General features: G+C 41.3%; 5 protein-coding genes and 1 pseudogene across 5 annotated transcripts; 3 read left to right on the top strand and 3 right to left on the bottom strand.

Annotated features, from left to right (window-relative positions):
- Positions 1–3676: 3676 nt before the first annotated feature.
- On the bottom strand, positions 3677–9048 carry LOC139470333 (cyclin-dependent kinase 5 activator 1-like). The gene has a single exon (XM_071252705.1). The coding sequence runs from the start codon at positions 8822–8824 to the stop codon at positions 7949–7951; it is 876 nt and encodes a 291-aa protein (XP_071108806.1). The 5' UTR covers positions 8825–9048; the 3' UTR covers positions 3677–7948.
- A 21182-nt stretch (positions 9049–30230) lies between these two features.
- Positions 30231–50418, top strand: LOC139470072 (26S proteasome non-ATPase regulatory subunit 11-like). The gene is made up of 12 exons (XM_071252361.1): positions 30231–30320; positions 32232–32333; positions 34312–34436; positions 35416–35487; positions 35743–35800; positions 37273–37384; positions 45030–45112; positions 46380–46524; positions 46994–47117; positions 48458–48619; positions 49256–49307; positions 49973–50418. The coding sequence occupies exons 1-12, from the start codon at positions 30239–30241 to the stop codon at positions 50113–50115; spliced, it is 1260 nt and encodes a 419-aa protein (XP_071108462.1). The 5' UTR covers positions 30231–30238; the 3' UTR covers positions 50116–50418.
- Positions 40230–41585, bottom strand: LOC139470399 (uncharacterized; annotated as a pseudogene).
- Positions 50419–61186: 10768 nt separating the features above from the next.
- LOC139470092 (ankyrin homolog) lies at positions 61187–63981 on the bottom strand. The gene has a single exon (XM_071252382.1). It carries the CDS (start codon positions 63832–63834, stop codon positions 62539–62541), a length of 1296 nt encoding a protein of 431 aa, XP_071108483.1. The 5' UTR covers positions 63835–63981; the 3' UTR covers positions 61187–62538.
- Positions 63982–69482: 5501 nt separating this feature from the next.
- LOC139470332 (aldo-keto reductase IolS-like) lies at positions 69483–85273 on the top strand. Its single transcript, XM_071252704.1, has 8 exons — positions 69483–69673; positions 72530–72592; positions 74930–75115; positions 77465–77623; positions 78885–79063; positions 79595–79646; positions 81201–81362; positions 84715–85273. The coding sequence occupies exons 1-8, from the start codon at positions 69560–69562 to the stop codon at positions 84808–84810; spliced, it is 1011 nt and encodes a 336-aa protein (XP_071108805.1). The 5' UTR covers positions 69483–69559; the 3' UTR covers positions 84811–85273.
- Positions 85274–95874: 10601 nt separating this feature from the next.
- On the top strand, positions 95875–105833 carry LOC139470335 (integumentary mucin C.1-like). The gene is made up of 7 exons (XM_071252712.1): positions 95875–96184; positions 99356–99454; positions 100677–101069; positions 102195–102255; positions 103902–104013; positions 104184–104360; positions 105717–105833. Exons 1-7 carry the CDS (start codon positions 95875–95877, stop codon positions 105831–105833), a joined length of 1269 nt encoding a protein of 422 aa, XP_071108813.1.
- The last annotated feature ends 9373 nt before the right edge of the window (positions 105834–115206 follow it).

The raw sequence follows: 115206 nt of genomic DNA, 5'->3' as shown, positions 1-115206 counted from the left end.
AAATTGATCGTGAGTTCATGGAAAAACGTAGACGGGTCACTATGAGTAATTGAGTCAGTGAGCTGGGTACGGGTTCTACTACACCAAATCAGAACCAGTTTGGACAGTGCGGTTTGGACAGTGCGGTTTTCGTAGGGCCTTCAGTGCAGATCGAGAGATATCTGCAGGCTGTGATTGGAGGATATTCTGTAAGATTTCTATGTCTTTCAAATGTACATCCATTGCAGTTATTAAAACTGACCATGTTTTTCTATATTTAGTACTGTCTTTTTCAACATGATGACTTATGCTGAATGTGACCACAGCTATTTTCAAGTAGGTGACATTTGGTGCGAAACTGGGGGTGGTGTGTTTAGCTTCCTGTACTCGGAAAAGGAACTGGCTAAGCTAGTCATTTTTTATTTTTTTATTGCTGCTCTAAGGCCAGACTGTGCACACACGTACAGGTAATAGCTGTTGAATGCTTAGTTAATTTTTTTTTAAAATATAACGTTACTATAGAAGTCTATGGGAAAACATTTGGTTGTGTGTAACCTGTAACGTCGCTTTTTACAGTATTCCAGTTATGTCACGGACTGTAAGCTTAGATCGCCTCCGTGGTCTAGTGATAGAGCGTCCGCCCGGAGAGCAGAAGACCCGGTGTTCGATCCCCGGCCGCGTCATATCAAAAGACGTTAAAAGATGGTACTTGTTGCTACCCTGTCTGGCGCTCGGCTAAAGGGACTAAAACAAGGACTGGTCGGCTCGGGGTCAGTATACTGTGTCTGAGTGGGGTATTCATGCTAAACTGTGGCATGGTATCTCAGTGAGCTAGCACTATAAATCGCATCAGTCCGGACTAGTACAAGCAGCCACACAAACACACATACGTACATGCACGTCGCTATTTAAGTGCAATAATCTGGGACGCGACGTTAAACCCAATTTCACCTCACCACCTCACCTGTAAGCTTAATGTGGGAGGAAAGCCATAAGTGATGCAGGTCATAATTGATGCAGGTCATAAGTGATGCAGGTCTTAGACGTCTCCCTGGTGAATCCCACGAGCACGGGTATGGTGCTGACAAGCATCGTGCCCTCGGGGCGAACAGGAATTCGAACCCATATATAATACGCCAAATTCCTTTCACCAAGAGAACGATCCGGGTGTTACGGTATCCCGTCAATGGATCAGTGCGCGCTCGACTTTCATTCTCAGCTCCCTGAGGAGTATACAAGTTGTCTGTGAAGCGCTAGAAGGTTAACAGTCTCATTCTACCGGGTACCCTTTCACTGCTAGGTAAACAGAGGCATATGACGAACTTGCCCAAGATGAAACCACATGTGCTACATGTATTTCAGTGTGGACCAAAGACCTGTAAACTCAGTCAAGGGTTAAGCAGTCGAACACGGTCACCCATCCACGACTCTGATTTGTGACCTTGAGCTGTGGGACTTATAGAACAGTTGTGTTCTTGTCCTTCTAGAATAAAATGCATAATTGTTTGTTGTTTACTTACTAACAAGTCCAAAGTGTTGTATTTTGATTTCACTCATTTGAAAAGGAATGCGTTGCGTTTTGGCTGTTCTATGATCATTTAATGCATGCGTTCCTGTACTATTGGAGGTTGAACATTAGTTGAAAACTATAGGAGGTTGAACATTAGTTGAAAACTATAGGAGGTTGAACATCAGTTGATAACTATAGGAGGTTGAACATTAGTTGATAACTATAGGAGGTTAAACATTAGTTGAAAACTATAGGAGGTTGAACATTAGTTGAAAACTATAGGAGGTTGAACATTAGTTGAAAACTATAGGAGGTTGAATATTAGTTGAAAACTATAGGAGGTTGAACATTAGTTGAAAACTATAGGAGGTTGAACATTAGTTGAAAACTATTGAGGTTGAACATTAGTTCAAAACTATAGGAGGTTGAATATTAGTTGATAACTATAGGAGGTTGAACATTAGTTGATAACTATAGGAGGTTGAACATTAGTTGATAACTATAGGAGGTTGAACATTAGTTGAAAACTGTTGAGGTTGAACATTAGTTGAAAACTATAGGAGGTTGAACATTAGTTGATAACTATAGGAGGTTGAACATTAGTTCAAAACTATAGGAGGTTGAATATTAGTTGATAACTATAGGAGGTTGAATATTAGTTGAAAACTATTGAGGTTGAACATTAGTTGAAAACTATAGGAGGTTGAACATTAGTTGAAAACTATAGGAGGTTGAACATTAGTTGAAAACTATAGGAGGTTGAACATTAGCTGAAAACTATAGGAGGTTGAACATTAGTTGAAAACTATAGGAGGTTGAACATTAGTTGAAAACTATAGGAGGTTGAATATTAGTTGATAACTATAGGAGGTTGAACATTAGTTGAAAACTATAGGAGGTTGAACATTAGTTGAAAACTATAGGAGGTTGAATATTAGTTGAAAACTATAGGAGGTTGAACATTAGTTGAAAACTTTAGGAGGTTGAACATTAGTTGAAAACTATAGGAGGTTGAATATTAGTTCAAAACTATAGGAGGTTGAACATTAATTCAAAACTATAGGAGGTTGAATATTAGTTCAAAACTATAGGAGGTTGAACATTAGTTGAAAACTATAGGAGGTTGAATATAAAAAAACTAACATCCATATAAATTTGTTTTAAGATATGTTTTACAAACTTACAACGAATGATTATTCGTTTTCAATATTACGTATGGGAGAATGTCCGAAATCTCGCGATTATTTCGCACGTGAAGCTTACTTAAAACAAAGCTCTATCAAGTTAATGCCTCAAACTTCAATCTTCAAGTGATATTCACTATACTATGCTATACTATGGGTGGTTCACGGTTCGCACGTGAAGGACTTTCTCCAACTTAAAACAAAGCTCTATGAAGTTAATGCCTCAAACTTCAATCTTCAAGTGATATTCACTATAATATGCTATACTATGGGAGGGTGGTTCACGGTTCGCACGTGAACAAGTTCCACGAGCGAAAATAATCGCGAGACTGAGGACTTTCTCCTACTTAAAACAAAGTTCGATCAAGTTAATGCCTCAAACTAATCTTCAAGTGATGTTCACTATACTATGCTAAACTATGGGAGGATGACCGCTCTTTGGAGGAGAACCTTTCAAGGAAGACTATGGGACGATTTAGTACCCATACTCAAACTATTGGAGTGTCAGCAATTAAAGTTCACGAAACTTTGTTTTATCAATAATGCACATACAACATGTACAGTCTTTTGTGTCTATTCGAATGTTGACAACCCCTGAAGAATTGGTCTTCAATGGCCAATGTTGGTCGTAAGATGCGAGTACGGGAGCGGGTGGTCAGGCTCGCTCATGTTGGTGTTGGACTGTTGCTGAGTGAGGCGTTAAACAATAGTGAGTGAGTATGGTTTTACGCCGCTTTTAGCAATATTCCAGCAATATCACGGCGGGGGACACCAGAAATGGGCTTCAAACATTGTACCCATGTCGGGAATCGAAGCCGGGTCTTCGGCGTGACGCGCGAACGCTTTAACCACTAGGCTACCCGACCGCCCTGTTAAACAATAACCAAACAAACACACCTTTGCGCTGTGCACAGGACCACCTGCTACAACGTTTAAGTCCCCTCGTGTGGCACCAAGAGATGAATAAACAACCACTACATATGTATATTAATTCATCGTTTATTGTCTTGCAACGGGGACAAACACAAAACGTACAAATATTCCTGTAAACAGCAAAGCAACTTTCAACCAAGAACAATGTACACTATGTAAGAGAGCTGCACGCCAGTTATCACAATTTCTCTTCTCGCATGCAACATTCAACTCTCAGACTTTTAACGAGACTATAACGAGACACTCAACTCACATCTCAGACCAATTAGGCCTTACACATTACCAGCAAAGCCACAAAATATTAATGTTTACATTCGTCGGCTTTTCAGGCTTTTGGAGTTAGAATAATGGAACCTTGTGAAACCGAATCTCCTTAATTTGGTCTCCTATACAAGTGGAACCTTGTTAAACCAAATTTATTCAATGCGAATTTCATGGATATTAATATTTCAATTATATGATTTAATACTTTTAAATCTGGTAACGTCAATCAAGACACTTTTGATCAATCGAAATAAGTTGTATGAACGAGGCTCCACTATCATGTAAGTACGTAATGTACGATTTTAACTGAGAATATACATATACTGATATATATTGTCGTTGAGGTATTTATTTACATTGAGATTCAAATCCAACTGTCCTCGCTGATTTTAAAATTTATCAGTAAGAATATGATTTTGACTCATCCTACATTGTTGTAATGATTATAAAAAATAAGCATAAACAATTACAAACATAAAGTAAAATTGTCTATAAAATTATTTTGATTTCGTAAATGACAGAAAATTAAGTACGGTGGGCATTGCTATTGAGGATTATCTGGTTCATACACATTGTGATATGTTAATGTGTGAATATGTACTGACGACATCTTAATCTTTAACATTTGTTAAATTTCCCCTGTATCTTAAAAACTTAACATTATATTTATTAAAAGAAACGAATATGTTAAAATATGCAAAATATGACAAATGTTTTCCAAACAATGCATTACCAAGTTGAATTTGACAAAAGCATGTAACAGCTGCACGTGCATAGCTCGCAGCCGTGACGGTGGTGAAATATTCACGATCGTTTAATGCCTAACATAGACGATTTCAATCAAAAACATTAAATCAAATTTCAATAACGACACAAGTATCAGATCAGTTTAGATGGTCATCAGATGAAGTCATGAATGAATGTTTTGAGAATAAGACTAATTATGAAATATAATGAAGAAAAATGAAAGTGATTAAATCTTGTTTCATAATATTTCACAACTCCTTGACAAAATGTGTGCTTGCGTCCCATTACGATACCATTTTCCTTACTTACGTTGTGTTTCATAATACGAAATATAAATATATACGTATAATGAAAATTCTACCTACCTACCCGTTTTTGGTGGAGTAAAAGGAAGAGAAACAAGATCATCGTTTCAAGATCGTTTGCCTGAAACGGAAGTGGTCAAAAAGTCCAAATGCCATCATCGTCAAACGCTGTTTGATTCCGAAACGAAAAAAGATGGATTTAGACTTTCGGATTAGAGTTATGAAGCAAAAACATCACCACCAGAATGAAGAAATATAATTAAATAATTTTACATTCTTATTAGTAAACATATTTAAACATAGGTAGATCTGAAACTCTGCATTTCAAAATATTCATGATACATTTCTCATTTACATTTACACATTCGTACAATGAACATATAATGGTTGGTAAAAAGTTGAGCATGGCGTCTTTATAGGGGGGTACTTCACACGCGCACAGTCAGACCCACACTCGCCCAAATTCTCCTCCTTTATGGCATGAATATGTTTCAGATGTCTGAATGTCACAATAGGCATTGTCTCGCAGACTGATTGTCTAAATAAACAACAATGTACATATTCAAAGGGGCACTAATGACTTAGTGTACGCTTATGTAATGACATGATCTCTGCCAATCTTGGCGTTTATTAAAACTTATCTTTACTGGTAAAACAAGATAATTACAAAAAATCGAATTCTAATTTCTGATTAAATTGTTTAGATAATTAGGGACCGCCCATTTAATATCAGATCAGGAGGGTAAGGAATTCTGTTTTTGTTACGACACTGCTTCAAAACAGCCATGCATTTTTTTAAACTACAACACGTTTATTTTCAAGCCAATGAACATTATGATTTTTTTTAAAGTTTTTCTGAATATTTCTAATAAGTCACATCTGTTTCAAATGGCCGGTCTCTCGGTATGACATATAAATCATAGATTGGTTACATGTATTTAAATATATTTTAGTCTTTGGAATATTCGGTGGAAACGTTAGGAAAGAGACAAAGTCACAAAACACTGTACATTAATACGACCCAAAACAATGCGACACAGTTTATGTTAATATGTGACCGAGATTAATGTATTATAGCTTTAAACCAGCAATGCCCCTTTAAGAATATCAACTATACATCACAAGTGAAATGAAAACATGGAGGTACATTCAGACATCTGGCTATAAATGGATTGTATGAAAGATAATGACAAGACCGCGTCCACTGGTACATTGCTTGGTGGGTGGTACAGTGTACACATGTTTGGCTTCAAGTCACAGAGACACGACATACCTAACGACATATGCCACAAAACGTTAGGCGGGTTTATGACGTCATGTGTGACCTTGACACTCGACGTCCTCATACAACGTCAGAAGTATCCACGAAGCAAACGGGACAATGTTTAAATTGTCATTACAATTATTCACAAATAATTATGGCCATGAGGTACCCTTCTTTGATTTTCTGAATATAAAACAAACGTATGACAATCACAGGTTCAACTAGCAAGGGAAAGAGTCGAGTTGAAAATCCCATCCCACTCCCAACCCAAACAAAATTCGCTATCAAGTTCATTTTTTCTTCATGCACGAAATGAAATTTGTTGTATCATATAACAAATAAACTAAATATTTCACGTTTTCATTTTCAAAACAAATTAATACAAATTTCACATATAAGTATCCATTGACAGGTTCCGGATAAGGTAAAGATTGGATTCAGATGTAAACAATTACACAAAGTAACAATCACATTATACTTTGTGGAGTTCTTTAGGATCCACGTTAGTTAAAAAGGTATTAACATGATCGATATAAAGAGACATGAAATCAACTTATTAAATGATAACAGTAGGAATGTCTCAATTCTCACTCCCGTGAGACGTCCCAAGGCGTCCATCTCGCACACATTATTACATCTTGTAACCCTTCAACACCAGCCATAGTGCAAAAATCTATCGGAATGCTCAACACGGGAGTGCTATTGAACGGCGAGGACTCGCCCGCGGCCGTTATTGATTTCGGCGACTGTAGAACACTCAACGCTGGAATGGTTTCGGCGAACACCGAAACGTCTTTGGAACAAGACGTCATCATTTATCGACGGTATGCAACGTCCTTCCATTATTATATCTACTGTCAATCGCCAAGAGACGTGAACATCTGATAGCAGTATCGCACGTTGACTATCCATGAAGTAACACAATTCTGCTGTTTTGTATAAATATTATTCATTCATCACAAGCGGTATACTGGCATATTGATTTTCCCGTCAACTTTAAACATACGACTGCACGCATATGGAAACTAATACATGGTTCCCAGCTTAGATGTTTCATGGATCTGTTTCCCTGGAAATATTGTACTCCCCTTTATCGGGACATTATCAGAGAAAGCATTGTCGTTTCGTGTTCTTATCACCACATGAAAATGTCCTGTGTCTTGAACTTCGAGCCAGTTGTCGTCTGCTCAGGAACCGTCATGTTATCTCGAAGAAGCCACGGTCTAGGATTTGGGGATAAACACACATTATAATAAAATATATTCACAGCATATCTTTTGGAAGCGTCGTCTATGTTATATCGTCTGCTACAGGTCCGCCATTTTGTTAGCCAATATTATCAGCATTTTTCAGGCAGATTTGTTCTTCAAAATGGAACTGACTAGAAAACAGGGTTATATCCTCGCTTGTCACTAGTCCAACCCACGGCATCATTACTGGATTGGCTGGTTGTTATCAGAGTCTAGACAAACAAAAACAACTGCGTTGCTGATAATGGAAATGTTCTAGAGGTTGATTCACGTAATAACCAGATATGTATCTTTGGAAAATGAGGCCTTCAGGCATTCGGGGGCAGTTGTACTTCCAAAAAAGGGAAACAAGTTCCTCTAAAGTCACATTTGTGGTCTGTATCACATTCATGTTGTTCATAGATGTCAACAAGACAAACCAAGCCTTTACCTGGCTATGTCACACAGACCAGGTCGGCGCACTGTCCGTATCAGTTTATCGATCTTGTTTGTTTACAGTCGAATCCAGTCTGTCATATGCAAGGGGAGTAGGACTTAAGTTCTGTGAAAATCTCAGTAAAGAAGCTTGGGTCTCTGTTAATCCGTAGCATACTGGGACTCAGCCTGTTTACTATGACAAGAGATCTGTCCCAGAATCGGTCTTTGTCATCTTCCACTAGGAATGGTTTCAGAGGGTAGCTGATCTCATTGCCCATGTATGAGTAGGAGAGATATAGACACGTGAGTACAGTGGCCTGTAGATCATGTTCCGACTCGCTATCACTGGTGACCATATCTCTTATAAGCAAATACACAAACACAACATTTGCCGGGTTGATGAAGGCGACATCCTGCCACCCTTGAAGGAGGAGAGATCTGTCAACGCTTCGGAGCCACATAATTACATCACTTGCCTCAAAATGACGTAATTTTTTACACTTCTTCTTTAAATATTCCCCCAGACATTTCAACAGTTCTGATGTGGAGGCTTGAATCACCGTCCGCTTGGGACTGAGACATTTTTCTACCTTCTTAACAAGGTTAGAATGCTGAGATTGACTTTCATCGATTCCGGTTTTGAGGTTATAGCAAGATATGGATTTTTGGATGTTTTTGTTGATATTAACATTCTCAATGTTACAGTTATTGTCAAACTTACTGGCAAGGAACGTTGTGTTGGAGAGTTTGATAAGACCCTTTTCCTTCTTCTTGCTGTTTACAGTAAACTTCTTCCAGCTGAGCGCACTGAGGAAGATGGAGTGACGTTTTAGGTTCTTCTCCTTTTCTTTCTCCTTATCCTTGGCTTGGTTCTTGACGTTGTGAAGAACCTCATAGTTAAAGTTGTTGAGGTTGATGTCTTCGTACAGAGGTTTCCGGGGTCGGGGAGAAAACGACAACACTGTTCCCATCGTTAATGTAATTCCTGATCACGAACGCGACAGAATCGGGACACTGTAACGATGGAGGTTCCGACTCGTTTTGGGTGGCTCACTCTGTGTAGAGGGACGGTACGATATCCCTCCCGAGTCTCCCTCCACTCGAACAAGTGGTAATTCCGACGTTCACAGCGACTGGTCTGAAAATGGCGGCCTAGATACACTCAAGCAGTGCCACCATCATTCATCAGCTTTGTCTTCTCGCTGGAATAATCAATAAACATAATGCAGACGATGACATCATCTCCATGGCAACGCCGCAAGTGCAGCCTCCGCTAATCAGAACGCTGTACGAGGCGGATCGATCAATATTCAGCATTAAGAACATGGCATTCACCAATACATTTCCGCCCCAGCTTTGCTTCAGGTATTAGGTCACTGTAGGCGGCGTTATCGGACACTGGTCAAAAATATCATCAGGGTTTCATCTCGAACAGTAGCTCAAGCACGTTTATGTCAACATATGACTGAGCGCCATCTGTCGGTTGGGAATGAAACCTTATACAGATTACACTCATTCATACCATTAAAAATTGATGCGTTTTCTAATAAGAGCTAGCGTCGGGTGCAAGTCGTTTAGGCCTCGTTAAGAGAATGCAGTGAGGGGGTCTAATTTTGAAGATTATGGAGGCGGGAACAGCTGGGTAAGACCTGCGCACATTGTCATACAACCTGCATCGATTGTTCTGATGACCCTGGGCTAATTATGCCTGCCTCCAACCCACGGAGATAGATTGACAGCTCGGGTGGAGGTAATGCGGTCGATACCCGACAATAATCACTGAGGTGTGACCCGGATCATCTTATCGATTATAGTGCGAGCGTACCACAACATATGTCTGGGATCTTGCAACTCTCTCCCATCCCTCACTAACCCCGCTCCTTCCCTAAGTCCTCATCTGCGGTCTCTCCATCCCCATCGCTTTACATCTCATCTCGAATACTGTATATTACTAAACAGGACTATATCTTTAATTCATACCGTTATTAAGTTAACGAGTTTTGGAATACAATATAATTGAAGAGTCGGGTTGTAATAGCATCTGTCTGATGGCTTCATTATTTCGTAATGATAATACCTTAATGCCTTGCCGCGGACGCACAGGTAATATCTTAATGGGAACTCACGTCAAAACAGTCCTCACGTTACTGTTGTTGAGGCAGGTAAACCAATGATTGATATACAAGGATAATTCCTCATAGATTTTATTAAAATGAATATGCATAAAACCTTTTCTCTATTTCGTGCTGAAATGTACACCTGCTTTATGCGTTGGAGTGAGTATGGTTTTACGCCGCTTTTACCAATATTCCAACGATATCACAGCCGGGGACACACGAAATGAGTGCCACACATTGTCGCAACGATGCGTTGGAAATGTGAAAAGGATTCTATATACAATGACACTTTGTTTATCCCGACCCTATTAACCTGGAGCATGACCTACCGACCTATTTCTACTTGAACGCTTACAGACAAAGTGAGTCGTTTATCCGTACGTTTGTTCATCTGGACGATTTGACGGATACGCTATTGTCCTGATTATTTGTTTGTTTGTTTGTTTGTTTGTTTGTTTGTTTGTTTGTTGTTTTAAACTTCACTCAGCAATATTCCAGCTGTATGACGGCGGTGTGTAAATAATCGAGTCTGGACCAGACAATCCACTGATTGACATCATGAGCATCGATCAACATGCATCAGCCAAGTCGGCGAGCCTGACCACCCTATCCGTTAGTCGCCTCTTACGACAAGCATAGTCGCCTCTTACGGCAAGCATTAGTTGCTGAAGACCTATTCTAACCCGGGTCTTGTCCAGACTAACGAGAGCGCGTGAGTGAGTGGGTTTGGTTTAACGCTATATTTCGGTTTTAATACGTCATGTCAGTGTGATATTGGAAGGAAAGGCCGAAATAATGCAGTTCGTTAACCACTTTCTGAAAACCACGAGCACGGGTATTGTGCTGACAAACTTAGAAACATAATCAGGTCGAACTGGGATTCGAACCTATAATCATAGGTTTCTGGCGTGCCCAAGGGATGTGGAACAGGAAATTGAGGTACCTCAGACGATTGGGCCACCAAGTAAAGAATGCGTTAGCTGGGAGGAAAGATCACGTGACGTAGACCGTGGATGATAATAGTAAGATAAGGTGAAATGTGTTTTAACGTCGCGTACACTGCTCTTAGGCCTCACTGTGTCATATCATTTCAGACTATTCCTAAGTTCACAAAAAGCATGCTGATTATTGAGTAATAAGCACATTAAAATAAATCAATAGTCTGTTGTTGTGAAGGATGGCGAGCATATAATACACCTGGGAAACATTGCGTGCGTATATGACTTTAAACATGTTTACATGGTGGTCTGGGGTTTCGAAAAAGGTGTGTAGTGTAGGAATGGAGATGGCGAGGGGGAGGAACGGGCTTCTCAAGTCACGAAGTCTGTGACCAAGATTGACATCCGTCAATGACTAATGGTTCTAATTCCATCTACTGCTTCAGCGAAATAAGCCAGGTCGATAAAAGAGGTCGATGAATGTCGATCACAATTAACACAGTATAGATGTAGATCTCACAAGTTACAAATATAGGTATGTTCCACGCACTGAATCTTATCAGTGGACGAGTTTACGTATGACTGGGGTTTAAAAACGATGTTTTATAACGACATCATCGAAAATATATGATCACGTTCACGTAGTTTCTTGATATAACCGATGCTGAACTGAATTGTATTTGTAGAAGTACCATGTAGTCACTGGACGTTCCTCTCTGTACGGGGATTCGAACCCAGATTGGCCCTAATTATAATCTTGGTGTGTCAGTACCCCAGCCCCCAGCCCCCAGCCGTTGTTGAGCTCAACGTCTACAAAGGGCGGTCGGGTAGCCTAGTGGTTAAAGCGTTCGCTCGTCACGCCGAAGACCCGGCTTCGATTCCCGACATGGGTACAATGTGTGAAGCCCATTTCTGGTGTCCCCCGTCGTGATATTGCTGGAATATTGCTAAAAGCGCCGTAAAACCATACTCACTCACTCACCCAACGTCTACAACGGGAGCCACCGTCACTTTTGGCGTGAGCAAGTGAGTGAGCGAGTATTTTGGTGTACGCTTTAGTGTTATTTCAGCCATAAAGTTTTGTCTTAAGTTGGTTTTGTATCCATTTAAGGGTTGAACTCGCGTCTTGAACGTGACGAGACTCCGCCTACATCGAGGCTACCTCGTCACTCGTGATCTAATGTTCAAACGACCGCCTCGGAGACTGGGGGCGGCGTCTGTCTACCCGAAGAGGCCTGTGGTTATTCACCGACGGCGTCATACCAAAAGACGTTAAAACATGGTACTTGTTGTTACCCTGCCTGACGCTCGATGAAACAAGGATTTGTCGGCTCGACGACAGTAATACGTGTCCATGTTAAACTGCGACAAGGTATCTCAGTGGGCGAGAATTAAAGAACCGGCATTCATCCGGACTAATACAGGCAGCCACGCACGCAGGCACACACACACACACACACACACAGAGTCACAGAATACTGACATAAAGAGAGTCTTGCAGTAGACAGAGTAGAGTTCAATGAACGCTAAATAAACCTTTGTTAAAGGCTCACAGGAAATTATTGTTATATAACTTACCATACCATCAATAGAAATTATTATTTTATTATGTGTGTTTCGATATCATAGTTTTACCCGGGTTACAATGGGTCTTCAGCAACCCATGCTTGCCGTAAGAGGCGACTAACGGGATTGATGGTTGATGCATGTCATCGTATCCCAATGGCGTAGACGGATGCTCGTGGTGTCAATCACTGGATTGTCTGGCCCAGACTCGATTATTTACAGACCCCCGTTATATAGCTGGAATGTTGCAGAGTGCGGCGTTAAACAACAAACATCACATCAATAATCTTGAACCCGACGTTTAACCCCATTTTCACATTTTAACTGGACCGGACAGTATTTGGCTCACAAAAACTAAAACAATCCCCCGACCTAAAAGCAGCGTTCATATGTGCGAAGAATCATTTGTTTTTGTATGTTTTCGGTTAACGTTCTCCGCAATATTCCAGTTATATGACAGCGGTCTGTAAATAATGGAGTCTGGACGAGACAATCCAGTGATTCAACAGTAATATGCCATAATCGACATTTTACCTTTTTTTCTTAGCAGCATCAAAGTCCAGGCACTAAACCTTTTCTATTTCAAGTCTGCAAAAAACTTTAGAGAAGTGAAATTGTGAGTCCTTGACGTTGGCCTCTTGTCGATCGGTACTCGTGTTAAATAACACAATGTCATGTAGTTTGAAGCTATGAAATCTAATTTGAGTCCGTAACAAGATTAAACTATCTCTTTTTCCAATTGACACTAAAAACTATCTCTGTGTCATTAATCTCTGGCTTACGTTTCCTGCAGCCGATAATACATCCTCATCAAGGATGGTAAATGGCCGTCATCCACTGTGCGAGGCCGCGGTCTGAGTGTGGGCGGGAAGGACAGCAGTGCTGAGCATACTTGGAGCGCGTGAGCTGCACGTGGACATTGCCCCTGCCTAGATATGTGATTTGTTGGTCATTTTCACTTTAACACTAATGAAAACACAGAGAATGATGCAAATGTTCAATATTTAATAGCATTTATAATACAGTTGTGATAGTGCTGTAATTGAGCAAAATTGATAAACCACGAAAACTAAGGATCTGGAAAGTTCAAAGGGCAGGTATGAACGTCCATTACTGTCCAAAACCGTTCATTGTTATCTTACAAAAGATGATCACAATCCTGAAAATCAGTAGAGAGTGTAAACCTCCCTGTGAATGGATGACAGATTATACCCTTCTCCTCCAGTGGGTATTCTGATACGATCACAAGTAACAGCGGACACTCCTGATGCAATGACACTCCTGATACAATGACACTCCTGGTGCAATGACACTCCTGGTGCAATGACACTCCTGGAGCAGTGACACTCCTGATGCAATGACACTCCTGGTGCAATGACTCTCCTGGTGCAATGACACTCCTGGTGCAGTGACACTCCTGGTGCAATGCAGCCTCTACAGCTGCCCCACATTCTGTACTGGTGGATCCATTGCCTGCAGCCGACGTCCAAGAACGTCCCAAACATGTTCCAGTGGTTTTAACATGGACTCATAGCGGGCTAAGGCAAAGTGTCAGTAGCTTGTCCTTACAGAAATGCAGTCGCAGCACGAGGACGCTGGGACCTAGCGTTGTCGACCATAATCACAGATCGAGTGGCAAGTGCATGATTGTCAAAATGTGACAATATGATTGACGATGTCCAGGGCCCCGTTCCACAAACCGATCTTAGCACTAAGATGATCGTAAGTCTCATACCCCATAACATAGGCTCACGGTCATTGTAGCGCTAAGATCGCTTTGAGGAACGGGGCTCTGGATGTAACGATTGCCGTTGAAATTGCCTCGAACTGTTACCATGTCCAGTTTACAGTAATGAGATATTGCTCCCCACACCATGACGGAGCCTCCACCATGCGCTAATGTTGGTACAGTGATCCTATGGGTATACGCAGTGTTTCTGGGTCTCCAAACCCGCACTCGCCTATCTGTGACGTGCAGCAAGAATCTGCTTTCACCAGACCAATGGATCCGTCACCACGTCCTCAGATTTCAATTACATCGAGCCACACACCAAGCTAATCGAAGCCTCTGAAGATGAGCAGTTAACAAGGGACGTCTGATGATTCCTTCGTGACTTCAACCCAAATGATTTTAGCCGGTTTGGACAGTTCTGGTGGCCAGATTCTTGTCTTTTGGGGTGGCCCTGGTCGTGGGTATGATACAGAGGGGAGACACCCATTCCCACACAGCTTGAACTTTTGGTTGCTCCCGTGTCACTGTAACCTGAGGCAACGTTACGGACAGCCAGGACAGACACCAGACCAAGACCAGACCCCTAGGGTAACTACGCCCAATGAAGGCCTGTACTTGCGTAAATTGCATCTCCGGAATCAATTCCTGACAGTAACGTCTTCAGCGACGAATGCCTAAGGTTAGTCGACAGACAATGGCCAGGTGACTCTGGGCTCAAGGAATTAGGGCTTACAAGCCTTACAGAGGACAATTATTGACAGCGCAACATCTTCCTCAGAGAGTGAGATTAGCAGCGTCGTGACTGGCAGAGGGTCGTCTATACTGATAAAAGCCAGAGCTGATTGAAGACTACGTGTTCACCGCAGAAAGGGAGAACGAACGGCGGAATGTTGCGTTCTGGATGTCATGCTGTATGGTGGAGGTGGTGTTATGGTGTTTTTAATGGGGGGGGGGGGGGGGGGGCTGAAGAGAACGCCACTGACAAACAAAGCTTGTTTTTGCTATCCCACCTCTATACGGGCACCTGTAATGCCAATATCCGATGCTGTATGACTGTCATTTTAAATGTTGATTTCGTTGAGATTGTGATCTTTTCAATACATTTTACATAATGCATCTAGCTTGGTGGTTTCTCAGCTAGAATATTTTAAATCTATGGTAAAAACTATGGCCACAGTCGGCCCAGTTGTCTAAGGCGCCGCAATTCGCTGAGTTGCGTCCCTTCGGCACGCCTGAAATCTGCGATCGTGGGTTCGATTATGTTTCAAGGACGGTCAGCACCATACCCGTGAACGCGGATTTCACCGAAGTGGTAAACATCCAAGACTTGCATCACTTCGGGCTTTCCTCCCACATCAAGCTGACACGCCGTGATATTACTGGAATACTGTTCTGAGCGGCGGTAAACCAAACTCACTCACTCACTTTTATTATATACGTCAGTGTGAAAAAGTTTTCTGAAATTGAGAAAAGTGATATTTTCACTGCAGTGAACATAACACTTGATATTTCACTGCAGCGAACATAACACTTTGACAGAACTATTGCCACTTTGACGGAACTATTTCCAAGAGTTATCTTCATGCAAATTGTCTTTCTTTATCGCAAGTGTCTTACCCGTACACTAACTGTTGACTTCCTGTTAACGTTCGTTCCACATATCGGTCTTTGCCGTTGAAAATGATTCGCTGTAATACAAACTGTAACTTTCTCATTTATGTGCTCAATCGACACTGTTCGTTTAGCAAAGCGCCATTTTTGTTACTTGACTAGCGTGTATTCTTTCGCTTCCAACAGCGGTCTCGTAGATATCAAGAATAATTTTTGTTGAAGTTGAATTTTGTATATAACCATATCTAAATGTATGACAAAGAAGTTTCGTGACCCTAAATATATTTCTTGTGTATATTTCTCAAGATTTTGCACACACGGAACTACCTTTTTAGTCGCAAATACTTCCCTTTGTGTTCGTTAAGGAAAATTTGGGTTTCAACGTTTTACATTCATAATTAAATAATTAAATTTTCCGGAAGACCACAACACAATAAATATCAAATTAATAGGATATTCCGTGTGTGAAATATGTTTCTCTCATCGAGTGACGGGGGGGAGGAGATATTTTGACAAGTGGCATAGCTACTCGACGCGTGAAATATCCTCTATATATTTCGCTAATATAAGTTCTTTGCTGTCTCTACCCATCTTCCATTATCGTAAAAAAGCGATCATGCTCTCTAGACAGCATGTGTCCCTTCTCCATGCAAAAAAATCAATACCGATGTTAATTACTTCTGTTCCGTGCGGAGTCTTACGGACCTGTGTACTCCCAACACGTGGGCTTGGCATGTGAAGGATATTTCCGAATTTGACGCTTCCGTGACAAAGAATATGTTCGATGGAATTTCCTATTTTGAATTGTACCATATATACCCGTCTTTGTTCAGATGACTTTCCTTTGCATGTGTTTGTGCAGGTGACAGTGGTGGGCGGAATACGCTCACCTTTTCGCGAACACCTGGTATCACCAGTATTTGATAGTGATTCATAAACACATGCTCATATAGTCGGCTTCGTACAATATACTCTGCTGTTAGTTGAGATTTCTAACGGTTATGGGGGGCATGGGTGGCCCAGTCGTCTAAGGCGCCGCGATTCGCTGTGCAGAGTTGCGTCCCTTGGGTACGCCAGAAAACTATGATTGTGGGTTCCAATCCCGGTTCGCCCCGATTATGTTTCTAGGTTTGTCAGCACCATACCCGTACTCGTGGGTTTCACCGAAGTGGTAAACGTCTGAGACCTGCATCACTTCGGGCTTTCCTCCCACATTAAGCTGACACGCCGCGATATAACTGGAATACTGTTAAAAGCGGCGTTACACCAAACTCACTCACTCACTCACTCTAACGGTTATGGAAAGGGTTCTGGTGCTACACATTGGCCCATTTCAGGCGTCTCTCGCCCTGATGTTGTTGCATAGTGCTTAAAGAGGCGTAAAACCGTATTCGCTCATTCCAAGGTCGCGTTGTTGTTTTCTTTAAGGTGAGTTGAGGTGAAATTGGGCTTAACGTCGCGTCCAAACTTATTGCACTTATATAGCGACGTGGATGCACGTGTGTGTGTGGTTGCTTGTACTAGTCCGGACTGATACTGATTTATAGTGCTGGCACACTGGGATACCATGCTGCAGTTTAACATGAATACTCCACTAAGACACAGTATACTGACTCCGATCCGACCAGTCCTTGCTTTAGCTCCTTAATGCCGAGCGCCAGACAGGGTAACAACAAGTACCATCTATTAACGTCTTTTTGTATGACGCGGCCGGGGATCGAACCCCGGACCTTTCGCTCTCCCGGCGGACGCTGTTTGTAGGTAAGGTGAAGTGAAATGGGGTTTAAGGTGACGTTCAAGATTATTTCACTCAGGTAGCGACGTGCCTGATGATGATGTTCCTGCTGCTACCACCATACCCATCCGAAGGTTCAAGAAGGTGAGAAGAAATGATGTTTAACATCGCGTTCAAGATGTTTTAACTTATATAGCGACGTACATGTTCAGTTGCGTTTGTTTGTTGTTGTTTTTTTGTTTGTTTGTTTGTTTGTTAGTACAGGCTTATAAATACCGGGATTATTGTGCCAGCCCACTGATATACCAAGCGAAGCTTAACATTATCGACTTGGAGCCGACCAGTTCTTGAAATATAAAGCCGAGACCCAGGCAGGGAAACAAAAAGTGTCATGTTTTAACGTATTTTGTTATGTCGAGGCCAGGGGATCAGACCACCGACCTTCGATTCTCCGGACAGACGCTCCATGCATTACACCACGGAGGCGGTCCACTCATTTGTAAGGCCGTTTTAAATAGGAAGACAGGAAAGAAAAGGAAGAAGAATATCTGCATGTGGATGTTTCATGCAGTTTTAACGTGAGACACGGGAGGACTTTCAAAACTCATATATCATTAAAGTACATTCTCTTTTCATCCACGCCCTACATAGAACACGCTTTTCGTGACAAGTGATCCGAACACAGAAATACATTATCGACTCTCCTCAATGCGTTCAGGTCTAAGGTTATTGCTGCACGTATCATTACGTTTTATTGAGCTAGCTGCCATGAGTGGAGGTATAAGGATTGCCTACATGATGTCATCAAATACATTGTCTACATCATCTGCGCATGGAGAAACGCCTGCATCAAGGGGCAGAATGACGCCTTCGCCATGCTTTATGTCGTTCTGCTGGTACCACACACAGCCGCAGTCTCCACATCCTACACTAGTGACTCACCGGTGGCAAATCAATAAGTCTGTCACGTCACCTGCTGTCAAACGTACGTTATACCCCTAATGAGCGCTGGGGGATGGGGGCGCGGGGGTGGGGAGTGGTCTCATGAGTTCGCTGTGCAGAGTTGTCTCCCTTAGTTCTCATTATCTGCTTGTCACGGGTTCGTGTCAACGTTGCTCTGAGTATGGATCTTTGTTTGTCAGCTCCATACCCTTGATCGTGGGTCTCACGGTAATCACCTCAATTCAATGTCACTACAGCTTTCCCCCTTCTTTACCGAGAGATTTGTACGCAGAGTTTATGCGTCTGCGCAACGTAGTTCAACTTCGTACTAAATTAACGACATATCAACTTCCGGTGTTTATATGAACTAGAACAAAGAATTAATTTCATCCATATACAATCGATACAATAATCCTGTTTGCATCAAAAGTGTAATTGCCTTAAAAGTAACATTTTACGACAGCGAATGCTTTTCGGCTTTGGTGAGTAATTGAAATAAATGCTCGCGTACTGGGGGAAAAAAGCGGAACATGAAAAAAAGTTAATCATGGGCAATTTTCAAAATATCGCTATATAAGTGGAATTAATTTTGAACGCGACGTTAAACCCCATTTCACCTCACCTAACCTCACTTTGGATTACCAATCATCCCCTCAACATAAACATCTCCATGGTAACAGCCCTCTTATGTAGGGAAACTGGAAGAGCACCTCGTGCTGGCATTCGGGTCCACTCGGCTTATTCCGTTCCCTACATCATACCTCGGGCAGCAATGGTGTATCGACATGGCCTGATTCGTTTTTGCAATACTGTGTAATACCATGTTCCCGATATAGTTCACACACAATATCGACCGATTTTGAGAAAAGAATATTTTAATGGTTAACAGAAATTGTTGTTCAACTGAATATCGGGCAACATATACGACTGCCGACAGATTGTGGTGTGTAATGTAATGTAGTAGTCACGTGAACTAGTGAAACTCGTGATATTCGATTCAATATGGATTCCTGAGCTGAGGGTGGTTCATAAGAGGCATATTCAAAGGAAATACCTGTGGGTAATCAAAGGTAGAATAGGTCCGTGGTGTTTATATAACCCATGCTTGGAAAAGATGATGATGAAAATTCTTGATCCCAAAGTCAGTCTCATTGGTGCTGTCACCTGTTGGTCTTCCTTGGCCAGATTCGATTATTTTCGTCGTGATATTAATGGAATATTCAGCGTAAAACTCGTTACTCTCTGACTCCTAGGCATCTTTCACGAAAACAAATGAGACAGTGAGAGAGAGAGAGAGAGAGAGAGAGAGAATGAGAGAGAGAGAGAATGAGAAAGAGAGAGAGAGAGAGGGGGGTGGGGGAGAGAATAGGCTAAACGCCGCTTGTTCCCCAATACAAACAGGTGTCATATTTCGAAACACAAAGACTCAGTATGTCAGTCTCCAACACGAAAAGTAATGTCGTGCGATTTTCTAAATAAAATAATACGTAGGATAATATTTGGAAAATCTAATTGAAGTATTTCTAATATATCCGTGCTATGACCCAGCCCAACAGCAATAAACACGCCTTATATTTTTTAATGAACACACATGAGTTTGGTTAAACGCCGCTTTGAACAGTGTTCCAGTTACATCACGTGTATTCACCTTAACTATCACGAGATTCCATATTAATATGCTTTTACCACTTTTTGAAACCCTCCAACCCCTGAAGATCCGGGGTAGAACAGGTCTTCAGCAACCCGTAAAAGGCGACTATGCTTGTCGAAAGAGGCGACTAACGGGATCGGGTGATCAGGCTCGCTGACTTTGTTTATGCATATCATCATATTCCAATCGATGCTCATGATGTCAATCATGGGGTTGTCTAGTCCACACTCGATTATGTACAGACCGACGTCATGTAGCTGGAATATTGCTGAGTGCGGCGTTAAACAAACAAACTTCAGCGTTGACATGTACTATTCGTATTCCAAATAACATTCACTCACTCATCACAATAAATGATACCACATCCTTAAATCATGTGTATGTATGGTCATACGAAGTTGTCTGTTTTTACGCCTTTGGAGTGAGTGAGTGAGTTGGGTTTAACGCCGCTTTTAACATTATTCCAGACATATCACGGCGTGTCAGCTTAATGTGGGAGGAAAGCCCGAAGTGATGCAGGTCTCAGACGTTTACCACTTCGGGGGAAACCCACGAGCACGGGTATGGTGCTGACAAACCTAGAAACATAATCGGGGCGAACCGGGATTCGAACCCAAAATCATAGGTTTCTGGCGTGCCCAAGGGACGCAACTCTGCACTACGATTCGCGGCGCCTTAGACGACTGGGCCACCCGTGCCCCCTTCAGCCTTTGGAGTTAAAGAAAGGCATTCCTCAAGACATTATCTGACGAAACAAATAGCTACATTCCTTTTAAAAATCTCGAAATAGCTGTTAATGTTGCATTATCAAGTAATTCCGAAGATTCAGCGAAAACGCCAAGCGGAATATGCGGTTCCACTGTCTGCTGAACGTGTCAATTTCGGGGCGGCAATAGCCGGTCCATCAGCTCGGGATTTTATCGACATGTAATCCATCTGGTGTCTGCAGATCCCCGCAAGCCCCATTTAACAGCTGACATGGCCAGGCGGGTGACCGATGGCTATGACGGCCGTAGTGGGACTGACCGTGCACGGACCCGCGTGATCCTGAAGCCGATTCTGGTTGAGACGTTGATGGATGGAGGGTTGCACCTGACGGAGGCTGCTGCAAACTCATTAGACTAACATTTAGTCTCTGAAATCTTATATTACACAATATCCTTCTTGACTCTAAAAATAAAAAAATTCCGTATGCTGATTTCTAGCTTGAGCTGGCTAGACTTGCTTTTGTATGCATTTCTAGATTATTAATTTTTCATAAAATAAATATATTCCACGGTCATGGTGCAGGACTACAAACTCATGTACTCTTGTTAGTTCTCAAGATGATGATGCTTGTTTAACGCCGCACTCAGCAAAATTCCAGCTATTTGAAGGCGGTCTGTAAATAATCGAGTCTGGACCAGACAATCCAGTGATTGACATTATTAGCATCGATCAACGCAATTGGGATACGATGACATGCATCAACCAAGTCATCGAGCCTGACCACCCGATCCCGTTAGTCGCCTCTTACGACAAGCATAGTCGCCTTTTACGGCAAGCATGGCTCGCTGAAGACCTATTGTAACCAAGAATCTTCACGGGACTTTTAGTTCTCAAAATCACATTGGTAGTTACCATGTGAAAGTAAAGAGGAACTTTCATTTTCCTTATTGATTTCTTTTCACTTTTAACTATTCTTTGAATATTAAGATTAATATATATTGTTGTTGGGTTTTTTTAATTTACCATAAATATTGTTTCAAAACAAGAGCAGAATATTATTTTTCAAAGATGTGGTGAGTTTGGCTATAGTCCATCAATATCACGACGGGAACGCCATCAATTGTACCATTCGCGAATGTGCGAATATTTTAACCACAAGGTGATTCTATTCTCCCTTTTGGGCGGTCGGGTAGCCTAGTGGTTAAAGTGTTCGCTCGTCACGCCGAAGAACCGGGTTCGATTCCCAACATGTGTACAATGTGTGAAGCCATGTCCCCCGCCGTGATATTGCTGGAATATTGCTAAAAGCGGCGTAAAACCATACTCACTCACAATTGTCCCTTTAAAGATATGTGAAAACAGCAAATAGGGTTTTATATGTGTTCAAAAAATATTATTCTCATCTTTTCAAGAAATGATAATAAGTTAACCATTCTATTTCTCCATATATTTATTTACAAGTAAACAACATGTGTCGATCTATCTGTCAGCCACTTGCATAATTACTGGGACGTCTTATGGCTTGGGTCACCACTAAGTGTGTAATCAAGCAGTTATCTCCCTTGATTAGTCTCACGATAACCCGACTTCCACCTTGACAACACCCAATTAGTAATGTGCGTCGTGCTGGAGGCGGACATTCTTGCCCACGCTCGTGATTATTACACACAGTGGGGGCAGTAACGTTTTCCCTTTGGAACCTGGACCATGGATAAACTTTAAAAAGTGAAGCCTGTAAAGGCAGCTGGATGAATGAATGCGTCTCTGGTTACAGAAGTCCGTGTCATATTAATCTAAAGCGTTCACACATTTGATCTAAATTAAAGAGTGATAGCAGTGTTGGTGCACACTCGGAATTTCATTTCGTACTGCGAGTCTCTGACGCCTAAAAGACATTGACAGGAGTCTTTTTCACGTTGAGGGACAGTAATTTTAAGGTTTTCACAACATAGACATTTTATCAAGATATAGGTGAATTAAGCTTAACTTTGATTTGTGATGGACATTTTATGTATAAACGTATGCTGTGTTGGAAATTCACAGTAAAACATAGGATTCCATTTTCTTCCAGTTCCATCACGGATCAACTTCCAACTTTTCTCTTGCCTTCTGAGTGGCCCAGTCGTCTGAAGTGTCGCAAATCGCTGTGCAGATTTGCGTCCCTTGGGCACGCCAGAAACCTATGTGAGTAAGTGAGTATGGTTTTACGCCGCTTTTAGCAATATTCCAGCAATATCACGGCGGGGGACACCAGAAATGGGCTTCACACATTGTACCCATGTCGGGAATCGAACCCGGGTCTTCAGCATGACCAGAAACCTATGATTGTGGGTTCGAATCCCGGTTCGCCCCGATTATGTTTCTAGGTTTGTCAGCACCATACCCGTACTCGTGGGTTTCACCGAAGTGGTAAACGTCTGAGACCTGCATCACTTCGGGCTTTCCTCCCACATTAAGCTGACACGCCGTGTTATAACTGGAATACTGTTAAAAGCGGCGTTAAACCCAACTCACGCACTCTTGCCTTCTGGTGCTATTATGAAGAAGCTCCAACCCAGTATCTCTACCCATATCCAAGAGAATATAATTTAAAACGGAGTCCAGCTTAGTCAAGAATGATTTGGCATGTCCAGCTTGTCTGAGCCTGAAATAAGTCTATCTTGTAGACTACTGCTCATCTCAAAATTAAGGAACATTCGGGGCTCCATTTGGATTTTATCTATTTTATTTTGTAGATATATTTTTGTTAATAAGATGACCATATTTCTCGGACTAAATGTCAGTCTATCTCCAACCTATCTCTTAGAGTGATTACCTCCTTACCAACCAATGCATTCGCTCCAATCCAAAGACAAAATGTTAATCTTAACAACACAGGCATTAACGACTTGTGGAAACAGATCCTCCGAACATTCAGCAGCTTTGTGGAACGATCCACCACTTGAAATAGAACAATCCCGTAAATTATCCTCAGATAAAACCATTCTTTTTCAGACAGGCTTTCCCCTGAACTGTTTCTTGACTCGGACTCTTACAACAAGCTCGCAGAGCATGCTTTCCTGTTGGGCTGGGACGAGTCCAAATTTACTACCCGGGGACCCACCACCCTATTACCCGACCCCCTATTCCCGGGTACCCACTGTAGGTCTCGGGAAATGTCTCAAAATGTCTGATTGGGAACATTTTTAGCATCGCCCTGGCAAAACGACTTGTATTAAACAATCTGGTCATTTATACACTGAAGTTGAATTAAGTTATATCTTTATTCAACCATATGAAAAATCAGAAGGAATGGGTGCATAGCCAGAAAGAAATGCGATCAGTAGTGACTTTAGTGTAACCATAGAGTTCTAGATCATTTTTGTCATTAAACAATATATCACGTGACTAACCAGTACCTACTCAGTACCCGCCCGACCCGGGTACCCGAGGATAGCCGTAGGATACAGCCAAAAGTCATCTTTCATTAAACACTGGCTGGTTGAATCCAGACAAATCTGGTTGCCAGAAATGTGGTGACCTCGGTTGAAGCGGGTCACTCAAATTACTGAATTAAGTAATCGGACGCACGCAATGTGATGAGTGGCCTAGACGTATTTCTTAAGTCCCCCAGCGTCCGTCTGGGAGAAGCATATTTCATGGGTGTCTGCAAACAATGGATCTCTCTTTTCACATCTTCAGATAAAATGACGCCGGCGATTTGACCAGACACCTTGTTCCAGGTCACGTTGCCTCCCTGTGGTCACCGATGATGGTGATGAATGGCCCAAGAATATTCGTCACCACTCGCATGTTTCCGTAACCTACAACAAGGCTTGTCCCGGACTGAGACGAGTTGGTAATGAATGGTCCAGGAAATGAATAATATTTTCCTTTCACGAATACTCGTATCATTCCGTGATGGTCCGAATGATGTATTATATATAGCTCGGTTCATTCGGTAAACTATTCATCTTGTCAACAACTGTTACAAAATATGTTTCCAAACGCGAATGAGTTGGACAATAACAGCAAATGTAAACTCGTGTTTATTTGTGATATAACGGCGCACTCTTATTCATGCCATATGACGTCGGTGAATTATAAGTATAGCAAGGTCAGATTTTGTTCATAGTGTTTTATTGCTGATTAATGAATTCTTTAAAAAAACAATTCCAGGTCGTTTTTTTGCGGGGAAAAATATGGAACATTTCCGATTTTCTTTTTAGTTCTCAATTCGATGTTGTTGGTCCGGTCAAGATGCTGATAATGACGGACCGGTGTCAGAATGCCGATGACGACGAACGAGGATGCCGAAGTTGTTTTACTGGGAAGAGGACGTCGATGATGACGGGCCGCGGGATAAAACGCCGATGATGACGGGCCACGGGATAGAACGCCGATGATGACGGGCCACGGGATAGAATGCCGATCACCCCAACTACAACGTTACAGTCTTAATTCGGTCCTGACGCTATTGAAGTCAGAACCTCCACAGTTCATTTGAGTATTTATTCTGAACAACTAGCTTGAACTGAACATAAAAACACACACGAACACAATATACAGTTCGACCGTCGCCACAGAGGATTCTGCTCCAGAGCCGGAGATTTGTGATAATCTAAATCTCGATCTAAAGTCAGGCGTTGTAATCTTCTGCTTATCTGGTGCCTCATACGCTGCAAGGACACAAGAAGGTGATTTAGGGGTGGGTTGCAGGAGACAAGAAGGTGATTTACGGGTGGGTTGCACGGAGACAAGAAGGTGATTTACGGGTGGGTTGCACGGAGACAAGAAGGTGATTTAGGGGTGGGTTGCACGGAGACAAGAAGGTGATTTAGGGGTGGGTTGCATGGAGACAAGAAGGTGATTTAGGGGTGGGTTGCACGGAGACAAGAAGGTGATTTACGGGTGGATTGCACGAAGACAAGAAGGTGATTTACGGGTGGATTGCACGGAGACAAGAAGGTGACTTACGGGTGGGTTGCACGGAGACAAGAAGGTGATTTACGGGTGGGTTGCTAGGAGACAAGAAGGTGATTTACGGGTGGATTGCACGGAGACAAGAAGGTGACTTACGGGTGGATTGCACGGAGACAAGAAGGTGATTTACGGGTGGGTTGCACGGAGACAAGAAGGTGATTTACGGGTGGGTTGCAGGGCATAAGGACGCAACGTCAGGAAGTAATGGCTTATAAATTAAAATCACTTCGCACACATTTTAACTGCATGTTGTCTGGTAAAACAGTATAGCTTTTTAGACTCCACGCACGCTTTACAAGAATTTAATCTGTTTCCAAAATTTGCTGAATCAAAAGATCACAATTCGTCAAAGATCATGTAATTTTCCAACAAATATTTTCAGGTATTTCCAATACAAAACAAACAAAAAATAATTTTATTACTTTCACTTTTCGTTAAAATTATCCATCCATTGGGACTCTAAAGAAAACATGTCTGGTGTCCCCCGCCGTTAAATTGCTGGAATATTGCTAAAAGCGGCGTAAAACCATAACCACCCACTCACTCACTCACTCACTTAAGATAAAGTGCAAAAGAATCAAATCAGTAATAGCTTAACGTTTATGGATAAATATGATCATAAAAATTAAATGTGTAAAAAAGTATTGAAATTTTCAGTCTTTGAAAGCACTAAATGTTTTCATTTGAAATAAATGTCGTCCGCATCCTCACTTTGAAGGATGAAAACTGAATCATATGTTGTGTGCGAAACGTAATTTCTGGAAACGTTTACTTTAAAAACACCGACAATTTCAATTGTTTTGTTACCCTTTTATTACCGTATAATTTAAGGGTAATGTGAGACATTTATTACAATCAATAATAATGAAATGGATAAAGATCTTGTCTGCCTCGGGAGATGTCTTTAAATTACCCTTTTTTAGATATATTGCCATGAGACTCGCCCCTAATTCAATTTTCTCTTTGCAGACTAATAAGCTAAGTTTTCCTAACAGTGATCTTAATGTGTGATTGGACCGTAACACGCACCTGCCACAGTTCGTTATAGACCATGTGCCAAATAATAACGTGCCTGTTTCAGCAACTGTGGTCATCGGATGCGAAGAAACCATCAGATTAATATCGATTTTGGCTTTAATTACCCTCGAACCACAACCAACGCTACAGACGCACAGAATAAGATGGAGTGCCCTCTAGCGGTGAGCTCGTTTGTATAGGCAAATCTCGCATAAAACCGCGTTATCACGAATGCTGATTGAAATTCTCGTTAACTCAGACAAATGTGTGTTTACTTCAAGTGTGATGGGGTTTGGGGGATATAGTAAGTGGTTGAGTGGGAGCGTCGGTGGAGGGAGTGATGGAAGGGATATTAACGTCACAGAAAACAGACACAAATCTCAGACTAGAGATTTAAGCCTTACAGATGGCTACATGTGTCAGATGTTACAAAATCTGTGTTGTGTGTATAAGCGGGTTTGTGTGGGGCTTCAAAGAACAAAGGACGGACGAAGATGAGCAATATTTTCCTATACGTGCAGAGATGATGTTTGTTAACATTTGAATATTTTCTTGAAACACAAACTTCGATATACATACATACATACATACATACATACATACATACATACATACATACATACATACATACATACATACATACATACATTAAATTTGTTCTTTAAATAGATGAAAAAGTAATTTCAATGGAACAATCACAGACGACTTTTAGCTGGAAAAATATACTGGATTGTGAAGGATGGTTATCAATACACCTAACAGAGCTCAAGATTCGAGATAAGCTACGTATTTACGCAAATACGCATTAAAAACCGAAATACGCAGACAAATCAACTCCGAGCGTATCAAATACGCAACAAAAACTATAAATACGCTATTGAAATAAATGAATGATTATATTATAACTATTAGATAAAACGATTGCATATATTCGAACTGTTAGATAAAATGATTGTGTATCAGTCGATCGCAAAATTCACTTACCGACAGTTACAGTCTGAAAAAACTTCTGCGACAAACATACTGATAGATGCCACATACGGCATATACGGCATATCCTAACAGGCTGGTTTTTAACTCATGATCTTTGACTGCTGAGAAAGTATTCCGTTAAACATATTTGCAACAAATAAATATAATCTAAAGGCTTGGCTAGTAACTATAATACTTCCAGCTATAGTCTCATCATTCAAGAGCCAGTATATGGCTGGAAGGGGTGATGTTGCTTTTCTCGCTTTCTCGGGATACGTTGGGCTAGTCGTCTAAAGCGCCACAATTCCCTGTGCAGAGTCTCATCCCTTCGGAGTGCCAGAATCATGTGATAGTAGTGATGATAGCGTTGGTAGTAAAATAATGATAATAATAAGTGCATTTATAATGCGCCAGATTCCATTCACCAAGTGGATGCTCATAGCGCTACACTATTATTACCCCGGTCAATGGATCAGTGAGCACTCGATTTTCATTCTCAGCGCCCTGGGGAGAATACAACCCAAGCTGCCTGTGAGGCGTTAGAAGGTTACCATCTCATCCTACCGGGTACCCACCCACTGCTGGGTGAACAGAGGCACATTTCGAACAAAGTCACTTGCCTAAGGAGACCCCACATGTGGTACATGTTCTTCTGTGTCGGGCAGGACCGAAGCCCTAGAAACTCTCAGGAGTAAACGTGGTCACCCACCCAGCTACTCTCCGAGAACACAGTTGCTAAACTTCACCTGATTTGTGATCTGTGCTCTGTGCACAGGACTATGTGCCTCCACGTGTTGTTTATTATTTCAATGTACACTATAGAATTTGTGCGCGCAGCCAAATTGGACGAAATAAAATACGGTGACGTATTTACTTTAAATTAATAAATGGAATTGAGAAGCATATTAAAACAATGCATTATTGATACTGAATTAATAAAAGATATCCAATTACAAAATAAAATTGATATTAGAATGAGTGCTTGACATTTGTGTGCCAATTTTTGTCTTCTTTATGATATTTCAGAAATAGTAGTGGCTAAATCAGTTTCAATTGTTTTGTGAATTAACAAACACACAATATGGGTCATGATATGCCCTGACTGCCTCCGTGGTCTAGTGGTAGAGCGTCCGCCCGGAGAGCGGAAGGTCCGGGGTACAATCCCCGGCCCCGCCATTAAAAGTACTTATTGTTACCCGGTCGGCTCGGAGTCAGTATACTATGTCTGAGTGGGGTATTCATGTTAAACTGCGGCATGGTATCTCATTGTGCTAGCACTATAAATCAGCATCAGTCCGGACTAGTACAAGCAGCCACACACACACGTACATGCACGTCGCTATATAAGTGTAAAAATCTTGGACGCGACGTAAAACCCCATTTCACCTCCCCTCATGATATACCCGGGGTAATATTCGTCAGATATATTAAATATTCACCTTGTGTTGGTGCAGTCCAGACACGTCTCACAATCACTTACACCCGGCAGTATATACATCATAATCACCGCTTGAGTTCTCTGCAATGAGATTTCACAGCGAAATCTATAGATTAGTCTTGTCACATGCGAGGTAGATCGATATCGTCGGAGGACCGGATAACTACAACCAGGCTGATTATTCAAAATTGTACAAGGACATTTTACGTGTGCTTCCTTTTGCCTTTTCAAGTCAGTGGTAATATTTAAAATTGATTATATTTGGACATATTTAACACAGCACTTTTCTTTGAATATTTTGAATGAGCTTGGGTTTATTTGGGCTAAATATGATCGATGGACCCCATGTGTTTTCTAAAGATTTTATTTTATTTTAAATTTACAAACCGAATTTCATATTCTCACTGAGGTTTTGGGTTGGTAATTGGCAAAAAGTATTGCTCCACCCAGAGGTTTGTTGTTGTTGTTTTTTGGTCTTTTTTAACGCCGCACACAGCAATATTCCAGCTATATGACGACAGTCTGTAAATAATCGAGTCTGATTGACATCATGCGCTTCGATCTACGATGACATACATCAACCAAGTCAGCGAGCCTGACCACCCGATCCCTTTAGTCGCCTCTTACGACAAGAATAATTTAAGAGGTTATTACATAGACGGGGTAAGAAAGAAGCTTTTAGAATTATATTTAAAGACTGTGAAGAGATTCATGTTTGAATAACGGTACTCAAATTACGTTCCAATACGATTGCCTCCCTTGATATAACTATATTCCTGTCTACTAATATTACAATGCGATTGAAGTACACGTGAAACATTAATAATTTTAAAATATGTGCCGTATATTCATATTATAATGTATATATTAAAATATGTATAATATTTGTATGTTGATACGAGCTGAGGTATTGTTTTTATTCACAGAAACGTTTTCATATTAAATAGATAATAATTAGTAGTACTACAAATATTCCTTTACAAAAATCCTATCATCATGGCTGCCGCGGAGTTAGAGAAAGCACTTGCTCTTAAAGTATCAAATAAGACTGGAGCAATTGACATTTTGTCGGGAATAGGTGAGCAGACGTCAAAATCACATTTCAGTTCTGCTTTTCTCCGTTGTACTGCAATTTCGCTGCACAGTTTGTTTCATTTTCCACTTGCTAGATACGCCGGTCTTCAAATTCTGCACAATCACGCAAACAACACATGTCAACACATCGAATTAGACCCGGCAGCGGCATCAATGGTTATTTCTATGTAGTGATTGAGATTTAGATAAGATTTGGAATGTTATCAGACATCGATGTTTGCTGTAAACAGTACCTCCGAGCAAAGGACACCGACAGGGGGACAAATAATGTGTACATTTGTCTCCTAAATTCGTGAGCCCACGAACTTAGCGTATTCATCATGCTCAAGATTGGTAATAATTATTCATCCAACCCAACCCAATTGATAATTTACAATGGGCATTGCCTGTTATGTTAGCTGCAGTTTACTGTCTGGGTGTAGCTGTATGCAGCTGTGGGGAACCATCATGTAGTTGGGCTAATGATCAGTGCGACGTTAAACAACTATATGGGGAATAATGCTCTCACTGCTGGCTGTGGCTCCCAGTCTCACACACAGCTCTCAAAGCGACTTGAACCATACTCACTTAATATTTGTGACGGTACTGTGATCAGTGTTCAAAATAAGCACCTGCTCCTAGGACTGTGGCAGGAACAGCTCGAATCTGGATGTAGTTTCAAATTTGTATGGGTCCTTATGGCCTGCAGTAAAGTGTCTTGTCGATTAATTTGTCACAATAACTAAATAAACTGCAGTTTTAAATGAGGACCTGTTCAGTAAGAGCCTGCCGCCTCTAAAGCCTGTAGGTCCTGATGGCAGCCGGGCATTTGTTTTGTTTTTTCAAACACTGCATGCGAACTATGGTAAAATGTTGCTAATAATATAGTAATATATGACACTCTTTTCCTTTCCATGCGTACCAGTGTTCAAATTTCAGAATAAAAGTCATTGGGTTCATATCAATCATAACCATAATGTTAATAGTTAACGATTTAATTTATTTTACTGAAATTTGATATGCTGCTGATGGTCCCAGAGATCAAACACATGTGCGGAGACAAATCATGTAGAAAACTGTTCACTTTCTGCTCTTTGTACATGTGTGGGTACAATTGTGTATAACATATGTCTAAGACCAGAAGATTTGTTGCTGACTAGTCAAATATAAATCTCTCAAGAGTCCTCAATCAACTAAGCACTGACATAGACAATGATAGAACAATAATTACATTTTTGTTGTGTTCATTGTAATTCCTGCATTCTGAGTAACTGTATTGGTCACAGGTTATTGATTTAATTTCCCATTGACTGTAAAAAATTAAGACACCAACTGAAGCGGGGTACCTTCGTCATTGCAGAATGTTGGTATTTATGTAATGTCACAAATGATAATTTGTTTCTGAAAAAGATAATGTACAGTACAAGCAGGCAGAAAGAATTGATATGGATTGCATTGGACAAGGTGGAATGTTGATGGATCCTATTTGACCTATTCAGAGTCAATTTGCCTAATGTTAAATGTATGCTGACATGTGTGAGGCCTTTAAGCATAAGTAGAATTTCAGGCACGGTTTCAGCAGTGTTTTCGCAATGTTTAGGGCATGTAGGGAGATCCTTATACTTCAACACTATTTGGCCTGATTTACGTCACTGCATTCAAGTTGAGACAACTCAATAAGAAGTAAAGGATGCCCAGTTCTTTCATATTACTATTGGCAGATTAACTAAAGTAAATATGAAAGAATAAGGTATTCTTTAACTTCTTTGGAGTAATTTGTTTGATAGGCATTTCTTAGAAGTTGACGGATGTAGTTTGTTTGTGCACGCATTCATACTGTCAAGTCTTGTTAATCCGATATATATATATTTGTAGGTCATATTCAATTATTCCTACCTGGTTCTCTTGTTTGCAGTAAAGAGAGACAGTGGAGACAAGGGCGAGGAATGGGTGAAGGTGAAGGAACAGGCTGTTCTGGAGCTTGGTGCTCTCTTTGCAGGAACAAAACAGGCCACAGGTACGTAAAAAGTATTGCATGTCACTGGTAAATAAATAGTAATGCAACATGCCACAGATAAGTAGACAGTAATACAACATGCCACAGATAAGTAGACAGTAATAGAACATGCCACAGATAAGTAGACAGTAATACAACATGCCACAGATATGTAGACAGTAATAGAACATGCCACAGATAAGTAGACAGTAATAGGACATGCCACAGGTAAGTAGACAGTAATACAACATGTCACAGGTAAGTAGACAGAAATACAACATGCCACAGATAAGTATACAGTAATACAACATGCCACAGGTAAGTAGACAGTAATAGAACATGCCACAGATAAGTATACAGTAATACAACATGCCACAGATAAGTATACAGTAATAGAACATGCCACAGATAAGAAGACAGTAATAGAACATGCCACAGATAAGTAGACAGTAATAGAACATGCCACAGGTAAGTAGACAGTAATACAACATGCCACAGGTAAGTAGACAGAAATACAACATGCCACAGATAAGTATACAGTAATACAACATGCCACAGGTAAGTAGACAGTAATAGAACATGCCACAGATAAGTAGACAGTAATACAACATGCCACAGATAAGTAGACAGTAATAGAACATGCCACAGATAAGTAGACAGTAATACAACATGCCACAGATAAGTAGACAGTAATAGAACATGCCACAGATAAGTAGACAGTAATAGAACATGCCACAGGTAAGTAGACAGTAATACAACATGCCACAGGTAAGTAGACAGAAATACAACATGCCACAGATACGTATACAGTAATACAACATGCCACAGGTAAGTAGACAGTAATACAACATGCCACAGGTAAGTAGACAGAAATACAACATGCCACAGATAAGTATACAGTAATACAACATGCCACAGATAAGTAGACAGTAATACAACATGCCACAGGTAAGTAGACAGAAATACAACATGCCACAGATAAGTAGACAGTAATAGAACATGCCACAGATAAGTTGACAGTAATACAACATGCCACAGATAAGTAGACAGTAATAGAACATGCCACAGGTAAGTAGACAGTAATACAACATGCATCAGGTAAGTAGACAGTAATACAACATGCATCAGGTAAGTAGACAGTAATACAAGATGCATCAGGTAAATAGACAGTAATACAACATGTCACAGGTAAAAAGACGGTAACCATGGTAATACAACGTGTCACAGGTAAATACTGTAATACAACATGCCATAGGCAAATAAATAGTAATACAAAATGCCACAGGTAAATAGACAGTAACACAAAATGCCACAGGTAAATAGACAGTAATACAAAATGCCATAGGTAAATTGACTCCTAAACAGATAGTAATGCAACAGATCACAGGTAAATAGAAAAGTTCTACAACAGGCCAGGGGTAAATAGACAAGTTGTGCGACAGGTAAATAGATAGAAAACAGATCTTAGCTATATATCAACAAAAAGACCACCTGTATAACAGGTCACAGGTAAACATGGTAAATTATGGAAACACAACAGGCCACATGCAAGAACATTGGAGAGCAACTGGCCACAGGAGAAAATATAGAATCCAAGATTGGGAAACAACAGGCCATAGCTAAATATACAGTTAGCATGGGTATTTGCCAGGGACATGAATCTTAGATTCTGGTGGAATGTAAGACATGGCAGGGAACACTGTGTATGTTACTTTTGTCTTCTAGATACTAACAATGGTTTAATTTATTGTCGTTCCCTTGTCATGATGTTATAGATGAGTACAGCATGTACAGAACATCTGAAAAAATAGAGAATATTCAATACAATCAGCAATCAGAGAAAACGACAATATGACAATATGAACAAATAGGCAGACTGAGGACAATCAGAAATTTCTCGCCTGTTGAAGCTATTCCTTTATCACAATACAGATTGCGTTGGTATGGGGTGCCTTATCCTTACATGGTATCTTACTTTGACTGAATATTTGGATTTCAGAGCTGGCTGGCCTGATTAAGTTTACACGGCCATTCCTCGGTATGGTGAGCAAAGCTAAAGCAGCCAAGTTGGTGCGAGCACTGGTTGACCTGTTCTTGGACATGGAGGCAGGAACCGGTAAAGAGGTGGGCTTACAGGACCATTTATGTTGTAACCATGGTAACTGTTTTGTAAGAAAATGTTTACTTTTACTTCTTGTGGATATTGATATAATCATCATGTCTAGGTCATTAGACCTGTGAAGATCCGGATTAGATTAGGTCTTCAGCAACCCTTGCCTGACATAAAGGGCAGCTATGCTTGTCGTAAGAGGCGACTAACAGGATCTGGTGGTCAGGCTCACTGACTTGGTTGATGCATTTCATCGTGTCCCAATTTGGTAGATTGATGCTAATGATGTCTATCACTTGATTGTTTGGTCCAGACAGGATCATTCACAGACTGCCGTCATATGGCTGGAATATTGCTGAGTGCGGTGTTAAACAACAAACAAACAGAGCTTAATGTCGATAAATTTATGTCTGGTAGGTTTGCCTGGTCCAAATTGATTGTTTACGGGCTGCAGTGATAATGTACCTTGATTATTGCTGGCTGCGGTGTTAGACAATGGTCACTCATTCTGATTAAGGAAGCCTGACAGACTGGTCTCTACAAATGCTGTAAACTGAAGAAGCTTAACACTAATCTTACATATATACATTTTATTGGATAGTTAATGTAACTTTTATGTATTTATCTTGTTTTGTGATGAAAAAACATATTTTTCTGTTAAAATAGCAATATATATTTTCCTTTGAGTGAAATAACATGTCTGCTGGAAATACTTTAATACTTAATCAATGACACTGTGATTTTCAGTGTAAGATCATAAACATCTTGATGAAAGTACAAAATGTGTAGAATATTTACCATGTTTACCTTATTTGCCAAATAGCATGTTATTTGCATCTCGTGTGCCACTCATGAAAATATCAATCATGTTAGGTCATGCAATAACATAAACAGGCTATTTGACAAGATAAGTCTAATGTCTGATGATATATATTATATGCTTTTTAAATCCTCCTTGGTTGTCATGGTAATTTTCACTGAATGTTTTTCAAGGTTGAGCTCTGTCAGGAATGCATTGACTGGGCTAAAGATGAAAAGAGAACATTCCTGAGACAAGCCCTAGAGGTGAGAGAGAGCTGATAGTGGACATTTTAAACCGTACATCATGTATCTACCATTAAACAAATTTGAAAGGCTTTAGTGCTTAGTTGTACTGTATGGCATTGAATGTTAAAATACCTCCTAATTTGAGAAAATAAGAAGTTTGAGAAAATTCACTGTTTTATCAACCAAGTATATTTAGTTTGGAATCTTAGATAAATCTCAGGAACCAAACTCACAAGTTCATGTATATTGAAATGACTTTTTCTTCCATTTCAGGCTCGTCTCATTGCTCTCTACTTTGACACAAAGAGTTATCAGGGAGCACTGACACTAGGTAAGAGCAAGCACTAATACAACAGATATGTATATTGTTTAATCCCTGTTTCGAAAAACGGGGGAATAGAGCGATCAGTATGTCACGTCCGTGTGTCCTCCGTCTGTTTTCCGAATTCCGCAGAACATTCTATACAGATCAGTCTAGTGGTGATTTGGTGCCTTTTTATGATTTTGGAATTTTTTTAGGACAGGTTGGACATATAATGAAAATGAGGGTAGTGCTTGTTTCCAGAACTCCAAAACTGTTGAATATTTCTTTTTGAAACTTGCTCTACAGATCGGCCTAGTGGTAAACTCATGCCTATTGATGAGTTGGGTTTTTTATATTTTTAACCTTATCCCATCTCACATCATGCATTTCTTCCTTCTTCTTTTGTTCCTATGTGGATATGTGCTTGAACAAAGCATTATAAGCCCATGCATAGATACCAACACGATACGATCACGTGATTGCCTCTGCCCCATCGTTCTCTTTCTTATCGACACCTAGTGGAAACCCGCAGGGAGATTTGAGAAAATCTAGATTGTTTTGTTTTTTGGGGTATTCCTTTCAACATCATCTAGATTAAGTACAAAATCCCAATTGCGTGGATCGAGGTTCATGATGTCAATCACTGGATTGTCTGGTCCAGACTCGATTATTTACAGACCGCCGTCATATACATGGGATATTGCTGAGCATGCTGAGTGCGGCGTTAAACAAACAAACAAAACAGAGCAGAACTCCAAAAGGGTTAAATATTTCTACATGAAACTTGCTACTGATCAGTCTAGTGGTGAATCGGTGCCTTTTGATAATTTGGGATATTGAAAAATATTGAACAGCATTATCATATTTTTCACTGGACGGAAGATATCCAAAGGCAATGAATCAAAAATGGGGTATAAGTAGCCAAACTTTTTCATTTCCAGGGGGCACGGGTGGCCCAGTCGTCTAAGGCGCCGCGTTTCGCTGTGCAGAGTTGCGTCCCTTGGGCACGCCAGAAACCTATGATTGTGGGTTCGAATCCTGGTTCGCCCCGATTATGTTTCTAGGTTTGTCAGCTACATACCCGTGCTCATGGGTTTCACCGAAGTGGTAAACATCTAAGACCTGCATCACTTCGGGCTTTCCTCCCACATTAAGCTGACACGCCGTGATATAACTGGAATACTGTTAAAAGCGGCGTAAAACCAAAACTCACTCACTTCATTTCCAAATTGCACCAGATCAGGTGGATATGTCATCTCCTGTTGACTCTTGTTCTGTGTATCAATGACTCTCAAATATTAGAATCATGTTTTGAAAACAAAAATAATTAACAACATCAGCAGCAGATTGATTAGGTTCCAACATGCTTTGTGCAAATCTTTTTTTTACCTAGACTAGCGGCTCTGAGATTCAAACAAAATAATCCTGCACATGATCATAGCACGTATCTATGACTGCTTGCTACAAGGACAATGTACCAACTCTGGTCTGTGTTGCAGCATCAAGCCTACTGAAGGAGCTGAAGAAGCTGGATGACAAGGCTCTGCTGGTGGAGGTGCAGCTCCTGGAGAGCAAGATCTACCACGCACTCTCCAACCTGCCCAAAGCCAGGTAATGGGAATGCACAGTATCACTGGTATACTGGTGTGTTCTTTTGAATTAGTTGCATCGTTTAACCGACCATCTACACAGTGATTTCATACACCCATGTTTCCTTTCGAAATTGATTTCCAAAACGGTGGAACCACATTTTTCTCTCCCCTGTATCCATGACTACAAAATGGCGGTGAGTGACCAAGGTGAGTAATATGTACTTCCAGGGATAATTCTAGGGTGGGGCCTTGTGCTTTTAGCCCCTAAATTTGAAAAAAAAGCCCAATTTTTCAAATAGAGTGGGGCATTTTAACATTGTGCTGAATAGGCGTACCTGTGGAATATTTTAAAATTTCACAAAAAAGGCCAATGTCAGAAAGTTCTTAGAATGAACCCTGTACTTCAGTATGTGGGGAAAAAAGGATGTGTCAATCAGTGTCACACTCTTTAGCTCTCAATATTACACAATATAAACCGCAATTTAGATACGTGGATATATAATATATTGCAATTCAAACTTTTTGCCAGTACACAGCGCTACTGAAGCCAAACTTTGCTTCGACTAGGCAATATTAGACGCCAATATTTGAACGTTGGTGTTCATGGTTTGCAGCAAGTCAGTATAGGTGATCAGGTTGGAATTAATCTTTTACAAATTTGAGATTTTTTGAGAAAATCTATTACAATTTGTGGTACTGTTTTGTTATTGATAACAGGACATTCATGATTAAAGGGAAAATAGCTGAAGTATTGAACATAACATTACAGAGATCGATTTAGCTATATAAAACATGCACCAGTGCTACCTAATATTAAAAACGCAACCTAATATTGATGTCCACATGAGGAGCCGTTGGGAAGCCTAGTGGTTAACATCAAAGACCCGGGTTCGAATCCCAACATGGGTACAATGTGTGAAGCCCATTTCTGGTGTCCCCTGCCGTGCTAAAACCGGCGTAAAACCATACTCACTCACAATGTCCAAATGCTCCAAGTACATGTAAAAAAAAAAAAGAGTCAAATTTTGCCTGACTTGCCTGACAAAAATGCCACATGACATTTCTGAATACACTCAATACCTAAGCTTTGTGTCATGAATTTGTGGTACATAGTCATCTGAGATTATACTAACGGTATTCGTCGTATTAAGCGCCCACGTCGATATTTGCTAAAATATTGGTTAGTGAACAATCCCAATTAGCACCCCTTCCGATTGATCCATGTACAAGACTTAGTTATTCGTGTATAATACGCACTCATGTGTTATATGCACCCTTAATAATGGGCAATTAAATTATGGAAAACAGTCGTGTTTAATACGCACATTCTTTTCTTTTGTATCATTCCAGGCTGTCGGCATAATCCACAAAGTTTGCAATCTTTCAACTTTTTTTTTTCACCAAAACTTTATTCTAATAAGAGCCCCCTATTTCTTATTTTTGAGAGCACCCTTGGCGCTTATTACATCGAATACTGTATTATATACTAGTTTATGCATCTGTTGCAACCTGGTTTTCATATGAACATGCACCTGGTTCAAGTTAAATCAAGTTCCTTATAAATGGAGCCCTGCATTATTAAGTTCATCTGAATATGAAACTGTGGATGTGGAGTACACGGGTGGCTCAATTGTTTTAGATGCCAGAATTCCCTGTTCAGAGTTGCCCAGATTGTTTCTTGGTTAATCAGTACCATATACCCGTGTTCATGGGTTTCACTGAAGTGGTAAAAGTCTTAAGACCTGCATCACTTTAGGCTTTCTTCCTGCATCCAGCAGGTGATATAACTGAAAGACTTTGTGACTTGGTTTAAAGGTTGTAATCATACCCTGACTGTGTGAACTGCTTGTACTGGTTAGCCTGGCATGCTTGCCGTGAAAGGTGACTATGCTTGTCGTAAGCATGGTAAGAGGCGACTAACGGGATCGGATGGTCAGGCTTGCTGACTTGGTTGAGGCATGTCATCGTGTCCCAATTGTGTGGATCGATGCTCATGATGCCAATCACTGGATTGTCTGGTCCAGACTCAATTATTTACAAACAACAAAAAAACTAGTTTGCCTGGCCCGGACTTTTGTTTAGGGGCAACCAAGATACAGCTGGAAAATTGCTGACTGGCATAATAAAAACAAATATCCATACAAACTGAAATATGTTGTTTGAAGTCACCACCTTATTTAAAACGTCCTCATGGGGATTCCAGGTTAGAATTGGTCCCCAGCAACCTTACTGGTTGTATGAAGTGGCTTATTGGAGCAGTTGGTCCTCGGAGGCTCGATCATTGTTCAACTGTTTACAAGCTGGAATAGTGGCTTTATACAATGCACACTCACAGAGATGGCCATTAATCCTGATATAGCCTAAACGCTGCTTTGTCCCAAAATGAGGCTTACATACCCTTCATGAACTGCCTCCATTGGGCTTTGTTTATGGGTTTTGTGTAAAATATGAAACAAAATATCTCTTTGAATTAGTTGGCTCCTATACCAAGTTCCTTTTCTCCAAGCACAATAGTCCTGTAAGTTAAATACCATGGGGTGTGCAATGGGGCCTTCTGTAGAAACCATGCTGGTTCCTGCAATTGTTCAACTAGTTCCTAGAAGTACTGGTACGCAGGCACTATATCTGGTACTTGGTACTATAAGGAATAAAAAATGGAACAGTCTCAACACCTCTTCCAGTGATTGATACATCGCCGCCTGCACACACAATCTCCAAAATATTACCCAGTGGCTCCAGTTCAATGTGCTGTAAATGTTCCTCATAAAAGGCCTCAGATATGATGGACACTGTGGCTCCTGTGTCAAGTAAAGCTCGAACTGGCTTACCATCAAGCATGATGTTATCTTCATTTGCTTGACCAACTAATCCTTCAGGTACTCTGTTGGGGTTCTGAAGTAAGTCCAGTGGTGACCCCTGCCCATAGACCCTTGCCAGTTTAAAGGGCGACGAAGATGGTCCAGACAAACTTGACATCCAATGGCAATGTGTAACTTCCTGAGATAGTAGGATAAGGATAATCCTTCTCAGGTGGTGGTGGATACGGGTTCCTCTGTGCAGCTATCTGAACACCAGATGTAGGAAGTGTAGTTCTCTGTCCTCTATGATTTACTTCTTGTACCTCTGTAGTAAGGGTTTGCTGTCGCTCCAATACCTTGCAGTGCGTATACTCTATCATCTGGTCCTTGATCCAAGCCGTGGGGTGAGAAGGGTCCATATGGGGTAGCTCCTTAGGGTTGTGCAATCACTTCCTGAGAGGTAAATAGCAGATTGCCTCGGCGTCTGACCCTAGGGCAACTGCTTGGTCTTCAGATCTGTAACCTCATTTTGGAACTGTTGGATAGCAGAAGTCAGACTATCAATATCTTTCTTCATCACTGTATCAGACTCAGAGGCCATCTTGGCAGTAGCAGTCCTATTCCAAGGTGATGGTGTCAGATCTCTTCCTTGCTTCATGTCATACTCGATCTCCCTCAGGGATATCCTGAGTCCATCAAAAGAGAAGACAGAATCAAACTTATGGCCAGACACATTCTTCAATGATGGCCTAAGACCACTCCACAACATATTCCTCAACATGTGATCATGTTCTTGAAAAGGAATAGCGTGGTGATCCATGACTTTTAAAAGTAAGTGTTCCAAACGGCATCCCCAAGTAGCAACATCTTCAACGATGCCACTGAAAGAAGTTAACCCTGTGAAGCGCTATAAAACTGAGCCAAGAGAGCTTCTCTGCGCTGAACACTTCCGTAAATCCTGTATTGAAGCCTTAGATCGTAATCTCATTGCTGCTCTGGCTGCCTCTGCCTTCAAGGAATGCCTGATGGCCTGATCCATGACATCTGGTGTGTAGATCGTTGACTTCAAGAGACAATCCACTTCGTAAGTCCAAAGGTCAAATGAGACATCCTTGCCCTGAAAATTGCCACTAAACAATGGCAGCTTAGGGAACTGATGGTAAGCTACAGCTACAGGCTTAACATCCTGTGTCTGTGGTTGAGTAGGAGGTCCAGTTGTCTCTTTATATTCCCCGGTAAGAGGGCCTTGGCGAGAATACATGTCCTTGATCCAGGCTTTAAAATCCTCAGCCGTGTCAGCATTCGGTTGCATCCCCAACTTCTTAAAGAGTGTGGCCATGCCTTCCAGCTCCTCATCCTTGTCCATGGTTAAGGAATGCAGCAGAAGTAAACAAAAAAAAAACTGCTCAAAAAGCAGACCATGTGCCAATGAGGTAAAGAGGGAATATCGAAGGGTACCAGGAAGTCAAATGAGTGAAACACCAATCGCATGGTGAGTGTGTAGGAAGACCAAGCGATATAGAGGGTCACACTGGCAGGTAACTATATGAGTATGACTAAGGACACATACACCGAAGCATGAAATAAGCAACGTGACGCATGTTGCAATCGTGCAGAAATACAGCTATGGGAACGCAAAATGGAAAATATCTACTGTACACGTGTGTAGTGAAGTGGATAATGCGAGTTCAAGTAAATGACAGAGTACCTGTACCAACGTATTGATATGCCATACGTTGCAAACAAAGATAACTAATACACTAACTGAGCTGAAAGGCAATCCCTCCCAACATAGCTCATGTGATGACAAAGTGTAATAACATACTCACAAAAGAAAGTGAGTTTGGTTTGAGGCAGGTTTAAGGCCCGTTTAATCAGTATTCCCATTATATCATGGAATACAAAAGAAAGAAACGCAACACAAGTGTACACAAGATAAGGTGTACATATGCTTGAATGTAATGCTAGGCATACGACAAATCCCAAGTTGAAAATACAATACTTACAAATTGTATTTACAAACCAAGGAAGTGACTAAATACTAAATCTACAGACAACCCAGAGGGAGTGGAAGGGGATGTTAGTAACAAAATGTGAAATGTTCAAAGAAAGTGCAAAAGTCTGTCGTTATACAGCTAGTAAATTTACATTTTATTTATACAATTAAATTTTATTTGCTCACCTTTTATTCGATTAAACAAGGAGAGAAAGTAGCAATGAAAACAAGCCATTTTCATACACACTGAGTACTGTTATACATGTATAGGTAAACTAACTAAACACTGATAGTAAATTAAATTAAAACTATACAAAAATATACTACTAAGCTAAGCTAAACTTAACAATACCAAATAAAACTAAACTAAACTTAACACATGACATCACAAAAGAACCTGTAGCTACGTAGACAATGTTGGCACCAACAGGATAATGAGAAGTAGCTGACAAAGAAGTCTACTGTAATACAAAGCTTTGTACATGAACAAAATCCAAAATATGTGACGTAAACAAAGTCACAGTTTACAGAACTTAATTGAACTGGTGCCAGGTACAAAGTAAATTTAAAGTTAAATGATAGCTAGCAAAGGATGTAACATTTATAGAATGAATTAATACATGATGGGGACTCACATGATCAGAATGTCCATGAATTGAATTGAATGTCCAAGCTGAAGTAGCAATATCCATTACTGGAAAAGTCACAATAAACACACAAATATCACGTGACAGTGTCCAAGTCACGTGACTAGGTCACACAAAGGTCACTTCAAAGAAACCATCAAAAGTGGATGTTTCTGGCGATCTATGTCGTTCCTTCCATGGCGACTATAGTCCTCACTGGGGGCTCCATTTGTAGCAGGGCAGTGAATGAGTGATAGGCAAACACACGCTACGGGTGAGAGACGTTTATTCCGCCAATGGATTTGTCATATATTTATCTATGTAGTATCTACACCCTGAAACATATCAAAGGAATGATAAGTAATATTAACAATAGACATAATGCAGTCATCGACATCACAGTATTACAAACCGTTTTACATTACAAACACATCTTATTCATATATTAGTTGTTATACTGTACATTGATCTGCTAACTGATGTAAGAACCAAATAGAATAATTATTCATATATTATATTATCATTCCAAGTGTAAAGCGATTACAAAAAAACTCTTTCAAAATACATACATATACAGTCAAGTCCCGTTAATCCGACATCGATGGTTGCATATGATTATGTCGGATTAACGATAGATTAGGATTCAAACACGTAAAAAAAAATATGAAATAAATATTCATATTGTTATGTTACATTGTTGGCAGAATGTGTTTTCTTATCATGCAACCTCTAAAGTTTAACACCAAACAACTGTTACAGACTGTATGACCGATGCAAAATACTTTAAAAAGTATAGTCTGGAATGGAAGTTGCAACTTTGAAACTGGTACCCAAAGCTTAAGAAAGCTGCTTTCTAAGTGGCTAATGTCAACTTCCTGTTGGTCATTTCATTGGTAGGTCATAGTTCGTGAAAGGTTGTTCTGATTTGACCTGTAATAGGATGTCCTCGTCGATAGCGAGGACTTGTATCTGATTTTATTAAGATTGAGGTAATCTTAGCATGTGAATTATCCTGTTTTCTTTATTTAAAGCATTAATTGTTTATTGTTAAGCAAGTTTATCTCTGCGTCCGTTGTAATATGCAGCTACCAGCCGATTCGTCTCGCATCAAAACACGGGCAGATGGCCACGGAGTACGCTGATCGCTGTGTCGGATTAACAAGACTGATTTATGAGTGATGAGTAATTTGTTGCAAATTAGGTGTGTCGGAGTCGGAGTGCGAGACTGTCGGATTAATGGGTCTAAATAGCACTGATTTAATCGGTTCCCATCATTAGTGTCGGATAAAGCCGAATATCGGATTAATGAGACTTGACTGTACATGACTTTACGGGGGTGACACACTTATGTGTTACACAAATATAGAGACTAACTATACAAGTTATCATGTGCCTACCCTGTGGATGAGACTGGGGTGTCTTCCCGACTAGCGCCGCAACTTATAATTCCGGATATCTGAATAAAACATATACTTTTATAACAATGACTAATGCAACTATTTACATACACGTTACATTATTTCTCCGGATCCCGTATAGTACAGACTGTATATTATACAGTACTGATCACAAAAGCATTAAAACAGCCTGTTCCGTAAAACAACACATACACTCTTCCCCATACATACAATAATAAAGAGACAGAAAAGTGATATATTAGTAATTACCAAAACTTACAATTTATTAGTCTTGTTTACCACATTTGCTTAAATAGACTGTAACTGAGAATATGATAATATTAAACACTTTTAGTTAAGTTTAGTATTATAGGTTTAATATACTGCAACATTTAACTGCAATAACAACAATACAAGTATACACATACATATTAAACTAACCTGATTTTAGATGATTTCACTTGTCAACTTGTCTGTGTAAGAAATGTGTGCAGACTGAGAACATGCAGTGAGACAAAGGGTCAACTTTGAGGGTTAGCTTGGCCAATCAGTTGAGCACGTCATGGCTTGGGTTTGTTAAGGCTTACAATATGAAGCACACATTAACTACATTTAACCTATCTTAACTAATGATTAAACATAAAAGTTGAACACTTAAAAGCAGATACTGAAGGTGAATAAAATAAATATGTACAATGTTGTATCTGTCAGAATTGCATAGATCATGGTGTCAATCATTGGATTGTCTGATCCTCACTCAATTATTTACAGACTGCCATCATAAAGCTGGATACCGTGTTAAACAAACCAACAAGACTGCCTCTTTATAGCACTTCTTGTCTTTCAGAGCTGCACTGACGTCAGGAAGAACAACAGCCAATGGCATCTACTGCCCACCCAAACTACAGGCTGCCCTTGACCAACAATCTGGTGAGACATTCAAGTTTTCAAATCATGCTTGTATCCATGTCAATGTCATTCAAATCAGATCTTTTCCTCTGATCTGATACCTCCCTGTGTCGAGATCTGACATCAGGTGAACATTCTCACCGGTCAATCAAGCCTGCATCAAGGCTTCGAAGCATTCAAACCATTCTCTTTCTCTGTAATGAATGTAATCAGGGAGTTCCAATTGCGAAACTATTAATTCTCACTATGTATTAGACCCATGAAGATCCAGGGTAAAATAGGTCTTCAGCAACCCATGCTTGTCGCAAAAGGTGACTATGCTTGTCGTAAGAGGCGACTACTGGGATCAGGTGGTCAATCTCGCTGACTTGGTTGATCATGTCATTGTATCCCAATTGAGTGGATTGATACTCATGATGTCAATCACTGGATTGTCTGGTCCAGACAGGATTATTTACAGACGTCGTCATATAGCTGGAATATTGCTGAGTGCGGCGTTAAACAACAAACAAAACCACTATGAATTAGGTTGTTGATATTTTATTCATCCTGTCGTTTCTGCATGCCATGGCATCTACACTCAGGGTGTAGTATTGAGGGATTATATTTGAATTCTGTGGAGGTTTTCTTTTGCTAAAGAAATGCAGCTGAATTGTTTGAGAGAGGTGATATCTAAATGTCCGATGCTTCCTTCATTTGGGGGCAGGGGCACGGGTGGCCCAGTCGTCTAAGGCGCCACGATTCGCTGTGCAGAGTTGCGTCCACTGGACACGCCAGAAACCTATGATTGCGAGTTCGAATCCCGGTTCACCCTGATTAAGTTTCTAGGTTTGTCAGCACCATACCATACCATACCATAGGTTTCACCGAAGTGGTAAACGTCTAAGACCTGCATCACTTCGGCTTTCCTCCCACATTAAGCTGACACGCCGTGATATAACTGGAATACTGTTAAAAGCGGCGTTAAACCCAACTCGCTGACTCACTCACTCATTTGGGGGCTATGGGTGGTCTTGTTATCTAAGTCGCTGCAATTTGCTGTGCAGAGTTGCATCCCAGAAACCTGTGATCATTGGTTCGAATCCTGGGTCACCCCGATTATGTTTTTAGGTTTGTCAGCACCATACCCATGGTCGTGAGTTTCACCAAAATGGTAAATGTCCAAGGCCTGCATTACGTCAGGCTTTCCTTCCACATCAAGCTGACACTGTGATAAAACTGGAATATTTCTGAATGTTCTACCATTATGTTTGTCTTCCTGGAGTTATGTTATTTCCCGTTTTCCCAGGTATACTCCATGCTGCTGATGAGAGAGACTTCAAGACAGCCTACTCCTATTTCTATGAAGCATTCGAAGGCTATGATTCAGTGGACAGCCCCAAAGCTATCACCGCACTTAAATACATGTTATTGTGCAAGATCATGCTGAATCTGTAAGTTGTTGACTGTCGTTGCACATGAGACAGATATTGTATCAGTTCCTTACAATTTTCTCTGCTTAACAACTTGGGAATCATTATGCTATTAGAAAATTTTTATGTTCATTATTTATAATCTATGATCGTGGCTTTGCCCTCATTGTTTCGGGGGTTTCAAGTTACCTGCGTTTGTCGGATTCACCAAACGTCAAAGACCTTTGTTAGATCACAGATTTTCCTCCCCAATGAAGCTGACACAGCTTACATAAGTGGAACGGCATTAACCAAACTCACTCACTCACTCACTCTTTAATAAGTGTATGGAAGAAGCCCCAATGTAACTGAAACACTGCTTAAGGTGGCATTAATTATTAATAAATCTCTGGAGGATAATAACACTAAGGATGACAATTAAAGTAGACACAGAAGTATGATTAATATTGTTTGCCACAAGTTTGTAACGGACTCCTACCTTTTACTACAGCGCTGATGAGGTACACGCCATTGTAAGTGGCAAGCTAGCTCTCAAGTACACAGGCCAAGAAGTGGATGCCATGAAGAGTATAGCCCAGGCTAGTCATAAGCGCTCTTTGGCAGACTTCCAGAAGGTAAGGGGTGGCGAGGTAGCCTGCTCGTCACATCAAAGACCTGGGTTCAATTCCCTATATGGGTGCAATGTGTGAAGCCATTTCTGGTGTCCCCTGCCGTGATATTGCTCCCTATAACCATACTCACTCACTCCAGAGGGAAGTGTTCTCACACATTTTGTTTGACATGTGGGTTTATGTTTTGACATGTGGGATTATGTTTTGACATGTGGGATTATGTGGAAATTATGCATGAAGTTATTGACTGTATTTGACAAGATATTGGGGTCTCGGGAAGCTGTGTGAGTGATGATGTGTTTACTCTTTAAATCGACTTGATAAAACATTATTATAACTAAAAAATGTAAACACAGAGTCATTGACTTAGCATGGTTTAGCATGGTTAAAAATTATTTTTTTGCGGCAGAATGATCTGCTACAGAATTGCCATCTACCAAATGTTAAATGTGGTAGTACATAAGGAAATTTCATGAGTCCTTCCTGAATTTTACAAGTCTTTAGTCTAGTGGACCCGTGTTAATTTCAAGCCCTACGTATATGTCTTTCTACAACACGAGTAAGGTTGTTTAAAAATTTGAAATAGAAAGCATATCTCAGAATGATGTCAGTAAACATTAATCCTTTTACCCCAATAATCAATAGTTTGATTGTTAACAGTGACACTCAGTGTATCTAGTAAACCAGGTAGAGGATAAATTGCAACTGCAAAGTTCGCAAGACTTCAGGACCAGACAAGATGTAGGCAAATATCAAAATAGTGATCTTGTAAACAGTAAAAATTCCCTTTTCTTGAGGCAAAGTCTACATGTCCAGATTATCGACCAAAACGTCTCTTTCTGCCCTCGTATTTCAGGCAGACTTTGTCCCGGAAACATTCCATTTTTACTGTTAAATTGTTTAGGGATAAGTTAATGATTGTGATGTTTCCACACCCCTAAGTTATAGAGTGCATGATAATAATTGTGGTATGTGGTCAATGTGAAGGGGAGATAACTCTTGTAGACATGAAGAGAACCGTACTCAGCCAAGATCAGTTAACCTTCACATAAAATCTCAGGCCTTGGCCAAACCATGCTAACTACCATACTCTTCAGAGTATCAACCCTGACTCACCCTTAAGTCTTCACTGGGGGCAGTCGGGTAGCCTTGTGGTTAAAGCATTCCCCCGACACGCTGAAGACCTGGGTTCGATTCCCGACATGGGTACGATGTGTGAAGCCCATTTCTGGTGTCCCCCGCTATGATATTGCTGGAATATTGCTAAAAGCAGCGTAAAACCATACTCATTTAAGTCTTCACTGCAGCTGACAGGGATGTAAATCTGTCTCTATCTGTTTCAGACTCTGGCTACATATAAGGTCCAGTTAGAAGATGACCCCATCGTGAATGCTCATCTGAAGACGCTTTATGACAACTTATTGGAACAGAATCTGTGTAGAATCATAGAGCCTTTCTCTCGAGTTCAAGTCCAGCACATAGCTAATCTTATCAAGTTACCTGTGGTAAGTGTGAACAGTTTGTGTATGTTCACCACGGATTACCAGAAGTCGATATTGGCCCCAGATGCGGGTCGAAATTCCTATAGCCTCGCTGAAAATCTGTTCAATATTTCAAAATGCCTCGTATGTATTCACGGAGCACCTTAACCTCAAACAAGCTGAATAGAACCAGCTCTTGGAATACCATCAGACAAACTGATGATTGTCGTAAGAGATGACTAACAGGATCGGATGGTCAGACTCAGTGATGCATGTCATCGTATCCAATTTGCATAGATCACCCTGGTATTGTAAAAAGATCCGGGATATTGATCTTTACTGGAAATGTTCTTCTCTGGATGCTCAAGGCAGCCTTAGGAATTTGATTTATGTGTCTAGTTATTTCTGTCAGTTTTATTCCATTGAAGCAAACTTATAGTCCTCAAATGATACTGGTTACTGGATTTTTCCATTTGTCCTCAGCACAATTTAGCAAATTAACGTGAATTTCAAAGGCTGTCAAGGAAAATGTAAGATCAGTTCTAGTGCTAACATCGCTTTTTTAATAGTGTCTGTATGTTCGTGAGGGACAACCAGCTTTCTCCATGCAGCTCTGTGTATTTGCTGAGACTTATATGTACCCAATACTTTCTTTTACAGGCAGTAGTAGAAAAGAAATTATCCCAGATGATTTTAGACAGGAAGTTCCATGGTGAGTAGAAAATAGGATTAAAGCTGTTTTATGTTGTCTCCAGTGGTGATTCTGTGTTACTAAAGGTCCCCAGCAACCTTGGGTTTTGCAAGGCGACTAAATTGACTGGGTGATCAGACTCAGCATGGAACATTACTTGTATTGTCTGTGAAGAGCCAGGTTAAAATTTGTCATCCCATCAGGTGGTCTGGTTTGCTGACTTGGTTGATGAATGTCATGGTAGTCGATGTTTGTGATATCAATCACTGGATTGTCTGGACCAGACTTGATTATTTATAGACCGCCACTCTATGCTGGAATATTGCTGAGTGTGGCATTAAACAACAAACAAACAGACAGCTGGTTTGTCTGCCAACAGGCAACAGAGAAATAGCTTGAATGTTTAAAGTCTTATTAAACATCAGCATCTTATTTTGAAATTTCCCTGTTGGCATTCTGGGTTAGAATTGGTCACCAGCAACCTATGCTGGTCGTAAGAGGCCACTATGGATTGAGCGGTCAGGGGAGTGACTTAGTTGATAGTGTGTCATCTTCAGGATGGATCATCATATCAATCACTGGATTGTCTGACCCAGACTCGACTATCTCTTCAGCCTGCTGTCATATAGCAAGAACATTGCTGCGTGCAAACGAAACCTGTAATTAGCAATTCTTTGCATTTCTAGGTATTCTGGACCAGGGAGCTGGAGTGCTGATTGTGTTTGATGAAACCCCGGTCGACAAGACATACGAGAGCTCCCTTGAAACAATCCAGAGCATGGGGAAGGTGGTTGATGCTCTGTACAACAAAGCAAAGAAACTTACCTAAGCTCATCTTCACGAAGACTTGATCAAGTTGACGAGTATTCCCTCTCCAGAATGGCCAACAGCGCTATTCATCCTTTCAAAAGTGACAATTTTGTTTGACTATTTTGCAATATTTCGTTGCCCAAAATATCAAAACACTGTCAGTTTAAACACTATTGTTTCAGTTATTATTTTGAAAGGATTTCTGGCATCCGTGATGAGTAATATTTGTTCTGATGTACAATGGAAAAAGACAAGTACACATCGCAAAAGAAACACTTGAGTATTTATATGTGCATTCATTCATATTGAACTTGTTATCATCCGAATAAATTACATGTTTTGTAAATGTTGGCTTGTGTTTATCACTAAGGAGTCATAGAGGGTGGGATTTTAAAAAATAAATCATATTGTCCCCAAAAATGCTTGAACAAAATAATGCAGTTTTAGAAAAAATATTTTGGGTCATGGTGTTAATTAAAATATTATCTGGTGTTGCAGCTGTAGCTGAAAACATCTAGTCTCCGTACAAAATTTGTGCAAGCCCTTTGTCCACTGTTGCCTTTCTAAGGTCACAGGTAAAGAGGTAGACTTAAAGGCCAATTTATCTTTCACCTGTTCATGTCATGATTATGAGGGGGCATTGGAATGCAAAATCAGTTTGCTGTGCAGAGAAGCATCCCTTACGTGTGCCAGAAACTTGTGATCGGGTTTCAAATCCATATTCACAATGATTGTGTTTCAAGGCTTGTCAGCTCATGGATTCCACTAAACATCTAAGATCTGATGACATCTTCCCGAGGCAAGAGAGTTTGTTAACTAACTACAAAAGTCCAGTTTCCACCCTTGCCGAACTAGGCTAGAATTCCGGAGTTACATTTCGGCTGGACTAACGAGTCTATGCATAGTCCAATCATAATCTCGTAATGAACTCAACATCCCGTTCGTAATTCACATGGATATCCAGGTACAGATATTGGGTGACTGCAGGATTTGCAAAGCATGTGTGCTTTCAATTGAGTGTCGACAAATATTTTGCAAATCTTTTCATGTTTTTAATCCAGGTGCTCAAGTGATTTAATGCACTTTGTGGGGTAACAGCTGTTTTATTACAATTTAGATCTTGATTATCGATCAGATCATCTTGACTGGGTGCTGCCTGTTTGCAGTGGATGCAAGTGACATGAGAGATGGAATCTGATTGGTCAGTTTGTGGGACATAACTCTTAATAGTCACTGGTGGCTTTACGATCGAGCCTGGAAATTCCAGCTTTGGTCAGGATGGAAACTGAACTTTTATAGTCAGTTAAACATGACATTAAGATGACTGTGGTATAACTAATACTGTTCATGTGGTGTTAAACCCAGCTCAATCACTTACTCTTTTACCAAGTTACGGGTACTATAAGGCTATCTTAATATGTTCTATACATTCCCATTTCGTCATGACCGCATCTGTGGTCTAGTGGTTGAGCTTCCATCCAGAGAGTAGAAGGTCCAGGGTTCAATCCCCGGCTGCGTCATACCAAAAGATGTTAAAAGATGGTACTTGTTGTTACCCTTGTTACGCTTGGCATTACGGGGCTAAAACAAGACCTAGTCGGCTCTGAGTCAGTATACTATGTCTGAGTGGGGTATTCATGTTAAATTGCTGCATGGTATCTCAGTGGGCTAGCACCATAAATCGGCATCAGTCTGGACTAGCACGCACGCACGCACGCACGCACGCACACACACACGTGCATGTATGTCCCTATATAAATGCAATAATCTTGGACGCGACATTAAACCCTATTTCACCTCACCCATTCCCTCATCGTGGCCTTGTTGTTTAAGGTTCCTAAGTTCACTGGGCAGAGATTCATGTGCTAGATGTGTCCTTTGATGTGCAGGATCTTCCATTGGGTGGAATCCCTGACTGGCATCAGAATGTACTCATGGTTTTGACCAGAATTATATACTATTTGATAGAGATCTATTTGGTGTTTCCTCCCAAATCAAACAGACACCACTTTTATAAATACTCTAAAAAACAGTATTACACCTAGCTTATTTAAAGTAATGTGGTTTTACACTGATATTGATAATTGATCAGGGAACTGGCATCTTGCTCTGGGTACCCAGGCAGGTTGTGTAGCTGTGTTGGTCAGCCTCTCCAGCTTCACCATTGTTGGGATCTAAATACTGTAGTTTTATTTAGGTGTTGAGTACTGGACGTGAGGTGTGTACCAGGAATGTCAACCGATTGTTTGTTGTTCGACACTGCTCTCATCAATATTCCAGCTATATGAGGAAAGTATGGAAATAGACCAGACAGTTCTGTGATTGACATCAAGAGCATCAATGTTGAATGGGATACAATGACACGCATCAACTAGGTCAGCAAGTCTGACCACCCAATGCTGTTGGTCGCCTCTTCGACAACCATCATCGCCTCTCAGACAAGCATGGGTTGCTGAATAACAATTCTAACCCAGATGTTCTCTGGCTATGTCATCTGAACACAAGGAAAGCCTATTTGACTGTAAGAAGGTATATATCTGCTTGCATAGTTTGACTGCATCAGTATGTAGTGACCATGTGTGCCTTGTTAACGCTGGTCCTAAGTAACATCTGCTGGTCATAGGATGTCAACGTATCCTGACAGCACTGATGGCTGCTCATTTTATCAATCACTTGTTTTGCTCAGAAACAATTACTTTCATGCTGTTGTCATATAGATGGAATATTTCATAGTGATGTGTTCAACAACAAACAAAAAATCAAATCCTACATGAGACTAGTCTGTCCTCAGTACTGGATCGGGCCCTGAAGATGTATAGTCGCCTTTTACGTAAGTTGTTTGATAAATATGGCCCCAGGTCTCCAGCAACCCATGCTTACCGTAAAAGGCGACTACACTTGTCGTAAGAGGCGACTAACGGGATCGGGTCTTCAGACTCGCTGACTTGGTTTATGCATGTCATCGATCCCAATTGCGTGGATCGATGCTCATGATATCAATCACTGGATTGTCTGGCACAGACTCGATTATTTACAGGCCGCCCTCATATAGCTCGAATATTGCCGAGTGCAGGGTTAAACAACAAGCCAAACCAACAGTACTGGACCGCTTATGGTCAGAGGTGACTATAAATTGGTTCCTGTGGTCAAGCTAATTAGGGGTGATGGTTGTCGTATAAATAGTGTTGGACCTTGTTCATATCAATTTTGCTGAACACGCTGAATGCAGTATATAACAACAGGCCTTGATACAAATTATCAATTCTGCTGTATAGTGACATGGCCCAAACACCAAGGATATTGTATTTCCCAGATTAAACACCCTTGCCTACATTTCTTTCAGACACGTTTTACTGGGCGTTTAAAAGGAAAGATAATAACTGGGAGAATTCCTTGCATATAAACTACCCATCCTTTAATCGATACCCTGCGTTTAATCGACAGACACCAGTGGGGATATTTCAAGAGTGATATATTAGCAGCGTCATACATCAAACCTCACTGCAATTTGGTAATTTTATAGGCCTGTTACAATACGCTGGTGAAACAGCTGGAAGCAATATTCAGACTCAACGCGTGTTATACGTATAGCCAGTCTGTTTCAGCAGGGAGACTGTAAATTTATTTTATACCTTTGCATAGCCTCCCTGGTTTTAAATTTGACACTCGTCATGCCAGTAACCTGACACCTGGTGTCGGTCCCACTAGTGCAACCAATCAACTGGGCATATTCCGCTCTCTGCGATGCACCTTGGAGTAGCAATATTGCCTGTTTCACTGTAAACCGCCTCACGCCAGATCCCACCGCATGTAGTTCATAAAGTATGACAACTGTTTTTGAAAACGGCTACAGACAAAAATAGGTATTAAGTTCAGTTTGAAAACAAAGCAAACGGATACATTTGGAACAGTCACCTATTCAAGACAGACGAGACACGTGAAGATCCGGGGTAGAATAGGTCTTCAGCAACCCATTCTTGTCGTAAAAGGCGGCTATGCTTGTCGTAAGAGGCGACTAACGGGATCGGGTCTTCAGACGCGCTGACTTGGTTGATGCATGTCATCGATCCCAATTGCGTGGATCGATGCTCAAGATATTAATCACTGGATTGTCTGGTCCAGACTCGATTATTTACATTAACAAACCAGCCACTCAAGTCAGGCGCCATGTTGTCACGTGTCATGTGATAGTCACGTGCACGAAACTGGTTCCACTGCGGATCCCTGCCAGTGATGGCCTAGGTGCTGTTTTCACAGACGACCCGAGTGTCATTTGGTTGATTGCAAGTCGGCAAACCTCATCCCTTTCGGTTACCACAAAAAGTATATTTTCAGCTAAAATGGCCGATCGTGTTCAGAGTGGGTTGATTGCGTGTTATGCTCATGCTTTCAATCACTGGTTTCCCTTGTCCAAACGTGATTACTTACAGGCCGTGGTAATATTTCTGATTGCGGCGTTACACAACATTCTCTCACTGTCCGGAATGCAGAATTCTTGAAGTCTGCTTCTTCCGACAGTTGTGCTACACAGTACTTGATGCCATGGGGAATCCGTGTTCGAACAGGCTTCAGCAACCTGTTCTGTCAGATGCGATTAAATTAATCATGTTTTCAAGGTCGGTGACTTAGTTCATTGCTTGACATTGTGCCCCGACGGACTGGGACCCTGCTCATAATATCGATGACTGGTTTTCTGATCCAGACTTAGTCATTCACAGGCCGCAGTCACATGGCTGGAATATTGCCGAGTGTAGCATTAAAAACGAACAAGTAAGCATTCATTTATGTTGAACAAAATAAGAAGTTTGAGAATAATAAGTAAATGATTATTCCACGTTCGTTAACACAGACAAGATGCATGTCATCGTATCCCGATTGCGTGGATCGATGCTCATGATGTCAATCACTGGATTGTCTGGTCCAGACTCGATTATTTAGAGACCGCCGTCATATAGCTGGAATATTGCTGAACGCGGCGTTAAACAACAAACAAACAAACAAACAACACAATTACACAGACAAAGAAAACACCATAATGTTAAATCGATTTATTTTAAAACAACTAAATCATAAAGATATTTTCTCATGACAACGACTCGTTTTTCTCTAGATCACCCTGAGTGCACATACAGAAAGACTCACGTACATTCAACCAGGTTCTGAAAATAAATCCCCGGATTTGCATTCACACATAATCATTTGAATAAGCTTGTAAAGGGTCATACCTTTTCCAGCAAATCCTCTGATCCGAGGATTTGCTGGTCTGATTCTTTTGGTTCCAGAAATCTCAATTTAAAGCAGCGTACGGTCACTGTTCCCTGATGGGCATACGCTTCGTATGAATCTCACCACTGCAAACATTCGGGTTTTCTTCAACTTTGGTTTCGTTTCCTATGCGTTTGTAATGTACAGAAGAAAATCATAGTTGCCGTATTTCCTCGATTAAGAGCGCGGGTCCTCACTTCATTTCTATGTTGGATCCGGCAAATAAGTGTCCAGATTCCCCTTTCAGAAAACAACCTTTTGGAAGCGAAAAGAAGGACGGCTTAGTATTTAAAACGGTATGGTTTTCAATGCAATGGGGGATAATCATTAGCTGTAGCAACCGACGATGTACTTCTTTCAAAACTTTACCCCCAAGACCTGACCCTTATAAGAGGTCCAGCTCCATTTTTGAGAAACCTTACGCCTTGACCTGGCCCTTAATAGAGACCTGTTCTTAATAGAGGAAATACGGTAATTTCGAGCTTATATATTATGATTTCTTTCTTATAAGCTCCATATCGTCTCCCACATAATACATTCAACAAATAAACTAACAACGATTTTTACTGAAGTAACCACACTATATAATATCACAGATCCATCCTGTCGCCGCAGACACAATAAACATTGAGAAATAATCATATGAAACGATAACAAAGCAGCGGCTTAAAAAGGTTAACCTCAAAATTCATCATAGATCAAAAATATATATCTATAGGACAGAAGTTTGATATCTTGTGTACTACTCAACTATTGATTGGGGTGTTCATATTGTTCCACATACACCAAAATGTAAATACTTGGAAATATCTCCATTTATCTTGGGGCCACAACAATCGCTGTGCAGAGTTGCGTCCCTTAGTGGTGTCCGGATCTTCTGGTTTGGATCTCAGATTCCCCTAATTGATATCCTAAGTCTGTCAGCACCAAACATGTAACACAGAACTGAAATACTGTTCAAAGCGGCGTTAAACAAGCCCACTCAAGGCGTGTCCTTATCATATGTTGGGTAGCATGTATTATAAGAGTATTTTTAGGGGGAACTATGTGTCCCCGGTCTGGTGCCACAAGGCTAGTGTTGGATTTTGTAATCAGTGCCATATTGAATATTGAGACCTGGTTTCTGCATAAATAGGGTAAATATAAACGCCTAGTCCATATATTTGTTAAGCTGGTTTACGAGACCGATCGACAAAAAAAGACCTGAAATTCGAAAAAAGACGTTAAACATAATTTGGTTTGGCCGACAATTAAGTGAAATGAAAGAGACCGATGAGATTGTATCACCGCTGATAGTAAGAAATGTTGAATAACACGTATAGTACTACGCTAGAACTTGAAAAAAAGAAGATATTTTTCGACCGCCTGCACTGAATTTTAGGCCATTGTTTTGTAAACCGACTAATATAATAATACATTGTATGGAATACATGGTACGTGAGAAGGTAGAGGAAAAACGATTTTTAATACGAATCCAAAATGTAGACTGCCATTTTATCCGGACTTTGTTACGGAAGCAACATTGGTAAGATGGGAAACGCTTCTGCTGCTTTCAATCCAAGTATTGCTGTGAAAGTTTTCAAGTCTGATCTTTGCAAGCCAAATTTGGTCTTAAACTACTCGTTGCCCCTCTAACATCGCCCAGAACTTGGTACACTCTTGCTCCGAGGAATCGGGGTCGAGAATAAAATCGATTGAACGTGCCTCGAGGCTTCCTCGATAATGCAGGGTATTATACCACCTTTTTGTTTTAATAAATACCCTGGACCCATTCGCTGCCGAAAATTCGTTTTGAGTGTGATTCGAATTGCGCGCCAAAAAATAGCCAATCAAATTACTGACACGAGCGAGGGAAATTCCGTTGGAGATATGGGCGATTGAGGTAATGGCTATTGCGAATAGGTCTGAGGTATTAATCACAACTGAACAGAGATGAACAAGAGTTTCTATGATGGCCATGAGTGAGTGAGTATGGTTTTACGCCGCTTTTAGCAATAATGCAGCAATATCAGGGCGGGGGATACCAGAAATGGGCTTCACACATTGTACCCATGTGGGTAATCGATCTCGGACCTTCGGCGTGACGAGCGAACGCTTTGACGACTAGGCTACCCGACCGCCCACAATTGCCCTGAGGTACCCCACTGGTGTTTTGATTCATTGCTGATGTATAACAATACTTTTTTAACAACGCTATTTCAGGGAGTGTCAGATAAATATGGATAGAAAGTCCTAACCGTTGCAGCTCTACCAGTTTTGTGCAACGAACGAGCAATGACAAACCTAGAAACAATAACGGCGCACCGAGATCCGAACCCCAATCATAGGTTTCTGGCACGACCTAAGGGACGCAACTCTGCCTAGAGAAGGGTGGTATAATTTAACAGTCTTACATGTAATTCAGCACAATTTGATATTCAAACAATTTAACAATAAGTATAGTCCATAATGATTTAATAAAGTAACAATGTATTTTTCAATCACAGAAGAGTATATATCGGTCAGTTGCAGATGTGATTGTCAACTAAAAATACCACACTATACTAATTCAAACATGTCACTTCAACCGTTAGGAATGCAATTGAAATTTATGTAATAAAACTTTAACATTACATGATTCTGCAAAACAGCATATTTTTATCAGAAATATCCTGAACCACATATGAACCAGTTTCTTTCTTAGTGTCGCCCTCTTTTTCAAATGCTAAAAAGACAAGATCAATTGTTCTTGCAAATTATTGGAATGCTGCGTGAACATAATAGAACGAACATTATCGTTCCTTTCTACAAACTACCAATAAAATATTGTTAACTCGAAATCCTTTATCTTGAACCATCGTCTAAAACGAGGTAACGTCATGGTCCCCGTATAACTTTACATGGTCTTATATCGGAATTCCGTTGTTCTCGAAGAACGGATTACTCGAATGTATGGCCCCACGGATTTATAGTTATCGTCGTATTCCGTTCCTTTCCCACAGGTGTACCATAGATCAGCCCTACGATAGGCCAGACTTTTTTTTAAACTGGGATTACGAATCCTCCGACTCAAACAAAATTTAATGTGATAACAAACATTGATGAAAAGCGGTGTTTTTATATTCCGCCAAAGAGAAATAAGTTAAATGTTAAAAATGTCTTTATTGTATTAAACAGCCTATCAAGCCGAGACGTTTGTTGTTATTTCTTAACCCATTCCTCCCTTCACCCTTTTCCATACCTACCTATCATTTTGAAGAAATAATAGATATATTTGAAATTGGATTATTTATTTTTTTAATTTAAGAAAGATTTCGACCTGCCGATCTGAATTTTTAGACCATTTTAAAAAACAATCTGACTTTCTGATCATCATTCGGCATTTGATATATCTATACGACTATCAAATACATCAACGTTAAAATATGTGTATAGAATACGCTATATATTTCCGCTGATTAACTATATGAATATGTATTAGTCAAACCCGGATGTCACAAAGTCATGCATAACAGAGAATCGACTTAGCTTAACAAATTCAAAAGGCTAAGGAATGGTAATGTTTTTTGTTTGGATATAGCAAACTGATTTTCGGGGTTCCATGGGGTTTGTACCCGGGTTTCTCTGTAACATACACTTATTTGATGTTACGGTTCAGGGTGTGGTATTTGATACATCGACATCCCTCACTATAACGCCAAAGCTGAGCGGATAACATGGCCTGTGGATGCCTATATTTACATTGTGTTTCATTGTAAACTACACACTATGAACATACTTGCTTTGTTAAATGATGTTCATGCATGTAATTACAGATCACTAAACCAAATTATGCAAATATTGATAGAATAAGACTAGTCATTTAGTACAGCGTGGCGTTATAGTGGCCACGATGATGTATCTGCTATACATCTGAATCTGTATACCAATGTACGCGTTACATTGACCAAATCTGTATACCAATGTACGCGTTACATTGAATCGATTTGTATACCAAAGTAAGCGTTACATTGAAACAATCTTTACACTAATGAATGCGTGATGTCCAGCGAATCAATCTGTATACCAATGTACACGTTACATTGAATCGATTTGTATACTAATGTATGCGTTACATTGAAACAATCTGTACTCCAGTTAAACGTTACATTGTATCAACCTGTATATCAATGTACGCGTTACATTGAATAAATCTGCATACCAATGTAAGCGTAACATTAACTCCATCTATGTACCATATCTCACCGTTGCATTGAAACAGTCGTTATACCAATCTAAGCGTTACGTTGAAACAGTAGGTATCCCGATGTAAGCGTTACATTGAATCAATCTGAATTAATCAATATCTAGCTGTTGTACTCACGTTTCACCTCTTCTATTTTTAACGCTACATTCGTAAAAAAAAGTAGTTTGTAAAACAAAATCCTGCCTATTAATTCTCCAATTAAGACTTGAGTTCAACACAACCTCCTTAATACGGACATGGTCCTATCGCTTTCTCCTTATCCGCAGAACACACTTAGCCTACTACAACGACTATGTTCAAGGGGATCATAGCTTACGGATAAACCCTTTTTATACGGACACTGTTTATACTGCATTCCTGTCTTTCAAACTCATAAACGATTCTATATTCCACACGTTTAGTACGGATAGGCAAGGTTATGGTGTAGTTTGGGAGGAAGGGAGTTCAAGGTAAATAATCAGTGAATCGAAAAAAAACATCTTTATATTTTCAAATGTCCGAGCACTCACCAAAAACATAGCTGTGCTAACAAGAAATACTTTTGATCAACCTTGGAACCTCACCATTAGCTAGATAAAAGTAGTTGATTTTCCCCCGTCCTTTTCATTAAGACTGATGTCGTAAGAGTCGACGAACGGGATCGGGTGGTCAGGCTCGCTGATTTGGTTGAAGCATGTCATCGTTCCCCAATGCGTGGATCGATGTTCATGATATCAATCACTGGATTGTCTGGTCCAGGCTCGATTATTTACAGACCGCCGTCATATAGCCAGAATATTGCTGAGTGCGACGTAAAACAACAAACCATCCAACCAAGATAATACCATTTTTTTCAATTCCTGAATTCCAGTTAATGTTAGAACCATAACGACAATTTAGCAAGTTCGTGTGTCCATGGCTCAAATGTATGTCCCGTTCACTTAAAATAGACACCCCCGGGACATATTCTCCACTCAGCGTTGGCGTTATAGTGAGGAGTGTAGGGTTACACCAACACTGTCATATAAATATGCCTGACAATATCAACATATCTACCTATAATGTATTACCCACATACGAGCCTGTTAAATATAAACGTAATACCATCTTGCCCTGTTGATATTACGATCTGAACAACATTCAGTTATTATCAGTCCAGTAATCAGTTACACAATCACCTTCTCACAAAAAGTAGATCCACTGGACAATTCTCTGGCACATTACACATATACCACATCCACATCTCTTCTTGCCCGTACATATAGGAAATAGTTCCTTCATAATTCATAATATATATACGTTTAAGTAACAGAAACTCACGCTGTCAGTGGTTGCAGTGAAACCTCGTTAATCCGGACGGTATGTACCTTATGTTTTGTCCGGATTAACGAATCATGTAGCATTGTAGGTGTAGGGTGTTCGGAAAGCGAGGAACCGGATTATCAGGGTCGGACTCTAACTAATGTGGTTACAGTGAAACCCTGTTAGTCCGAAACACCCTACCCCTCTCTCCCCCCCCCCCCTTTCTCTCCGTCTCTCCCATCCTCTCTCTCTCTCTCTCTCTCTCTCTCTCTCTCTCTCTCTCTCTCTCTCTCTCTCTCTCTCTCTCTCTCTCTCTCTCTCTCTCTCTCTCTCATATATATATATATATACAGAAGGGGTATATCGATCCATATCTGTGATACGTTTATAGGGTCATGACTTAATCCGGGGGATTTTACCTGGACGAAACCGTCCAGATTAACGGGTCCCTATGTACCTGAAATTCCTCTTTGATACACACAAGAGCAACATTAACCATGCGGTCCACACATAACATCTACTATTACATTTACATCTGCCATTCTAACCATATAACATCTCGTTAATATGAAACTTCCAACACTCAAAATGACATTCCCTCAGTCTCCTCCCACGGAATATTTAAAAATGTTTAATCAGCTGGCATGAATAGCATCAATCATATCATCACATGCATATCATCTATATCACCTCTATCATATATTCCATACCATCATCAATTGACATATCATCCATGTAGACAACATATGAACCATATCAGCTCCATCATACTCATTCCATCGTCTTCATACCTTTGCTATTTACATATCATCTATATCGCCTCCAACTTATCCTTGCCATCAACATATCACTCATATCATCTCCAACATATCAATCAATACTATTATTGAACATAATTGGCATAGTACCTTCGGCGGTAATATTCATGTGCACCATCACGTATACACCACTGTCTTCACACTGTACATTAACTATCCAGGCAATGTTACCCAAGGGCAACGGTTTCCATATCTCAACTCTCATACATTTCACCCCTTGTCATCCACGTTATATACAACTAATATTACCATCAGTGGCAATACTATCCACACAATATCTCATATTCACCTTCACAACATGTTTTCAAAGATCTCAGTCAATATTACCACTTTTCGCCCAAACCCTTATGCAAAACGTATGCAAGAAATGAATTCAACATGACTGGGTTCTCATACCCCCTTCTATTAGAGCTACACACAAAAATACGGGGTGACTAAAAAACTCTTCCAACGTTAATTCGGCATTTCACCTCAGATCACTAAACGACAACAGAAGGGATACCCACAACCTGTGCAACTCATGGTGAAATGACCTTGACCTTCACCCTTACAACCAAGGCAGCCTGAGATCATCCAAGTGGTAAAACTATCTATTTAAATCAGTATGGCAAATGGTACCCGTTTTCAATAAATGTGAATATTATAATGAACACTCTTGCAATGGGTCTGACCTTGAACTATATGCCATGTCATGTCACCTTGACCTGCACAGATACTGACCACATTCGCACTATAACCAGTGGGCAATATCACACTCTACTTGGACCGGAAGTTGACAGTCCATGGTCAAGGTCAGGCGTCTCGTGCAGCGGGCGACGACAGGTCACGGTACCGGATTCAAGTCTGGCCTTTCTCAACAGAAGCTTGCTCCGTGCTCTGACCTTTCTCGTACTTCTTTCATCATCACATAGTCCTTGAGTGCTCTTGGCATGGGCAAAGAATCCACCTTTTCTGCGATGTTTCTTCCTGAACATTTCCGAATTGATTTCCTGCACAACTGCTGCAAAGACACCACTGAGCCCATCTGCGCGCGCAGCACGTGCAGAACCTCATCCTGTTCACACAGTCTGGAGGGAACGTAGCTAGTGTAAAAGTGAACCCGTGCTCCGTAATCTACGTGGCCCAGGGAGGCGAGCAGACGACATATCTCTAACTGGCTTTTCTCTGCTGCTAAGTGAAATATGGACTTATACACACCATTGGAAAAGTATTTGGCGGGTACGTCAAGGTCACAGTTGTACATAAGCATGAGACGGATTACCTCCAGCTTGTTACTTACAACAGCTTCATACGCGGCTGTCTCTCCTTGGTGGTTGAAGATGTCGTGCCGACTTCCTGCCGCCAGCAACAGCTCCACCACGGCGGTGTAGTTCCTCTTGATGGCTATGTGGAGAGCGGTGTCGCCTGTTTTGAATTCCCGTCGGTTCAAATCACAGTTTGCGATGATTAGGCGAGATATGGCGTCTTTGTGGTTGTAACAGACGGCTTCCATGAGAGGCGTCCGCCCCCAATAGTTCTGGACATCGATGAGACTACCCCCAGCCACCAACAGGTCAATAATGTCAACACACCCATTTCTTGCCGCATAGTGAAGAGCCATGTCCGAGTTCCGATCCGTAAGGTTGAGGTCGGCGCTTGCACGCAACAGTCTTAACACTGCGTCGGTCTTATTATTCCTTACCGCCTTCATCAGGGGTGTTTTGGAGGTGATGTCTTGACTATTTACGTCGACACTACGACGTAGGAGCACGTCGAGGATTTGGCAGTACCCGTCGTCGGCAGCGTAATGACACGGCGAGTTTCCAAACGTGTCCTTGGCATCAATTTTGGCTCCAGCTGAGATTAAAAGTAGCATGCACGCCATCTTGTGTTGTAGTACTGAGAAATGGAGCGCTGTCCGTCGCAATGTCGTCGTCGTCTGGTTCACGTCGCATTTAGACTCTATGAGATATTGTAACATGTAAGTGTAGCCCCTGTAAGCAGCCAAATGTATTGGGCATAAATCAGAGTGATTCTTTTTCCTTACCTCCACGAACTTGGCGCTTAGATCGATTTTGTACTGAGTAGCCAAACGCTTCAGTTGTTGAAGCTCATTATTAAGCACCGCATCATAGAATTCCAGACCCGCCATTTGGGTCCTGAGTAGCATTGGGGCGGCCCTGTTTAGCTCTGTCTTCTCCGGTGGATCTCTTCTCTCTGTACCTCTCCTCACGCTCCCGTGTCCCAGGTTCCAGCTCAAACCATCCCTATTTCTCAAACCAAAATACCTCTGTCCGCCATTACGACAAAGCGCTGATCAATCGCCCTCCCTATGCTGACGCACCGTTAAGCGATAGGCAGATACCTTATTATCAAGTTTTATGAAAATTATCCTGTAGCCTCGATGCCGCGGTGCCAGAGCGAGGCACGTAGGGAGGAAAGCTATGTGTAGGTGGATGCTGACGCTAATGTTTACTTCCCTAGATGCCTCGTTGTAACGCCAGTTCTTGATACAGTGGCTGCTGCCGTCATAACGGTAAATAGTGGTGGCGGTTGTCAGTAATGGGCTGATGCTGGAAGAGTGCTATGAGCAGTTCACCCTAAAATCCCCATATTGACGCTGACAGTTTGTCATAATTATCAGATAGGAATACGTATTTTTATAGTTATTATCCGCGATTTACAAAAAAAACCAAGATTTTGACATTATCTGAAAAAAGTGATGGGGTAAGGTAAAAAATACGCGTATTGAGAAAATGAAACCTCTACAAATATAACATTCATGAACATTCCTTAAAATGTTATAATCAATATTATGTCATAATAATTGTCATTTCAATTCATAGGCGATAAACATGTTTTTATTTTCATCTTCTTTATGAAAAGTCGATTTGATTCAAAACGCTTTGATTACTAATTTTACAAATACATATAAATGTTTGCTCTCTAAATATTTAGGAATACTTTTTGGCTAAAACCATTAGCTGATAATCACCAGTTGTTCGAGAAACATGGATCGCATTGTGTCGTTACCACGGAAATCTCGGCCAAAACCTCACCTAGCAACGTGAGAAGATATCTACGCCCTTACTGGCATGCGAGTATCGATTTTTCTGAGATGATGTCAATTCCCCTCGCTATAAGACGACTGAGTAGCACATAGATTCCCTGCGCCCTCCGTTCGTGTCCGCGTATATCGAGGAGGCAACTGACAGTTGTCAATAACATCGGATTCATAACGATTTCTTATCGGCGATGCAATTGGAGATTTGTCTGTTTTTGTGCGTTGGATATAGTAATTTTGTTTATTATAGAAATGACGCTTGTTTTCCTTGCTGACTGCAAGCCAGCTTTGCGACTAAGATACTAAAAATAAACGCTTCCACGTGTTTTATTGACATATGACGCAAGCTGTAGACGTTGCCGTTATCAATATTGATACTTTTACCCGATATTTTGAAATGTGTTCTTGAAATTGCGTACGTATTACATCAATTATTCACAATAGATGATCTTTGATAAATATCACACTGAACACGTATATTAAGGTACTGCCGATTTATATTGAATTTGTTTTAAACATTCCCCAGGAACAGTGAGTGAGGTGGGTTTTACGCCGCAGTTATATCGCGGCGTGTCAGCTTAATGTGGGAGGAAAGCCCGAAGTTATGCAGGTCTCAGACCTTTACCACTTCGGTGAAATCCACGAGCACACGTATGGTGCTGACAACCCTAGAAACATAATCGGGGCGAACCGGGATTCGAACCCACAATCATAGGTTTCTGGCGTGCCCAAGGGATAACTCTGTACAGCGAATCGCGGCGCCTTAGACGACTGGGCCACCCGTGACCCCTCCTCAGCCACAAGGGTACGTACTTCATGGACGGCATTGAACACCCTTTACCCATAATCAGATTTCTATATTGATTAATTTATTCTCGGCCAAGATAAAATGAATGAACGCAATCATTCAAACGCAGAATACCATGAATGTGATACTCATAAATTCCGATTTGTTGTTAGATTGTTGAAGTATAGAAAAGAACCGCACCCATAACCTCTATTTCGTGTATTGTTAGTTTGTCGGTTAGAAATTTCTTCTAACTTTTGTTCTGACTAACCAAACCACAGCCTAGTTATCAAATACTCACCCCAGCTAACCGAGACACGCTCTAGTCATCAAGAGTACCTTCTCTTGTTCACCAAACCACGCCCTGGTCAACGACTACGTACCCTATCTAACCAAACCACGCCCTAGTCAACACAAACCCACCCTCGTCAACAAATACCCGCTCTAGGTAACCAAACCACGCTCTAATCAACACATACCCACCCTCGTCAACAAATACCCGCTCTAGGTAATCAAACCACGCTCAAGTCAACACATACCCACCCTCGTCAACAAATACCCACTCTAGGTAACCAAACCACGCTCAAGTCAACACATACCCACCCTCGTCAACAAATACCCGCTCTAGGTAACCAAACCACGCTGTAGTCAACACATACCCACCCTAGTCAACAAATACCCGCTCTAGGTAACCAAACCACGCTCAAGTCAACACATACCCATCCTCGTCAACAAATACCCGCTCTAGGTAACCAAACCACGCTGTAGTCAACACAAACCCACCCTAGTCAACAAATACCCGCTCTAGGTAACCAAACCACGCTCTAGTCAACAACACATACCCACCCTAGTCATCAAATACCCGCTCTAGCTAACCACACCACGCTCTAGTCAACACATACCCACCCTAGTCAACAAATACCCGCTCGAGCTAACCAAACCAACCCCTCATCAACAAATACCTTCCCTAGCAAACCAAACCACGCCCTGGTCAACAAATACTCACCCTAGTTAACTAAACCATGCCCTAGTCAATAAATACCTTCCCCAGCTAACCAAACTACACCCTAGCCAACAAATACCCGTCTTTGTCACCGAATACCCACTCTAGCTAACCAAACCAAGCCCTAATCAACAAATACCTACACTTGCAAACCAAACCACACCCCAGCGAACAAATACCCACCCTAGCTAACCAAACCAGGCCAATACAAACACAGCCTAATTATCCAATATACACCCTAGTCTCCCAATACACACTCTACTCATCCAATACACACCCTAGTCACCCAATACACACTCTAGGCAACCAATATATATACACTCTAGGCAACCAATATACACCCTAGTCATCCAGTCGACACCGTAGTCACCCAATACACACTCTAGGCACCCAACACACACTCTAGTCACCCAATACACACCCTTGTCACCCAATACACATCCTAGTCATCCAAAACACGCTCTAAGCACGCTCTAAGCAACCAATATACGCTCTAGTCTCTAGTATTCAATACACATTCTAGGCACAAAATATACACTCTAGGCACCCTATATTCTCTCTAGTCACGCAATAAAAACTCTAGTCACCCAATACACACCCTATTCACCCAATACACACCCAGTCACCCAATACATATTCTAGACATCCAATACACTCTGGGCACCCAATATACACTCTAGTCACCCAATACACACCCAAGTCATCCAATACACACTCTAGGCACCCTATATACACTGTAGTCAACAATACACACCCTAGTCACCCAATACACACCTTGTCACCCAATACACACCCTAGTCATTCAATACACATTCTAGGCACCAAATATACACTCTAGGCACCCTATATTCTCTCTAGTCACGCAATACAATCTCTAGTCACCCAATACACACCCTATTCACCCAGTCACCCAATACACATTCTAGTCATCCAATACACTCTGGGCATCCAAAATACACTATAGTCACCCAATACACACCCAAGGCACCCAACACATACTCTAGGCACCCAATATACACTCTAGTCAACCAATGCACACCCTAGTCACCCAATACACACCCTAGCCATCCAATATACATCCTAGTCACCCAATATACACGCTATTTATAGTCACCCAATACACACCCTAGTCATCCAATACACACTCTAGGCACCCAATACACACCCTAGTCATCCAATACACACTCTCGGCACCCAATACACACCCTAGTCGTCCAATACACCCTATATCATATCATCGTATCCAAATTGCGTGGATCGAGGGTCATGATACTGGTATCAATCACTGGATTGTCTGGTCCAGACTCGATTTACAGAACGCCGTCATATAGCTGAAATATTGCTGAGTGTTGCGTTAAGCAGCAACAAACAAACAATTAAACTCAGTCGTGGAGATGATATGATGCTAGATAAAGGGGTGTAACACAAAGCAACGACGGATATATGCTGAAAACCAATGACACTATGTCATTAGGTTGGTTGGTTTGTTAAAATTGTTTAACGCCGCACTTCAAGCTACATGACGGCGGTCTGTAAAATAATCGAGTCTGGACCAGACAATCTAGTGATTGATATCATGAGCATCGATCCACGCAATTGGGATCGATGACATGCATCAACCAAGTCAGCGAGCCTGACCACCATATCCCGTTAGTTGCCTTTTACGACAAGCATAGTCGCCTTTTACGGTAAGCATATGGGTTGCTGAAGGCCTATTCTCACCCGGATCTTCACGGGCCTTAGCACTGAGAGAGTATTCAATAAACCCTCTTTGCTTACTAGCGTTTGTTAAAAAGTATTATGTCAAGCTTTACCCCCATAAACTACAGCAACTATTTTGTACTCCTAAAGTCTCAGTGATGAGAGTGTTTGAGTATATGGTGTTACGCCGCTTTTAGCACTTTCCAGCAATATCACGATGGGGGACACCAGAAATGGGCCCCACACATCGTACCCATGTCGGGAATCGAACCTGGGTCTTTGGTGACCCCCCAGAAAACAGTTTTATTTGAATCATGAAAATACAAGTTGGGGACAAGTGATATTTGTACAAATATTTGCCCCCCTGTCAATAAAAAGTTAACTACGGCCTTGGTAATCACGCTTTAGTGTCACCGAGCTGCGATAGTTGCCCATGTTTGCAGCCACCGGTTATCTTAAACATGTCAAACAGCAAAGAAGCGTCAATGTCAAGACTCAGCCATGATAGCGTATCATTATATCACGCAAAGAGGGAGCTCGTAACACACGCTGACCCCTATATCGACAAGCTCCTCACAGCGATATACCGTTCGCAGAGCTCTCTATAACGAGAGAGGCAACGAAGGTGTCACGCGCTGACATGGAGCTTGCTTTATCGACAAGCTCCTCGCAGCAATAGCACGTTCGCGGGGCTCGATGTCACGCGCTGACATGGAGCTTACTATATCGACAAGCTCCTTCCCAGCGCGTGACACCTTCGTTACACTCTCGGTAACATCGCTGCCACCAGTGTGGGCGCGGCCATTTCAAGAATCTTGAAATTTGCCCTCTAACCCCATATGTAGTAACGTTTATATTTTTGTTTATGTCTTTGGGAATGCCATCCTATTTCAGTTTGAAAAGGTTTACGACTGACCATGTTTTCCAGATGAATTTACTTTGTTGTTTTGATAATCAGATTGGTTCGAGATTGCAGACTAACGGAAAATCAACCAACTTCTCCCTTACATTCTTACTATATCAATTACATGACAGTTTTAATGAAACAGAAATTCAACTTGACAAATAAAGAAAGTAATTTAGCAGGGGTAAGTGTATTCGGCGTCACGACAGTCGTCACTTGTTTGTAAACATAACGGTCATTCGGTTGCGAGTCCAACTCCAAGCATGGTTGTGGCCACCTATTCACAGTGGGGAGTTTTGACTGGTGGCAGCGATAGTATAGAGAGCTCCGGGAACGTACTATCGCTGTGAGGAGCTTGCTATATCGAGTACAACGGGAGGTAACTCCGACCTAGGTCGTCAACAGTCTCGCACACGGCACAACAGTATCTGCAGCTATGGCCAGAGTGAAACTCGGAGGAACCGATCTTGAAGTGTCCCCTATTTGTTTGGGGACATGGCAGTTCAACATGGGAAAGACGACGGTTAATTGGGACGGACAGAGTTTAGAGGTAAGACCACCGTTACATATCTGGCAGACATTGCACAAAGTAAGATTTTGCCGGTCCCTCCCCTTCCCATGATATCCGACGTTGTGGAGGGAAGGAAATACAGCCCCTTAGATACTTTACCCTCCAGTGTTCAGAATGTGCCCGGATCTGAGCAGAGATTGTGGAGTTTCAAGGTTCAAAATGACATTCAATTAACAGGCTCAGTTCTGGTCCTTCTGTAGAGGGGCCTAGGGATGGCTTATCTTTGAGATCTATAACGGAGATCATATTACCAACAAAGACCACTGTGTAACAAAATATAGACCCCAAAGCAGTTGTTGTGCATCCCCTTAACGACTCATAACGTGTATGTTATCAGTTGCAAACTATTACTTCTCATGACAATACTGGGGTCCGACAAATAGATCTATATCATAGCTACTGACCCGCTAACCTAAACAGGTTATTACACGTGTCATACTGATATTACGAAACAAGTGTCAGAATTCTAGTATTTTCCGAGCGAAACTGTTGAAAGTCTGTTGTAAACAATTATTGATGACGCAGATCTTTACAGAGTCATGTTTGTGTAAGGTATTTATTTTTACATGCTTGTGCAGCGTTAGAAACTGGCACTAGTCCTGTAGTCCTTGCAAACGTATCATAAGGACTAGGTGAAATTTGCCATTTTTAAGGATTTACTATATGTAATCATTAAGAGGACTAGTGGACTAAAAATGTTTGTTTCTACCACTGCCTGACTGTATTCATTTTTGAAAATATGCAAGAAGAGGCCTTCTTGAAAACATTGTCAAAACCATCAAATGATACCCTATTCATTAACCATGGTAATATGGGCCCCGTTCTAGAAAGCGATCGTAGCAAAGGTGATTGTAACTACCATACTTTTAACATAGACTTACGCCAGTTGTAGGAGTAAGATCACTTTGTGAATCAGGGAACTGGTCTTAAATGGGTCTTAAACATCATATTCATTTGTAAATATGTTCACATGATCAATGAAGTGTAATTCCAGAAAAGCCTCGGTGAATAAAATCACAGAAACATGTTCGTGAGCTGTAGAGCCTCGTACGTGTGGGTCTTTGTTTCTCTGTTCAATGCTGATGGCCAGCGTAATCATGAAGTACCCATGTACCTCACGTCTTGTGCCTCCTTAGTTAATCTTCTGACCTCGTCTTCCTATCTGTGTCAGGCGTTACCTGCAGTGTGAATTAGGTCAACTATCTCCTGAGTTCAGCGACAAAACTCTCTGACACCTTGACATACATTTGATAAAAGTGTTGAATGGCATGGGTTGGAGAGTTTTTCGTCATACTTTCCTCACAATAGAAAATATGTTGTGGAAGAACACCTAGACTGACATTTAGTCCTAGAAATAAAGTTATCCTATTTAAAATATATATCCACAAAATAAAAAGAATAAAATCCAAATGGAGCCCAGAATCTAGACTTGAGTTGGACTCTTTTTTACTTTTTTTCTTTAGGGTTTTGGAAATAGACTATACAGCACCCTATGGAGGCTTTAAAATTACAACAATATCAGTGTAGCAGGTTAGTGTGGTGTAAATCTCACAAGTAAGATTGCTTAACTTGGGCACGCCAGAAACCTATGATTGTGGGTTCGAATCCCGGTTCGCCCCGATTATGTTTCTAGGTTTATCAGCACCATACCCGTGCTCGTGGGTTTCACCGAAGTGGTAAACGTCTGAGACCTGCATCACTTCGGGCTTTCCTCCCACATTAAGCTGGCACGCCGTGAAATGACTGGAATACTGTTCAAAGCGGCGTTAAACCCAACTCACTCTCTCACAAGTAAGACCAGCGCCTGCTGGGGGTCAGTCGTGACTAAGAAGCCACACATTTATTTTCCAATATCAATATTTACGCTGTAACATAATTGAACTACTAATAAGTAAATAGTTATACACATTAAAACATTGCACTTATCACCGTTATTTATGTAATAATTAAAATGCATTCAATACATTAATCATGCACTTTTATATACAAGATGTAAATTATATACATGCATGGAATATAAACAAAAAATAACTAAATTACTATGCCTATCGAATGTGTAGCACTCCGGTGAAAGTACGCAAAATCACTTGTCACTGCAGATCCCCATCTATAAATAACATACACATGTCACTATAACTTAAATATAAAAATCATAAAATAATATACCGTAAACGATGTAATAAGCGCCCCGCTCTAATAAGGGCCCACGGCGATATTTGCTAATATATTGGCTACTGAACAAAACCAATTAGCACACTTATTTATTTGCGTATAATACGCACTCGTGTGTTATATGCATCCTTAATTATGGGCATTTAAATTCTGGAAAATGTATATCTCGTATATAAACATTTCAGGCTGTCAGCTTAAACCACGAAATTCATCTTTCAACTCTTGTTTTTTATAATAATATTCTAATAAGAGCCCCCTATATCTAATTTGAGAGGGCCCTGGGCGCTTATTACGTCGAATACGGTACATAGTAATCTACTGCGATAATGATTCATTCCAAACCTACTATAAACGTAATCTCAAATAGAATGTCATAGATAAACGTACGTAAATATACCCTTATTAATATGCTCATAATTATACACAACACACATTTCTCATGGCGAACAATATGGCTGACACAAATACTTATATATGTCGCCTTTTTTTAGAAGTGTGTCTCTGTACTGAGTAGGGCGTGAGAAGTGTCTGTGCTGTGTAGGGTATGAGATGTGTGTCTCTGTATTGTGGACAAATCATTAGTGAAAAATCAGTTGGTGACTGATATAAATATATTATTATGTGATAAACAACTTTATTCATCTGTGAAATTTGTGTTTTCAGACCTCAAAGGCAATTGTTGACAAGTGTTTTGAACACGGCATCAATTTCTTTGACACGGCAGAGGTAAGTACTTTCGGGTTGTAGTAGAGTGTATCTTGGGGCTGTAGTAAGGTGTATAATATAGCTGTAGTAAGATGTTTCTTGGGGCTATAGTAAGATGTGTATGGAGGCTGTAGTAAGATGTGCATCGGGGCTGTAGTAAGATGTTGTTGGGGGTGTAGTAAGATGTGTATGGGGGCTGTAGTAAGATGTGTATCTGGGCTGTAGTAAGATGTTGTTGGGGGTGTAGTAAGATGTTGTTGGGGGTGTAGTAAGATGTGTATGGGGGCTGTAGTAAGATGTGTATGGGGGCTGTAGTAAGATGTGTATCGGGGCTGTAGTAAGATGTTGTTGGGGGTGTAGTAAGATGTGTATGGAGGCTGTAGTAAGATGTTGTTGGGGCTGTAGTAAGATGTGTATGGGGGCTGTAGTAAGATGTTGTTGGGGGTGTAATAAGATGTTGTTGGGGGTGTAGTAAGATGTGTATCAGGGCTGTAGTAAGATGTGTATCAGGGCTGTAGTAAGGTGTTGTTGGGGGTGTAGTAAGATGTGTATGGAGGCTGTAGTAAGATGTTGTTGGGGGTGTAGTAAGATGTGTATGGGGGCTGTAGTAAGATGTTGTTGGGGGTGTAATAAGATGTTGTTGGGGGTGTAGTAAGATGTGTATGGGGGCTGTAGTAAGATGTTGTTGGGGGTATAATAAGATGTTGTTGGGGCTGTAGTAAGATGTGTATCAGGGCTGTAGTAAGATGTTGTTGGGGGTGTAGTAAGATGTGTATGGGGGCTGTAGTAAGATGTGTATGGGGGCTGTAGTAAGATGTGTATAATGGCTGTAGTAAGATGTTGTTGGGGGTGTAGTAAGATGTGTATCGGGGCTGTAGTAAGATGTGTATCAGGGCTGTAGTAAGATGTTGTTGGGGGTGTAGTAAGATGTGTATGGGGGCTGTAGTAAGATGTTGTTGGAGGTGTAGTAAGATGTTGTTGGGGTGTAGTAAGATGTTGTTGGGGGTGTAGTAAGATGTTGTTGGGGGTGTAGTAAGATGTGTATGGGGGCTGTAGTAAGATGTGTATGGGGGTTGTAGTAAGATGTTGTTGGAGGTGTAGTAAGATGTTGTTGGGGTGTAGTAAGATGTTGTTGGGGGTGTAGTAAGATGTTGTTGGGGGTGTAGTAAGATGTGTATGGGGGCTGTAGTAAGATGTGTATCAGGGCTGTAGTAAGATGTTGTTGGAGGTGTAGTAAGATATTGTTGGGGCTGTAGTAAGATGTGTATGGAGGCTGTAGTAAGATGTGTATGGAGGCTGTAGTAAGATGTGTATGGGGGCTGTAGTAAGATGTGTATGGAGGCTGTAGTAAGATGTGTATCAGGGCTGTAGTAAGATGTTGTTGGAGGTGTAGTAAGATGTTGTTGGGGCTGTAGTAAGATGTGTATGGGGGCTGTAGTAAGATGTGTATGGGGGCGGTAGTAAGATGTGTATGGAGGCTGTAGTAAGATGTGTATCAGGGCTGTAGTAAGATGTTGTTGGAGGTGTAGTAAGATGTTGTTGGGGCTGTAGTAAGATGTGTATGGGGGCTGTAGTAAGATGTGTATGGAGGCTGTAGTAAGATGTGTATCAGGGCTGTAGTAAGATGTTGTTGGGGGTGTAGTAAGATGTTGTTGGGGGTGTAGTAAGATGTGTATGGGGGCTGTAGTAAGATGTGTATCAGGGCTGTAGTAAGATGTCTTTTGGGGTTGTAGACAAATGTGTATGGGGGATGTAGTATTATTTGTATTGGGGCTGTAGTATGAAATGTATGGGGCTGTTGTACTGTATGAAGGGGGATTGTTGTAAGATGTTTATTTTGATTCTCTTATAAGGTAAGTATTGGGGCTGTAGCATGTCGTGTAAGGTTTGTATTTTATCAACCATAAAATTGGGTATGAAGATTTTTTGAAATGCAAATTACTGTAGAATATCTGCATATAATTTAATTGTCCAAAATAGGCAAGTCTTACTTTCTGTGGAACATTGAAATAAAAAAGGGAAATTATTTTACCAGATGTTGGCCTATATATGTTTGCATCCACAGCAGATTTGTCTGTCGTCATAATTGTTATCTGCTTTCAAGATTGCAATGCCTCTGTTGAACTTGTCCCGCATGTCCCCACTGATCTATGCATGTTGTATGAATCAGCTAAAATAGATGTCTAGTCAAGGTGAGCGACTCGGCTGAATGTGTATGTATCACTGTCCCCTGTTACACAGATTGTTGCACATGCTTTGAATATCTGGTCAAGACTTGATTATTTACGGACTGCCACAATGTAGCTGGAATATTATTGCTAAATAAACAACATTCACTCACTCACTCACTCACTTCAGGGCTATCCAGGTTCAGAGGAGGCTCTGGGAGCGTGTCTGGAGGGGAGGCGCCGAGATGCTGTCATAGCAACCAAGTATGGGTTTAGGGAAGGCCCTAGCACCCCGCCATACTCAGCAGAGGACATCCAAAACTCCATTGACAGAGCCCTGAAGAAGATGAAGACCGACTATATTGATATTATACAGGTGTGTACATCCTTCACCACATAGGTGTGCTATGTTCACTGTCAGGGCTAATAAAAAAATCTCTTAAACCCAAATTGTCCTGTAGGGCAAGTATATTTTATTTTGTACTCGTCCTGCAATATATTCTCTTGCCCTATTTAATTTTATAGAGTTTTATGTTCTCAGTTATTATTACCATTTTCTGTAATTAACCTTTGAGTTAATATGAACATTTTGTTTTTGTTTTTTAGTCATACTGTTTTTAAAGAAAATAAATTCAGTTTTGGGCCTGTTTGGTAATCAAATCATGTTTTTTTCTCGTCAACCCAGTCATTCTCGATTTAAAAAACCCCACCCTTAACCTTCACAAAATCATTCACTTTTGCTTTGACATTTAAGAATCAGTAACGAGTCGCTTACAACAAAAATAAATATAATTGCATCCCTTTAAAAAATAGTTTCAAGACCTGCTACGCCAACACACTTTTTTGTTTAGTTTTTGAACAGACAGACGCCAAGTATGCCTTCTAGTTATGATATAAGCGACATGTATTTCATTATTATTACTGCAAGTGTTTGAGAAATGAAAACATATCTTAGGATTGAAATTTACCTGCATATTTTATTAAAAACGGTGAGGGATGAATTGATACGAGTGAAATAAATCTACTTGCCCCGTTGATTGTCAGTGAATTGTGACACCCCTGATCTATGACTTGTTCTACTAAAGTTAAATTTGCACCTGTGAAAAATCATTTGAGAAATCTATTAATAGACTGAAATAAGTTGCACCATACAACCAATCTCAGTAAAATCAGATCTAAGTTCTTGCTTCTGCTAAACGAAGGTCTAAGGACATTCCATTACGGGTCACACAACCTTTTGCAACCTTTGACCGACCACTGAAACAAATAAGAAAGCAGCTTTCTCGAGCTTTACGGCACTAGTTTCAACCTGGTGACTTCCATTTCAGACGACTCTTGAAAAATATGTTGACACAGTTCTCGATGAAAATTTTGAAAAGTGAACAAACAAACATTCTGGAATGTCTAATATATGGTTGCGATTGTATGGCAGTGCTTCCCACGTACTGTGCAACGCCACCTCCGTTCAAATGTTTATCAATAATTTTGATGGAATCAGTCATACGGGCCGTAACTGTCATTCGGAATACCCCGTTTTAACGTTTTCGAGTTTGCATGATTATAAAACACATTCCGACTGTCACTTTCATGATCTGGTAAGCGACGCTTTGATTGGTCAGATGAAAGGTCGTTCTGACGTGACCTGTAATGGGATGTCCTCAGATCTTTGTTTAGCGACAACGAGAACTAAGATCTGATTTCAATGAGATTGACCATACAACATTAGTATTTGTTAAGAATCTTATCAAACTTTCCCTCTGATGCTGAAAGTTGGTTCATGATAATCCCCTTCAGTTTCATCTAACCTTTGGTATTCTATCAGTTTGTGATCCTAATATCCCCCTAGAAAGCAGTACTTCTACAGTCGAACACATTGGACAGAGTTGACCTTAGCCGTGCATCTACAGTCGAACCCATTGGACAGAGTTGTCCTGAGATGTACATCTACTGTCGAACCCATTGACAGAGTTGTCCTTAGCCGTGCATCTACAGTCGAATCCATTGGACAGAGTTGTCCTTAGTCGTGCATCTACGGTCAGACCCATTGGACAGAGTTGTCCTTAGCCGTGCATCTACAGTCGAATCCATTGGACAGAGTTGTCCTTAGTCGTGCATCTACGGTCAGACCCATTGGACAGAGTTGTCCTTAGCCGTGCATCTACAGTTGAGCCATTGGACAGAGTTGTCCTTAGCCGTACATCTACAGTCAAACCATTGGACAGAGTTGTCCGTAGCCTTGCATCTACAGTCAAACCCAATGGACAAAGTTGTCCTTAGCCGTGCATCTACAGTCAAACCCATTGGACAGAGTTGTCTTTAGCCGTGCATCTACAGTCGAGCTGAAACAAGGGAGTAAACTGACTAGAAAAGTCCAGTTCTTCCCGAGGCAAGAACGTAAACTGACTAGAAAAATCCAGTTCTTCCCGAGGCAAGGGTGTAAACTGACTAGAAAAGTCCAATTTCCAAACTTGCCAAACTAGGCTGGAATTTCTGGGCTCAATTGTAGCGCCACAAGTGGCTATTTCGAGTTCTGGCACTTCTGTGTCCCTCCTATTGACCAATCAAAAAACACCTCTCTTGCATTTGCGGTTTTGTGTCATTACATCACTTTTACCAAAAAAAACTAAAATTTTGTTGGTTCTGGGTTAGCTTTTGTGGGAATGAAGCTGTAAAAATGTTACCATTTACCACTGTCATCATTTAATGAACTCTTTTTCTCTGCCAGATTCATTTTCCAGCATTTATCAAGGATTACGATGAGACTGTCACAGAACTCAACAGGCAGATTTCCCTGGGACGACTGAAGTACTACGCCGTTTCAAACTTTGGTCCGAAAAACTTGAAACAATTCATCGCTGCTGGAGGAAGGCCGATAGCAAACCAGGTATGTGTTATATTCAAGTTGACTGCTGTGAACTGGTGTCATGTTTGTCTTGATGGTGGTATCAATAATAATATATGCTTCCTATAAGTGGATTCTTATGGAGCTAGAAACCATTATTGCCCTGGTCTGTGGATTAGTGTGCACTTGATTTTCATTCTCAGCTCCATGGGGAGTATACAGCCCAAACTGCACGTCAGAGACAAAGTCACTCACCTATAAAGGAGAAGCTACATAAAACACATATTCATTGCATATTTTTATAAAAATCTCAGTCAATCCTTATCATAATATTCCACTATAAGAACTTATATTCTCAATAAGCGAAAAATTGTGATTTTGATTTTGATGCAGTTTCCTACGCAAGTTTCATCAGCCCCAGATGGACTAATGACATTAAAGCCATCATAATGGCGACACGTTTACATTGTTTAGTTTCAATTAATAAACACTCACAGTGGTACATGGACATATATACAAGAAAGTCATTTGAATAACCATGATAACAGATGCATTTGCATGAGTAGGAGAGTATATATTAGATTTCTTTAAGTATACAGGCGATGCGTCTGCTGACATTTCTTAACACTGAGGTGGCGGTCGGGTAGCCTCGTGGTTAAAGCATTCGTTCACCAAAGACCCGAGTTCGATTCCCGACATGGGTATGAAGCCCATTTCTGGTGCCCCCCACCGTGATATTGCTGGAAAGTGCTAAAAGCGGCGTAACACCATACTCACACACTCTCATCACTGAGACTTTAGGAGTACAAAATAGTTGCTGTAGTTTATGGTGGTAAGGCTTGACATCATAATACTTTTTAACAAACGCTAGAAAGCAAAGAGGGTTTATTGAATCCTCTCTCAGTGCTAAGGCCCGTGAAGATCCGGAGTAGAATAGGTCTTCAGCAACCCAAAGACGTATATACGTCCATGAGCGACCCAAGGAGAAACCTTTGCCTCTCCAGAAACGTTCGACCTGTGAAGATTCCTGGGTAGAATAGGTCTTCAGCAACCCATGCTTGCCGTAAAAGGTGACTATGCTTGTCATAAAAGGCAACTAACGGGATCGGGTGGTCAGGCTCGCTGAATTGGTTGATGCAGGTCATCGATCCCGATTGCGTGGATCGATGCTCATGATAATAATCACTGGATTGTCTGGTCCAGACTCGATTATTGACAGACTGCCGTCATATAGCTGGAATATTGCTGAGTGCGGCGTTAAACAACCAACCAACCAACCAACTAACCCTGAATGTTATTACAGATGGGGTACAACCTACTGTGGCGGTCGGCGGAGTACGACGTCCTGCCGGTCTGCAAGGAGAACAATATGAGTGTCCTGGCCTACTCGCCTCTACAACAGGGGCTGCTGACTGGCAAGTATGCCACCCTCGACGATGTCCCTGAGGGAAGGAGGAGAGGAAAACTCTTCTCTCGTGACAGGTCAGTTAGAGTTATCTGCCCCTGGGCCTCCATGTTGCAAGTATTCCGGTCCAATCGGTTTATTCTTTCAGGACAGACTTTTCTATTTCTTGATTTGTGATTTTTTTGTGTGTTGAAAGTCCTAGTCAGTAGGTGGATAAAACAATGATATATAAAAAACATTTCAGGTTTCGAAACATGCTTGGAAGCCGATATTTGCACAAGTTTGTTAAAACTTCTCAAATTTGAATTGAAAACTTCCCAATTCATGTAATGTAAATTGTTTGTTTCGTTTTGAGATGTAAACAAGATGGAGTATCAACATGAAATGGAATTCAATTGTGACATGTATATTTTGGTCACATGTTACTGTAGGTCTCCTAGCCTTTGGGTCTATGTTGATTGCTTCCTTTAATTTCTGGCACTCTACCTACAGCATCATTGATACATAACCTCTTGCTTCACATTCCTGTTAACTAAAAGCAGCAAGAATGCTGATGTGACATTACAAAGTATGCATTCATCTGCTGATGTCCATCCTCACTGTTTCAGCACCCAGTTGAGTCGACATGGTCAAGATGGCGCTGAGAAGGAGGTGTTTGAGGTACAGTAAATGTAGCCATGCTCTCACTTTAGGCAGGGGGGCATGGGTGGCCCAGTCGTCTAAGGCGTGGCGATTCGCTGTGCAGAGTTGCGTCCCTTGGGCACGCCAGAAACCTATATTTGTGGGTTCGAATCTCGGTTCGCCCCGATTATGTTTCTAGGTTTGTCAGCACCATACCCGTGCTCGAGGGTTTCACCGAAGTGGTAAACGTCTGAGACCTGCATCACTTGGGGCTTTCCTCCCACATTAAGCTGACACGCCATGATATAACTGGAATACTGTTAAAAGCGGCATTAAACCCAACTCACTCACTCACTTTAGGCAGCTGACTCTGTCTGTGGGGATTCCAGGTTAGAATATGTCAGGAATCTTGACTTGGTTAATTGGTTTACAAAATAACGAACAAATAAAAGTGCTTGTGTGAGAGACTGGAGCTGTTTTCGGAGCAGTTCGATAGTTTTGTTTCTGATAGAAATCTATCCTTAACTCTGTGAAGATCGGTTTAAGAATTGGTCTTCAGCAACCCATGCTTGTCGTAAGAGCCGACTAACGGGATTGGGTGACAGGCTCACTGACTTGGTAGATGCATCTCATCGCATCACAATTGTGTAGATGTATGTTGATGTCAGTCACTGGATTTTCTGGTCTAAACGTCAGGTACAGTCAAGTCCGATTAATTCAACATTGTTGGTTGCATATGATTATGTCGGAATAACAAGTATGTCAGATAAAACGAAATTAGGTAGTATCAAGTCGTGATTGAAAATCGGACATCTACACAATAGATAACGATTCAGACATTCAAAAAGGAAAATGGAAATATTTATATTGTTATGTTAGATTGTTATCGGAATATGTTTTCTTAATGTAACCTCTAAAGTCTAACACAAAACTACTGTTACGAACTGTATGACTGATTCAAAATACATTAGAAGCATAGTCTGGAATGGAAGTCGCCAATTTCAAACTAGTGCCGCAATGTATAAGAAAGCTGCTTTCTTAGTGGCTAATATCGACTTCCTGTTAGTAACTTCATTGGTCGGTCAAAGTTCACGAAAGGTCGTTCTGACGTGACCTGTAATGGGATGTCCTCAGCGGTGGCGAGAACTTGTTTCCGATTTTTAATGAGATTGAAGTAATCTAGGCATGTGAATAATCCTGTTTTGTTTATTTAAAGCAGTAATTGGTAATTGTTTAGCAAGTTTATCTCTGCAGCCGTTGAAATATGCAGCTACTCGCCGGCTCGTCTCGGATCAAAACACGGGCTGTGTACTCGCGGGCAGATGACCACGGAGTAGGCTGATCACTGTGCCCGGATTAACGAGACTGATTACTAAGTGATTTCAGCAAATTAGGTGTGTCGGAGTTGGCGTGCGAGACTGTCGGATTAACAGGTCTAAATGGCACTGATTTAATCGGTTCCCATCATTAGTGTCGGATAAAACCGATTGTCAGATTAATGAGACTTGACTGTATATGAGTATCGCTCTCGGGAACGGGGATACTATGAACCCCCATGACAGATTTCTACAGCAGTGCTTTGTCTGACTCCAGGCCCTCCAGCGGATCCGGGGTGTGTGTGACAAGGCCGGTGTACCAATGGCGAAGGCAGCGCTGTCGTGGCTGTTGCAGCAGGAGAACGTCCCCGTCGCCATCGTAGGAGCAAGCACCCCACAACAGATAGTGGAGAACAGCAACATCGTCAAGCTGTCCGATGTAAGTTTTGCACACACATGTATACACAACTGGGACCGCCTCCGTGGTCTAGTGGTAGAGCGTCCCCCCGGTGAGCGGAAGGTCCGGGGATCGATCCCTGGCCGTGTCATACCAAAAGACGTTAAAAGATGGTACCCTGTCTGGCGCTCGGCCTCACCTCACCTCACCTCGGGGGGACCTGCGGTGTTAGGCCCCAGCAATCTACTGCCCCCATGGGAACCTGTGGCAGAATAGGCCCCAGCAGTATACCGCCCCTGGGGGGACCTGTGGTGTTAGGACCCAGCAGTCTACTGCCCCCGTGGGAACCTGTGGCAGAATAGGCCCCAGCAGTCTACTGCCCCCGAGGGAACCTGTGGTTTTAGGCCCCAGCAGTATACCGCCCCCGGGGGGACCTGTGGTGTTAGGCCCCAGCAGTCTACTGCCCCCCCGAGGGACCTGTTGCAGAATAGGCCCCAGCAGTCTACTGCCCCTGTGGGGACCTGTGGCAGAATAGGCCCCAGCAGTCTACTGCCCCCATGGGGACCTGTGGTAGAATAGGACCCAGCAGTCTACTGCCCCAGGGGGAACCTGTGGTTTTAGGCCCCAGCAGTCTACTGCCCCCGGGGGGACCTGTGGTGTTAGGCCCCAGCAGTCTACTGCCCCCGTGGGAACCTGTGGCAGAATAGGCCCCAACAGTCTACTGCTCCCTTGGGAACATGTGGCAGTATAGGCCCCAGCAGTCTACTGCCCCCGTGGGGACCTGTGGTAGAATAGGCCCCAGCAGTCTACTGCCCCAGGGGGATACTGGGTTAGAATAGGTCCCCAGAAACTAGGGCAGGGACGAGTCCAAATTACTATCTGGGTACCTGACCCCCTATTACCCGCCCCTACCCTGAGTACTTGTTGTCGGATTAAAGAATTGGGTTCAAAATGTCCGACCGGGAATTGTTTAAACGGAGCTCTGGCCAAAAGTATTCAGATACACACATGAAACAATCTGGTCCTGCCTACACTGAAGTTGACTGCAGCTTTACCTTATCATAAAAGTGTTTGTTATGATTTCATTGTTCAACTTCCTCTACTTAACCAATCAGCAATAGTTTTGAACGAGTTTTGGAACATCAATGCCCATCAACATTTAATAAGCACTTACTGGTCATGCAAGAGCGACACGCTTTTAACATGCAATTCATTGGCTGATAATTTTTATACTTTGCAATCGAATGTCAGAATTCCCATAAATATCACCACCTCCGTGGTCTAGTGGTAGAGCGTCCGCCCGGAGAGCAGAAGGTCCGGGGTTCGTTCCCCGGCCACGTCATACCAAAAGACATTAAAAGATGGTACTTGTTGTTAGCCTGTCTGGCGCTCGGCATTAAGGGGCTAAAACAAGGACTGGTCGTGTACTGTGTCTGAGTGGGGTATTCATGTTAAACTGCGGCATGGTATCTCAGTGAGCTAGCACTATAAATCGGCATCAGTCCGGACTAGTACAAGCAGCCACACAAGCACACACACATCATGCACGTCGCTATATAAGTGCAATATTCTTGGACGCGACGTTAAACCCCATTTCACCTCACCTCACCTCCATCAATATCAGCGCAAACTGTCAAAAGCTGTGAAAGAACTTATTGAAAATGAAAGTTTCATCGACAAAATTTGAACCTCCAGTGAAGCAACACAAATCCAGTGTATGGAAACACATGTTTTCCCGTATACTATGGGGAAGGGAAATTAAGAAAATTGGTTGGGAAAAGACTATGTGTACAACATACAGGACATTTCTAGCTTATTCGGGACACTTGACAAACATAAACACGTCTCACCCTACTTTACCACTGACAGCCACGACTTCATACGTCAGTGTGTAGAGAATGAAGAGGCCAGGGATCCCAGAGCCGGTCGAATGATCCTGGGTCGTTTACAACTTTGCCTGTCAATTCGGAACGTAAAGTCAAGTATTGATTGAAAAGTAACATTTTTGTCTTGAATTATGAGACCAGATAGTCAGAAAGTTTCAAACCTTTTAAATAGTGTTCGTACTCTAGGAAATATATAAATTCTTTCAAAAGTGCCACAAATGACTCAAAAAGACATCCTAGCCATATATAGAAAAGCGCCATATTCCAAGTCCCTGTTGTCCCCCAAACCCAAAATGCATTCTCTTTGTACATTTCTATTGTGTTTACTGCACGAAATGTAATGCCACACATCCTTTGAATATTGTAGTAACCGCAACTTTGCATTTTGGAAGATATAACTGTAGATATAATTATTTAAGTATGCCTTTCCGCAGTGACTGAAAAAAAAGTACTATTCCATGAATATTAGCTTCCGCAGTGATGTGGATGTAAAGTTGTTTCAATCAGAGGGGGTTTATTATGAATTGACAACCTCTGATTGACCCGTCTGAATCAAGTAATGTCCAAATTTATGGTAGAATTAATATTGTATTATGAACAAAGTATCCAGATACATATTGTATCATGACAAAGTATCACGATACACATTGTATTATGACAAAGTATCAGGATACATATTGTATCATGACAAAGTATCACGATACATATTGTATTATGACAAAGTATCACGATACATATTGTATTATGACAAAGTATCACGATACATATTGTATTGTGACAAAGTATCAGGATACATATTGTATTATGACAAAGTATCAGGATACATATTGTATTATGACAAAGTATCACGATACATATTGTTTTGTGACAAAGTATCACGATACATATTGTATTATGACAAAGTATCAGGATACATATTGTATTGTGACAAAGTATCACGATACATATTGTATTATGACAAAGTATCACGATACATATTGTATTATGACAAAGTATCACGATACATATTGTTTTGTGACAAAGTACATGAAGTATCACGATACATATTGTATTATGACAAAGTATCACGATACATATTGTATAATGACAAAGTATCAGGATACATATTGTATTATGACATAGTATCACGATACATATTGTATTATGACAAAAAGTATCACAATAATATTTTATTATGAACAAAGTATCAGGATACATATTTCATTATGAACAAAGTATCACGATACGTATTGTATCGGGACAATCGTAGCGGGACTTATGCTAAATTCCACACCACTGACAAACATCACAGCGTATAGACATACATACAACAGGGGGACAGTGACAATAAAAATATACACACACAGAAGACATAAAGGGAGCAGAGCATGAACACGGCTAGTATGGAAAACTTATATTAGGCAATATAAATGCGAGCCCCCTATGTGTGATGTGATGGTGGGTCGCTGTGTCCACACATTTTGCACAGGCCTGACGACAAGTGATTGTATTCCTGTCTCATCTTTCAGGATGTAGTGAAACAGTTGGCTGACGCCACAGAGGAGCTCAAGGCCAAGGTCGGACGGACGCTGGATGCCTGGGTTCACCCTGACAGATGTGAATAGATGTGAATAGATGTGAATAAGACACCTGTCACTGGTGGATAGGATCCATTCCTCACTAAAACACTCTTGTTTTATTAAACCACATCATACACTTCTGTAAAACCACATTTTAAGACAAGAAGTAATTCATCACAAGACCACTACTCAGAGAAGATCTAAATATTTCAAATGTTGATGATTTAAAGATTTCAATAAGACCTGTGAATTTTAATTCAGAGAATTGTCATTTGAGTGCTTGAATGCAGTTGCCTATTGCTCAAACCTTCATCATGATTGATTTATATTAACACGTATCCAAACAGTCACATCACTCAAAAGCAAATGGGGCGTAGGGGTAGCCTTGTGGTTAAAGTGTTTGCTCGTCACGCTGAAGACCCGGGTTCGATTCCCAACATAGGTACAATGTGTGAAGCCCATTTCTGGTGTCCCCTGCCGGGATGTTGCAGGAATATTGCTAGAAGTGGTGTGACATTTTTGTTAAATTTGTTTCGACACAGTTCAAACTGGCCCTTTCTCCTAATAATTTCCCTCGCAAAGACTAACTTAAAAACTGATGAAATTGCTGCATCATACATTTTGTCGTTGTGTTATAGGGAAACTCTGCTGTCATACCAAGTGTCATGTCAAGTTAGAGCAGTGTCTTGTGTTTATAGAACTCCTGTCTCGCCTGCATAGTATGTGTTTTATTGTTATTGTTGCCAGATATTTTACCAGTCACTGAAGTCGACATTGAGTCAGTGCCAGTGTGTATGCGGCACTGATTTGACAATATAGAGGACAAGTATTTTTCATATTCTTTCTGGTATACTAGTGGATTATGTGCCAAGGGTAGTTTTAAAGCTTGCCTTGCAAAGCCTGCCTTGGGTTATTTAATTGACCCGTCCCTACCCATCCCTAAACACGCCCTCTAACCATTAACCCCACTCCACTCCAAAGCCTGTCTCCCCCCACCCAAACAGTGTCTCTAAGCAACCACCTACCCCTACACCACCCTAATTCCTGTCTTTCCAATCTAAACACTCTCTAACCACCCACCCCAGTCCCTGTCTCCCTCTACCCAGCACTGTCTCTAACCAACCATCCACCCCACCCCAATTCCTGTCTCCCCCATCTAAACACTCTCTAACCATCCCCACCCCAATTCCTGTCTCCCTCATCTAAACACTCTCGAACCACACACCCCTCTCCAAAGCCTGTCTCCTCCAACCCAAACACTGTCTCTAACCAACCCGACAATGTATAGGCCAGACCACAGTGCCTCATGCCTTATGTCAAATCGTCTCAATGTGTCATATGAATATGATCTCTTCAGCTTGCCTCTGGGACCATAGCTACAGACAAATTACTGGTCCCAGACTATTTTGAACAGTGCAACTAAGTGTTCACACATTTATTACACAACTATCATGAATATTGCACCAATATTTGTGCTTTATTTCTGGTAATGCTAAGCACCATAAAGAGACTCACATTGAATATTTGCACTAGCCAATCACACACCTTCGTTTACAGATTGTGTTTGTTGACCTCAGAACCACTTGGTTCCTCATTTTCACCTGGAAAACAGCGAAACACAGCTAGCTGTATATTTCCAGATAACCTAGCATTTACTTTATTCATATTGTATTGCAAAATACAGCCTACAAAAACATATGTTTTTTTTTACAAAGTGACATGCGCATATTGAAACACAGAGACCGAAATGTTCGGTAGCCGTTCCATGGCAAAAGTCCTTTGACTACCCATTCCACTGCTTGCGTTTTCATGCAAGATTACCTAGTCCTTGCAACCAGCAGGAAGAACTTATAGAGTTCCTATTCTGTATTTCTAAAAGATGCATGAGAGGTCAACATATTTGACAATAAAAATGGAGAGGTCCTTAACTTTCTTCCAGGGGTATATTTCTCATATTTTTTATAATTATATGTTTGTGGATGTGCACATGGGAAATCCAGTGGGACAACTTGCTCTTTTATATTTGAAAATGTGTTTGATTTAATGTTGATGTTGTTGGTACCAATAGGTATTGATGTGTAAGGGGAGCTTTCTGTGCAATCACAAATGAACATGTTTGTAAGGTGCTGTGTTGCTTACAGGAGATATTGTTTTATGATGCAAAATGTTCACAGGTTATAGGGTAAGCATTATTGATGTACAGATGAATGCTTGGGTATATTTTGAATATATGGGAACACATGGCTATCTAACAGACTGATGTTTGTACTTGGGAGTGTTTGGACATTTGATACCTTTATATCACGCTTTTGTGTTGGACCTACTGTCAGAATGTTCTTGTAAGAAGGGAATAAATATCACTTGGAATCACTGGATTTGATGTTTTGTTGTTTTGTGGAATTGATAAAACACAGCTGCTAGTCTTCTTCAGCTCTGTGGTGTGGTGGGCAGAGCATCTGCCAGCACCGTAGGGTTAGTGGTTCACTCCCCTGGCTGCGTCATACCCAAAGACATTAAAACTTTCACTTTGTGGGTTCGAATCCCGTCCGACTCAACCTAAAAAGTACGAGAATGTTTACTTTACTAAGAAAGTGGTGGGGCGGTCGGGTAGCCAAGTGGTTAAAGAGTTCGCTCATCCCGAAGATTCCCGACATGGGTACAATGTGTGAAGCCCATTTCTGGTGTCCCCTGCCGTGATATTGCTGGAATATTGCTAAAAGCTGCGCAAAATCATACTCACTCTCTCACTCACTAAGAAAGTGGTATCTCAAATATAACACTTGTTATATCACTATGTGGTATTCTTCCTGGTGCTCAGCATTAAGGGGATTAAACAGGGGTTGGTCAATTCAAGAGTCGGTATACTGTGTCTTGAGTTGGGTTTCCATGTTAAACTGCAGCATCGTATCTCCGTGGACTAACTTTTAAGACTGGCATAAGTCCAGTCTAGTTAGCTCATGCAGTGGCACTGATGGCCCAGTCGTCCAAGGTGATGCGCGTTGTGCAGAGTTGCGTCCCTTGGGCACGCCAGAAACATGATTGTGGGTTCGAATCCTGGTTCGCCCCGATAATGTTTCTAGGTTTGTCAGCACCATACCCGTGCTCGTGGGTTTCACCGAAGTGGTTAACGTCTGCATCACTCCTCCCACATTAAGCTGTTTTCCTCCCACATTAAGCTGACACCCCGTGATGTAACTGGAATACTGTTAAAAGCGGTGTTAAACCCAACTTACACATGTATATATAATTACATGTGTATCACACCAGACTGCCTCCGCGGTCTTGTGGTAGAGCGTCCGCCCGGAGAGCGGAAGGTCGGGGGTTCAATCCCCGGCTGCGTCATACCAAAATGCGTTAAACGATGATATTTGATGTTACCCTGCCTGGCACTCGCCATTAAGGGGCTCAAAACAAACTGGTCAGCCCGGAGTCAGTATACTGTGTTTGAGTGGGATATTGACATGTCAAACTGCAGCATGGTATCTCAGTGGGCTAGCACTATTAACTTGACATTAGTCCTGACTAGTACAGACAGCCACACACACACATACATATACACACATGTGCATGCACGTCATGTAAAAGTTCAAAAACTCGACCCGACGTTCCATCCCATTTCACCTCACCTGTATCACACCAGATAAGGAGTCGCAGGTGGTCCTACGTTGTGAAATCAGAAAATAACCAACCACACAAGATGAATGAACAAATATTGAAAAACACAGAATAAGGTTTATGTTTAGAAAAGACAGTTGCTCAAATGTCTGGTACAGTGGGTCAAAATATGTGACAACAGCAATATAAATATCAGGCTCTAATATAAAAGTCTCTCTCGAAAGGTGCACTCTCGAAAGTTAAGATTTGTCACCCGTTCTTGAATACAGGAATGAGTGTTTTAAAAAGGCAGAAAAGTCATTTTTTTCGATAGGTATCGCGTATCAGGTATCACTGGGCTAGTAGATAAAGTCAGGCCGTAGAAGGAAGGCATCGAATAACCTTGGTCACGCGCTTATAGAGATGCACCCAGAAGCCTTTCAGCTGCCTGGAAGCGCTGAGAACAAGCGTATAGTCGACGAAGTCATCTACATGTATATCCCCCGCCAACATTTCTCTTAGGCCATGTCAAAATAGCTACAATGGAAATTCTAAAATAAACATTTATAAAACTCCTTAATATCAAATGGCACCAGTTCAGTATGTGTCTGGTAAACATACAAAGTTTTGTAAGAAATTATTTAACGGTTTTTGAGTTACGCTCCGGAAACGAACAGCACCCTTATAGAACCAAAGTCCAACTTGTTGCCATGGAAACGTAAAAATAATTTTTTTTTTAAATTCCTAAATAGCAAAAGGCAACAGTTCAGCATGAGTCTGATAGACATGCAAAGTTTCGAGGAGAAATATTTAACGGTTTCTGAGTTATGCTCCGGAAACGATTTCGGGACTCACACACGCACACACGCACGCACACACTGACGGAACCCATTTGTCAAGGACTGGGCGGAGTTTGGGCTACAAACAACGAAACCAGAGGTCACTCTATACCAAGGTCACTACCACAACATAACATTGTACGAGCGCCTCTATCAATTTGCTTCCCCACTTTTCATCAGAACAAAGTTACTATTTCCTCTGCCACATAACAATACCTTACACAACCTTGGGCAAGGCACATATTTTAATGTTCATCACCATTTTGCACAGGACCGACGTTTTTCAAATATTGCATAACATGAGACAAGACACGTGTTCATATACTGTTCTACATGAGACATAATTTTATGTTGATACATTGCATCGCTTGAGACATATGTTCATGTACTGCATCACTTGAGACATATGTTCCTATACTGCATCACTTGAGACATGTGTTCCTATACTGCATCACTTGAGACATATGTTCATATACTGCATCACTTGAGACATATATTCATATACTGCACCATTTGAGACATATGGTCATATACTGCATCATTTGAGACAAGGAAAATGTTCATTTATTGCATCACACGGGTATAACTTTATTACTGATATTTACATCTTCAGCCCCTGTATTTCTACATTCTCCCAATGCAAGGTGTTGGTATTTCATCTCATGAGACACCCAACTTATGATTGTGGGTTCGAATCCCGGTTAGCCCCGATTATGTTTCTAGGTTTGTCAGCACCATTCCCGTGCTCGTGGGTTTCACCAAAGTGGTAAACGTCTGAGACCTGCATCACTCCAGGCTTTCCTCCCACATTAAGCTGACACGCCGTGATATAACTGGAATACTGTTAAAAGCGTCGTGAAAAACCCAACCCACTCACTCACTCCTAACACACCCGTAAATCCAAAAGCATGTTTTACTGTCATCATTGAAATATCGATAAATCATCCGGTTTATGACACAGATGGCACCAAAATGTTATGATATATGTAATTCTACTCCAATATGATGTTTGAAGGGTTTCCTACGTGTAAAGTTCCCAATGTTCTAGTCAGGCAAGTCTCAAAATCGCGCTGATAATGTTTCTAGGTTTGTCAGCACCATACCCGTGCTCCTGGGATTCACCAAAGTGGAAAACGTCTGAGACCTGCATCACTTCGGGCTTTTCTAAAATTAAGCTGACACGCCGTGATTTAACTCAAATACTTTTCCAAGCAGCGTTAAACCCAACTCGCTCCCTTTCGCGTAACCCGAATTAAGACTCCATGAGTGTGAAATATATCGTAAGATAATAACACATTTTGCAACATTTTTTGCAGACTAAATAAATAATAAGTAAATCAGTGGCTGGGTGGAGTTTTAACGCCAATTTGAACAGTGTTTCAGCCTTGTGTAACCACATGTCACCTTCATGTGCGAGGAAACCCCGAAATTATGCAGGTCTCAACGTCTTAGACGTTTACCATATTGGTGAAACCCAGAAACATAATCAGACTCGAACCCAAGATAATAGGTTCCTGGCACGCCTAAGGGACGCAACTCTGCACAGCGAATTTCTGCGCCTAAGACGACTGGGCCACCCGTGTCCCTGATCTGAAAGTGTTCAAGCATCGCACAGAGCATCACACTTGAACTTGTCGATCTGATGCGCACATAAAATATTCCTGAGCAACCGCATCCCCGAGCTTCTCTAATTTAGTTGCCAATCATCCTCTTGTAAAAGAATGTATGTATATTATGGATAAAATTATATTGGCAACTCAACGTTATCCAGCTGCATGACGCCTCTGTGGTCAATTGGATACAGTATCTGGACGAAGAGCGGTAGGTCGATGGTTCATCCCCGGTCGCGACATACCAAAAGACGTTAAGAGATGGTACTTGTTGTTACCCTGTCTGGCAATCGGGATTAAGGGGCTAAAACAAGGACTGGTCGGCTCGGAGTCAGTGTACTATGTCCGAATAGGGTATTCGGGTTTAACTGCATCTCAGTGGGATAGCACAATAAAACCGACATAAGTCGGGACGAGTACAGGCAGCCACACACGTGCATGCACGTCACTGTATAAGTAAAATAATCTTGAAAGCTACGTTCAATCTCACCTCACCTCACCTCACCTCACCTCACCTCACCTTACCTCACCTCACCTCACGAGCCTTGACTCAAATTACGAAGGTAGGCTATTATGACAAAACGTGATATTATTCACATTTTACATGTTTTCCTGTCTGAGAATAATCTGACATTAGGCATGCTAAACTTTTGTTAAGCTGTAAACAGCCTCTTGGGAAACACCTGACATGACGTTAAAACCCTGATCTGACTGAATAGTCCATTGTAAACCAATCACAGTGAAGGAATTTACAAAAGCCTTGATAATATACGGAGCCGTACTTTTCCTTTAAGGGATATTCTCTGGAAACCTTGTGGAAGCACCATGATAGTAAGCATGTACTGATTTCAAGACCTTGTATTAGGCAAAGTGCCAACACTGTCAACGATGACCCTGCTGAAAGGCCCTTCAAAGGCTTGAATTGGTTTCAAAGGTGAAGCACGAATTTGTGTTTAGGTTTGCCAACCATTTGACACACATGGCAGGTTTTGCAAAATTCAGCCACTTCATGCTACAAATTAGGCCAAAAGATATGGGATAGAAGTTTGTCACAAGTTTTGCTCACACCCAATTGACCTACCAAAGGAGTTTCATGTGTTAAACGCGAACATGATTTCGACATAAACTTGGAAGAACAATTTCCTCATCAAAATGCTATCTTTGAAATCATAGCAAACTGGAACCGTGTCAGCTTCTTTTAAAGAGAGTACCCTATTGACAAGAAATTTTGAGTTATTGGTCTTCCCCCTGTAACGTAACCGACAGTAACTGTTCCCTACCATGAACTTGTTCCTCAACAGCCAAATTGTCATAAGTTTTAGAGTACCCTCCCTTGAAAATTTAGACAGGCCAAGAGAATTACCAACAAAAGTGCCAGCAAAATCGTAATTGGAATCATTCTCAGAAGATGCTTGCTTGGCCATAGTACGCAGATATTTCAGTACTTTCCGAAGTGCTAGGCTCATGACAAACAACAGCATCAGGCAAATCTTCCTCTGCCAAATCATTCCCAATAAGTAAGTCTGCACCTCTAACATGTGCCTTAACCTTAACCCAGGCCCAAAATCTGTCCTCTAACAGGTGCCTTAACCAACACAGACACCAAATCTGTCTTCAAATTTACAAAATGGAGAGGCTCTCTAGTAAAACCACATAAACCATCTCACAAAACCTCTGAGTTCACCTCAGAAAGTGGCAAAATACCACCCAAAAGCCTTTGAAAGAGCACCAGTATCCCTCAAAATGGCGATGGGGTTTAACATTGGAATTGTCACCTTTAGCTCACACACAAAACCTTTACTAAGATAAGATGAGTACTCCTCTCTCACACTAACAGACCATGATGACTGGTCTACAAAACACCTCGTCACTAGCCGAACCACAGGCTGTGACCTGACATTCTTAAAATCATTAGGGGAGAGCACACAGAAATGATATGCCCTGGGTAATAGCAATATCTACAAGTAGGCTCCGACATCAATCCAGAAGTGTCTTTTCAAGCAACTGGACTAGAACTTGACTTTTTGTCAATAAACTCAGAATCAGACTTACAAATAATAGAACTAGATCTAGGAAGGGATGAACTATCCTTTCCAGATTTTTAACCCTGCGAATTCCTGCCTTAAAACCCTGACTGCGTGAAACTAACCCTTTGAGTTAGCAAATAAGCCAATTAGCGGCCTTGAGTATCTGATCCACTTTCTGCTCATCAAGATATGTCCAAATGTCCCCTGACACACACTGCTTAAAATCCTTCAGTAAAACCGCCTCAAGCTATCAAATTCACCACTGTCTTTCTTAGAAGTACACCGCCTTTCACACAAAATTTATTTCTCCCAAGCAAACTCAACAAAAGTAGAACCATCCATTTTCTGAGCAGAACTAACCTTTTGCCTATGAGCCTCTATAGCCTCTATCACCAGGAACAAATTCATAAGCCTTGAACACTTTACCTTTAAAAACCTGATAATTAGAACTCCTTTCAGTAGGTAAGGCACAATAAACTTCCTGATAATCAGAACTCCTATCAGTAGGTAAGGCACAATAAACTTCCTGATAATCAGAACTCCTGTCAGTAGGTAAGGCACAATAAACTTCCTGATAATCAGAACTCCTATCAGTAGGTTAAGGCACAATAAACTTCCTGATAATTAGAACTCCTATCAGTAGGTAAAGGCACAATGAACTTCCTGATAATCAGAACTCCTATCAGTAGGTTAAGGCACAATTAACATCCTGATAATCAGAACTCCTATCAGTAGGTAAAGGCACAATGAACTTCCTGATAATCAGAACTTTTATCAGTAGGTTAAGGCACAATGAACTTCCTGATAATCAGAACTCCTATCAGTAGGTTAAGGCACAATAAACTTCCTGATAATCAGAACTCCTATCAGTAGGTTAAGGCACAATTAACATCCTGATAATCAGAACTCCTATCAGTAGGTTAAGGCACAATAAACTTCCTCATAATCAGAACTCCTATCAGTAGGTAAAGGCACAATGAACTTCCTGATAATCAGAACTTTTATCAGTAGGTTAAGGCACAATGAACTTCCTGACAATCAGAACTCCTATCAGTAGGTTAAGGCACAATTAACATCCTGATAATCAGAACTCCTATCAGTAGGTTAAGGCACAATAAACTTCCTGATAATTAGAACTCCTATCAGTAGGTAAAGGCACAATGAACTTCCTGATAATCAGAACTCCTATCAGTAGGTTAAGGCACAATTAACATCCTGATAATCAGAACTCCTATCAGTAGGTAAAGGCACAATGAACTTCCTGATAATCAGAACATTTATCAGTAGGTTAAGGCACAATGAACTTCCTGATAATCAGAACTCCTATCAGTAGGTTAAGGCACAATAAACTTCCTGATAATCAGAACTCCTATCAGTAGGTTAAGGCACAATAAACTTCCTGATAATCAGAACTCCTATCAGTAGGTTAAGGCACAATGAACTTCCTGATAATCAGAACTTTTATCAGTAGGTTAAGGCACAATTAACATCCTGATAATCAGAACTCCTATCAGTAGGTTAAGGCATAATAAACTATCTGATAATCAGAACTCCTATCAGTAGGTAAGGCACAATAAACTTCCTGAGTTGTTCCCCTATATAAACTTTGCAACCACATGGTTCACTGATCCCAATTTTGAATTGTTAGCCACCTTTTCAACACGTAAGATCTATCACCAGTTGAGGTACTAAGAGAGAGAGAGAGAGAGAGAGAGAGAGAGAGAGAGAGAGAGAGAGAGAGAGAGAGAGAGATCATTCTGTGAATCAATATATCAGCTTGAATTTCTAATTGCTTAATCCGAAGTTCTCTGTCTTTGTTTTCATTTTCAAATTATAACTTCTTAACTTCAAATCTAAATTTTAATTTTCTTTAAAAGCTTTTAATTCTCTGAGCCGAATTTCTTATTCATATTATAATTTCTTTAATGCCAAAACATTTGTTGTGTTTTTAATCACAGTTAATGCATCATCAGCCAAAATATCTTCCTCAACTATGTTAGTATTCAAAGTTTTCTTGACATCGGCTTTAAGAATACCTGATTTGATGTCAAGTTTGTAATGTTTGGCCAATTCGACCAGGTCCGTCTTTAAGCATTGAGACTTGTTCCGAAGAAGGTTGGCTAAAACACTCATCTACGCTATTAACACCATAGCGATTGTTCTCTTTACACGATATCAGACAATAAAATGTTTATCCAATAATTTTGACAAATCAGTTTGTGATCTATTACATTTCTATTTGATAGTGATTCATAAACACATGCTCATGGTAAGTCGGAATTGTGCAATCTTCTCTGCTTTTAGTCGATATTTCATATGAATCATATGGATATTTTTGTCTCTTTCACTGAAGTCAGAATTTTCAATTACACCTGCTCGGATGCCCCATCTGCTCGGATTAAGTCTCAAAGTAGAAGTATAGGGTCTGGCTCATTGCCACCTAGACCAGATTCATACCCCAATAATGCTACCAATGAGGTCATTTTTTATGCAAATTGGGTGACGCGATCCAATGATCGGCATGCAAGATGCATATCGAGGAAACAATATAACAATAAGGAACCGCTGGCGGAGCGCGATGAAACAAAAGGGTAATGTAATTGCATTCGCTATAGATTTTGTTCACTGAACTCTCAATTCATCGTTTAAAAGTTTCTTCATAATAAATTAAATTGCTTTTCAATTTTTGTTGTTTTCTTTTTTACGGTTTTATTAGCGCGTATCTTCCAAGATGTGAAACAGAGTACTCTGTGACATCAGAGGATGCAGCTGCTCGAAATCCTTTGAATGTGAAGTCAGCCTTGCATGAACTATTTTACACAATTGAGGAAAACATGGTATCTGCAAAAAGTATGTTAGTGTCAGCTATGAAGACACAAGGACTCAGCAACCAATGAGTGTATCAGACAAAAAAAATGGCCCTGTTAAAGTGTTTTAGTACTAGTACTTGCGCATTACTTGAGGAAATTATTCCGAGAAGACTTCTAAGTAGAGTGACTGCATGAATATTCTCGCTGAAGGTTGAGAGGATTTCAAATGATGTCTGACATTGTGAAACTGATGTTCATCGTTCTCGTCATGTTGAACAGTGTATTTATAAGTATTCAGGGAAGCACTATGTGCGTGGATGAGGTTTTTGACCTGATATTCAGAGACAAATCCGCCACAGATTACGTTGTAAGTGGCAAGACGGTGCCAAGTCGGGCGGAGTGTTCTGTCCTGTGTCATCAAGAGGAAGGGTGTGTGTCTATGGCGTATTCAGGTTCAGGAGAGTGTGTCCTCCACGGCGAGTTGCCACAGACTCTGACAGTGGTCAGTAAACAGGACACTGACATCTACTACCGCCAAGGTAAGATATACCTGACACTGAGATCTACTACCACCAAGGTAAGATATATCTCACACTGGCATCTACTACCACCAAGGTATGATATACGCCACACTGACATCTACTACCGCCAAGGTAAGATATACCTGACACTGACATCTACTACCACCAAGGTAAGATATACCTCACACTGACATCTACTACCGCCAAGGTAAGATATACCTGACACTGACATCTACTACCACCAAGGTGAGATATACCTGACACTGTCATCTACTACCACCAAGGTAAGATATACGCCACACTGACATCTACTACCACCAAGGTAAGATATATCTCACACTGTCATCTACTACCACCAAGGTGAGATATATCTCACACTGTCATCTACTACCGCGAGGTTAAGATATACCCCACACTGACATCTACTACCACCAAAGTAAGATATATCTCACACTGACATGTACTACCACCAAGGTAAGATATACCCCACACTGACATCTACTACCACCAAGGTAAGATATACGCCACACTGACATACTACCACCAAGGTAAGATATACGCCACACTGACATCTACTACCACCAAGGTAAGATATATCCCACACTGACATCTACTACCGCAAAGGTAAGATATACCTGACTCTGACATCTACTACCTCCAAGGTAAGATATACCTGACACTGACATATACTACCGCCAAGGTAAGATATACCTGTCACTGACATCTACTACCACCAAGGTAAGATATACCTCACACTGACATCTACTACCTCCAAGGTATAATATATCCCCACTGACATCTACTACCACCAAGGTAAGATATATCTCACACTGACATCTACTGCCGCCAAGGTAAGACATACCTGACACTGATATCTACTACCACCAAGGTAAGATATACCTGACACTGACATCTACTACCGCAAAGGTAAGGCATACCTGACACTGACATCTACTACCGCCAAGGTAAGATATACCTCACACTGACATCTACTACCTACAAGGAAAGATATACCTCACACTGACATCTACTACCACCAATGTAAGATATACCCCACACTGACATCTACTACTGCCAAGGTAAGATATACGCCACACTGACATCTACTACCACCAAGGTAAGATATACGCCACACTGACATCTACTACCACCAAGGTAAGATATATCCCACACTGACATCTACTACCGCCAAGGTAAGATATACCTGACACTGACATCTACTACCACCAAGGTAAGATATACCTGACACTGACATCTACTACCGCCAAGGTAAGACATACCTGACACTGACATCTACTACCACCAAGGTAAGATATACCTGACACTGACATCTACTACCGCCTAGGTAAGACATACCTGACACTGACATCTACTACCTCCAAGGTAAGATATACCTGACACTGACATCTACTACCGCCAAGGTAAGACATACCTGACACTGACATCTACTACCACCAAGGTAAGATATACCTCAAACTGACATCTACTACCTCCAAGGTAAGATATACCCCACACTGACATCTACTACCGTCAAGGTAAGATATACCTCACACTGACATCTACTACCTCCAAGGTATAATATATCCCCACTGACATCTACTACCACCAAGGTAAGATATATCCCACACTGACATCTACTACCGCCAAGGTAAGACATACCTGACACTGACATCTGCTACCGCCAAGGTAAGATATACCTGACAATGACATCTACTACCGCAAAGGTAAGGCATACCTGACACTGACATCTACTACCGCCAAGGTAAGATATACCTCACACTGACATCTACTACCTCCAAGGTAAGATATACCTCACACTGACATCTACTACCGCCAAGGTAAGATATACCTCACACTGACATCTACTACCGCCAAGGTAAGATATATCTCACACTGACATCTACTACCTACAAGGAAAGATATACCTGACACTGTCATCTACTATCACCAATGTAAGATATACCTTATACTGACATCTACTACCACCAAGGTGAGATATACCCCACACTGACATCTACTACCGCCAATGTAAGATATACCTTATACTGACATCTACTACCGCCAAGGTGAGATATACCCCACACTGAAATCTACTACCACCAATGTAAGATATACCTTATACTGACATCTACTACCACCAAGGTGAGATATACCTCACACTGACATCTACTACCGACAATGTAAGATATACCCCGCATTGACATCTGCTACCGCCAAGGTAAGATATACATATAATGACATCTACTACCGCCAAGGTAAGATATATCCCACACTGACATCTACTACCGCCAAGGTAAGATATATCTCACACTGACATCTGCCACCACCGAGGTAAGATATATCCTATACTGACATCTACCACCACCAAGGTAAGATATATCTCACACTGACATCTGCCACCACCGAGGTAAGATATACCTCACACTTACTTCTACCACCGCAAAGGTAAGATATATCTCACACTGACATCTTCTACCACCAAGGTAATATATACCTCACACTGACATCTACTACCACCAAGGTAAAATATAGCTCACACTGACATCTACAACCGCCAAGGTAATATATACCTCACACTGACATCTACTACCGCCAAGGTAAGATATACCTGACACTGACATCTACTACCGCCAAGGTAAGATATACCTCACACTGACATATGCCACCACCGAGGTAAGATATATCCTATACCGACATCTACTACCGCCTAGATAAGATATATCTCACACTGACATCTACTTCTGCCAAGGTAAGATATATCTCACACTGACATCTGCCACCACCGAGGTAGGATATACCCCACCCTGACATCTACTACAACCAAGGTAAGATATACCTCACACTGACATCTGCTACCGCCAAGGTAAGATGTACCTCACACTGACATCTACCACCGCCAAGGTAAGATATATCTCACACTGACATCTGCCACCACCGAGGTAAGATATATTTCACACTGACATCTACTACCACCAAGGTAAGATGTACCTCACACTGACATCTGCTACGGCCCCACACATCTACGAGCTACCACCAAGGTTAGATATGCCTCACGCTGAGATCTTATGTATTATCTTCAGACTCAGATTATTTTGATTAAATTTTTTTCTCAATTGATTTAACAAAACCGAAAGTAATTTATAGTAAATTTATGTCGAACAACTAGGGAGTATTTCTTTATCAAAACAGGTGCGGTGCCCTTCTCGACGACGACGCCACCGACGACGACAACAGCAACGGCACCACCGACACATACCACAACATTAACAATCATGACAACGACTGAAGGTACCTTTGTGATACACGTATATGTATGATTTAAAGACATGTTATTTGCGTTTATTACAGAGCCAAAACAAACACCAATTTGCCAGTATAAAATGGTCAGCGAAAGATGAAATATTGCCTTTTCCTTCGAATTTGTAACTTATACTTGAACTCATATCGGCCAATAGGCGCTTCTATATATGTGTGCTCCTTCTCAACATTGGGACGGGTATGTAATGTTTCTGTGATATATTTATCTCAATAAGATTCTCAGCAACAAAAGTAACTGTTTTAGATGACTGTACCTTGGTACAGGTAATGTATGAAACAGAGTGCTTAAAGGAACCAGCTGCAATGTGAGAATGTCGGGATGAAAATCTCGTGCAGTAGGAGATAATCATGAAAAAGTGAAAAGTTTGTTGGACAAATTTACCAACATCTACGGTGGACCAGCATGCGATCTTTGACACACTGGGTTACTGCACATCGGAAATAAACAGTCGATTTATCCAACACAATTCGGCATCAGGATGCCACTCTTGTAAAATGACCGTCACAGAGCTGGCGTGACGGAACCGGGTAGCACTACAGTTTAACGTTCACAAGAACACAATCTGACAGCGTTGGCAACAATAAAACCATGTAAGGCACAGGTCCCATAGTGTTAGACCAGGTAAAACCACCATCATACAGGACAGGTAGATTCGAACCACCCACCTACAACAATGGTTCCAACCTGCTATTGTTGCTGCCAACACTATCCCACACGGTTCCGTATTTTCGAGTTTTTTCCCGTAACGTCGATATAATATTTAGTAATTTCAATTATTTCCTCAAAATTCGAGTCCTTTCTCGTTAATTTGATCATTTTATCATAAGTTCGATTATTTTCTCGTTATTTCAAGGTTATTTAAAGAAAGAAGGAAATTACGAGTTTTTTCTCATTATTTCAAGTATATTTAAGGAACCGAAATTTCGATTTCTTAAAATTATTGAAATGAAGAGAAGAATTCTGAAATTACGACAAATAATCAAAGTAACGAGAAACTTATCCAAATATTAAAAGTACCTAGAAATAATTGAAATTACGAATATATAATGAGACATTTTTTTTCGTTCACCGTTTAAAATTATATATATTTTTATTTGTTTGAAACACATTTTTTCAGGACTCAAATCTAAACTGAGGAGCATACCAATTAGCTGTTCAATGATAACAATGAAATGCTTATCGCATGCGTAGCAGTTTCGTCCACAGTAACAGTCCTGGCTGCTACGCCACTGACTGCAACTGCAGGCTTAACACCGATGGCAACTGCATCACCTGCAACAACTCCAGCACCGATTACAACTGGATCAACTGCAACAACTCCAACACCGATGACAACTGGATCAACTGCAACAACTCCAACAACGATGACAACTGGATCAACTGCAACAACTCCAACAACGATTACAACTGCATCACCTGCAACAACTCCAACACCGATGACAACTGCTGCTACATCTACGGCTTCTACTTCTACTACAACTACTACTACTACCACTACTACAACCACTCCAACAACTACACCCACTACGACAACACCAACAACCACTACATCGTTAACGACGACTACGGTTGCTACATCACAAAGTATGAGTCTTCTCTGTACCGATACATACTCTGAGATCATATAAATGTATTCATAAATGAATGAATGATGACTACATGAAATATAGATCCAGAGATGTCCTTGTGGACCTTAAATCGTTCGTCGAGACAAACCAGGGTAGCTTAATGCCTTTTTGTATTGGATTTAAATAGAAAGTCACACTCAAACCGTCCTTTTCTTTCAGACCACTATACTTTACCATAACCAGTGCAAAAAACATTATAATGAAACAGATTATGTTTCTAAATTGATAAAATGCTATCCATCTTCAGCCCACTTAAACGGTACTTTTTAAATACGCAAAATGGGCAAGGCGTTTTAAGTGTTTTCAAATAATCTGAATATAAGAAAGAATACGATTTATAGTGTTACAGCTTTATGGGATCATTTCAGTGAGTGAGTTTGGTTTAACGCCGCTTTTAACAGTATTCCAGTTAAATCACGGCGTGTCAGCTTAATGTGGGAGGAAAGCCCGAAGTGATGCAGGTCTCAGACGTTTACCACTTCGGTGAAACCAACGAGCACGGGTATGGTGCTGACAAACCTAGAAACAGAATCAGGGCGAACCGGGATTCGAACAATCAATCATTGGTTTCTGGCGTGCCCAAGGGACGCAACTCTGCACAGCGAATTGCGACTTAGAAGACTGGGCCACCCATGCCTCCGAATCATTTCAGAAACAAGACAAGAACCATACGCAGTACCGTTCACAGAGAACACATTGCCATGTTTTCGATCTCCCTTTTTGGACATGTATGTGCAATTGCCATTACTTCATCAGCTTTATTTCGGTAATTGCACATTGTTTTCCTCGACTGCGCCGAAGGATGGCCCAATCAATTTGACAACTTCCGGTTTAAAACCTTAACACGCGATCTCTGTAGAAATTATTGTCGTCGTCTTCAGCCTGAAACAAGTGCTTAAGCGATTATTCATTTCTAAATACAACATTTGCCAGAACATAAACGTGAAGCCATTTTGCTCGTCGGTCTGCGCATCCCGATGCATTGCTTTAACAGCAGATATTGGTAGGGTTCGCAAAATGTTGTAGTTGATGTAGTTGTAGTTGCCCACACATGATTCCTCTGACCTTGTCCTTATTGTAGTGGTGGAACTGTGGGCGACAGCTGTGTTGGACTACTCGTCACAGGACAACTCCGGAGACAAGTAACTACTTTTTACCTATCTTCATCTTCAATACATGAGTCGATTTCAATAACAAACATACCAGGCAACATTTATTTGTATTTCGTGTTACGGGTTCGTCCGACTTGTGACACGTGGAACATCCAGGAAGTAGCCATGTAAAACTTAAAAAGTATTCGTGTTGGCTCTATTGATGATCATTAACACCGTGAAATGAAATTCAAATACAAAAAAGCATAAAAGCATAAAAGTAACCGTTTAAAAATGCACAAATACATTGCATCGGGTTACTGAGATCTGCTTCTGAAGCAATCGCACCCTCAATGCATATACATGTGACACTAGCAATTATAAGCATTATAATCATGAGTGAGTGAATATGGTTTTACGCTGCCTTTAGCAATATTCCAGAAATATCAAGGCGGAGGACATCATGAAGTATATGTTCAGCATAAATACTAAGCATCATGGCCATACACTTTTCCAACAAAGACCCAAGCACTCTTCATGTCCATGAATTACAAAAAAAGGCCGATTTATGGCAAATAGTCAGCAAAAGTCCGTTAACAATAATGAGAATAATGTCTGAACGTTCATTGAATAAAACATATATAGTTGAAGTACCAACAAGATCAACACACTATACTGCAAGCACACAATCCTTTGTTATTTTTCAAGGGATGAATAAGTCCCTCTTATGCAATACATAGATTGATATTGTTTTGATAAGCGTGAGTGAGTGAATATGGTTTTACGCCGCTTTTAGCAATACTCCAGCAATACTCCAGCAATACCACGGCGGGGGACACCAGAAATGGGCTTTGCACATTGTACCTATGATGGGAATCGAACCCGGGTTTCGGCATGACGAGCGAACGCTTTAACCATTTGGCTACCCGACCTTCCCTAAGCGTGAGTGAGTTGGTATTAATGCCATTTTTGAACATTATTTCAGATCTTGTACGTCAGCTTTATATGAAAGGAAAGCCCGAGGTGTGGCAGGTTTCAGACGTTTACCACTTCGATGAAACCCACGAGCACGGGCATGGTGCAGACAAACCTAGAAACATAATCGGGGCGAACCGGGATTCGAATCCATGACAATGTTTTTGGCACAACTTAGGGATTTTGACACTACACGGCGTATTGTCCAGATCACCCCTCCTTATGCCCATGTAAGACCCTCACCGACACATGTGGTCTATATGAAGAGTGCATTAGTTTTCTTACATGTGTTTGTTTGATTGCTTTTTTTAACGCCTCACTTAGCTATATAACGTTTGCCAGCAAATAATCGAGTCAAGATGAGACAAGCCAAATGAATGATTGACATTATGAACAGCGATACGAGACAACAAAGTCACCGATACTAAAACATTATCCATTAAATTTTAGTGCCACCCGTGCTTGGTCGCAATTTGGACTGAAATCTATACACAATGTTACGACTGTATCTGACCAGTGAAGATCCGGGTTAGAATGGGTCTTCAGCAACCCATGGTTGTTGCAAGAGGCGACTGACGGGACCGCGTTGCCAGTCTCGTTGACTTAGAGGATGCATGTTATCGCATCCCGATAGTGTAGAGAAATGCTCATGATGTCAATCACTGGACTGTCTGGCCCCGAATCGATTATTTACAGACTAAATGACGTTTCATATTTGTCAGCAACGCCGCAAGCCAAGTGATTGGAGAGCCCGATGTGCCAGACTACGGCCACAATGTCAAAGCATGGGCACAGTCCAATATTTACCAGTTAAATTACGAGCAGTATGTGAAGGTAAGAAAAGATATATCAGCATCTACAGGTTATTTCGCTCTTTGTTATTTGAAACGACAACAATATCTAAGAGTTGTGCTTTCAAGGATGTTACTGGAAAGCTACATACATATATATATGTAAATGCCCTTTTGAGACAGTGGCTAGGTAACTGAGAAACTTTTCTGCAGTTGCAGTATGCCAGGAGACTCTACATCAAAGAAGTGCACGTGTATGAGACGTACCGCGCAGGCGCAACCTGGTCGGTGCAGGTCATGAAGTCTTCTGGGGCATATCACACTATGTATCACTCGAACCGGTTATATAGGCTACAGTCAATCCGAATCTTCAAGCTCGCTCTAAACAATGTAAGAAAACTCTCTCTCTCTCTCTATCTCTCTCTCTCTCTCTCTCTTGCTTGGCACATCGATAGATCTTATATTTTTCAATATTCTCTATCTCTTCGTAATTTTATAGCCAGAGGTAGATCCAGTGCCGCGTGAGCGCAATTCTCGCACAACCTTCACTTTTCCGATCTTAGGAAAATATGCGTCAGAAAAAAATCGGCATCCAGAGGGCAGCCATACAAGATAATAAGAACAGATGATCTTCATCTTGAAAATCTTATATATGACACACATGGAATCTGCGTCAATAACAATGCTATGAGCCACTTTTGAATTAGGAGATAGACATAGTGTGTTTTCAATGTAGATCTAGGTTACCTGTAGATTTAACCGCGCTGAATTGAACTTGAAACCGAACGCGCAGCGTGAGGTCTCAAATGATAAATGTAGCGTGGTTATATCTACCGGTAACCTCGCTCTACATTGAAAACACAGTATGTTTATCTCCATTCTGCCGTGACTAAATAAAACTCTTTGGTGTTGGCAAATATACTGAGTGAAGCGGCATGGGTTGAGTCCAGTGTATTGAGTGGGTTATTGATTACGGAATCGTGCACCGAACAAAATACATGTATGGCGCTGTATATACTCAACCAGTTTGTTTACACCGTCATACTTCACTTGAACATATGGCAGGCATTGAAAGCATATAATCACGCAACTTGGTAAACTAACATGAGGTGGGCATACCTATAGAAAACAAAGCAAGTTTTGCAAGGCTTTCGCTCAACATCGTGCGTCACCATTATGACGCCATATCGCTCATTGTGACGCAAACGATATGACGTCACAGTCGTAAATAGAAAAGCTCCAAAAATCCAAGCTCTCTGTTGTCTCCAAGACTAAGATGCATTCTCTTTGTAGATTTCTGCCGTGTTTTCTGCACGAACTGTATTGCCACGCATCCTTTGAATATTGTAGTAACCGCATCTGTGCATTGTGTAACCTGTAATTGTAGATATAATTATTTAAATACGCCTACTGACAATGACTGAAAATAGTACTTTTCTATGAATATTAGCTTCCGCGGTGATGCGGCCGTCAAACCAGCTGTTTCAATCAGAAGGGTTTTATTGTTATTTAATAGCCTCAGATTGACCAATCGGAATCGAGTACATTCCAAATTCATGGTAGAATAATCGATTACCATCTGTTGATTATTCATATGATATATACATCTAAAATCACTTTGCGTTTCTGTTTTTGCAGAGCATATTTATTTACGACAAGTATTTACCATTGCGGGAGATATCGATGACGTTGTCCTCTTGTTGATTGTTGTTTCTTCGCTCACATTAACGATGCCTACTCTTTCAGGCGCTGAGTTTTACGTCTGACGTCATCAAGATATGGGTGGATCCTTATTTTGCGGGAGGAGCTACAGAGATAGACGCTGTCAAAGTTGTGGGAATGACCGATCCTAATCAGCAATAGACAATATTTCCTGAAACGCAATGCAAGACTTGCCTGGGCGCTAATTGTGATCACATGGGAGTGTATTTCACGGTCTGGAACTGGACACCAAGAAATCATATTGACTTTTCACTGTATATAACATGAATACTTTTCTTTTTTTCCTCGACCCAATAGTTTTAAAAAGGTCAAGGCATTAACCTCTGCTCTTTCATAAAATATCTCGTATGGTCAATATTTAAAATTATAAAAACAAAAGTAGGGGATACCCGGAAATAATTTAAGTGAGTGAGTGAGTATGGTTTTACGACGCTTTTAGCAATATTCTAGCAATACCACGGCGGGTACACCAGAAATGGGCTTCACACATTGTACACATGTCTGGAATCGAAGCCGGTTCTTCGGCGTGACGAGCGAACGCTTTAACCACTAGGCTACCTGACCGCCCAGGAAATAATTCAAAATGTCCACAATTGTAAGAGATATTCGTTTCTAGTAATAGTTGTATGAATAAGGAACGACTTGGGAACACATTACGGCCGCTAGTGAAGAATGACAGTAGAAGTTATGACAGCCAATGACCTTGAAGGACGATTAGGGGGAGATAGGGAATTTCAAAATTGACTTTGATGGATCAGTTGTGCGTAATACCGCCACGATTTGTTAAACAATTACTCACTTGCCGAGGCGTTCAACGGATGAGTCTCTCAATGGCGATTTTTTCAGCCACTCCTCAAAGTTCAGCCAACGCGGTCGGCGACCTATGACGTTGACGCACATGTTTTCCTATCATGTCCCAGACGTGTTCAGTGGGAGAATGTCCTGGCTCATTGATGGCCATGGCATTCTGTGAACATTGCGAATTCGTGCACGGTAAGAACGGGCGTCGTCGACCCACACGACTTGCAAATTGGACAACAAAGGGTGCCAGTATGTTGTCCTGATAGTACTTCCAGTGACCTACTTGCATAATATGGCGTGGGGATCGGTCAGTCATAGTGCATCTTCCCGAGGCAAGTGAGTTAACTGACTATAAAAGTCCAGTTGCCACCCTTGCCAAACTAGGCTGGTATTATGGAGTTACATTTTGGCTGGACTAACGAGTCTATGCATAGTCCAATCAAAATCGCGCACCGAAATCGAGATCTGGTTCGTAAAGTGTCATGCAGATTTCGGTCGACTGCAGGATTTGCAAAGCATGTGCACTGCTAACTCGTTGTCAACAGATATTTTCTAAATCTTTTCATGTTTTTAATCAAGGTGCTACGTGATTTGATGCACTTTGCGATGTAAGACTCGTTTTATCACAATATAGATCTTGATTATCGATCAGATCGTCTTGACTGGGCGCCACCGTTTTGTTTGAAGCAAAAGCAAGTGATACGAGAGGTTGAATCTCATTGGTCCATAGGAGAGGCATAGAAAGGACATTACTCGTAACAGCCACTAGTGGCGCTACGATCGAGCCCAGGAATTCCAGCCTAGTTCGGCAAGGGGGGAAACTGGACTTTTAAAGTCAGTTAACTCTCTTGCCTCGGGAAGAGGGTCATCGTGATGCCACACACAACATAACCTATCCACCGCCAAAATCTGTCATGAGGTCTCAGGTTGACATTGGCGTGACGTTCATTTTACACGTCGCCATGAATGAAATACAAAGTGAACTGGGACTCGCCTGACGACATGACACAAGCCTAGCGACGATAACAGGTGTCAACGTTTGTCGGCAACATGACGATTTGTAAGGGGCGGCACGGCACGGCCAAGACGTCGTGGTCGACGAACATGAGCTGCGTGTCCCGTAACTCGTACTCCGGTAGCCTGATGAAAGTTTGTAGCAATTTCATTCGCCGTTTGAGCTCGCTTTCGAAGAGCCTGGTTTCGGATCAATCAATCCTGTACTCTTGTCGTTGACCTGGGACGCCCTGAAATCGGTCGATCGTCAACATTGTGGGCTTGCTGGTACCTATTCCATTGTCTGCTTATCACAGACTCTGAAACATTGAATGTTTTAGCCACTGAACGCTTACATCTACGAGTTTCCAGTATTCCGATAGCCCGTAGACGCCCCGCGCGTTGCCACGCAGCATCACTTACACAAACAATGAATAAAAATCAAGTAAATCCCAACGGTATGGGGGCACAGGTGGCCCAGTCGTATAAGGCGGCGCATTCCTTTGGCACGCCAGAAACGTATGATTGTTGGTTCGAATCCCGGTTCGCCCCCATTATGTTTCTAGGTTTTTCAGCACCATACCCGTGCTCGTGGATTTCGCCGAAGTGGTAAACGTCTGAGACCAGCACCACTTCGGGCTTTCCTCCCACATGAAGCTGACACGCCGTGATATAACTGGAATACTGTTAAAAGCGGCGTTATATCCAACTCACTCACTCACTCACCCAACGGTGTGGTCATCAGAATCAATTAGATTAACAGAAATCATGATCTACAGAGGTTAATCGACCTTATTTGATAGTGTCAAAATCAGGAAAGACACCCTTCGCACGTGCGTGATGCTACAGCGTGGGACACGTGCGAACTAGAGGATGTGGTTTGGAGTTATGTTTTACGGGCGTAACTGTTCTTGCATAGGATGTTTGTCGTCAACACCTATCCTTGTTCTTATAATTGATATTTATATCTATATTTTTTATCTACTTCATTTGAAGAGTGTATAACAAATTGTTTGTTGTTGTTGATTTTATACGGCATTATATTTCGATAGATTTTAGCCGGCATTCTCCTAACTAGGCTTGTTCATTAGCAGTTATCACGGGGTTATATGATGGGTCAATTGTATGATATTTATTTTGAAGTGAAGTTTACACGCTGTACGACTTTTCCATTGGCGAGAGATTTGTCCCAGGCTGACAGGCAGGCCATGACAATGGCAGACCTCAATCTTCTACCGCAACCAATGAATTTAAATCAGTATCTTTCAAATCACCTTTGAATGATCGGCCAACGGATTAATGACAAACTGGCACCTAATCGCCACAGGTGCAGTACGGCCAGTACGCGCGGTGGACCTATTGCCACAAACTTTTTTAATCATTCAAATCTGCTTGTTGTGAGCAAACTACAAACTCTGTTATCCAAGGGCAGTTTGAGCATATATACACCATGGGCGGATACAGCTTTTTTTAAAAGTGTGTGTTTGTGTGTGTGTGTGTGTGTGTGTGTGTGTGTGTGTGTGTGTGTGTGTGTGTGTGTGTGTGCACAATTGAGATCTATTTATTTTCTTTTGCGGTAATTTATACAGAAATAAAGATTTTCTTCGAAATAAAAAGGGGGGGGGGGGGGGGGTCCCTTAATAGGACAACGCACCTTGCCTACTTGTTTATTGAATGTTTGTATGATACATTTATTTCCACCTGTCATCTTAAACTCCATATTTATATGCAAGTGATGCAGGTCTCAGAAGTTTACCACTTGGGTGAAACCCACGAGCACGGGTATGGTGCTGACAAACCTAGAAACATAATTAGGACGAACCGGGATTCGAACCCACAATCATTTGTTTCTGGCGTGCGCAAGGGACGCAACTCAGCACAGCGAATCGCGGCGCCTTAGACGACTGGGCCACCCGTGCCCCTTTGACTCCGGAAAAGGAACCCCAAAACCAGACAAGTCGTTTAATGTTTGTTTTGTCCTTTTTGTTGCATTGAATGTATATAATTAGCTAACTAGCATGTAGTATTTGTAAGAAATAATCTTTGTTCAGACATGTATTTATAAAAAAAACCATTTTATTCTTTTCATTGTCCATATCCTTGTATTTGTAAATAAAGGTTTTATCTCTTGAAATGGGGTTTAGCGTCTTTTTCAAGATTTATGCATTTATGTATCGACGTGTGTGGGTGGCTGCTTGTACTAGTCCTGACTAATTTACAGTGCTAGCCCACTGAGATACCACGCAACAGTGTACCATGAATACACCACTCAGACACAGTATACTGACTCAGAGCCGACCAGCCCCTTAATGCGGAGACCAAGGCAGGGTAACAACAAGTACCATCTATTAATGTCTTTTGGTGTGACGCGGCCAGGGGATCAAACCACCGACGTCCCGCTACCCGGACATACGCTCTATCCACTCGACCACGATCCTGTGAATGAAGGGGTGGAGGCAGATTATTTTGTAGTATCACAGAAGATGTAAGCTCTCTGACTATATCGAGACACGGCCACGTTCATGTCGTCAATAAAACTTGATAAACTCCATGTGCACTCATTTTATCATATGCATCGTTTGAAAAGTTGTGTACTGTCTGATATGCTTAACCTGTATTCCAGTGAGCACCTGTGGAATGCAGATGTTCCATGTGTCATGGAGGAGTAACGCTTTTGTGTAGTGCTGGATGTTGTTGAGAAGCACCTGGCCTCTGCACCACTGGGATTAGCCTTTTGTCTACGCCATGCAATTAGTAGGCAACTCATTAGTGATACGAGGAAACGTAGTGTTGACAAGGTTAAGGTACGGGTAGTTAAGTGCAGGAGAAGGTTCCACAGACCATGGGTTCGAATTCCAGATTCCCCGTTGATTGGCGTAAACATCTATGACGTTTGGCCTTCTTCCCTGTTAAGTCAAAACGCCGTGGTATAACTCGCATACTGTTTAAAATGGCGTTAAACCATTTCACTGGGTTTCTTGTTGATGATTCTATTCGTAAACACAATTTATACTCACCACAGTTTTTCCTTGTAATTCTCCCTCAGTGGGAGTGTGTCTGTCATATTGGCAGATAAGAGGAGGGGCGGTCGGGTAGCCTAGTGGTTAAAGCGTTCGCTCGCCATGCCGCAGACCCGGGTTCGATACCCGTACAATGTGTGAAGGCCATTTCTTTGTCCTCCACCGTGATAGTGCTAGAATATTGCTAAAAGCTGCGTAAAACCAAACTCACTAACTCACCTACTGAAAGAAAGACGACACGGCCGGCTCAGCCGTTTACGGCGCCACGATTCGATGTGCAGTGGTATGTATAACACTACAGTGGTATGTATAACACTGCAATGGTATATATAACACCACAATGGTATGTATCACACTACAATGGTATGTATAACATCACAATGGTATGTATAACATCACAATGGTATGTATAATACTACAGTGTTATGTAGAACACTACAATGGTATGTATAACACTACAGTGGTTTGTATAACACTACAATGGTATTATAACATCGCAAAGGCATGTATAACACTACAATGGTATGTATAACATCACAATGGTATGTATAACATCACAATGGTATGTATAATACTACAGTGTTATGTAGAACACTACAATGGTATGTATCATACTACAATGGTATGTATAACATCACAATGGTATGTATAACACTACAGTGGCATGTATAACACTACAATGGTATGTATAACATCACAATGGTATGTATAACACTACAGTGTTATGTATAACACTACAATGGTATGTATAACATCACAATAGTATGTATAACACTACAGTGGTATGTATAACACTACAATGGTATGTATAACATCACATTGGTATGTATAATACTACAGTTGTATGTATAACACTACAGTGGTATGTTAATGGAATTTATAACTGTGCAATGGTATGTGTAGGTAACAGTAAATAGTTTAAAATAGTTTGTGTTGCCACAGCACCTGTGTTAAAAACATTTAAGGATGGACGTTTAATTTGTTGACGTTCATCAGCTAATGAAGACAGAGCATCTTGTGATCAAATTCCATGATGCGCGAAGATCTTCATGGTTAGTGAATACTAATATTGAAAGTTACATAATGACAAAACAATCCATTTAAACACAAAAGTTTAATTATTTAATGCAAACTAAACTGAGGGACAAAAGAAACGCCAGCAAATAAATAATGGTCGTCAGTTTTCAACATACACTCTTCACAAAAAGAACCGCACAGGTAGATTTTTAGTCAATGTATTGCACCTAATAAAGTCGATATATTTAATTTAATATCACAGATACAAATATGAAATTTTGGAGCTCGATAGTCACATGTTGTCGTTGTACAAAGGCATTTAAAAAAACTGTTCATTGTCGTGGCACATAAGGCCACAAGCTGGAACACGTTGCCAGGATCATGGGCTGCTTCAAGCGCACCATCGCCAGACTTGACACACGTCACAGGCAAACTGGCAGTACTGTAGACAGGCCGAGAAGTGGAAGACCCAAGGTCACGACTTCACAGGAAGACCGGTATTTACGGGTGCTTCACCTGAAGTCCAGGTTTTAAACTGCGACATCCAGTCAGCAGAAGGAGTGAGTGAGTGAGTTTGGTTTAACGCCGCTTTTAACAGTATTCCAGATATATCGCTGCGTGTCAGCTTAATGTGGGAGGAAACCCCGAAGTGTTGCAGGTCTTAGACGTTTACCAGTTCGGTGAAACCCACGAACACGGGTATGGTGCTGACAAACCTAGAAACATAATCGGGGCGAACCGGGATTCGAACCCACAATCATTGGTTTCTGGCGTGCCCAAGGGACGCAACTCTGCACAGCGAATCGCGGCGCCTTAGACGACTGGGCCACCCGTGCCCCCGTCAGCAGAAGGACCGTTGCTAGACGACTCCGCCTATATGGCCTCCGTGACTATCGACCTTTCAAGGGCATGACGTTAACGTTTCTACACAGACGTCACATACTGAGATGGTTCAGGACTGTACAGCAGTGGCAGCAGAGAAATTGGTGAAGAGTGCTCTTCAACGACGAGAGTAGGTGCTAGCTCTGGGGTGGCATCTGCGGGGACCAGAAGACAGATCTGGTCATCATCGACGGACATCTTACTGCACTTCGTTACATTGATGAGGGACCCGTGAAGATCCGGGGTAAAATAGATCTTCAGCAACCCATGCTTGCCGTAAAAGGCGACTATGCTTGTCGTAAAAGGCGACTAACGGGATCGGGTGGTCAGGCTCGCTGACTTGGTTGATGCATGTCATCGATCCCAATTACGTGGATCGATGCTCATGGTATTAATCACTGGATTGTCTGGTCCAGACTCGATTATTTACAGACCGCCGTCATATAGCTGTAATATTGCTGAGTGCGGCGTTAAACAACCAACCAACCAACCAACATTGATGAGGTTTTGCGGCCTGTGGTACTTCCTTTCCTGCAATGGCACCCACGGACGCTGTTTCACCAGGACAACGCCACCCCTCACACAGCTCGAGTCACTAGCGACTTTTTGAACGCCAACAACGTGACCGTATTACAGTGGCCAGCCAGATCACCGGACCTGTCGCCCATAGAGCACCTCTGGGGCCAACTTGGACGCGTGATTCGGAAACGTCAACAGCCGCCATTGACGAGGGATGCCTTGGCAATTGCCCTGCAGGAAGAATGGTGTGGGATCATGATGTCAGGAGACTCGTGTACTCAGTTCGACGTCGTTTTAAGGCCTGCATCGTTGCTTGAAGGGGTCACATCCGATACTGAGCCATGTGTGTAGCACGGGACTTTAAAAGAGATCGAGGTCGATTCTGCGGGTGTGATCGAATACTGGACACTGCACCCAGCATGATAAACGTGTCTGCAGAACTTTAACATGGCTTTGGATCTTGTTATTTTTAAGTACCGTTTTTGATTAATTGTTTTTTTTATTACAAAACATAAACTGTTACTAAATATTTCGTCTCTTTTGCTTCAGACCAGAAAATTGTTTGGCGGCGTTTCTGTTGCCTGTTAGTTTAATATATTAAGATAGATAGTTTTTGTCTTGACGTCCTCCTCCCAAACATTCTAATGCGAGTTACGTCCCTTGGTTTTGTCAAATTCATAGAATGTGATTTATTTTAAATAGAACTTACAACCAGTCAAGTTGGAATTATGAATAAGTCAATATGAACGTTCTGTGAAGCTTGGGTGTGTGTTTGAGTCATACCGAGGCTAGATGAGTTGCCGAAAAACAGGGATATCTCTTGCGGCGTCGCGTTTGGATTTCTCGATGCAATATTATGACAGTGTGGAGTTTCGTGATTTCTTTTGGTAAGCAGAGAATTCTTTGTCAATCAAACATCAGTTTGTGACAACAAATATGTCATTAAAGGATCGAAATTAGTTTGTAAACCTACTTTATGACGTTAGTTTCGGTGCAATGTGCACAATCTAAAAGCAATTGTCGTTTGATGATATCGTCCCTAATGGACGATATTGTTTTACATTGAGAAATCCCCCTAAAGTAGGTCTATATCTCTCTGCTCGATTGAGAACTTAATCACGCGACATAATGGTGTTCATCGGGAAATGAACGACAGTTAGTTTGGTAGTGTTCATCTGGGTGAGGTCACTATTATAACGTTCATACGTTTTTAACGAAACTATTCCAGAAATGACGTAAACACTGACGGGTTGCTTACACATTCCTGGGAATTCCCAATCACGAATCCAGACAGAAGCGTTGTGTCTGATCATTTAAGTCCTCTAAACCTGAACTCGGCGTCTCAACATACATTGGTTAAAGTCAGAGAGTTTGCTGCTTGCCCATTCACGAATATCCTCGCTACGACCCATCCTAGTGAACAAAACGATGATCAGTGTCTAGGTTGACAGTGATAGTCAAGAGCATTTTATGAATTCAACTCAGTATCTATTTGACACATCTTTATGATTAACTTACAATGATCGGCCAATAGATCAATGATGACTGACACTGTTATAGCCATTAACAACTTAACGGAAATCTGTTTCGTTTATCGTGTCGGCCATTTTGACGTCCTGTACTTTATGTTGGATGCACGAAGAGGGGCATGCTGGATAATGCGTGCGCATCCTAGATGGCGTCACGTCCGTTTCCGGGAGGGCGTGCGCATGCCTCCAAGATGGCGGCACGTCTGAAACTGGACAACTGGAAACTGTTGGAAACCTGAAACTGGACAAGGCTCGTCTCTGTTTTAAATTACTTTCCTTGATCTCGATACTAAATGATAAAACGGCCTTTCCTTGATCTCGATACTAGATGATGATGCGGTCCACTCCAACAGTTGGGGATGTCAATTCCGCGTTGTATAGTTCGTTGTAATGCTGTAATAGCCTCAGGCTTGTTCTAGTGCGGGCTCTGCGACAAGATCGTCTCCGATTCATCAGGTGGGTAGGCCACTATTGTCCACGAATAGACTTTACTCATCCACGGACATTGTTGACTGTTGGTCTGGCACTTCAGACTGTTGTATCGAGACGACATGGTTGATCTCATTCAGTGCCAGGACTGTGCCGGGGTGAGTGGCTTCACTCTTTTTTATAGGAGAGGAGTGGATCGAAATGGTCCCTGTTTTGATTAGTCCGTTTCGGCGCCTGGTCTAAGCCAAACCGGCCCAACCCTTCTGTTTCTTTTCCATAGGAACAGGCCTGTTCCATGGGAGAGAAAACACAAGTCGGTTCGGG

Source organism: Haliotis cracherodii, unplaced genomic scaffold, assembly GCF_022045235.1.
Source record: "Haliotis cracherodii isolate W230 unplaced genomic scaffold, xgHalCrac1.p SCAF_20, whole genome shotgun sequence".
NCBI lineage: Eukaryota > Metazoa > Mollusca > Gastropoda > Lepetellida > Haliotidae > Haliotis > Haliotis cracherodii.
The sequence above is the reverse complement of the archived record's forward strand: the minus strand, read 5'-3'. Positions and strand labels throughout refer to the sequence as shown.

Coding starts and splice junctions, on each gene's coding strand:
- LOC139470333 (XM_071252705.1), bottom strand. CDS start 8,824: ATGGGAACAGTGTTGTCGTTTTCTCCCCGACCCCGGAAACCTCTGTAC.
- LOC139470072 (XM_071252361.1), top strand. CDS start 30,239: ATGGCTGCCGCGGAGTTAGAGAAAGCACTTGCTCTTAAAGTATCAAAT. Junction 34,437..35,415: donor AGGCAGGAACCGGTAAAGAG/GTGGGCTTACAG, acceptor ATGTTTTTCAAG/GTTGAGCTCTGTCAGGAATG. Junction 35,801..37,272: donor TCAGGGAGCACTGACACTAG/GTAAGAGCAAGC, acceptor TCTGTGTTGCAG/CATCAAGCCTACTGAAGGAG.
- LOC139470092 (XM_071252382.1), bottom strand. CDS start 63,834: ATGCTACTCAGGACCCAAATGGCGGGTCTGGAATTCTATGATGCGGTG.
- LOC139470332 (XM_071252704.1), top strand. CDS start 69,560: ATGGCCAGAGTGAAACTCGGAGGAACCGATCTTGAAGTGTCCCCTATT. Junction 72,593..74,929: donor ATTTCTTTGACACGGCAGAG/GTAAGTACTTTC, acceptor CACTCACTTCAG/GGCTATCCAGGTTCAGAGGA. Junction 79,064..79,594: donor AAACTCTTCTCTCGTGACAG/GTCAGTTAGAGT, acceptor TCACTGTTTCAG/CACCCAGTTGAGTCGACATG.
- LOC139470335 (XM_071252712.1), top strand. CDS start 95,875: ATGTCTGACATTGTGAAACTGATGTTCATCGTTCTCGTCATGTTGAAC. Junction 99,455..100,676: donor AATCATGACAACGACTGAAG/GTACCTTTGTGA, acceptor TCGCATGCGTAG/CAGTTTCGTCCACAGTAACA. Junction 104,014..104,183: donor ATTACGAGCAGTATGTGAAG/GTAAGAAAAGAT, acceptor ACTTTTCTGCAG/TTGCAGTATGCCAGGAGACT.